This window comes from Genypterus blacodes, unplaced genomic scaffold, assembly GCF_046128005.1.
Source record: "Genypterus blacodes isolate CSIRO-AG114 ecotype Tasmania unplaced genomic scaffold, CSIRO-AGI_Gbla_v1 ptg000019l_1, whole genome shotgun sequence".
NCBI lineage: Eukaryota > Metazoa > Chordata > Actinopteri > Ophidiiformes > Ophidiidae > Genypterus > Genypterus blacodes.
In genome coordinates this window covers 2174094-2318272 of record NW_027466832.1, presented here as the reverse complement: position 1 = coordinate 2318272, position 144179 = coordinate 2174094, and the positions used below count along the sequence as shown (strand labels likewise).

General features: G+C 41.5%; 3 protein-coding genes and 1 pseudogene across 3 annotated transcripts; 2 read left to right on the top strand and 2 right to left on the bottom strand.

Annotated features, from left to right (window-relative positions):
- Positions 1–474: 474 nt before the first annotated feature.
- On the bottom strand, positions 475–15441 carry LOC142991420 (uncharacterized). Its single transcript, XM_076141553.1, has 5 exons — positions 13936–15441; positions 11542–11711; positions 9453–9597; positions 8004–8309; positions 475–615 (listed from the first exon to the last, which is right to left on the bottom strand). Exons 1-5 carry the CDS (start codon positions 15439–15441, stop codon positions 475–477), a joined length of 2268 nt encoding a protein of 755 aa, XP_075997668.1.
- A 14916-nt stretch (positions 15442–30357) lies between these two features.
- Positions 30358–95610, top strand: LOC142991426 (cadherin-2-like). The gene is made up of 16 exons (XM_076141558.1): positions 30358–30489; positions 32603–32717; positions 47682–47905; positions 54410–54583; positions 63123–63278; positions 65526–65670; positions 65764–65936; positions 70203–70340; positions 70641–70826; positions 74172–74425; positions 77991–78133; positions 81800–82033; positions 82956–83189; positions 89296–89435; positions 93841–94002; positions 94987–95610. The coding sequence occupies exons 1-16, from the start codon at positions 30370–30372 to the stop codon at positions 95188–95190; spliced, it is 2802 nt and encodes a 933-aa protein (XP_075997673.1). The 5' UTR covers positions 30358–30369; the 3' UTR covers positions 95191–95610.
- On the bottom strand, positions 50421–52352 carry LOC142991427 (general transcription factor II-I repeat domain-containing protein 2-like; annotated as a pseudogene).
- Positions 95611–106633: 11023 nt separating the features above from the next.
- Positions 106634–127982, top strand: dsg2.1 (desmoglein 2, tandem duplicate 1). The gene is made up of 15 exons (XM_076141560.1): positions 106634–106786; positions 110039–110149; positions 110912–111070; positions 111284–111425; positions 114816–114973; positions 115494–115628; positions 119088–119273; positions 119564–119675; positions 119805–120000; positions 120094–120236; positions 121483–121704; positions 122249–122491; positions 123697–123824; positions 124374–124667; positions 125175–127982. Exons 1-15 carry the CDS (start codon positions 106742–106744, stop codon positions 126261–126263), a joined length of 3363 nt encoding a protein of 1120 aa, XP_075997675.1. The 5' UTR covers positions 106634–106741; the 3' UTR covers positions 126264–127982.
- The last annotated feature ends 16197 nt before the right edge of the window (positions 127983–144179 follow it).

The following is a 144179-nucleotide window of genomic DNA, read 5'->3' as shown; positions in this document are numbered from 1 at the left end:
AGTATGACAGTGAAAACTAGACTTACTTGCCAATCACACTTGCACAACAGAATGAAGGAATTTCACACCATTCCTCATTACAAAATTGCTTCACTTCATCAATATATCCAGGATTCTTGCATGCTTCCATCTTCCTCTGAAATTGGTTTTGAATAGGTCAGTGTTCTGTATGAACAGAGAATAGCAGAGTCACGCTGTCCACTGACATGATTCACCTCTACACCCCACAGCTCTAATCTCAATCTTAACCCAAATGGAAATCCAGGAAATTCCAAAGGTTTGACTCATGTTTTCATGCCACTTGATAAATTAATGTGTGTGTCCAGTTTCTTGCCTTTGTTTCATGTTATTAATTATCTTCTTAGCTTGATGAATGTATCCACACCTGTACAGAGAACAGCTGTGGGATACACTGTAAAAGTAGACTCCTTCGGGATTTGGACAGGCTTCTGTGTCAGTTCAGTTGAGTTCCTCTTAAATTCGTATCGGGGTAGAGGGCTGCCAGTTGCCCTGCTCCACCCTTTGCAGAATATATTCTCTAAACTGTGAAGAATCAACGCCACCGCCACATGAACCTGTGATCCAAAAGCCTCTTTGCTGTAACCGTTCCAGCACCTGCAGTCAAACAAAACAACAGTTGTAAAAAAAAGATAAGCTTTTCCTGATTAATTCCTGTGCAACAAGTAAAAGCTTGACTGAACTCTAGATCAGTTATTTGGTTGAACATCAGTTATTGTATATAGCATTTATAAGATGATGAGTAGTCTATGAAATGGCTAACGGAATACTGTTTTATAGTTCAGTTCTTAAATCTTGATTGTTAGAGAAGAAGAAGAACTGATGATTCATTAATTGTTTATGACTGCAGAAAAGTGATACAAACAATTGTTGAAAGTAGGCCACACATCTTTCTGTCTGACCCTCAACCTCACTGGCCTGACACACACACTCCTTAAGAAATCCTATGTTACTTCTTACTGAGATTTCCTTAAGAAAAGAGCAAATGAAATGCGTGAACAAAGAGATTCTGACTCCGCCTCTGGGTGGAGAGCCTCCTGTTGCTTTGAACGCCACTAATGACTCCTACGAGGCAAAGATGAACTCCATATCTACATTGCATTGTTATACTGGCAATACTTGTTGTTATGTTATAGTTCTATGTGGACCTGCAAATCTTAACCTGGACACTCTCCTCACTCAGTTTACTATAGCTGAACTAAGGCAGGATCAGGCCCTCTTAGCACAGATTTGGATGACATTAATTGCATTGCAATTATTATTGCATGATAACACTTCAGTGGCAGTATGCCTGGTTTGATCTTTGGTCACATGACCCAAATGCACAGTGTCTCATGTACATGTAATTTATTAATCATTGATGCGTTTATTGTCTATGTATTAATTTATTTACATTTATTGCATACAATTTTAAATGTGAGTAAATACAGTATGTGACAGGAGAATAAAAATAAATGACCAGTAGGGAATGTGCTGCTCTCATTTTGCCAAATGAAAATCAGCAGAATGTCCCTAGAATCACTTTCATGTAAACACAACATAATGTTCATTGTTTATAATCGAACAGTTCAGTTCTTATATGTACCGTAAGAATGAGAATTTCAGAACTGTGGTGGCACGACTTGATGGGTGGTTTCTCGCCATAAAGACTACAATCTACCATTACAGTTACAGCATATACACTATTATGTGATGTAGGTCCAAACTTCTGTAGGCAACCATTACATTACATTACAATCATTTAGCTGACGCTTTTATCCAAAGCAACTTCCAATTATTGCAGGGCAGCCATTATTCGGCGCCCTGGAGCAGTTGAAGGTTCAGTGCCTTGCTCAGGGGCACCTCGGCAGTGCCCTGGTGGCAAACTGGCAGCTCACCAGCTACCAGTCCACTTACTTGGTCCATACGGGGCTCGAATCGGCGACCCTCCGGTTCCCAAGCGGAATCCCTACCGACTGAGCTACTGCCGCGCATACTTATAAACAGAAACAGAATGCAACGGCATTTAAATTATATGTATCTAAAGTGCCATGAGATAACGTTTGTTGTGATTTGGCGCTGTATGAACTTATTATAAGTAAACCTAAACCATGACAACCCATAATTGAGACCAGGAGGCAGAGCTGCAATCCTACACTGTTCTCTGCGCTTCCATTAGAGCTATTCCCCACCCAAATACACATAAACATCGAACAAAAAGTTCGAAAATTTGTGTTTGATAGATTATTTCTCTGTTGTAACAATGCTTCTTGGCAATAGATTTTATACTGTTGGAAAGCCTGTTTAGTCCCCTTTAAAATGGTTCCCCATTTGTAAGGTACATGCATTTGGTTTGCGATTGGATGATTGAAGTCTATCAGTAACAAGAAAGAAACAAGACATGTTGGCATTTTTACAATTTATTCATTTAACAAACAGTCAGGAGCTAAAGTAGCGTGTGGAAAAACCATATATAGCCACAACAGCATGGCACCTCCTCCTCATGCTGGTCACCAGCCTGGTCACACACTGCTGTGGGATGGCATTCCACTCCTCAACCAGTCTCTGATAAACCCCGCTCTGTGGGGGTGAGCATTGTCATCTTGGAGGATGGAGTTCGGTCCCAGACTGTGGAGATATGGGATTTTCACTGGTTGTAGAATCTCATCTCGATATCAGCAGTGTGTGACCAGGCTGGTGACCAGCATGAGGAGGAGGTGCCAGGCTGTTGTGGCTATATATGGTTTTTCCACACGCTACTTTAGCTCCTGACTGTTTGTTAAATGAATAAATTGTAAAAATGCCAACATGTCTTGTTTCTTTCTTGTTACTGATAGACTTCAATCATCCAATCCACCAAACAACACCAAACAAGAGTCAATACCAACAGCAGAATAAGCTGTTTGGCATTGGCAGAGAAGATTTGGCAAAGTTTTCATGAGCGCAACCCACATACTCAGCTGTGCTGCTCATCCCAAAAATGCATGTTCCTTACAAATGGGGAACCATTTAAAAGGGGACTAAACAGGCTTTCCAACGGTATAAAATGTATTGCCAAGAAACACTTGGCAATACATTAAAAAAGGAGTTAAACAAGAAAACCTAACAAATGTTATTCCAACCTCTTCTATAGCTCAACAAAATAAAATAATTAGATGTGGGCTCTTAAACATCAGATCTATGTCATCTAAAGCTTTATTAATCAATGAGCTAATTCCCGACTACCATATTGACTATTTTGTCTTACTGAAACCTGGCTGGGTCATGAGGACTACGTCAGCTTAAATGAATCCACTCCCCCCAATCATATCAATACTCACATTCCTCGTGACACCAGCCGAGGAGGTGGAGTCACAGCCATTTTCAATTCAGGCCTAATAAAGAACCCTAGACCAAAACTTAACTGCAACTCATTTGAAAGACTTTTTTTGACATAACACTATTCTTTCTGATCACTACTAAATAATTTCCGAATTTATATTATTGGACTACACACCCCTGGAGCAAAATACTTTCACTAGATGTCTGTCTGAGAGTGCTATCACCAAATTTAAAGAAGCAATTTCATCATCGCTGAACTCAATTTCATATATTAACAATTCCTATTCTGATTTTAGTCCCTTCCAGATGGATAATCGTGTTGATAGTACAGCAGGGTCACTGCAAATTACTCTTGACTCCATTGCCCCTTTAAAAAAAGAACATAATCAAACAAGAGGACAGCTCCGTGGTACAACACTCAAACCCATGAACTAAAACAGACATCACAGAAACTTGAGAGAATATAGCGTCCCACAAGAGAGGAAGAGTCACGCTGAATTTGGCAAGACAGCCTCAGAGTATATAGGAAGGCCCTATGTAATGCCAGAGCTGCCTATTACTTGTCACTGATTGAAGAGAACAAAAACAGCCCAAAGATTCTTTTCAGCACTTTAGCCAGGCTGACTAAGAGCCATAACTCCAATGACCCTTGTATCCCCATAGATATTAGATGCAATGATTTAATGAGCTTCTTTGAGGATAAAATCACAACAATTAGAAACAGAATTCCTCATCTCCTGCCCTCAGTAGGCACTGATTTATCCTTAATCACAGGAATCTTCGCACATATCTAAAACCTGAAATATATTTTGATAGTTTCTCTCTAATTGATCTAAATTATCTCAGTTTCAATTCAGTTTCAAGTTTATTTATCATATGTATAGTTCACGCAGGGTTCACAATGAAATGCTTATGATGAGGAGGGACATACAAAATATGTGGCAGTGCGCTCTGTAAACATAAAGTAAGAACTATATTAAGTGTTTACAAAATAAGGTGCAATATGGTTCTAGAAAGTATGTTTAAGTGCAGACAGCAGGTTATCGGGTATGTGGTGTTAGTTCAAGAGTTGATAAGCCTGATGGCCCGGTGATAAAAACTGTCCTTCAGTCTGGTGGTGCGTGCAGCTATGCTCCTGTAATGTCTGCCCAACTGTAACAGGGAGAACAGTCTGTGTGCTGGGTGGCTGCGGTCCTTAAGGATGTTGTGTGCCTTCTGCAGGCACCACTGGAGATAAATGTCCTGAATGGCTGGGAGACTGTTGCCAGTGATGTGCTCTACTGCCTCCACCACTCTCTTTAGTGATTTGCGGCTGTGGGCAGAACAGCTCCCGTACCAGACTGTGATGCAGCCTTTCAGCAAGCTCTGGATGGTGCCCTTGTAGAAGATATTGAGGATGTTGGCGTTCATGCCAAACTTCCTCAAACTTCTCAGGAAATAGAGCCACTGGCAGGCCTTCTTAACTAGTGTGTGTGTGTGTAGTGTCCAGGAGAGGTCCTCAGTGATGTGCACCCCAAGGAACTTAAAGCAGCTGACCCTCTCAAACTCAACGTCACCGATGTGGATTGGGCGATGTCCACCTCCCCGGTGTCTTCTGAAGTCCACGATCATCTCGTTTTGCTGATGTTGAGAGAGAGGTTGTTGTTGGAACACCAGCTTTGTAGCTTTCACCTCCTCGCTGTAGGGCCTACAGAGAGGACGTGAAAGCTGGTGTTCCAACAACAACTAACATGATTAGTCTAATCATGTAAAGGGGGCCCAGGATGGTTGTGTCGTCAGCAAACTTCAGGATGACGTTTAAGCTGTGCTTCGCAGTACAGTCATAAGTAAACAGAGAGTACAGCATGGGGCTGAGCACACAGTGGTGGTGCGCCTGTGTTCAGGACCAGAAAGAAGAGGTCTGGCTGCCGATTCTCACCACCTGGGGTCTGCCTGTCAGGAAGTTGTTAATCCAGTTGAATTGTTGGAATAATATTGTTGAATTCCGAGCTGTAATCTTTTAAGAGCATTAGAATTAGTTTGTGTAGCGATGGCGATGGCATCATCCATGGCCCTATTCGGTCTGTATGCAGACTGAAAGGAGTCCAAGGTGTCTGGGAGAGGGGAGCAGATGTGGGTTTTGACCAGTCGCTTGAAGCACTTCATAATGACTGATGTCAGTGCGATGGGGCGGTACTCGTTCAGGCTGGAGACCACTGGTTTCTTGAGGACGGGAACGATAGGGGATGCCTTGAAAAGGGTGAAGACGGGGGGCATTGTACTTGCTGCCTCGAACAGGCATTGACAGTGTTGAGATCGTCTGGGAGCTATGCAGTTTGCTGAACAATGTGATGCAGCGTAAACCGCTCCACAAGCATCAGGGGTCCAAACAGTAGTTGGATTCTGCCTTGTCCCTTTGTTCTCTCTTGGCATCCCTGATGGACTTCCGGAGGTCGTATCTGCTTTGTAGGCCTCAGGGTGCCTGAGTTGAAGGCAGTAGTCCGCGCATTAAGTTTGCAGCCAATTTCTCGGCCAACCAGCGGTTTCTGGTTGGGGTAGGTGCAGACGATTTTTTTTTTGGGACGACGTCATCTATGCATTTACATATATAGCCTACAACAGAGTCTGTGTATTCATTGATGCTGCTGTCTGCTGCATCTTCAAACATCTGCCAGTCAGTTGTTTCAAAGCAGTCCTGAAGTGTTGCCTCATCTTCAATGATTTCCTCATCTAAGTCATCAACCCGTGTCCTAGACCCAATTTCAACCAGGCTGCTCAAGCAAGTTTTTCCCTCAATTAGCACTTCCCTACTTAATATAATCATAATAATAATAATAATATAATCAATCTCTCTGTAGTAGCGGGCTATGTACCACAATGCATGCACAAGCATGCCTTAAGGACATTAAGATCTGGATGTCGTGTAATTTTCTACTGCTTAACTCTGACAAAACAGAGGACATTGTGCTTGGCCCTAAACACCTTAGAAAAATAATATCTAATGATATAGCCATCATGGATGACGTTGCCTTGGCCTCCAGAGCCACCATAAGAAATCTAGGAGTCATTTTTGACCAGGATCTGTCGTTTAATGCCCACATAAAACACATTTCAAGGACAGCATTCTTTTACTTACGCAACATTGCCAAAATCAGGCACATTCTGTCACAGAATGATGCAGAAAAACTTGTTTATGCATTTGTTACCTGTAGCCTGGACTATTGTTATTCATTATTATCAGGCTTCCCTAATAAGTCCCTAAAGACTCTCCAGTTGGTCCAGAATGCAGCTGCACGTGTTCTGACCAAAACTAAGAAAAGGGGTCATATTTCACCAATTTAAACTTCACTGCACTGGCTTCCAGTAGAATTTAGAATAGAATTTAAAATCCTCCTGCTCACTTTTAAAGCTCTTAATGGTCAGGCTCCATCTTACCTTAAAGAGGTCATAAAACCATATTACCCCCCCTAGAACGCTGCGCTCCCAGATTGCAGGCTTACTTGTGGTTCCTAGTATCTCCAAAAGCAGAATGGGAGGGACAACCTTCAGTTATCAGGCTCCCCTCTTGTGGAACCACCTCCCAGATTCGATCCGCGGGCCAACACCCTCTCTACGTTTAAGAGTAGGCTTAAAACTTTCGTCTTTGATAAAGCTTATAGTTAGGGCCAGCCAGGCTTGCCTTGGACCGGCCCCTAGCTATGCTGCTATAGGCCCAGACTGCTGGGGGACTTCCCATGATGCACTGAACTCTTCTCTCCTCCTCCCCTCTCTATCTGTGCATATCCATAACACTGCATTCCACTAACTCTACTTCTTCCCCTGAGTTTCCTGTGTTCGCTCGTCTCACAGGTTGCTGTGGAAGCGCGGCCTGTGGAGATAAAGACCCTGTCCTGCTATTAGTATCAATATCATTAGCCATGTTTATTATTAGTTATTTATTATCATTTCACTTTATTTATATTATTTCATTTATTTTTTCATTGTTGTTTTGAAACCATAACATTCTACTGTGCTTCCATGTCCATGTTCCATGTTATATACAGTAGACTTGTATCATGTCAATGCAGCTAAACTCATCCTCCCTTGTCTGCTGGTCAATCTAACACTCACTGTCTGCCTCCTAGAGACAAAGCAAAACAACACACACACAATTTGTTCAGTATCTGCATAGAATACACAATGTTTCCAGACTCACTATGGCTATTTAAGTTATACCAACAGATACTCTTATTACATACAACATCATCACTTAAGCACAGAGCACACTTGCTTGACATTGAGATGTGTTATCATCTGTGGTTTTTGATTCATTTAAACTAACCAAGCGCTTCAAAATCTCTGCTGTTTGATCTAACAAATGCATGGACATCTACTGGTGGCTGACAGTATAACACTCGCACACTTTAGATCAAAATAACGACACAGATCCCACTCAAACTTGTTTACTATACTGTATCAATCTCACATAGTTAATCTCACAGTATTTTGCACCTTTTTATTCTGATTTTGATTTTAGTGTCCTATGTTATATTCTATTTTCTATATTTGTGATGTTTGTCTGTTTAAGCATCTATTACTATTACGGCTACCGCTACTACTATTTTATTTTTCTTTGTTTTATTATCTATAAGCCATAAATGTATGACGAAGAAAACTGTGCATGTGCCATGATGTGTTTTATAATAAGCCCAGAATATGTGTTCTACCTGGACAGAGTTGAGGGAGCAGAAGCTGTTAAGTGGAAAGCACATCACATGTGTGGAGTCCTGGTTCCAGCTGGCATCTGGGGGATTGTACAAGATATTTCTGACTTCTGGGAAAACCTCATCAATCACAACCCGGGTGGCACTCACGCGGATCCTCTCACTGACCTCTGGAGCCACGAGAACCACAACACACTCACACTCCTGACACATAGCTCCACATTCACGCTCTATCCTCCAGCGCTCCAGCTCGGCCTTTAGAGGAGCTAGCTGGAAGAAGCTGGCCTCCTCATACAGCAAGGAGAACTCCTGCAAACACAAGCACACACAGCACACACATTTACAAGTTCAAAGACTAACATATATGGACCAAAGCCATAGATTGCAAATTCCTTAGACTTGTAGAAATACACACAGTTACACATTAACATGCATACATTCTCAGACACAAAGTAAAAAACAGGCCATCAATGTATAATGAGTAGAGTCATCAGTGCTGAACAATGCTTTGCAATGGGCAAGGTGGCTGTGTACATGACAAAGACTAGTTTGGCCTCTTCAGCCCAAGACTATAAGGAAATGTTTTTGACAACTGACTCAAAATATGATTGAAATGGTTTGGAAGGAGGAGATTCAATTCAGGAAAACTTGGCGGAAAGTCTAGTTAGGCATATGAGATATATGAATAGATGTGACTAGACCTGGAGTTTGGATTCAGTCACTTACAGTTCAAAAGTTTTAGACCAAAACAAAAGTGGTTATTACAGTGCCCTCATCAGTTTAAGTGGTACCAAAATGCAATGGTTCCTTCCGAGGATTATGTCCAACCTGCCCACAAAGTTCCACTGGGATCACTCAATATTTTATTGAGATATTTGCTAACAGGCAAAGATGACTGGAAACATTACAGTGAGCTATGAAACAGGCTGCATTCTCTTGCAACGCTCTTCCCTCTTGCAGTTATTTACTAGATACTGCCTTTTCATTTTGTCACAAACATAGCTATGGAGAGCTCAACAAGCCTGTTTCTTTCATCTGATGATATACTTGTAGTTTATATAGTATTTTGGCAGGGTGAAGCTTCTGGATGCGGCTTCCCTTGTTCTGATTGTGTGTGGTCATTGCAAGTCCACTCCAGAAGTCACAGAACAGTTACAGTGGTGTTTCAGAGCAGTCAGCAGTGGGATACTGCTCAGCCCTCACTTCAGCAGCTGATTTTTAACAACATGATTGTTTAAAAGCATGCAGTTTTGTAGCCCTATGCACACAGGGCCCCAACACCCACACACAGTCACACACAGACAAACACAAACACAAGGGCTCTACTGGGGTAATGGTTTTCTGATAACCATTTGACACATTTGTCATTTGACCCACATGGAAGCTACAAGACAGACATTTACACTCATTTATCTGTGTTCCATCCAAAATCTCAATAATTCCAACACTCACTTTGAAGTCATCTGGGATGAGGAGTATGGATGTCCGGAGGAAGTTAAGTATGTAGCGGAACATGGGACCATCACGATCAATAAAGTAGTGTTGCTTTAAACTGTCCAACACTATGGGCTCTGTTCCATCAAACAGACGGCCGATCCTATGAGGGACAAAAAAAAGAGAGTGTTTCATATTCAGGTTATCAAAGCAGCACACCATGTTTCAAGTATGTTTGTGTATTCTGTTCAAAACCAGTTGGCTTTACCTATTGTGCTATTTTAGAAAATGCTGTCTTCATGTCCTCAGAGGGTTAAGATTGGTCCAATACAGTGCCTAAGTACTTTGTGTGTGTTTAGCAGCAGGGACAGTGTGTGTGACTAAATGTGGACTGTGATATACCTACAGCGGTGGCGCTACTGTCATTTGAAATTATCTAGATCCATGATAGTGTAGCAAGGAACTTGACTGTTGCAGGGATGGAATAGGAATGTTGTATGGGTTAGGGTTCAAGATCATCTTTAGTTCTTCCAGCAATTATTGCCGAACTGCTTAATCTGTACCTTTTGACAATTTCTTCTTCAGAGAGTTGAAATACTGTGATTCTCTGTGTCTTTGAGACTTATACTGTATGTGTCCATCACATGTCTCTATCTTGCTGCAAATTCTGCTGCAGTTGATAGATCATCATGCCACAAGAACATAATACACCTTCCCTAATTTGCACCTATTCGTTGGGGGCGGAGACATTTTGCACCGAAATGACCTCCATCAATTGAGTGACACTTGGAGAAGCACACTTTGCAATGACTCACATAGCATATATTCAAAGTGGGCTTCCAGGCGATTGTTTGATACATAACACACATATTTTTAAGAGCAGAATGCGTCATATTTGCATCCCAAACCAGCACAAAATGCTGTGCTGTTGCCCAGTTTGTGGACATTGTAGCCACCTAGTGGCGTTTTAGTGTATTGTTTTCTGTTAGGCGAAGTTGAGTCCTTTGATCTTGCTGTAGTGCTTTCAGTTTGATCAGTGTTTGAGACAGCAAATGAGAGATGCTGAAGCTCCATTTCTTTCTACAAAGCCTTGCAGTATTGTCTTATTTTGGTAGTTTATGTAAAATTCTGCCTGATTCTTAAAAGACTAAAGTTAAATAGCACTGAGTTAATCCACTACATGTGGATTTTGTTGCATGAAGTTTGTGCAGATTATATTTTGTCAATAGCAGATATATTTTCTTCGTATTTTCACTTTTACAGTTTACCCATGTGTCAATTAACAGCCTCAACAATCTGCTTGTGTTCCCTGGGAAGATTGTTGGCTATCTGCTAAGGTGTCAGTTCCACCTAAGGAAGGCAGAAGATGGCTGCCATTAAAGCATTTCAGGATTCTGTCATTAAATACATGTGCATATGCAGGCAATGTCATCTGCATATTTAATTAATCTTAAACTTGCACATGACTTCAACACATGTTATTTTTCTCAATAAATATAAAACACAAGCCCACGGAGTCATTTTTGGACTCATCCTCCATCCAGGTGATACTCACATTTTCTTTTCTTATCTTATTATGATAAGATGTCAAAGGTCAATATATAAAGTCAATACACAGGCAACAACACATGATGTTGGCTTCTGCATGTGCTGTAGTTAAAGATGGAAGTCAGTGAAGCAGCAGCTGATGGTTTGAATAGGTGGGTGGTTGAAAATGTGACTCAGTGAGATGAAGTTGATTGCTTTGATTAGCAGACACGTCATGTTGGCAACTTTCCAAAGAGTTCTGACAATGACCATTTTATGTTTGGGATCAAATAAGAGACGAAAACCAGACCTATCACTATCAGTCCTTCAACTACAGACGCGTCAACATCAAAAAGTAAAAAATGATATGTCATGACAGTGAACCATGGCAATATACCCAAGACCAAATTCTATCAGCTAAGGCAAATAGACGCTTATAGACAGAAATAAACTCACAGGACAGATTCTAAAATACACTCAAAATACAGCAGTATTGTTATTATCAAGCATGTCTGTCATTGAATTAATGCTCTTCGGTGATGTTTGCTGTTCTCATTGTATTTCCCTCTCGCTGCCTCACCGTGACTCAGGGTACTTGGTGAGGGTGGCCAGATTGCTGGTGTACATGTGTCCTCCTACGTCTATGTGGACAGGGGCATTGGTTTTGGTCAGCTGGGCTGCTGTTGGGATCCCCGGGGAACTCAGAGAAGACACAAAAAGCAGCTGTTGACTCGCCATACTGCTGCTGTCCTGATAGCGCGCACACACACACACACACACACACATACACACACACACACACACGCACACACACAGAAAAAAAGAGAGAAAAGAGAGAGACACAGAGAGAGAATGGGAGAGAGAGAGAGAGAGAGAGAGAGAGAGAGAGAGAGGGAGACAAGAGAGACAGACAGAGAGAGAGAGGCAGAAGAGAGAGAGAGAGAGAGAGAAAATAGTATTGACAGTCAAATGTCTGATTGACATGTCATGTTAAACATTTCCTTGCTGGTATCCATACTGAGCTGTTCTCCGTTGAGCTGCACACACAGTCAATGTCACACCTACATGATGGAGTTACAAACGTAAGTACCCCCCTGCAGTCACTGCCATTGCTAATTGCTAATAATGATGTAATGGATAATGTACACTTAAGTTTTCTCATATCCTCATAAATTGATGAATGATTTGCATGTATCAGGGCACCTCAGAGTGCATTATTACTTGCACAACTATTTAGTGCTGAGTTATTACAAGATCTGTCCTGGCAATATGTGTTTAATTATTATGTGTCAATTTGGAAAATAAAGTTTGATCAACTCTTCTGTTCGATCCCATTCTTCATTATTTCAACCTGACATAAACTGCTATGTTCCACACATGAATTCTGTTAGGAACTTTTCCATTTCAAGCTGCTGTTTGTTTACAGGGAGTCCTCATCGGGCAGCTGGACAGAACTTTGTCCTGACAAGGTCTCAAGCTGTGTACATTGCCTTGTAGATGACGTAGTGTTGGCAGGTACAGAGCAAGAAGCAAAGCATTGCAGTCATTGTACAACAAGCCAATAGGCAGCAGACAAGCAGCAGCAGCAGTCCTCTGAGCTTATGCTCGGCTTGGGTCTAGACTGTTTTGCTCTGTTGTTTTCTTAGGTTCTATTACTAACTGCATCTCTGAAAAGTTATATTTAATGTCACTCTCACCCAGAGGCATAATGGTCATTTCACATATTATCACCAACTAATTTAAAAAAAATTAGTGATGACTGGTGCGGTGACTGGTAGAACGATGCAATGGTGTCATCCCGCAAAGGTTGCACCTACGACATCACATCACACATCGCGCTCCAGCGTCATGTCATGTCATCACAGCTGTATTTTGTTGCTGTTAGTTTCTTTTGTGTGTCACATATTAGCGCTTTTTAGAAATTAAGTACTGTTAACATACAGTTCACTTCTCTTCTCTCTAGCACAACCTATGATGCGATTTGTATTAGCCTACATTGCTGTTTGACACCATCCTGAAAAAACTGTATTTACCCTATGACATCATTGCAATTCCAATCTAGTACTCTACCTCAGGGTCTACTATAAAGTTTAACAACAACAATAGTAGTTATAATACAGCCTCCCTTCTCTCTCTCTCTCTCTCTCTCTCCTCTTTTCCCTCTTTCTGTATAAAAAATGATCTCCAAAATATCCTACAACTGTATGCGTAATGTCATGTACAATGTTTTCTTCAATAAAAACTAATTGCAAAAAAAACCCATACAGTTTAAAATGAATTTCAGTTATATAAAATACTGAAGAATGGCACATTGTCAGAGAAGGAGCACATCCAGCTGATAGAGGAGCTGGAGAGCTGAAATAAGTGTGTGTGTGTGTGTGTGTGTGTGTGTGTGTGTGTAAGAAATACATGCATAATGTTTTAATGTGATTCACAGTGATTTACTGCCTACTTTTAGCCATGAATACCATTTGGTATTGTGAAACTTTTTTCTTGATCATTACATAATTTCTTGCTGCACTGTTTGGCCGGGAGCACAAGCACACACACATAGCCATGTGTATGTGTGCTTGTGTCTGAGTGTGTCCAAAACTCATGGTGCCTCTATAGTTTCACATGATCATAATCGTGTGCTTTGTTGTGAATGTGCTGCTGCATATACAGTTTTGGGTGAAAGAAGGACCTAGACCACCTGAGAATCACTAGAGTATCACAGTCAAAGTCTAAATGACTCCATATTGATACTCACTGTAATGTGCGTCCTCTACCTTCATATCCACATTCAGAGAGAAAAAGTGAGTTTCAGTGGGCTGAGCCTCCTTCATTACTCTACTCACTATCAATAGATCCTTGCTGGAACTCATCCTGAACTCAAGCTGGCCGCTGGCCGCTGGCGCACAGCTCAGCTGCGCTTTGCTTTGCAGCCGGTAACGCATTTACGCAGCTGGTACACACAAACTACTCTAACCTCTACCTGCGTGGATAAGGTGATCGGAGGCTGGTCGGTGGGCTGTGTCTGAATAAGGGACTCCACAGGGGGCCCAGGTGCTGTCACGGGGCGAACGCACACTTTCTTGAGCAAGGGCACCCCAGACTCCAGCTCGACACCAACTCTCCTAGTCACTGTTGACGATCTTACGTATGTTGCATTTGTTGTTATTGTTGTCCTTTGCAGCTTTGGCTCCGCTGCATCGATGACCCGGTGCAGATACGGGGACACAAGCTGCAGGTGGGACTGCGAGGCAAGGTAGAGCTCATTCGCCGACTTGGAGCCTGCGGCGCCTACGATACTGTTGAGTGTTGCTATGGAGACTGCTCCGATGCAGTGGTTGGTGTAGGTCTTCGAGAGCTTGGCCGCGCGCGACAACATCTGCATCCTTGTGCCCAGCAGGTTCTTGCCGATTGCTTTGTTCTCGTACCACGTGACGTCGCTCGCACAGTTGTGGTCCCGTGGACGCTGAAAGAACGCCCTGCAGAGCGGGTTCCGCTTGGACACGTACTGGACAAAGCTTGCGTATGGACACAACTCCGTGCCCGTCTCGTACATCTGCGGCAGGGTGTCTTCGTCTGCGTCCGATCGCTTTTTCGTCCAGTTGGCGGATCGAGACTTGTGATATGGACCAATAGCTTTGAAATACACGAACTTTCTGCGGTCCTTGTCCACAGCCAGGCCGAAGGAGTCCTCCTCTAACTCACGCTGGTTCTCCCTGCCCCTAGTGCAGAAATACATGCAGGTCTCGAACCAGACTTTGTTGAGTAGTCCGAACGGCGTGTCGACATTGAACACAGACGACTCGTACAGTTTTCGCAAATCCGCTCGCGTGATCGCTTGTTTCTGCACTACAGGACCGGCACCTTGTTCCTCCAGCCTCCGTATGACCGCGGCCAGGGTCAGGTTGGCGCTGCGCAGCTCCGGGTCCTTTGTGAGGTCCAACGTACGGCAGTAGGGCGGCTCGTTCAGAAACCGATTCAATGAGCTCCGTATGCTGATGAGGGACGACTTGCTGTACAACTGTCCACTTTTGGAGCGCGCCTCGGCGTAAAATGAGCGCAGCATGGCGCATAGCGCCTCCTTGTCCAGAGTTTCAAAGTCTGGACTGTGGGCTTTATCACTGAGGTACTCCCTAAAGATTCTGACCGCATACCGGGTAGCTAGGCGGGTGTTCTCGCTTAGTCTGTTCCGGTCTGTTCGCTGAACTTCTCCCGCCAGGTGAGTCGCCAGCTTTACAGGAATGCCGCTGCTGAGGGGGTCCGCCTCCGTGTCCCCCAGTGCTCGGTTCCTAATCCGCATAACGACCGCTTCTGTTTCTGCGACAGCACAACTGTCTGACTCCCACTCCAGCTCCACAGCATCTCTGTCGGACCCCTCGTCCTCCCCGGAGATATGTATCTCCTCCTTAGCCTCACGATCATCTCTCGTCATCTCAGGGTGGCTCAGCTGCTCTCGCTCCGTGACTCCGCTGGCAGGCATTCTCGCCATATTGCGGTCTGTGAAGCGCTCCTCTGGCTCCACGCATGCGCTATATTGGACCGCAGCAAAGCCTTTTGTGTAGTGACCTTCAGCCGTGCAGGGAGCGGCGGCGGCGCAGCGGAGGCGGCCTCTTCCAAAAAGCCTACAGTATTGTGGCGATAACACGATTGTTAAATAGTATACACATTTGAAATCACTTTTATTCTACTAATAATGTAATACTTAATAATTAATTACACAATTACGGATAGTGAAGGGTAAATTAAGTTGTAATTGCCAGGGATTATAATCACTAATTCTAGTCATCATAACACATTCTGTTTATGTAATTACATTTTAAGTTTGTTGAGGATCTACCTGTAGTACAACTGATACTGTGAAATGTGCATCAGAGTGGCTCAATTAATTTGTTACTCTCCTCATTCAGCATCTCCTCTGCAGATGGGCCGATGGATTTGCAGATATTGCAAAACACTGTACTGAGAAGTTGAAATGAGACTTCAAAAAGGAAGTGTTTTGTTAAATAATAAGTTGCAGTTTTATGAATTCCAATGTTTAAAATAAATTCCAGTGGAGTTTGCAAGCTAAAGTCACACACGTTGGGGAAGCGCAAAGAGTTTCTTATCTTCAAAAGGTGGGCCCTGCAGAAAAAGTTTGGGAACCACTGCATTAACCAGAGCCGTGAATTAGTGTCCACTAGTGTCCACTCACTGAATAGGCATCAGTAATACAGCATCTTAACACATTGAAGTATTGTTTATGTTTGCATGTTTTTAGCATAGAGCAGAGCTGGGGAATAAGAAATCAAAGCACTTCATATGACGACTTTTTCTATTAAAATATGAATGATTGAAAAAATATCATGACCATGACTTTGACGGAGCATGGAAGAGGTCTGTTATGGTCTTTTCTACCCGGCCCATCTCTGAATCAGCTACAAGGGTGTTGAAAAGGATTTTTAAGATGCCCAAGCCTATGTCAACACCATATCCACTGGCTGCCATTACAAAATAACACACTGCATTTCAAGGTTCTCCTACTCTGTTCTTCTGTTCACTAAAACCTATACTTGTACAGGTTATGCTCCTACTATGAACAAGGTCAAAGGTCATCATTTATTTTTATTTACCCAGTATGGGGTCTCAAAAAAGATCTTGTTGATCTTATCTTTACATAATTCAGATTCTGCGGGATGTTCTCTCCCTTTATCTGGTAGCTGCTACATTCATCAACTGTGTGGCAACAATTTGACTTCCCGAGTTTTACACTGCTGTCTCCTCCGGGGAGATTACAGTAGCTACATATGCAAGCTAATGCTCCTCTAAGGTGTCCAGGTATCAGTTGTGTTTGGTGTTTGTTGTGCCAGCCTTGCCCTGTCGGACCTCCTACAGGGGTTGCACCAGCTGCGCCGCTCGGTAAATAAAGCAGTGGTAGACCTGGACGTGGTGGGTATAAAAGTTCTTAACTGGGTCTTTGTGATGCTGTGCCCAAGGAAGTCGATGGTGGTAAATCTGAAAGGTCACTTTGCTGGCTTGCAGATCAAGCTGTAAGGAATGTCCCTGGCCCAATGATGCAAACCAGTGTCATGGCGACGGAGGACGGATCGCACTCTAGCTTCCAGGAGTAATTGTTTTTAGTTACAGTTCGACACCCTTGTTTATCTGACTCAATAATAATAATAATAATAATAATAATAATAATAATATAATATAATATAATATAATATAATATAATATAATATAATATAATATAATATAATATAATATAATAATATATTGAAAAACTTAATAAATTATTAGATTCAAATTATTTGATCCTGACAAGTCAATAGTTATATTTTTAAGTTTAAATTCTCTGTTTAGGTAAGGGGAACTGTGACACAGCCTTATTTCAAACTGAGGCTAGATTACTTGTTCAGACAGGGTGTGCCTGAAGTCGCACAGGAGTCATATTGGTTGGTCTACATATACAGCATGTATGTGAACGCCACAGACATGTTCTGGAGCCGTTTGACTTTAGTTAAGGGATGTAGTGGCAAGCATGTCAGGTTAGCTCAGAGGCTGGGCTGGCATGCTTTAAGCTCTACCATCCACACATACGTACATTATCTGACAGGCCAGATGCAATTCAATTATTCAATTCAAATGTATTGATATAGCACCAGATCACAACAAACGTTATCTCAAGGCACTTAACATACAGAGTATTGAAAGCAGCCCAACATTCCCCCATGAGCAAGCACTTGGCAACAGCGGCAAGGAAAAACTCCCCTTTAACAGAAGGAAACTTTTGTCAGAACTGGGCTCTAGATGGGTGGCCATCTGCCTTGACCGGTTGGGTTGAGAGAGAAAGAGAGAAAGAGAGAGAGAGAGAAGCACAGCAACAACAATGAAAAAAAATAATATAAATTCAGTGGAAAAAATAATAAATACATAACAATAAATACAAATAAATATGACTAATGATATTAATACTAATATCAGGACAGGGTCTTCGTCTCTAAGGGACAAGCTTTCACAGAAAACTCAGGGGAAGAAGTACAGTAAGTTGAATGCAGTGATAATGCAATGAAATGGATATGGACAGATAGAGAGGAGTAGAGAGGAGCTCATCAAGGGAAGTCCTCCAACAATCTAAGCCTATAGCAGAAAAACTTGGGGCAGGGCCAAGGCAAGCCTGGCCGGCCCTAACTATAAGCTTTGAATAAGTAGATTCGAGAAAGTTTTAAGCCTGTTTATAAGCGTAGAGAGGGTATCGTAGCAGCGATCAGCGTTAATCTTCTATTTCGCCCGCCAGCTCGTAAGTATGGCCCTTCCTTCCTCTCCCTCCTGCTCTAACTCCTGCTCCCTGCTCTAAGCTTTCTGAGTTGAAAACGGACAAATGCGAGTTCGAGTTATTGTCTCTGGCCCCCTCCCCGCAAAGGGTAATGATGAGAGGTTTAGCAGGCCTCCACCCTAATGCTCCCAGAGCCCATCTACTTTGAAAAAATATTGACCATGCACTAAAGTGACTCGCTAGTTTAGAGCCTGCCAGGTCACAGGCTCTCGGAGAACCTGTTAGGCACTCGTCTGCTGTGGTTGGAGACTCTCCCAATAGTTTAACTCACTCCATTGAGACTGTGCTTCCTCGCTCTAATATCTAATATCTTAGCATATAAGGTTTTCTACTAACACGCCACGCAAAATTGACTGTGTAGTGTCAGTACAGCACACTCGTTACAGAGGTGCTCGCTACTCTTACACTAACAACCTGATTAATATATGTGCACAGGATTCACCGTGCCCCCCTGTGAAAGTGACTGGCATAAATATGGGCCAGATTAATATCAGATCCCTAGCTAGCAAATCACTCTCAGTTAATGATGTGATTCAAGAGCATAGCCTTGACATGTCGAGCCTCTGCGAGACATGGCTCAAGGACGATGACCACATGCCTTTAAGTTAAGCGTCTCCCCCCTGTTTCACCCATGCTTATGCTGGACGCTCCTCCAAAAAGGGTGGTGGCGTAGGCTTTATTTTTTACTCAGTCTCTCAACCTTGTCACCAGGAGATGCGGTAACTCTGACTTCTCGTTGTTAGAGCTTCTAATTCTCAATCCAGCACCTTTCAAGGCAGGAAATCAACCCTCCATCTGTTCAGTGGTCATCTACCGCCCTCCCAGCCCTTATACTAAGTTGTTAGATGAATTCTCCACTTTTATTACAGACAAGGTAACTCATGTCGACAATATCATAGTTCTGGGAGATTTTAATATCCACTTAGAAAATAGAAACGATTCATTTTGTAGAGCTTTCACCAACCTCATTGACTCAGTGGGCTTTTACCAATACGTCCAGAGCCAACCCACAGGGGTGGCCACAGGCTAGATCTAGTTCTGGCACGTGGGTTAAGGCGTGACCAGTGTAAAAATATTTCCCATTCTGCCTTCTTTAGCCGCACTATAGGTCCTAGCGTCATTAACAAGCTTGCTGTGGAACTACCACAAGCCCTAGAGGTATTAAGACCTAATATGGCCTCATTAGATACTCTAACGGACAACATGAACTCCCTTCTAGCCAACACTTTGGAGTCCATCGCTCCTCTAAAGCAAAGGTCCTGCAAACGGGACAAAGTGGCCCCTTAGTTCTCGAATGACATCCAGTCACTTAAACAAGCGGTTCGAATGGAAGTGGCGTCTGAACAAACTAGATGTTTGACGCCTGATCTGATAGCATTTTATACTATAAACGAGCACTTCGTTCTGCACGCGTTAGCTTTTATTCAAAACTAATTGATGACAATTAAGCAAGCCTAAGTTCCTCTTTGACACAGTGGCACAGCTTTCGAGTAAACCTGCAAAGTCAGCTCTGAGCTTGTACCAAATGACCTCATGGAGTTTTTTACGAACAAAATTGATGATATGAAAACATCAATCGATAACTCTTCTCCCATGACAACAACATTTTCTGATCTCGCCCCTACCAGGGACCCTCTGACCTGCACATCAAGCCTTTTTGAGACAGTCTCACTGGCCAGTTTTGAGAAGTTATTGCCCCCTCCAAGCCCACTACCTGCTTACTTGATCCTATTCCTGCTAAAATTATAAAGGACCTATGCCTGGTGCTTGGGGCCTCTTTTCATCAAGTCATAAACCTGCCGCTTCCTTCGGGGTTGTGCCTGCTGCTTTTAAAACAGCTGTCATTAAACCCTTTCCAAAAAAGCCCACCTTAAACCCAGATGGCTTACATAACTACAGACCTAGCTCAAATCTCTCTTTCCTCTCTAAAATTCTTGAGCGTCTGGTAGCAAATCAGCTTACCGATGTGTGCTATATGATGTGTGCGTGTGTGTGTGTGCGTGTGGTAAGCTGTGTAAGTATTATTGTTGTTGTTGCTCCACTTGCGCACCTGAGGGCACTGGAGGTAATTATTCATGTAGTCTATAAGGGAGAGTCACAGGTGAATGGTGATTGGGGAATTAGGAACTGGGAAGCCACACAGTTTTTCAACCGTATCGTATCGTACTGGTGCGGATGTGGTCTTGGCTTGTCCTGTTGTTTGTTGGTGTTTTTGTTTGTTTTATATTAGGAGCTCGGCTTTATATTCAGTGCACCCGGTGTTTTTGGGTAAAGCTTTCTTCAATCTCAAGCAAATTAAAATGTCAAACGCATAGCAAATGGAGGACCTCGTTCTTGCATCCTGATGCGTTGGAAATGCCTTAAAATTAAAAGTGGCCTTTTTTTGTTGTTCTATTGCCACTACAACACTGTTAATAACATTTGATCCAATAATACATTTCAATCAATCATCATATTAAGTTATGCAATATCAGTGTTACAAAATTATATAGGGTGTAGGGTGTTGGGGCTCTGTGGTGTTGTGGAATAATGCCTTTATTTTGGAGTAACCGGTTGTGGGGAGTTAGCGTGGTGGCCGTTGAGACACACGAGCCTACTGCGGTTGTAATGAGTTTGTAAATAAAGTTAGACTCCGATTAAGTCGTTGTAGGAGCCTAATTATAAGAATAACTTGACATGGTGTCAGAACTGGGCGACTTGTAAGCAAAAAAAAAAGAAAGAGAGAAGAAGAGGAAAGTTTATCGTTTTGGGGGAGGAATCGGGGAAGAGCCCGCAGGTATGGCGCAACCTACACCACCTGCTTCGTTTACAATACAACCTCCAGAGCCATTCGATTTTACCAAGCCTCAGGAATGGGAGCGTTGGATCAGGAGATTCGACCGCTTTCGGCTTGCAAGCAACTTAAACGCGACGTTGGAGGAAAACCAGGTGAACACGTTAGTGTATTGCATGGGCGATCAAGCCGAAGATGTGCTGAAGGGGCTAACGTTAACTGCAGATGAGAGGGAGGAATACACAAATGTCAAGGCGGGCTTTGATGCATTTTTTGTGCCTAAAAATAATGTAATCTACAAAAGAGCCAAGTTCAATCAGCGTGTGCAACTGCCGGGAGAAACGGTGGAGTCCTTCATCACTGCCCTATACGGATTAGCCGAACACTGCAACTATGGACAGTTACGGAATGAACTGATCCGCGACAGGTTAGTGGTCGGGCTGAGAAACGTCTCATTGTCAGAAAAACTACAGCTAGACAGAGACCTAACCCTTGAAACTGCTATAACTAAGACGAAACAGTCTGAGGAAATTAGACGACAGCAGTCTGACTTAAGAGGAGAGTATGGCGGTGCTAGCACGTGCTCTAATGTCAATGCTGTGCATGCTAAAAGCTACAGAAAACCTAAATTTCCCTCAAAGCCTCAGCCACAAGCACAAACACCAGGTTCAAAGGCCTGTTATAGATGTGGAAAAATGCCCTTGCATGGAATAATGGAATGCCCTGCTAAAGATGCTGTGTGTCACAATTGTGGCAAAAAGGGACATTATGGCAAAGTGTTCAGAAACAGTGCAAAATCTCTGAATGCTGTCACGGCAGAGGAAGAAGAGAGCTTTTTCCTGGGAGCTGTGGATGCTGGAAAAGACCCGTGGACAGTGCAGCTACAGGTGAGACAAAAAAAAGTGTGCTTTAAAATAGACACTGGTGCTGATGTCACTGCCCTGCCAGCCGAGGTGTACCATGACATTACAGGGGGGCATGATGTGAAGCGCCTGGCAGTGTCGACACGCCCATTGTTTGGGCCAGGTGGCAATGTACTCGCTGTCCTAGGTGTAGCCAGAGAAACACTGCGCAGAGGCAAAATGACAGCCATAGAGGACATTTATGTTGTAAAAGACCTGCACACTGCACTGTTGGGAAGGCCTGCCATAGAAAAGCTTCAGCTTGTGTACAGAGTTGACAGCATCACTATGGAATCAGTGAAACAACAGTATCCGAAGCTGTGTAGCGGCTTGGGTCGTGTTCAGAGGCCATACTCAATTAAATTAAAGCCAGAGGCTGTGCCCTTTTCTCTCCACACACCACGCAGAGTCCCTCTGCCGCTTATGGGAAAAGTGAAGGAGGAGATAGACCGTATGGAGAAGATGGGCGTAATCACCAAGATTGGGGAGCCGACTGATTGGTGTGCCGGGATGGTGGTGGTGCCGAAAAAAACAGGTGATGTTCGCATTTGTGTGGATTTCACAATGATGAATGGAGCAGTATGCAGAGAAAAGTTTATTCTTCCTTCTGTTGAACACACTCTTGGCATGCTAGCGGGCGCAACAGTATTCAGCAAATTAGATGCAAACATGGGCTTTTGGCAAGTACCATTGACAAAAGAGTCTGCCAAATACACCACCTTCATCACGCCTTTTTGGCGCTACCATTTCAACCGTCTACCCTTTGGCATAGCATCAGCCCCCGAGCATTTTCAAAAGATGATGGTGACAGAAGTGACCGGTGGCCTGGAGGGGGTACTGTGTCACATGGATGACATCCTGGTCTGGGGACAGACTCAGGAGGAGCATGATGTGCGGCTACATGCGGTGCTAGAGAAGGCACAAAAGGCCGGCATTACGCTCAACATGGACAAATGTGAGCTTACACGCCACACAGTCAAATTCCTGGGTCATGTAATTTCAGCAGATGGAGTGAAGCCAGATCCAGAGAAGACGAGAGCAGTACAAGAGATGGATACACCCAAGAATGTCAGCGAACTCAGGAGTTTTCTGGGCATGGTCAATCAGCTGGGCCGCTTCTTGTCTAACCTGGCTGAAAAATACTAAGTGCTACGAGAAATGCTGTCCAAGAAGAACCACTGGTACCGGGGGACAGAGCAGCAGGCCGCCTTTGATCAGTTGAAAACAGAGCTGTCATCCACACCAGTGCTCGCACTATTACAACCCAAACAGCGCACTAAAAATCTCGGCTGATGCCTCTTCCTTTGGCCTGGGGGCAGTCCTGCTGCAGAAGAGCGAGGCCATGTGGTCACCTGTGGCATATGCGTCCAGGTCAATGACACCAACGGAGCAGCGCTATGCTCAAGTAGAGAAGGAGGCATTGGCTGCAACGTGGGCATGCGAAAGGTTCAGCTGTTTCATCCTGGGAAGACCATTCGAGCTGGAAACTGACCATAAGCCGTTGGTGAGTCTTCTGGGAGGGAAAGCTTTGGATGACCTCCCACCAAGAATCCAAAGATTTAGGATGAGACTCATGAGGTAAGACTATACAGTCAATCATGTCCCTGGCAAGAGCCTGTGGACAGCCGACACCTTATGTCGTGCTCCTCTGAGAGCCGCAAGAGCGCGCACAGATACAAGCCTACTAGAGGACACCAACATCTATGTAGACTCTGTCATCGGCAACATTCCTGTCAGTGGAGATTATCTGAGCAGCCTACGCAAGCACCTGAAGGCAGACAGCACATGCTCTGCACTGATGAAGTACTGCACAGACGGCTGGCCTGACAAAAGCCAACTACAGGGAGTGCTGAGACAGTATTGGGCTGATAGAGCAGTGCTGACTGTGCATGATGGACTGCTGCTGCGGGGCACAAGGCTCGTCATCCCATCAGCCTTACAAGGTGATGTGCTGCAGAGACTACATGAGGGACACCTGGGGGTGACGAAGTGCAGGGGCCGGGCCAAACAGATGGTATGGTGGCCTGGACTCAGCAGCCAGCTGAATGATATGGTGCTGAAATGTAGAACCTGCATTCAAGAGAGAAGGAACGTCAAAGAGCCGCTGATGCCCACGGAGATGCCAGACAGGCCTTGGCAAACCTTGGGAGCTGACTTGTTCACGCTGAAAGGCAAGGCCTATCTACTAGTTGTAGATTATTTCTCAAGGTATGTGGAAGTTGCGCTGCTGTCGCCCACAAGGTCCACAGATGTGGTGGTGCACCTAAAATCCATGTTTTCTCGTCATGGAATTTGTAAATTTCTTAGAAGTGACAATGGGCCCCAGTTCTCAGGTAGCCACTGGAAAGCCTTTGCAGCAGAGTATGGCTTTGTGCATATCACGAGCAGCCCCAGGTTTCCTCAGAGCAATGGGGAGGCGGAACGTGCTGTACAAACTGTGAAAAACCTGTTAACAGAGGCATCAGACCCATATCTTGCATTGCTGGCCTACAGAGCAAGGCCTCTACAGAACGGCTATAGCCCGCCCGAGCTGTTGATGGGGCGCCGCCTGCGCACTACAGTTCCTGCCCTTCCAACCCTGCTGAATCCAGTTTTGCCTGACTACGACGCGCTGGAGGCCAAAGAAAGGGAGAAGAGGAGGAACGACGCAAGATCCTTCGACAAGAGACACGGAGCGAGAAACCTGGAGCCACTCGAACCTGGGGAGGAAGTGTTGATCACCGATGCACGAGTCCAGGGCACAGTGCTATCTACACACAACGCCCCTCGCTCTGATATCGTCCAGGTGCCTCAGGGCACACTGAGGAGGAACTGGCATCACTTGGTGCCACTGCAGACCAACAGTGGGGTAGTCGACGCTGATGAGCCACTGTCTGGAGGAGATTCACCTGCACCAGAGCCAGCTCCACCTGTAACAACTTCACCCAGCAGAGAGGGCCCCACCTAAGAGACTGTGCGGACCAGGTGTGGGAGAGAAGTTAGAAAGCCACAGAGACTTGATTGGTCATTTATTGATTTGTTTTCTAAAAAAAAAAAAGAAGAAAAAAAAGAGTGTTATGGATTGCAAAATTGTTCTGCTTTACTGTTGTTACTGTTTACATGCACCTGAAACCTAAGAGTTTAAGTATGAAGAACACAGCCTGCTAAAAGTATGGTTCACAGTATGGTACTGTGTAAGTTATTTTTATTTCTATTTTGCATGCTTGAAACAGGGACAGATCAGGGACAGGTCTTCCAGCAAAAGGGCAGAATAAACCCCTTAAGACCTGCAGAGACAAAGGTAGTCCACCCTTTGATCTCAAAGAAAGGGAGATGTGGTGTTGTGGAATAATGCCTTTATTTTGCAGTAACCGGATGTGGGGAGTTAGCGTGGTGGCCGTTGAGACACACGAGCCTACTGCGGTTGTAATGAGTTTGTAAATAAAGTTAGACTCCGATTAAGTCGTGTACGAGCCTCATTATAAGAATAACTTGACAGGCTCCACCACCCAAACCCAATTCTATTGAATTTAGACAATTCAGTCAATCAATCTCATATCAGCAGTCGTGAACTCTCTGTCACATTGACCCTTTGCACTCTGCTTTAAGGAAATGTACACATTACAAACCATTACTACTGTATCTTCCATGTTGCATGGGGTCTCCTACAACATGTTTTTTTTTTTAACCAACTGCCATTCAAATTAATTTTGGAGTTATAAAGTTCAAATGCTATGGAAACTTTATTGTGCAAATGAAAACATTTTAGAGTACAACAACAACAAAATGCAGTTTGCTCCCTTGCTCAACGTAGTTGAAGGCAAATCATGGCGCAGTGGCCACCACTGTTGCCAGCAAGAAGGTCCTGGGTCGACCCCCAGCCGAATAGGATCTTTCTGTGTGGAGTTTGCATCTTCTCTCTCTTCTCATTGGATACCATACAATGAGCCAACGTGCACACCAGGAGCAGTAAGGGGTTCAGCGTCTTACTTGGAACTTGGAAAACATAACTCCACCGAGGACAGATATGTCTCTGTAAAATCAATAGTTACCAAGTAATGTGCTTCACAGTGAGAACATGCAATAAAAGATTCTCCTGTTCACCTGAAATGCCAATCCTTACAACTGGCCCCAGGCCGACATGCCATTGTTTACCTGGTATGCCATGGTTCCCGATTTGCCTTTGTCAAGGTACTACAACACCATCATATTTGCATGCAAAACCAGTTTACATTCACATTTAGCAGATCCTTTATCCAAAGTGACGTACACATGAGGTTTCGATACAACACAAGCAAAGATCTAATCCGGAGAGATCAACAAGAGTAAAGAAAGAACGCCTTTATTGTCTCAGCCTTCCAACATCTCAGGACAACAAGGGAGAAATGTTTGGATTGAGATTAAGGGCCTCATTGTGAAGGTGGCACCAGGCGCTGTTTGTTGGCTGAGCAGAGTTGGCGTGAGGGAGAATAAACCTGAATGAGAGAGTTTAGATAAGTGGGTACCATATTGGACCCTGTTTTGCAGGGGGAATCAAGGACTTGGACTTATACAGGAAACATAGTGTCTTATAATAAATATAAGAGACCATGAATAGTGTATACGAGTATGATGGGGTGTGTGTAAGAGATAGATACTGCATGTGAGAAAGTTTGATAGTGAGAGCAAGTATGAATTATGTCTCAACAGAATCAGAATCAAATTCAGAATCGCTTTATTAGCCAGTTAAATTAACACTTAAGAGGAATTTGCTCTGGGCCTTGGTGTGTACAAATAACATAAAAAGACAACAAGAAACAACACTTAAAACAACATGTAAAACAACATGTAAGAACAGCAGCTCGGGAATAATTATATTAAAAAACACACTAAATGAAATAAATTAACTAAATGAATACTGTTGAATAAAGTGTTAAAAAACGTGCAGGGGTTTATTGTAATAAATTAACTGAATTGAATACTGTTAAGTAAAGTAAAGTGAAGGTGCAGGGGTTTGTTGTGAAGTTAGTGGAAGACCCGGGCCTTGTTGATAAGACCCACTGCAGAGGGAAAGAAGCTGGATTTGTGGCGTGAGGTTTTAGTCCTGATGGACCTCAGCCTCCTGCCAGAGGGGAGGGGTTTGTGTCCAGGGTGGGAGGGGTCGGCAAGAATCTTGGCCTGCCCGCTTGAGGGTCCGGGAGTCGTACAGGTCCTGGAGGGACGGCAGATTGCAGCCGATCACCTTCTCCGCACAGCGTATGACACGCTTGCAGCCTGCCCTTGTCCTTGGCAGTAGCTGCAGCGAACCAGACGGTGATGGAGGAGGTGAGGATGGACTCAATGATGGCAGAGTAAAAGTGTATCATCATTGTCTTTGGCAGGCTGAACTTCTTCAGCTGCCGCAGGAAGAACATCCTTTGCTGTGCTTTTTTGGTGAAGGAGCTGATGTTGAGCTCCCACTAGGTCCTGGGATATAATGGATCCCAGGAAACGAAAAGACTCCACAGTGTCAACTGGGGAGTCACACAAAGTGATGGGGGTGGGTGGGGCTGCGTTCAGTCGGACTGATTGATGACTAGAGTAAGGCACGGAAAGCCTTAGGAAAGGAACCATTTACAAAAATATCAGGGAATCTATCCTCGGAAAATCACCTTTGTGAAACGCTGATCTGACACTGATGTGGAAACGCTACATTTTAGTGGCGGGATGCCGTCACTTCACAGGACACAAAATCGACATGCGTTGTGGGAAATGTACTTTGTAGTTTATGGACAATGTATGCTTATAAGCAGCTTAGGCGTTTATTTTGCTCTCGCGGGTCACAAATACTGACGTGGCGGGTCGGATTTGGCCCACGGGCCTTGAGTTTGACTCCTGTGGCATAGGGTCATGGGGAGTGCAAAGGCAAAACTATCTTATTTAATTTAGTTAATTTATTTAATTTTGTGTGTTTTTTAACTAATTTCAATTTCTTTGCATAGTTGTTGTCTTATATGTTTCATATGTTGATCGCACCAATAACCAGAGTGTAAACTTAATTTGCATTAAAAGCTATTCTGATTCTGACTCTGACTCTGACCTTGCAGTGCTCAGAGGTGGGAATTTGGCATGAGAGGCTGTTGCTGTATTTGCATGAGCCACTCCTTGTTAACTTGTGAGGTGCACAGGATCTAGAGGACACAAAACCTATGACTGCAAGTGCACACAGAACTGGCCAACACAATTTGTAAGAAAACGGCAATACAATGGAAATAATATATATATTAATGGATCATCCAGCACATTTATATTGTTGGGTATGCTGACACAACTCATAGAGGGAATAATTTTTTTTAAACTCTAATGATAAAAAAAAAACAACCCATATTGTACATTGCCCCATTTAGGCTACAGCTTAATCCTTGACTATGGTGCATGTGGCTGTGGTCCCTTATCATCACCATGTCTCAAATGGGTCAGATGACTTATATGAGTATCTGAGTCATTCTGACATCTGTTGTTGCTCTGTCTCCCAGTCTGCCTGAGGGATTAGCATCCAGCTCTGAAAATCGGTACTGTACAGTTAAGATTTGTTGTCCTGTTGCTCAGTGAGCCCAAGACACAAAGATCGGATTAGGAGATCTATTTCCACTGGAGGAAAAGGTACAAATGAATGAAATGAAGCAGTGCTTCACATTTTGAAGTTGCACAAGCATTCAGGTCAAGATTTGACTCATACTGTTGCCACGCATGGATCCTTTTGAATCTTTATAATGTTAGGAGCCTGGCTGCAGCTCTATCAGTGCCAGTCCTTCATATTTTACACTCACTAGCATGATGACAACATAATGACATTTTCAGGTGAAATGTATTAAAGACTGAAAGTCAGAATCAGATATAACAGACTTTTATTTAAAATGTAAAAATATCATGAATTGTGAATACCTGCTGCTTTGAGTTTGCTTGCAAAAGAGTTATCTTCACCTTTTGAATTTGTATAATTATTTGCCTCCTCGCCTACGGGTTTAATGCAAATTCCGTTGGTAATTCCAAAAACATCTAAAATGTATATTCTCAGGATGTGTACTTAATTTTAATATGTTGAGGTTTAATATCCAAATATGAGTTAATCATAGAGGCACAATGTAGGTGTATTTATGTGGAAAACTATCTTTAGTCGGTTGTTACATTTATATATTTGTTATTATATCACCTTGCATTTATTGCTTGTGGGCAATACACAAAGAAAGAAGTCCATTCATGTGGTTGTCATGTTCACATCAAAGGGTTCTCTGGTTTATTGTGAAATGCATGAAGGAGAGTGTGATTTAGACCTCCATTGATCAATATTAGTTTCAAAACATTCAAAAGCATTGTGTGTAAATGGTAATGAATCAGTAGGAAATCATTACTAGCTTTGCAAAGCTTTTTGCAGCTTTTTAGTTAATTGTTTGACATGTACAGTGTCACATGAACCGTGTTTCCACGCTAGAGACCCACCTATTTTTTCTCAGGAGTTGGTTGAGACTAGGTGTGAGTAATTGCTGTACTGACTGTACTTTGAGTAAACTCTATTTAAATCCCATCTGCTATCTAGAAAACACAAAGTGAATGTTTTCTTAGGCGGTTCAGACATCAAATCGGGATGCCTCCTGGATGTCTCCCATGGGATGTGTTCAAGGCTGGTCCAACTTGGAGACCACAGGACAGCCCCAGAATATCCTGGAATCAGCCTATGATGGGATCTGTAGAATAGAATAGAATAGAATAGAATAGAATAGAAACACCATGCAATGGAAATTTGAAATTTGTCTTGCGTGCCCCTCTTACACACACACACACATGCTTTACAGAGGGGTCAGCGCAGGGCAGCCATGATACGGCGCCCGTGGAGCAGTGGAGAACTGTAGTTGCCTACACTGCTGTTTGACATCATCCTGTAAAAATTGTACCTATGAGATCATCACATCAGCATCACTGATGCCATCCTTGACTCTGAGTCCACACTACTGTGCCATGTTCCCACAACCTTCAGCGGCCGTGGCTTCCTGCTGTTTCAATTTCAATCTACTTGTACTTCATATTGCCTATTTTACCTCAGGTTCTTCGAAAAAAGTTAAACAAGAATAATAATAATTGTACAACCTCCCCCCTCTTTCTGTATAAAACACGATCTCCATAATGTCCTATAACTGTATGCGCACAGTCATGTCAAATGCTTGCTCCAATAAAAATATACGACAACAAACATCCATGGCTTTGTGCTCTTTTGTTCTTCTAGGCCTGATAAATGCGATTCCTACATCACATGACTTTCGGGATTTCCATGACCGCATGAACTCTGCAAGACGATAGAGGAAAGCGCTCAGCAGCGGGCGCAGTGTGCAGGTTGTCCGCTAGGGGACACGGCTGGTGTGGGCGCGTTGGGCCAGTGTGCAGGGTTAGATCCGCTCACAGCAAACACACTCAGCACAGCGGGGCCGGTGCCTCATGCCGCCGGGCTTAACCGGAAATCACATATTTACCACGGACCGTGTCGGTTGTACAAGACAGGATTTGAACGGGAAAATGCTTCTTTTTGGGACGTGGTTGCTGACGACGGCTTTGCAGGTACACTAAGTGTTTTTTGCGAGGCTGCAGCAGGCAATAAAACATCAGAGAGGCTGGAGTCCGTTTATAGAAGCACCCACAGGGGCCAACGGTGCCCTTACCATTGTCTCCGATATGATGCGTCTTGTTTAATTTCAGTCTTATTATTTTGTGATTCTTTGACGATGCTTTAGCTCTTATAATCGCCTTTTACTACGTGTAAATCTATATTAAAACATAACCAGTAAAATACTGATTCTGGTTCTGTTCTGCTCAACAACAGATCATTTCTAAAATATGGAGCGATGACATTTATTTAAGAGTCGCTCTTGTGGGATCGGTTTCGGATAGGGTGCGTTTGTAGAGAAGGCGTGTAATGCAGAGATAAAGCTGAGCATCCAACCTGACGCACCGTGTGTGTGTGTGTGTCTCACTCATCATAAACCTGTTTTCCACTTGTGCTTTGTGTTCAGATCAAATCGGTCTCATTTCTTGCTTTGTTTTGACGGATTCGGGACAGATTTTTCGTCCGCGAAATTAACGCCAATCCCTTTGTTTAGTCAGTTTAGCGTTTCCAATGATCCAATGCTGGTACCACTCGGCATGCTTTAGTTTAGCGTTTCCAATGATCCAATGCTGGTACCACTCGGCATGCTTTAGTCCCATGGCTGTCTCTGTTTGAGTTTCGTACACACTGACTACACCTAGACGCAGATCGTGAGAACTGTCGGGATCCTGTCAGCTTTTTCCAGGAGCATCAATCCCAGCAGCACCTCGCATCTACACGCTGATGTTTAACTTGAAATATTGGCTCGCCACTTGACCCCACAGTGACGACTCATACTGACATTCTTTGATTTAGATTATGTTGTGCTAACCTCATGCTGGGCCTGTGTGTTTTTCTTGTTGATTTGCCATTTTGAGAATTTGACCAATGGAGAGAATGCAGCAAAACTGATGTACCTGCAGTCCAACCCTCCCAGAATCAAGCCTGGACTTTTAAAGCGCCCTTATGTTTTGAATTTTATACCTAGCAAGTTACATGTAAACCTTAGACCCTAGAACACAATTGTTACCAGTGTGTTCCCTTCCTACAGCATAGTGTCATAATTTAATGGAAATGACGGTAGACCAATGACTGAAAATCTGAACACCGAATAGTTTCTTTTTATTTTTCATTTTATTTTATATCCCAGGCGGATGGTGGTATGAATGTGGGGTTGGGTCAGGTCTTTGGGTGGGATTTCCTCTCCGTTTTTGTTATTTATTTTTCTCTTCTCTTCACCACAGCCTATGATGCAATTTGTAGTAGCCTACATTGCTGTTTGACATCCTTGACGTCCTGTAAAATCTGTATTTATCCCCTATGGGATCATTGCATCAACATCACTGATGCCATCCTCTGCGTCCACACCGCTGTGCCATGTTCTCACGATCTCCAGCGGCCGTGGCTTCTTGCTGTTTCAGTTTCAATCTACTTGTACCTCATATTGCCTATTTTTTATTTACCATTAAAAGTTAAACAACAATAATAAACTTACAACTTTCTCACTCTCTATCTCTCCTTCCCCCCCACTTTCTGTATAACAATGATCTCCAAATTGTCCTATAGCTGTATGCGCACTATCATGTGAAATGTTTGCTTCAATAAAAAGAAAAATTAAAAGGAAATGACTATGTAACCAGTAGGACTTCATAAGAAAAGAAGGAGGTGTACTCAACACAAACAGAGAGAAGCCTCCATTGTCCTGCTATATCATCATAGATGTTCACACTTAACACTAGCAGAGAGAGAGAGAGAGACATGTTCTGGAGCCGTTTGACTTTAGTTAAGGGACGAAGTGGCAAGCATATCCGGTTAGCTCAGAGGCTTGGCTGGCATGCTTTAAGCTCTACCATCCACACATAGAGAGAGAGAGATAGAGAGAGAGAGAAACTGTATAGGATTACTGACTTGTATTTTGAAATTGACTGTGTTTATGACAATTCTGTACATCCAAATAGAGTATTGGGTGAGATTACGGATGCCGATTATATGTTTGTACTACATGTAGGCAGTTATAAACTTTCAAACAATATAATGCACAAACCAGGAGGTCATATACATATATGAATATATATTGTTTATCTCCAGGTTGTTTGCGGTGAAGATGCCAAGGGATCGTTGCTATGCAAGAGAGGCTTCACAAAGGAGGAATACATTATCAGAATGGATGAAGAGCTGGCAGAGGGACAGGCTGTCTTCAACGGTCAGCCCCCCCCCCCACACACACACACACACACACACACATGCACCCACACACGCACACCCACTCACATACACGCACACATTATACTGTATATACTTGGACTTGGTGTGGTGTGGGGACAGCTTTAGTGATACTCCCCTGCTGTTGGTTGGGTGGGGGTGGGTGTAAGTGTCCTGCTGATATTTGACAACCATAATGGGTCTTTGTGAGGCTGAGCTGAGACCAATGAACAGATATGATTCTGGTAAAAAAGAAATGTGGACTAGTTTGGTATGCTGCCCCAACATTGACAAATTAAATACCTCAGTTGGATTGTTGTGACTCTTAAATTAAATATGTTATAGCTATGTGAAGTTCCGGCCCAATAGGCCAGGTGAGGGCTGTGCATGAGGCTGTACACCACCTTAAGGCTTACATAATTCTGATGTCCACAATATTGTCAACAAAGAGGCAAAGAATGAAGTTGATGTGCGTGAGTGAAATGAAAACAGCATCTGAGTACCTGATTTATTTTCCTGTTGGGAATAGCTTGAGAATGCAAGGTGATGGTAAGCCATTTTGACAAGTGGTTGGCAAAGCAGGTGAGAAAGTCCTGGCACCTACTGTGTATGATTTTCTCCAACAGAAGTCATATTTGTGCTACCAGATTTTTCCTTGTGGGAGATTTGCCAAGAAACATAGTTTGTGATTTTAAAATATATGCAAATCTGGCAAGTTTGTGTTTAAACTTGGTTTAAGTTTAGGCAAAAAACTTCAGTTATGGCTGCAGTCTTTAGCAGTGACTGGTCCTGGATGTTTGCAGTTTCTTTATAGGACCTTGACAGATGGGTTTTTATCTTTTTAGGGATTGGCTGGAGTGCGTACAGGGCAGAATACTTTGGTATACCAGAAAATATGTTCATATATCAAACCGGTTTGTTAGTCTTTTCATAGTAAGAGATCTCGTAGATTTCTTAGTTGTCCATTTTCCTCTGATCTTATCCTTTCTGAGCTCGCTGCTGTGTTTGAGGTCCTGGAATTGTTTGTACAGCACTTCGATGAATTGAGATGTTCTAGTGTCAAAAGGTGATATAAAGATATTGATCTTTATGACTAAGAATGTTATTGCCCTCAGTGTTGGGATTTTGACGTCCTGTTTTGGTTAGTGAGTTGGTAAATGACGATTGGAAGTGTTTGGGAGATGGTGTTTGTATCCTCAAATATTGCCAAAATAAAGTTATAAGGCCACAGCACATATCCAGGAATTACAGGAGCTGCAAGAGGATCTGCATGACAAACCGGGACAAGTTTGATATTCTAGATGTTACTCAATCAAATGGAGCTGTATCTGATGAACCAAATATTGTGACAATGGCCTACAGTTACTTCAGCTATGTTATCAACAGTTGGGGTAACACTGTCATGATTATTTTTGGTGAATGGTCTATTTGGAACATGATATAATTATATCATTGTAGGGGGTTATTTAGGGTCAGGCAACATCGTCGCCATTTCTACATTCATTGAACATCTTAAAAAAGCATTTATCACAGTCTGGTTAAATAGCTTGGACAAACAAACCCATCAGAAACCACAGCATATTGTTAATAAATTACCTCAGCTTATTATTCCCCCACTCCATCACTCCTCCACATTCAAACACCCTGAAAAAAGGCTTTGAACAATCATTTCTGATTCAACACACCCAGGACATCACTTCTCCAAACCTCTGTCCAGGCGCTGTCGTTCATTACCCATCAAAACAACCGTTTTCAAAATAGTTGCTTCCAATTGGTCATTACAACACTAAACACTGTATTGTGTGTACACATGTCTATATTTTGACAGATGTGCTGTATGTCAATATCTCAAGACAGACTTGTCTTGGCCAGTCTGTTCCTTTGTTCATTTTCTTCATACAGGAAGTACTCACATACTTTGATGTCTGTAAATTAACATGTCGCTGATGAGAGCATTCGGTCTTGTAACATTAACGAATGGGAACTGTAGGCATTGTTTGAGGATGATAATGTAGCTTGTCTGCGGCATACAGTGAGAGATGTTGTAGCTACACTGTAGTGTGTCAAGTTTTTTGACAGTTTGAATTCCTGGACCATGAAATGTCTTGACAACTATTGCTGAGGTGCCCTTCAGTAGGATTCTAAATACCCAAGTACTCCAGTGTGTGAAGATGGCCTACAGGCAGTTTTCCCAGCATAATAAAGATCAAAATGTGACTTTTTCCAGAAGGAATCTAAATCTTGTGTGTGCGTGCCTGTGTGTATGTGTGTGTGTGTGTGCACGCGTGCCTGTGTGTGTCTGTGCACAAGCATGCGTGTGTTATGATTTTCCGTGACAGAATGAAAGGCTTGAAGTTAAGCTGGCCAACCACGCTGGATGTGCACACACAGAGCATGAAGAACCAGTAACCCTACAATAACATTGCAATGAGCTAGTGGGTGTGAGATTGTGTATTTTTGATGACCAGATGTTTGTGTGATTGAGCAGTCTCTAATGGCAACAGTGATGGAAGCTGGCAGAGCAAGTAAATAACAAGGAGAGTGAGCTTCAGCATGTTGATCTGTGGTGATGATTCTATGTGTGTGTGTGTGTGTAGGAGGGAGGTTAGGATGCTGATAATTGTGTTAATTACTACTTCATGCACATGTGAGGGTGACAGAAAATCAGGAGGAAAAACACTTGGCTAAGGAATGGGTCATTGCTGTCCATTTTTCTAACTCTGTTTACCACCAAACCTGCTGAAATGACCACATAGGAAAGTGATCAGTAATACCCAATTAGGTAGCCTGATGCAGAAAAAACATTGATGAAGCAGAGCAACCCTTCTGCGCTTTGCAATTTTTCCTTCAAGTGTGAGTGTCCCATATATACCATAGACATGTTTTTTGCTCTGTCATGATTCCAGTATTAATGATTAATAGAAACAGCATTTACAAGCTTTGTTGTCTTAGTAATACCTGCTGAAATGCGCTTAAGGGCAACATAGTTAGCTGGTTGTTTGCTGAAAGACAGCAACTAGCATAGTGCTTCAAAGTGCAGGCAGCAGTGGATGTAATTATGTACATGAAGTGTACTAAGAAGTGACTACAATATATAACAAAAATCAGCGCAAATATTAATCTTAACAAAATCCTGACTGGAAATCTCACCTACTTTAAACATTTGGGATTTATAATGTATGTAATTGGTGATGAATGATAAAGACCATTTTTTTTTGCTGAATATTTTTATTGAAGAAAGCATTAAACATGACATTGAGCATGCAGTTATGGATATTGTTTTTATACAGAGATGGGGGAGAAAAAGAACATTTGTGAGAACAAGGATTTGTGAAACACATGTGAATAAGTTGCTGAAGGAGACAAAGCAACTGTGGCATAGCACAGCCAGTCACCTGTACAGTTGGGTTGGACAGATAATATACATATTGTTATTGCTGTAACCAGATTGTCATGGTTGTACCTTTTGAAGGTTATTATTATTATTAGATTACAGAGGCTGTGTAATATTTATGTGAATTCAGGCAAAGGGATGATGGCAACTTACCACAGCCAGCACATTGAATAATAGTGTAACCCTTTTCAGGTTACATTATTACATTATAATCTAACCTGAAAAAGACTCTGTAATAGGCAGCATTTTGATCATCCAGCAATTGTGAGGAATTTACTGAGGCTTTTGGGGATTATTTAGGTATAATGCTGGTTGTCTGGGTTACAGTTTGATGGCTCTGGGAGCTTTTAATTATTTAATTGAAGCAGAGTACAGTGAATTATTAATGAGAGAATGAAGGGAAAAGACATAATTATAAACTGTGTGAGAATGTTGTGGGGGAAGGGTAATGAAGGAGATGAAGCTCGAGGTAGAGCTCACAGCAGGGATGTGGTCAGACTGAATAGATACAGATAGGATGAAGAACAGGAGATAATGTCCTATGGTTTAATTGCATTGTCCTCATCTCCAAGGTTCCTAACAAATATTTTTTTTTTTAACAAAATTGGAAATGATATCTTTTAAATTCCAAAACCAGTACCAAAGTTAGCAATGCGTTGAGAATTCTTTTTTGCTGTACAACAGAAACGAAAGGAATCAAAAAAATAAGTGGAAAGTTAAATCAGCTGCTAACAGGTCACCTGCCCATGCAACCTCTGCATGCTGGGGTTAGGGATTCTGTGTATGTGTCAGGGACAGGTCAGTGGCTGTCCTGTACTTCCTGTATTCTAGCTACAGGGCTGACTGGTCTGACCTTCCCGTTTTCTCATCCATCCTTCCTATTAAGGCAGTGAGTGTTAGTGATAGGGCCTCTCACCCAGTCACTGGTCAGCACTGCCATACACAGCCATGGACTCACAAGCCAGCAGACACTAAGTGCATTCATCTCCCAACATCCTCCCTCTATATACCCTCTCTTTTCTCCTTTTTCTCCATTGCTTTCCTGTTTCTGCCTCTTCTCTTGTCATGCAGGGGATTGCCCTACTTTATTCTAGCCTCATACGTCCCTGTAATCTCTCCATATCCCTCGTTCTCTTCTCTGAGTGAACCCCATCCTTTTTTCTACCTCAATTGATTTTGGCTCTTAGAATAGTTTTTTTAGGTGCTTGTTAACATATTAGCATTGGGATTTTCACTGCTCAATTTTCACTATTTATTAGTGATGCACTTCCAAGATAGGGGCCACATAAAGTAATACAGTGACTTAGTAATTTATATAGCGACATGAAGCTCACATTATTCTGTTTACGTGCATTTTACCATAGAGGCAATGGAAACCACAAGGAATGACTGCTAAAGGACAAAACCCTCAACAATAGAACCAACCTCAACCCAGGCCAGATTTGCAAACTGCTGGACCCCAGCCTGAACATAACACATTTTCAATAATATTTGGGGATTTTATAGACAGACTCATGGATGAGTCATGGGCTCACCTTTCCCGTGGTGGCCAACCTCAACATGAATGAAGTAGAAAGCACAGCCATAAACTCTTTCAGAGAAACAACACATGGGTCAAACTTGAAGCGCCAGAAGCACAAGCCTCACCAAACAGATCAACTCAGTGGACAGGAGCATCAAGTTCACACAAGAGGAAACAACAGCTTGGCCTTTTTTGACTGTGGTGTACACATTGAAGAAGGTGGGAGCTTCCATATTGAACTATACAGGAAACCTACTCACACAGACAAATACTGTACTTTGTCTGACTCTCACCTCTGACTGAAACACAAGCTAAGAGTTATCTGAATCCTGCAACACAGAGCTGAACATGCCAACAAGTGCCCAGCAGCACTGTGAGTGATGTTGAGAAGAACAATGGCTTTTACCTGCTTTGTGTGTGATTGGGGGACCTGTTTTACATCAAATGATGAAAACGGAGAGAGAGTCAGCTGCTTGTGATAGAAGAAGACGTTCATATATCCCAGCTTATATTCAGCTTGGGGACCGGTTCGAGTCCCGTATGGACCAAGTAAGTGGACTGGTAGCTGGTGAGTTGCCAGTTTGCCTCCAGGGCACTGCCGAGGTGCCCCTGAGCAAGGCACCGAACCCCCAACTGCTCTATGGGCACCGTAAATGGCTGCCCTGCACCCCCTCTGTAATGCATGTGTTTGTGTGTGTGTGTGATATGAGGGGGTGCAAGATAAATTTCAATTGTGTGTGTTGGAAGTCGCTTTGGATAAAAGCGTCTTGCTAAATGACTGTAAATTAAATTAAATGTCTGATAGTGCAGAAAAGCTTTGAATAAATTGATTTTTGTTTACAGCTGACACAGCCCCAAAATAAAAGATGTGGGAGTAGAGCCCGCCTTTCTAAGGGAACAGGATAAGATTAGACTGTCTTTTGGGGGAGAAACGTTCTTTTCTGTAACCCTGCATGACAGGGATATATTGAAAGCACATGACTGATAAGTGAGCAGACAGGGGAGTACAGCTACTTGCCCAGCGTCCTTGCTCAGTGGATTCAAGGTCTGGTGGTCTCAACAAAGTGGGCTGGCGTTTTTGCTGACACTACATTGCAGTGCTTAAATGCAAGAAGTGCCACAATTTGCCCAATAACTACTCTTGTGGCTGAATGGCTAAAACTGCCCTTTACGGTTTTCCACCCTGGCCCTCATCAAAGGACTCACGTATTGCAACTCAAGAGAGTGACACCAGAATGTGTCCCATAAGTATCCCATATCAGAGCTTGTTCATAACCCTTACATAATTATTATTGGACATCTGCAGATGGAATTGTATTGGAATTTTTTTTTTTTTATAGTGTAATTTTTTCTTTTTGACATTAAAAAAAAAAAGTTTAATTAAACTAAAAGAATGAAAACCCTAAAGCAGGGGTGGGGAACCTCCAGCCCACGAGCTGATCCGGCGATCCGGCCCGCCTGGCCCGCAATCTGCCACGAGACAGACCGACAGATCACAGCCCAAATTTCGAGGCACAACATCAAAATGGCCAGCAATAGGAAAAAGGTTCCCCACCCCTGCCCTAAAGCATAGCCATAACAATACATACAAGATATACTATCTATGAAATCTTTGTTCCTCTGTGTCCCTACTTTTTATAAATTTTCAGTCAGACAAATGTAAATGTACCAAGGGCTGGTATGCTTTATGCCAAGCTATGCTATGCTATGGACAGTCTTTTGGGTTTCAATTATAAAAATAAACAGATTTCATTTCCATTGTTGTCTTCTGCTGTGATTACGAGTGAGCTAAATTTTTGTCTCACCTATGCTTTTTTGTCTTTTGTTATAGTTTTACTTTCATTTTTGTAATAACTTTGGTTAGAACACAGCTGCTGAATGAATGAATGGCTAAGGGCCCAGGGCTATATGATGCCATTTATGACACATGCAGCGCCTGATAACAGAACTTGTTCACTACAGTGGGATTTGTGAGTACTGAGCTATTGTGGCTAAGGTATGGTGTATAGTATTGTGAATAGTTTTTTCTTCTAATCCAGACAGTTATAGATCACCCTGCTCTAAATGAAAGAAGAGTCTCACTTCTGATTTTACAGGCAGAATTTTTATGTAGAGCGCAGCATGAAGACTGAATGGAAATCAGATGCAGATGAAGCAGGATGTACAACTGATGAGGCTTGGAGTGTGTGGTTCCGTGGGTGTGTCTGTGTGTGCGCACACCTAGCTTTAGTCCTGTTGCCACGCAACTATTAAACAAATTTTAAAGGTGCTCTTTCAAATTACTTGTGATATCTTGGGCAGACAGTGAGGACACTTTTCTCATAATCAACATTACTTCCATCCACCTTCCTTCTCTTGTAGATAGATAGATAGATAGATACAGTCATAGCTGTCTAACTCACAGTAATTCTTCAGAATTAAACCTCTAAAGGTGAGGAAGCAAGCAGACAAAACTGAAACCTTGTCACATTCTTGAATGATTGGATAACATTAGCATGGCTAGTTATTGGGACAAGGGAAGTAGATCTACTGCTTGGAATGCATGATAGCACTGCCATACTGTGAGTATCCACATGTGGATCCATAAAATGAGCTGCCAGCCCTGTTTTTTTTTGGCAGGCCATCCAAAAGCAATGCAAGTAATCGGCATGCAGTTATACAAATCATTAGCTACAGCAGAACCAGAGTTAGACTTGATTTAATTTAATTCACAGTCATTTAGCTAGACGCTTTTATCCAAAGTAACTTCCAACACTTAGTTGGTCCATACGGGACTTGAACCGGCGACTCTCCGGTTCCCAAGCTGAATCCCTATGGACTGAGCTACTGCCGCCCCCCTGCCGCCCTTGATGAAGCTTTAAGTTCCATAGTAACTATTGAATAAACACGTCATGTGACGTCATTGAAAATTATCTATAAAAGCTCCACCTATTCTTGGCAATGGTGATCTATGTTTATGACAATTTTAATGTTTTAAAATTGATACAGGATCATTTCATTATTGTTTTATCAAAAAGCGCTTTGAAGCCAGATGAAGACAGTTATGACGCACAGACTAACAGTGAACGAAGACTGAGGCTCACATTCTATAAAAGTCTATTTTCATAAGTGTGTGTGTGTGTGTGTGTGAGCGAGAGAGAGCGAGATAGAGAGAGAGAGACATTCTGGGTTTGGTTTAATGTCTGTCTGTTGAACTGACAAAAGCCAGGCAGTGTGGTTCTCAGCTCTAGAGATATGGCTGAAATGCATGGAGTGCGCGTGTGTGTGTCCATACTCCCACGGGTGCTCTTCTAGTTGTGGTTGTTCATGTTCTACTTACTCCCATCCCCCAAATTTTTGTCCCTAAGTGCTTCTCCAGCTTCTCTCACTCTCTCCCTCTTTCCATTCCTTGCTCTGTCTTTGTTTGCGATTGTAAATGATTGATTGCTGCATGCCTGACCTCACAACACACTAATGACTGTGTGTTGTGTCTGCGTGTTGATTCTTTAGTTGCATTTAATCATTTGAAGGGGAAAAATACAGTAAAACAAGTACATTTAGGTGCTTGTTTATGTCAATGTCTATGTACGCTGTTGCCCGTAAAGTTGAAATAAAATATTTTTTACCTCCTTTCATGATATTATTGTGACAATGTGATCTATTCTTGATAGATAAAGTGTCTATCTTCTCAAAACTTTATTGAACCACATAAATAGATAATAATAAACCACAATTAACCTTTGGAAACTGTGTATTTAGGCTTAAACATCAGGGGAGCAAGCAGGCCATGGTATCTGCTGCATCCCCTATGCATCAAGAAATTCTCTCACTGCAGCTGCCCTATGTGCTCTCGTCGTCTTGCAGCCTGAAGTTGTTCCGCTAGACCAGTGGTCTACAAACCATTTTGCCTCTGAGAGCTACTTTGGCAAAATAAAAGGCCGCGAGCTACTCATTTTTTAACATTATTAGTTACATTTGTCCACATGGCTGATTCTCCACCCAAATTAGCTGAATAAGCATCTTTTGGTGTGTCAAGCTCACACTAATGAATTCACATCAAATTAATCTCACACATAACAAAACATGCCTATTTACTATATGCTATTTTTTTACATTATTAGCTACTTATTTTACTAATTTACCAATATATACCTATTATATTTTGCAGGTGTCTGTGGACAGAAACTGATCTGCAGAACAAACACTCTCACTGATGGTGCCACCAGCTATTACAACGTAACTAATCTAAATGTAAATAACATTAAATACTACTACTAACAATTAAAGAGAACGTTCATGTGAAGAACAGTAACTACTACTACTATTAAATGATTATAGAAACCAATCACAGTAACGGTAAAACAGTAAACAGGGGGAGGCAGTGGATCAGTGGGTAGAGCTTCCACTTGGGAACCGGAGGGTTGCCGGTTCGAGCCCCTGCCGAGGCGCCCCTGAGCAAGGCACCGAACCCTCAATTGCTCCCCCCTCTGCGAAGGGTGGTAATGTAATGTAAGTCGCTTTGGATAAAAGCGTCTGCCAAATGATTGTAATGTAATGTAATGTAAACACACCCCACCAAACACTGCCCCAAGGGATTATGGGAAGTCCCCAACCTCCCATAATCTCCAAACACGCTACAATACACTGCATTGACAGCCTGGGTGGAGCTTCTTTTTTCTTCCAACTGTACTGTTGGATGCACAGTTCTCATGTCTGTGAAGGTTTTTTGTGGACCCTGCTAGACGTGACGGCTTAATTCTGTATTGTGCCTTTATGTTGTCACAATTGTTAAAATGCATCCAAATGCAATGCAAATTTTTCCAGCTGTCACTCATCTTTTCGCTCACTGCAGTCACTGCACTTCTCTCTCTCTGCTTCTCTCCGTCCTGCTCTGTACCTGTAGTAGACCGTCAGCCGACCCTGCCCCTCCCTTTTTGATGTTATGATCCTTGTCTGTCTTCACGTAAATTGGTCAAACGGCACATCAGTTCAAACGTTCAGTCTCTCCCGTTTTCATGGCACGGAGAAGACCATCCTATCATTCTGTCTTGTATTAAGTTGCAGAAAAAATAAAAACTCCCATTGTTCACCTATTTCAGCTGGTTCGTTCACTAACGACACCTGGCGCCCTGCTGTGAAAAGTTGCGATGGACTTTGGTGAAGTGGCGCTCCACAGACATGTTCGCACCACAAATGAGACACGCACACACTTGTCATTCACATTTGTACATTTTTTGAATTCCTTGTGAAAATAGCTTATTCATTGCTTTTTATCGGGGATATTTTTGGGGCACTCATCGTCAAATCAGGCGTGCGCTGGCTAGCCGAATCTCTGATTTATAGTTTTCGGTGGCGTAGATTAAGCAGTTGCCGATCATCTCGCCAGGTAGTTAGTCGTGGTCGTCCTGGCGATTTTCGGGGCCTCAAATGAGCCTTCTCTCGATGATGTTTGAAGATTTTCAGACCGCACTCTGCGATATTCCAAGGGAATCAGCATTGTTGGCTTGTTTGTTTCTCTCCGTCCTGCTCTGTACCTGTAGTAGACCGTCAGCCGACCCTGCCCCTCCCTTTTTGATGTTATGATCCTTGTCTGTCTTCACGTAAATTGGTCAAACGGCACATCAGTTCAAACGTTCAGTCTCTCCCGTTTTCATGGCACGGAGAAGACCATCCTATCATTCTGTCTTGTATTAAGTTGCAGAAAAAATAAAAACTCCCATTGTTCACCTATTTCAGCTGGTTCGTTCGCTAACGACACCTGGCGCCCTGCTGTGAAAAGTTGCGATGGACTTTGGTGAAGTGGCGCTCCACAGACATGTTCGCACCACAAATGAGACACGCACACACTTGTCATTCACATTTGTACATTTTTTGAATTCCTTGTGAAAATAGCTTATTCATTGCTTTTTATCGGGGATATTTTTGGGGCACTCATCGTCAAATCAGGCGTGCGCTGGCTAGCCGAATCTCTGATTTATAGTTTTCGGTGGCGTAGATTAAGCAGTTGCCGATCATCTCGCCAGGTAGTTAGTCCAAGGGAATCAGCATTGTTGGCTTGTTTGTTTCCAGCCTGTACAAGCACTCTTGGCGTATTGCCAGTTGCTTCGAACAAGGCATAGCCTAGGGAATTTCTGTGTCAAATTTGGTTGAAAATTATACAGCCAATTCTGAAGACGTAGACTTACTGCATACAGACTTTATGCAGGAAATGGACAACACAGCGAATATCTTGCCATTTATGGCGCCAAACAATTGTAAAACATGAATTTGTTTCACCTGGGTAACTTCGGCCTATCTGGATTTAGAAAAATGGACCGTGTGTACGACCTTAAACTGGATGAGAATGAGACGAGCACAGGACGAGACAGTATGTAGAATGCGTATTACTTGGTCCCACAAGTTTATGTCTAGATGGAGTTCGAGCTCAGCCTCCCAGGTAGCCCAACTCCTGTTTCAGAATTAGATAGGTCCCGAGATCCAGAATGTGGCAATAGATGGTCCCTCTTAGTGGTGTCTTGAACATTAGCAGGTCTTCCCACATGAGTTGAGGGGGAGGGGAAGGGAAGTTTTGGAAAGGGGCAAGAAAAACTTCTGATCTATAAAAGGGGGGCGCGAAAGAAAAAGTTTGGGAACCACTGCATTAGAGTATAAAGAACAACAGGGTTTTTGGTGAACTGAAAGATAAGAAGGGAGGAGTAAATTAGGGCAGCGGCGGAGGAGGAGTAGGAGCAGGATTGGGCTTCCAGCCTGCACAAGGGTAACTCAGGAGAGTTAACCCAGTAGTTTCTGTTACTTATTATCAGCCATGTGAATAGGTCAATATGAATTTCATATCTTTGCATCTGTTACAGCAGGGGTACCCAATACGTCCCCCCCCCCGTCAACGAAAATCACGGACAGGACCCCCCCTTATTTAGGTAGATCCTTTTGACTTGGTCATTTTAAATGTAGTGAACAAGTGCTGTTCACAACATGATTTTTAAATTTGCTTTTCTGTAATCCTCTCATTACCTGGGAAGAGTAAAAATATTGAAGCATTGACCACTATGAAAACCTTCATTCATGTAAATGAATTTTTGACAAATTAAGTTGTCTCTATTCTTTTCCTCTAGGGGTGAGAGACAGGAGAAGGAGCTCAGCGTCTGGTTTTGCACATACACAGAGTTTATCTAGTAAAGTAGTGATGCAATCCTCAAAGATCAGCAGGGCTTGTGACGGTGTAGAAGTACCCATGAAAGATAAGGTTTTGGAAGATTCATGACTTGTGTTTGAATGTTGTTTGTCTCTCTTTGTTGTCTTTGTCTTTGTGCGTGCTGTGTGCCTTCATTTGTGTGTACTCATTCATGCAAATGACTGTTCTTTCGTCTGCATTTGTGAATGTGTGAAGCTTACAGCAGGTCAAAGTGTATTGAAGAGACATGTCTTGTGTCATTATATTAGTGAAGGAAATGATTGCTCAAACAAAAGCCATATCTTAGGTTTATAAATTCGGCCTCAGTATAATGTAAGGAGATGTGTTTATGTTTAGTGTGCAAGTGCAAGTTCTGTGTAGGGTAAGCTAAACTCGCTAAGTGAATGGCATGCTGCTGTATGATATATTGTTTTCATTTACTTTCTTGCTCCAGTTATCCACTGCTTGCTTTTTTGACCAAGTCTACATATTGTAGCTAAGTACTGTGTCCTCAATCATTCAAATGTTTCACAATGTGCACCGCACTGGGGTACTGTTAACGCACTGTAATGCTTCATATGACAGTATACCATTTGCTTTTTACAGTAAATATATTTTATACAGATACATTCTGTACATATACCGTAACACACAAACACATGAATATATACAGTATATACAGTGGGTAAAATAAGTATTGAAGACGTCACCATTTTTTCTCAGTAAATATATTTCTAAAGGTGATATTGACATGAGATTCTCCCCAGATGTTGTTAACAACCCAAGTAATCCATACATACAAAGAAACCAAAACAAATAAGTTCAGAAATGAAGTTATTTGTAATAATGTGAAATCACACAGGGGGAAAATGTTGAACACGCTTACTGAAATGTATGTTATACTTCATACAAAAGCCTTTTTTGCAAAAAAATACTGATGGCATTGGTTTCAGAAGGATTTCTAAACTTCTGAATGTTCCAGTAAGCACTGTTGGGGCCATAATCCGGAAAATAGATCATCATCGTTTCACCATAAACTGGCCACGACCAGTTGCTCCTTGCAAGAGTTCTGACAGAGGGCTGAAAGGAATTATCAGAAGAGTTGTCCAAGATCCAAGGACTTGTGGAGAACTTTAGAAAGACCTGGAATTAACAGGTACAATTGTTTCAAAGAAAACAATGCCCTCAACCGCGCATGACTCCATTGCTGAAGAGAAAGCGTGTTGAAGCTCATTTTAAGTTTGCTGCACAACATTTGGACAAGCCTGTGGCATACTGGGAGAATATAGTCTGGTCAGATGAGAGCACATTACGAGCATTACATTACGAGCATTTAGCAGACGCTTTTATCCTAAGCGACTTACATTACATTACCACCCGGAAAGTTACAGAGGGGGGAGCATTTGAGGGTTCGGTGCCTTGCTCAGGTGCCTTGCTCAGGGGCACCTCGGCAGGGACACGAACCAGCAACCCTCCGGTTTCCAAGCGGAAGATCTACCACTGAGCCACTGCACAATTTAACTCTTTGGAAACCATAATACACATTACATTACATTACATTACAGTCATTTAGCAGAGGCTTTATCCAGAGCCACTTCCAATAAGTGTGTTCAACATAGGTAGGCAAAAGAACTTCAGGTCACAAGAAATCGTAACTGCGCATACACACCATGTTTGGAGGACAAATGGCACTGCATACCACCCCAAAAACACCATACCAACAGTAAAGTTTGAAGGTGGGAACGTCGTCGTGGTGTGGGTCTGATTTTCAGCATACGTACTGACGTACTGGCAAACTTCATGTAATTGAAGGAAGGATGAATGGAGAAATGTACTGAGACATTCTTGATAAAAATCTGCTGCCATCTACCAGGATAAAGAAGATGAAACAAGGTTTCAGAGAAACAAAATAAAGCTGCTAGAATGGCCCAGCCAATCACCTGACTTGAATCCAATTGAAAATCTATTGAAAGAACTAAAGATCAGAGTTCATACAAAAGGCCCACGGAATCTTCAAGATTTGAAGACTATTTGTGTGGAAGAATGGGCCAAAATCACACCTGAGCAATGAGCGACTAGTTTCTCCATACAGGAGGCGTCTTGAAGCTGTCATTACCAACAAAGGCTATTGTACGAAGAATTGAATATATTTCAGTAAGCGTGTTCAATACTTCCCTTTTTCATTTCACATCATTACACATAACTTAACTTCTGAATTTATTTGTTTTGGTTTCTTGTTTGTGTGGATTACTTGGGCTGTTACCAGCCTAGAGGTAACAAATGCTTGGACAAGTTGAAAGAATGCTGTCCTTGAAATTTGTGGGTTAGGGTAAGTGTGTTGGCATTAAAGGACAGATCCTGGTCAAAGATGAAACAACAGATCCTGGTCAAAGATGATTACGGTGGCGCTGGAGGCCAAGGCAACGTCATCCATGATGGCTATATCAATAGATAGTGTATTTCTAAGTTGTTTAGGGCCAAGCACAATAACCTCTTGTTTTGCCAGAGTTAAACTATAGAAAATTACAGGACATCCAGGACTTAGTGTCCAAGGCATGCTTGAAGTTTATTTAATTGACTTGACTGGACTAAGCGATGATGGCAAAACCAGACGATAGGTTTGAATAGATTCTTCACCACTGAACTTGTCTTACATCTGGAGTTGGTTGAGAGGGCTCAGTTGGAAATCGTTATGGCCAGAATTCTAGGCATCGGGCAGTTTTGTGATTAGACGTTTGAGGTCACTTCAGTCTCTGAGTTAGAGGGAATTTAACTTAAAGCAGCTTTTCATAAACACTATTTCTACCATATTTCAGCACACTCTGCGCTGTATATATTGTATTTTGAACTAGTGGGAGTGTTTTCAACTGACCTTTTTTCATCTAATTTTCTCCCACAGTGACTTTCATGGACTGCGGGGGAGGGAAGGTCTCATTTGAAGTGAGAAATTTGTCAGATTTCAGAGTGAACCAGGAGGGCGTGGTCTTCACAAAATATCCCATGACTAGCCTGACTGGAAAGAAAACAGCCACACTGGTTGTCTATGCCAAAGACTCACAGTCCAAGTGTGTCTGGAAGACCCGAGTTCACCTCCTCATCTATCCACATACAGGAATTAAACAGGTAAAAAAGATAAAACTAGAAGGACGCATTTCCTCAACAAAATGTGTGTGATTGCTGTCAGCTGTCATGTTGAGCAGCTGTATTGTTTTTGTTTCATTTTATGTCAAAAAATATGATTACATTTTTGTTTTTATGTAAGTCGTAATTGACAAGCTGTCAGAATAGTAAAGGTATATTCAGCTAGTCAATATACAGTATTCAGCATTTGGCAAATATTGTTTATTATTATTACTATTATTTTTATTTTTAATACAGTGTGGGAAAAGGGAAGGACTCATGTTTCTGTTTTGGTGATGGTTATTATTGTTTTTGCAATAACATGTTTAAAAAAGATATCTATATTGTTATATATACAGTGATAGATAGTTTATCATATCAGATTCCTGCCTTGAAGGTATTTCTGTCCTGCAAAGTGAATGCTTTGCCATGACAGGACTGCACATGCATTATGCATGCATATTGTTATTTGTTGTTGCATCAATTATTTGAATAATCGTGCCATTATCACTGCTTACAATTATATTTCTGGAAATTACATTATTTATGGAGGATGAGCTTTCCGAAGCATTTTATGGAAGGAGCAAACACACACCTACAAGCATGCAGGCGCACACACATGCACATATTTGATGTTGGATTAATGATGTACAAGGCCAAGACATGGGATACTAAGACAAAGGGAGTTAACAACCATCTGTTAGTTTGTTTCATATACAGGAGTGATAATCAGGCCCTCTGCATGTATTTCGACAACAGATGGAGCTTGATTGGCTCTTTAGCCAAACATAGCCCAAAAATAGCCATTTTCCATATGCTTTAGCTGCTATCAGCGTCACTCACTACAGACGGAGAATAGAAGAATCATAGAGTAAAAGACTGTCAACTATCCTTCATAAGGGAAACTTGAGGAACAGTCATGGCAGTTAACAGCCAGTTGACTGCAGTCTGAATACAAAATTTCAACATCTGTAAAGGAATCCCCTCTCAAATTTTACTGCTTGTATTTCTCTGGTTCACTTTTTGAACTAGCTACTGTATTGGTGGCAATTTGTTATCAGGCAGGGCAAAAGGTAATCCACAGGGCAATACAACAGGAGAAAAGTCAAGCCACGAAAGGGATAAAAACCTCAGGAAACTGTACAAGCAACTTATGAAACAGTTCTAAGAATTCAGGAACACGGGTAATCCAGAAAATCGACCAGGCGCAAAGACCGACTTCGTAAACAAGGAGGACAAGGAGCAAACCTGATGTCATAAACACAATAGAACACCACCGGGGCCCAAGGGATGTAGCAGGTTGGTCGAGAGAGACGTGACAGGAGGTGAGGGAGTAATATGAACAAAGGGGAACTAATCAAGAACAAGTCAAACCAATAAGGGAGGGGCAGACAATCAGGAGACAGGAAGTGAAAAAGAATTAGAACAGAGGGGAGAACAACATAAATCAGGAAACTGGACAATACAGGATCATCACAGAAAGATATTGGAAATGTTTTATTCAAAGCAATACAATAGTGCAGGGGGCTTCAACGTCAAACTGATGGCGAGATGGAGCAGGGACCCCTACTATATATATTGTAAAAAATATTGTATCAAACTGGGCCTAGTACCATGTATAAACATAGCTACCCTGTTATTGTGCATTCAATTCTAAGCTATTCAGTGATGTGCAGTGAGGTTCATGGCTGGGGACAGGCACTGACTCTTTCAAAGTCAGATTTACAAATATATAAATTCAACAAAGAGAAATGCGCTCTCTCAAATGTGACAAATTGTGGATGAATTTGCCCCAAATGATCTTAGTGCCATATAGATGATGTGTTTGAATTTCTGGAGCTCTAGCTCTTACCTTGTCCAAGATATGGACCTTTCACAGAAATGACCCAATTGGTCCATGGTTACACTGACATTTTTGTGACAAGGGTGATTTCTGCTAAAACCTGGGATTGAACCAGGGACATTTAGATCTTCAGTCTAACCCCCTCCCAACTGAGCTATTTCTGCTGTTTCTGTTTCAGTCATAGTGCTCAGGCGCTTTCCACTGCCAAAATATGGGCTTTTTACAAAAAGACCCATTTGGTCCATGGTTACGGATCCCAAATTTGACCAAACTTTTAATATGCCCCACACTTGCAGCAAATGATCATGGGGTCGTCTCAGGGGTGTCAAAGTAAAATACACAGAGGGCCATAAAACTACATTTGCTACAAGTCGAGGGCCGGACTGGTTCAATGTTTATGAAAACATATTGAAATGATTGCACATAGCCTATTGAACCAAGACCTCACACAGTGTATATTATTGAATCATTTAATGAATCAAGCAATATATTCTTATGGTTCTGTCAGTAATTTCAACAGAAACATTTTTCAACAGGCAAACAGCAACCAAGTAAATTTCCTTCAAAAACAAAATATGTTCCTTAACAAGATAACAACATAACAAGATAAATGCAGAAATGAAATTGCATGCATTATGAACCCAAAATGCATTATTGTACTGCTCTATGGTCCTCACCAATCACTGCTTTCAAATAGTAAAATGAGAAAATAGTAACAAATGTAAACATTTAACTGAATTAAAAACTGAAAATACGTTAACGCTCTGTGATGCTCACTTGTCTGAGGCTGAGCCTGAAACTTGGTGGTGTTTCATCTTTTGTACAATTTCATCAATGTTTGGGGTCAGGCTCTGAGCTGAGGAAATCCTCAGGATTGAATGAAGGTGTTCATCAGTAAGCCGGCTCCTATGTGATGTTTTGTTAAGCTTCATCAAAGAGAACAGTTGTTCACACAGGTATGTGCTGCCAAACATAGAGAGCGTCTGAGCCGCTTGGATGCGCAGCTGGGGCATTGTGTCGGGGATGAAACATGCAAACTCAGCAGCGCCCACTCTCTCATATTTTTCCTTCAGTGCGTCATCACACTGGAGCTCAATCAACTCCATTTGTAGGTTTGGTGGTGCGCTTTCCATGTCAACTGCAAAAGGATTGCTGAGACGTTCAAACCTGCTTTTTTGGGCTTCAAAGTCAGCAAATCGGCGTCGGAAGTCGGCGGCAAGTACGCTGAGTTTATCAGCAAACTGTGCACTCGGGAAAACAGCGGTTGAGAGCTTCTCTTTCATGGTCTGGCAGCTCGGAAAATGGCTCAAGTTTTCTTTCCGCATCTGCGTCTCCCACAGACTCAGCTTGAGTTTAAACGCCCTCACTGTACTGAACATGTCAGAGATGATGCGCCCCCGTCCCTGCAGCTGCAGGTTCATTACATTAAGATGGCTCGTGATGTCGCACAGAAACGCCACTTCACACTGGAACTTCTCATCTCGGAGCGCTGTAGTGTCTTTCCCTTTGCTTTCCATGAACTGACAGATCTCCTCACGCAGCTCGAAACACCTTTTCAGCACCTTTCCCTGGCTTAGCCATCGCACCTCTGTGTGATAAGGCAAGTCACCATACTCTGTATTTAACTCGCCCAGAAATGCCTTGAACTGGCGGTGATTTAAACCTCTGGCTCTAATGAAGTTAACTGCTCGTGTTATGGTGCTCATTACATCTTCCATTTTCAATGCTTTGCCACGCAACGACTCCTGGTGTATTATGCAGTGATAAGCTGTCAGCTCACCGGTGAGGTTTTCCTCCCGCATTCCTCTCACGGATCCTTGCCACCAATCCACTCTTGTGCCCGCACATCGCGGGTGCTCCGTCTGTAGTCAGTCCCACAAGTTTATCCCAACGCAGCCCCATTTCATTTACACATCTGGATACCTCTTCATACAGATCTTGTCCTGTAGTTGTGCCATGCATTGGACGTAATCCCAAAAACTCCTCAGTTATGCACAGGCTGGAGTCCACGCCGCGGATGAAAATCGACAGCTGGGCAATGTCAGATGTGTCTGTGCTCTCATCCACAGCAAGGGAATATGCGATGAAATCTTTTCCCTTTCCCACAAGCTGTTGTTTTAGATTGGCGGAAAGCTGGTCTACACGTTCAGCAATGGTGTTTCTGCTCAGGCTCACGTTTAAAAATAGTTGCCTTTTGTCCGGGCACACGGCGTCACAAACTTTAAGCATACAGTTTTTAATAAACTCTCCCTCGGTAAATGGCCGGGCTGATTTTGCGACGTCTTCTGCCACAATAAAACTGGCCTTGACCGCAGCCTCGCTTTGTGATTTGGCTGTTGTGAACAGAGCCTGCCGGGACTTGAGACCTCTTTTTAATTCTTCTACCTTCTGTAGTTTTTGTTCTGTGTCCATATTCTTGTATTTGTCTTTGTCTTTGTGTTTCTGAGACGTTTCATAGTGCCTTCTTAGATTATATTCTTTCATTACAGCGACACTTTCTCCACACAGAAGACACACGGGTTTGCCTTTTACCTCCGTGAACATGTATTCTGCCTCCAACCTTTCTTGAAACCCCCTGTTCTCAGCGTCCACCTTTCGTTTAGCCATTTTTGTGGAGAGGGGTACCTGCAACTGTTTTGATTGCTGATGAATGATGAAGCGCTGAATAATGCTGCAGTGTGTTCGCGGGCTTTCGCTCGCGGTGCATTGTGGGGAATGTAGTGTTACGCTGGTGCGTGCAAAACACCAGCGGGCAGCCGCGGGCCGGTTCTAATAGTAATTAAAAATCATCCCGGGGGCCATAGATAATTCATTTGCGGGCCGCATCTGGCCCGCGGGCCTTGAGTTTGACATATGTGTCTCAGATGATGCGGTTGAAATTCTACAGCTCTCACTTTTTCCTTGTCGAAGATATGGGACAAAAATGACCCAATTGGTCCATGGTTACTATGAAGTGCCATATAGATGACCTCCGCGGAACGTCCCCCTGTTGAAGACCCCTTCAATAGTGTATACAAAGGCTGCAACTATTGGCAAGTATGAAACAAGGATTACTAACCATGATTCCTATCCATGGGAAAGACAAGAGGATTCTAGATAATCTTTGGCCAATCACACTCCTTAACACTAAATACAAATTACAAAGTGCAGTTGCAACCAGATTTTAAAATCTCTCTCTCACAAATAAGTGAGAAGAGTAAGTGTAAGAGCTCATAGGGAAGTGGTATCTTTCCTTCTTATGTTGGTCTTCTCTTCTCTTGTCACTTGGTGCCGCCATTTCCTCCCATCTGGTTTGGTCTTTTCTGTTTCTGCTCTCGCTTTCCAGTTATCCCACCTGTTCCTCATCACTTAGTATTGTTTCTATGTGATGTTTCTCAGATGCCAGGTTTTCCCACCGTTTCTTTTAGCCTACTCCTCTGCACGCTCTGTAATTTCATGTTTAATGCTCTTTGTAGTTGTCCTTGTCAGCCAGTTTCATCTTTGTCTTCAAGTTCCAAGGTTTGCTTCCTCGTTCATCGTTGCATGTTCCCTGCCTTTCACCACCTCCTCTAGCTCGCCACCTCAGAGGGACCTTGACTAAGAGCGGCAATGGCCTATATTGGATCAGAGGGACTTGCGTTAATGACCGTTGAGAACTCAATGCAGAAGGCTCTCACACACACACACACACACACACACACACAGTTCAATAAAGTACATATTAAATACTACTACCATGGGTTTGGGGTTGGTGTAGCCATAGGAAACTCCAACTGTTGGCCATTCTGATTCATCCCCTGTTAACCAATGCTTGTAAATGCTTGGACCTTGACATTTTTGGTGGGACATGTCCTCTAGTCCTACTTGAACAGGACAATAAGAAATACCAGCATAAAACAATTTTTCTTCCATTCATACAAAACACTTGTTTTTATAGTTTTGTTTCGAAATAATATAATATTACTTTCTCATAATGATATCTTGATTTTTTGAATGAAGACCATGACTCCTGTTTATATGATGTATGAAAATAAAGGTAAAGGTAAAGGTAGTATATTTTGATCCCCGAGGGGAAATTATATTTAAAATGTATGTGAAGCTGGACAAAATTGCACTTGATTTATTTTCGGATAAATATCCCTGATGATTGGTGTTTTATATTTCAGTCATTTGAAAAAAAAAAGGTAAAGTAACTTTGCAATGTTAAGTAATCATTTCTAAAATTCCTGTATCTGTTACTGAGAAATGATAAGCACTGATATTTGATTCTTCCCTGGGTCAAGCGCCACACTTCATCATAGTTTCATCAAAATGCCAACAAAATATTTTGAGAAATCCAGCCGGTAATTAAACGAGCACAGGTAGTATAAGGTAAAAGAACAGTCTCCAAGGTTGCCTGCAGCAGGTGCTTTCTGGGAGGGTGGCATGAATCACAAGCCATTCCTTTCCCCATTAGCCACTAGTCATAGCCATTTTCCCTAGTATAGCTGCTGGTCATGCAAACATTTGCTTCAAAGGACATACAGTGTTATGGTTATTATTATTGAGGTTAGTAATCAGATGGGCTATAATAAACGATAGCATTAATTGAGCCACTGGAACAAGGACAGAAATTACCAGTCACAAATCTTTCTCTCTCTCTCTCTCTGGCGCAATAACCAAAGCTTTTTATTCTGTTTCTGCAGGTGGAGCCTGGTGATACAACACTGACTCAGCAGGTAGCAGAGATCTTCTTTCCATGGCGCAGCATGGTTGTCAGGGGTGATGGCACTCTGAGGCGAGTGAAGAGGGACTGGGTCATTCCACCCATCAATGTCCCTGAGAACTCACGTGGACAATTCCCTGAAGAACTAGTCAGAGTAAGACACACAGACTATCATACACAACATTGTACCTTTATACATTCATACATACAGTGGACCCTCATTTATACAACATTGCTTGGAATCCTGAGTAATTCATTGCATAAGCTGAAAACAGAGAAATTCTGTACGCAACGAGTCAGATTTTTTAAAACTGTGTGCACGCTTATTTGAATGTAGTTTTCCCTGTATAAATCACAACTGACGTGAAAAGGTTTGCATGATAAAAAACCTATACCCCGTCCCACTACACTCCCACTATTTACTATTAATGCTCAATGTAAATTAATTGATGCATATTGAAATGAGCGATCTTGCACTTCCCAAGAAAAAAGTGAGTTAATTAAGTTTATTACTGTTCTGTTACCTCTTTACAAGATGCAGTATAACTTCTTTCAGGTTGTGTGCATGTGGAGGATCTGAATTATGGTGCACATGTCTTTAGATTCAGGAGTTTGTATTTTCTCCCAATCTAACACAGCAGCATTTCAGCAGATTTGTGCGCTCCAACCACAGGCGTTTCAGGGATTGGAGGCGAAGTGAGGAGCGGATAAGGGGAGCAGAGTTTTAACTGAGACAGAGTGTTTCGCTGGGGTTTCCCCCTTTTCTCCTTTCTTCCCCTTTATCCTCTCTTGTATCGCCGCAACACCTTTTATGTTCAGGATATGTTATGTGACTGTCGGACTGATGTCATCATGCAAAAACTGCACCTATAATGTCATTGTTCTAACAGCATTGATGTCATCTTAATCTCCAGGGCTATATCGCATGTAATCATAACTGGCTGTGCTTTGATCATAACTGGCTGTGCTTTGTCATTGTTGCTTTTTCCTTTTTACTTCATTCACTAGTGTATCACATATCCTCATTTCCATGAATACATTTTTTCTTTTCTTTGTCTACTTTTCTTCTTCCCCTGTCTGTGTATAAAAACAATCTCCAAATTGTTGTATTTCCGCATTCTCATTGTTATGTCAAATCCTTGCTTCCGTATGTACAGAGATACTGCAGCAAGGGAACACTTGGCCTGAAATGATCAGTTTTGGGTTGTTATAATATTGCAAAGGCAAAACTGTAGTTATGAAGTCCTTTGAGTGCCTGGTGCTGTCCCACCTGAAATCCCTCACCGACCCCCTCCTGGACCCCCTGCAGTTCGCCTACAGAGCCAACAGGTCTGTAGACAATGCGGTCAACATGGCCCTTCACTTCACCCTCCAGCACCTGGACTCCGCAGGAACCTACGCCAGGATCCTGTTTGTGGACTTCAGCTCTGCCTTTAACACCACCATCCCGTCACTGCTGCAGGACAAGCTCTCCCAGCTTCACGTGCCCGACTCCACCTGCAGGTGGATCACAGACCTCCTGACTGACAGGAGGCAGCACGTGAAGCAGGGGAAACACGTCTCGGATTCACGCACCATCAGCACCAGTTCCCCTCTGCTCTTCTCCTTTTACACCAACGACTGCACCTCCAGTCATCAGTCGGTCCAGCTCCTGAAGTTTGCGGGTGACACCACCCTCATTGGACTCATCTCTGATGGGGACGAGTCCGCCTACAGGCAGGAGATTGATCATCTGGTGACAGGGTGCAGGCAGAACAACCTGGAGCTTAATGCTCTGAATACAAAGGAGAGGTTGTGGATATCCGTGTCAGGAGCTGCGCAAGCGCTATGTTTTGTTATGTGTTTCTCCTCTCCCCTGTTTTCCTTTGTTTTCTCCCTACATGTGTTGTTGTCGTTCCTGTCTGGGCGTGGTTACCTGACCCCTGTTCCCGCCATCTCACTCAACACACATGAGGCTCATCTTCCATCCAGGATTCATCAGCTGCAGTATTTAAACCCCAAATCATCCCACCATGCTTTGCCAGATAGTTCAGAGTTCTGCGTCGCTCTGTACGGTACTTGTGGAGGTTCTGTATATGTGCTTTGCACCTTTTTTGGATCGTCAGTCTTTTTTGTCATTTGTGCCTGTGTCTCTTCCTGGACCTTGTAAATCCATTCACTCGCTTCTCCCTGGAATCGATCTCCGTGTCTCCATCCACCACGCCGGCTTCCCCGTCCTCACCTGCCGCTACCGATTCCGTGTGTTCCATGGACGCTTCGGATTCCGCTCTCTTGTGTTTTTAATTTCTGTGCTGACCGGATTTATAATAAACCTGTTTCATATTTTGATCACAACGTGTCCGCATCTGTGGGTCCACCTGTTCTAACTAAGGATTGCAAGATCCTAACAGAACTATCTGGCCAGCATGGACCCAGCAGACGCAACTCCAGAAATTCCCCCGATTTTTCAGGCTGTCGCCAGCCACAAAGTGCAGCTCGGTCAACACCAACATCAGCTGAACAATCTTACTGATACCTGCTAGGGACTGGGGCGGCAGATGGCCCGAACTCATCAACCAGATCACCTGGAGAGAGAGGCCATGGAGAAGTACATCCGCAAGTCTCTCGCGGCTGGAATTATTCGTCCATCGTCTTCTCAACTTGGTGCTGGGTTCTTTTTTGTTGCGAAGAAGGATGGTTCCCTCCGGCCCTGTATTGATTCGTAATGCCTACCATCTGGTGAGCCTCCGGGAGGGAGATGAGTGGAAGACGGCATTCAACACTGCATTGGGCCATTTTGAATACTTGGTAATGGACTCACAAATGTTCCCACGGTTTTTCAGAACTTGGTGAACAATGTTTTGAGAGACTTTCTGCACCATTTTGTTTTTGTGTATTTAGACGACATTCTTATTTTCTCAAGTTCCCTTTCTGGACATGTTCGTCATGTCCGCCTGGTCCTCCAGAGACTGTTAGAGAACAAATTATTTGTAAAAGCGGAGAACTGTAAATTTCATGTAGAGACAATTAGTTTTCTGGGATTTGTTTTGCAGAGTGGGCAGATGAGGACAGATTCCGACAACGTTGGGGCGGTGACGGACTGGCCTGTTCCGTGCTCGCGTAAGGAACTTCAGCTGTTCCTAGGGTTTTCTAACTTTTACCGGCGATTTAGTTTGGCGGCACCCCTCACTCACCTCCACTGCAACCCCCTTCTGCTGGTCTCCAGAGGCCAGTACTGCATTTGACAAGCTGAAGAAGCTTTTCACCTCGGCTCTTATAATTAACCAGCCTGACCTGGCCCGGCAGTTAATGGTGGAAATGGACGCTTCAGATTCAGGGGTGGGTGCAGTGCTGTCCCAATACTCAGATAATTGATAAATACTCGAATATATTACACCCCTGTGCGTTCTTCTCCCGGCATCTGTCGCCTGCCTAAAAGAACTACGATGTGGGGAACAAGGAGTTGTTGGCAGTTAAGTTGAGATTAGAGGAGTGGAGACACTGGTTAGAGGGCTCTGTGTTGCCTTTTATTGTTTGGACTGACCATAAGAACCTGGCTTACGTCCAAACTGCTAAGCGACTTAATTCCAACCGGGCCCGGTGGGCACTGTTTTTCAGTCGCTTCCACTTCATCCTCACTTATTGCCCTGGTTCTCGTAACATTAAATCCGATGCCTTGTCCCGCCAGTTCTCCCCTGATACAGGTTCCGCTGTCCCTGACCGTATTTGACCGTGAGGCGCAGCAACTGCAACCTGATCCAGGTGGAGGTCCTTACAACTGCCTTTTCGTCCCTGATGCTGTCCGTTCCCAGGTTTTGCAGTGGGCCCACACCTCTTGTTTTGCTTGTCATCTTGGGATTTCAATCACATTGTCCCTCATGAGAAGACAATTTTGGTGGCCATGTATGGCAGCTGTCACCAGGGCTTATGTCTCTGCGTGCACCTTGTGTGCCAGGGGTACCCATCGCCCCCCTGTAGGGTTACTCTGTCCTCTTCCGGTGCCTAGTTGTCTCTGGTCTCATATAGCGGGTGATTTTGTCACGGGCCTACCCATGTCCAAGGGCTACTCGGCTATTCTCACCATTGTTGACCGATTTTCCAAGATGGTGCATTTTGTTGCTCTGCCTAAGCTCCCTTCTACCCTTGAGACTGCACAAATCCTCGTTTCCCAGGTGTTCCTGCTGCATGGAATTCCACAAGACATTGTCTCCGACCGTGGACCTCAGTTCACCTATCAGGTTTGGAAGGTGTTCTGCAAAGCCTTGGGAGCATCCATCAGTCTGTCCTCAGGTTTTCATCCCCAGACCAAGGGTCAGACGGAGAGGGCCAACCAGGATTTGGAGGCGGGAGCGACTATCTACCGTGGGTAGAGTATGCCCTCAATTCACTGACTTCAACAGCCACAGGAGTATCGCCTTTTGAGGCTTCCTTGGCCGTTCCCTCAGTGCTACACCACCTGCGTCGCCGCCGCAAGACCTGGAAGGCGATTTGTGCTGCCCTGCTACATACGGCAGATGAAAACAAGCGGCTGGCGGACCGACATAGAGTTCCATCCCCTACATACCAGCCAGGTCAGTCAGTTTGCATCTAAAGACATCCCTCATAGCGGTGTCAAAAAAACTTTCACTCCGCTACATTGGGCTGTTTACGGTGGAGCATGTTATCAACCCCAAAGTAGTAAGACTCAAGCTCCCAGCATCATTGAGGATTGAGGATTGCACCTTTTTTGGATCGTCAGTCTTTTTTGTCATTTGTGCCTGTGTCTCTTCCTGGACCTTATAGATCCATTCACTCGCCTCTCCCTGGAATCGATCTCCGTGTCTCCATCCACCACGCCGGCTTCCTCGTCCTCACCTGCAGCTACGGATTTCGTGTGTTCCACTGACGCTCCGGACTCTGCTTTCCTGTGGTTTTGATTTCTGCAATGACCAGATTTATTATAAACCTTTTTAATATTTTGATCACAATGTCTGGTGTTGTATCCACATCTGTGGGGCCACCCCTTCTAATTAAGGATTGCAAGATCCTAACATTCCGACTGAACGCAGCCCCATCCACCCCCATCATTCTGTGTAACTCCCCAGTTGACACTGTGGAGTCCTTTCGATTCCTGGGATCCATCATCTCTCAGGACCTCAAGTGGGAGCTCAACATCAGCTCCCTCACCAAAAAAGCCCAGCAGAGGATATTCTTCCTGCGGCAGCTGAAGAAGTTCAATCTGCCAAAGACAATGATGGTGCACTTCTACTCAAGGACAAGGGCAGGCTGTATCCGCTGTGCAGAGAAGGTGATCGATTGCAACCTGCCGTCCCTCCAGGACCTGTACGCCTCTCGGACCCTGAGGCGGGCAGGCAAGATTGCGGTTGACCCCTCCCACCTCGGACACAAACTGTTTGAAACCCTCCCCTCTGGCAGGAGGCTTGAGGTCCATCAGGACTAAAACCTCACGCCACAAACAGAACAGCTTCTTCCCCTCCGCAGTGGGCCTCATCAACAAAGCCCGGGTCTTTCACTGACCATATAATCAGAACAATTGGTACTTGCACATTTGTACCTTGTAACTTGCAGATTTCATTTTTTGCACAGTTTGCATATTGCACATTGCACTACAAATTCCTTGTAGGTGAAAACTTACTTGGCAATAAAGCTCTTTTGATTCTGACATACGATTAAGATATGGAAATATGGTTCATGTATTCACTTGAATTTGATGTAAAATATCATCAGGGTTTTCAGCATGGAAAAAACAAACCATTCTTCCTATATCTATATACCAGTGGTCTCCAACCTTTTTGTCTCTGAGAGCTACTTTGACAAAATGAAAGTGTCCAAGAGCTACTCATGTTTTACATTATTAGTAACATTTGTCCACATGGCTGAAAACCAGCTGAATAAGCGTCTTTTGTGTGAACATTTACAACATGTTGATATCCAACACTCACACTTGTATCAAATGCACTTCGATTCAGCAAGACAAGCGCAAAAAAATGTTATGATTTTTTTCATAACATACATTATTAGTTACTTATTTTACTATTTCACCAATACTATACCTTTCATATTTCACATGCATTCAGTCTGTCCAGATATCACTGTCACAATTTCCCTTCACATTCCCTGTAATTCAGGGAATTCCCTGTAGTTCCCATATCATCTGGAATGTTCTTGCAGTGAAGCATGTTCTCTGTTATACAGTTTTAGAATGTTTTTTTCAGAGTGTTTTCCTGTTTGGAAGAAAATACACTGGATTGAGAGCCAGGGTGGAGCTTATTTTTTCTTCCAACTGGACTGTTGGATGCACAGTTCTCATGGCTGTGAAGTTTTCTTGTGGACCCTGCTCGACATGACGGCTTAATTCTGCATTATGCCTTTTATGTTGTCACAATTGTTAAAATGCATCCAAATGCTGCTTTTTTCCAGCTGTCGGTCATCTCTGCTTCTCTCTCTGTTCTGTACCTGTGTAAGACTGTCAGCACGCCCCATCCCTCCCTTCTTGATTGTATGATCCTTGTCTGTCTTCACGTGAATTGCTCAAACGACACAACATCAGTTTAAACACTCAGTCTTCCCCGTGTTCATGGCACAGAGAAGACCATCCGATCATTCTGTCTTGTATTAAGTTGCAGAAAAAATAAAAACGTCTCTCGGACGGGAGCCGGCTCCCATTGTTCACCTAAAAGTTCGCTAACATTACATTACATTACATTACGATCATTTGGCAGACGCTTTTATCCAAAGCGACTTACATTACATTATATTACCACCCTTTGCAGAGGGGGGAGCAATTGAGGGTTCGGTGCCTTGCTCAGGGGCACCTCGGCAGGGACTCGAACCGGCAACCCTCCGGTTCTTCAGCGGAAGCGCTACCCACTCGACTACTGCCTCCGTCCGCTAAGGACACATGGCGCTCAGCTAGAAGCCGGAAAGTCCCATGAAAAGTTGCTGTGGACTTTGGTGAAGTGGCGCTCGACGCGCAAATGAGCCACGCACACACTTGTCATTCACATTCGTTAATTTTTTTACTACCTCATGAAAATAGTTTATTTGTTGCCTTTTATCGGGGCTATTTTCGTCCAATTGGGCGTGCACTGGCTAGCCAAAAGTTACGGTGTCATGTAACCAAACATGACGGCAGCGTCATTTGTTGGACTGACAGCTGATTGGCTTATAATCGTTTTGTGACAAAAGGGGGCGGGATGTCTGTGAATTTGATTGGATAGAAATTAAAACAGCTTTACCAAGTGACATTGTGTTGTCAAATGTAGGTATTCTTTGAACCTTTTGCGAGCTACTCAGAACCAGGTTGGTACTTGTAGCTCGGGGGCAACCTGTTGGCGACGACTGCTATATACAGTATACATACTGTTGTACTATGTCAACAAATGTATATTTCTTTATTTATATTCAATTATTGTCTTATCTCATCATATCTTACAACCATAATTGAGTTGGAACAAGCACCATTCCTCCAATCGTCTCTCAACTTGGCAGAAATGTTCTCCAGGGGTTGGCCATATGTGCATAGGGGGCTTTTCCAATATTTAAACGTTTTTTCAGCAATTTTTTTCCCATATGTTTTATTTGTATGAAACAAATATTGCAAATTATAGTTGTGGGAGATCTGAGACATCATCATGAATGATTTCACAGTTAGTGACTACGCTACATTGAGACCACGCTGGAGAACAATTATTTGGAATCAGTCAACATGCAGGGCCCGCGGTGTGAAAAGGAAAAAGAAAAAGTAATCTTCAAATGGCAATGTAACTGGAAATATTTACCCAATTTATTGAATATTATATATCTAAAACACATCATCATAGATTATATTGTGAGGTACACTGAGGTAAATTAAAAATTGTCGATCAAGAGAGAAATACTAATGAAATTCAAATAGCATCTACATTTTGCGTGACCCAAACATCTTCATGAAGAGAAGAGACAGCAAGACAAGAGACGCAAGAAAAGTGTTAGTCGTAGCTGCCAGGAAAGACCTTGAACTGGCTGAACTCATTTTCTGAATCGATCTTAGTAAATACCCTGCACAACTGAAAACATGAGCGGAAGCAGATATTTGAGGTCTAGATGGCAATTTTAATAAATCTGTCTGGAGATGTAATTTTTTACTTAACTAATTTGCCAGGTCTGTTACAGTTTTGTCATTTGTTTCTTTATCAACATGCCACAGAAACCACCTCAAGATATAGTATTTCTTCATGTTTAATGAAATCCTCATACAATTTTCACAGTGAAGCAAGAGAGAGGTTCCGTCTTCGTGGCCTTTGCAGAGCACCTAGGCCTGTAACCCGGTGGCTGTTCAGTAATCCATATCTGATTCATTTCAAACTATAAAAGTCTGCAAATCTGGGATAACTTTTAAGACATTAACTTAAGGAAGAAAAGTTATGAATAGGAAAGGCTCAAGTTTAAGTTCTGGTTTTACATTCCATGCATCTGTTTTGTGTTTTACTGTAGAATGCAACAGACCCCAGAAGTAATTGTTGGTGTTTTTATTTTGTATCCTATATTCTATTATGATATTACTATATATTTACCATTTAACATGAAGTATTGTCCATGCGTAATTATCAAAATATCTGATGGAGCTCAGTTAACGCATGATCTTTTAGACTAATAGACTAATTGCTTTAGAATAAATTGAGTGTATTCTAACTCCCTCACTGTGCTCAACCTCTCCCTGCTGTGTGCTTCAGATCCGCTCAGACAGCGATAAGAATCGGATGCTGCGCTACAGTGTGACAGGCCCCGGGGCCGATCAGCCTCCAACCGGCATCTTCATCATCAACCTTATCTCAGGACAGCTGTCTGTCACCAAGCCTCTAGACAGAGAGCACATCTCCAACTTTCATGTAAGATTTCTGGTTAGAAGCCTTGTCGCGTCAATGCTCTAAATGTGCAAAGGGTGATTGATATATAGGATTGGCACGGATTCGAAATTGCTTCATTTACTCAAAGAATTATATTGAAAATCTTCTGTCTGAAGGAGAAAAAATACTTACTTTTCAGATTGATGGACCCAAAACAGTGCATCTTTACATTGATTATTCAATTGCTTTTGCCACATTTCTAGTCCAACGTGGAAAGAAATTATCCAACATGTTTTCCCCTGCGAATGGTGCATTCAACCAAGTCAGATATCAGCAAGTCATAAAAGTCTTCCTTTTGAGCACATTTTAACACCACAACTGCTGCTGCTCATATAGGCCCTTATCACTCCTAACATTAAAAAGTAATAAGCAGGTAAAGACAAAAAACAAAGAAGATGCAAATAGAATTGGGAACATGCCCTGTAGTGTAATGCAGCCTCAGGGTGCCCTGCTTAATGTCATTCTTTGCATGTCAGAATCTTGTTTTTTCTTGTTTTTTGTCACTCTGTCCTAGATCTATTTTTTCTCATGCATGTAGATAAAACTGAAGCACCATAAAAAGGCTTTTGCAGTTGTAGTACTCCATTGTCAGTACAGGCACACAGTTACTGTAGGTTACTTTGCATTTAAGTTGTGTTATTTGATGTAGACTACAGACTTGAAGCTACGCTAGGCCTTCATGATTATTGAAGGTAGTTATGGCCTTTCACAAATGAGTCTTTCACAGGTGCTTCATTCAGTGAGATTCAATGACTTATTGTAGGCTCAAGACCAGTCAATATTGAATACTCACCATCTTTGACCTTTTATGTTACGATCTGACCCGAGAGAGAAAACTGAGCCAGGTCAAGTGTACGGAGGACGACTCAAGGTGCAGGTGTCGGAATGACAATGATAATTTAATGACGAAATACAAACCGTATACTGAACACACAAGGAAACTAGAGATACAGGGGAAACAACTAAAATAGCAGGCACGCTAAACCTTGGACAGAAGAGGTAAAATGAAACTCCATGCAGTAAGCAACTGGGCTAAAAGGAGAAACACATAAAGGAGGACAAAGGTCTCAAGGCAAAACAGGTGATAGCAAATGCAAAGCAACTTAGATACCAACAAAAGCAATCAAGAACACAAGGTAACAAAGCTGGCAGACAGGATTGACTAGAACACCTGAACAGCTGCACAGAGCACAAACCTGAACCTGCAGCTTTTTAGATGGATCACACAGAGACACACAGCAGAGTGGGGCAAGACGTGATGTTACTTCGCAATATGCTACAGGTTTTTTTTTTCCACCAAATCACTTATTTCATTGATGTTATTTGCACCGGTCAAGGACAACTAGTTAATGATTTCACCAACGTTATGGTAGGTGGCCCGATTACCAGCATATTTTTGATTGGTTTTTCTACCTCATTTAATAGTCAAGTGTAAGAGCAAATTGACACCAAGAAAAGTAGCATATCTCCCCTTCATCAACTCTTTAGGCCCGCTCAAGTGTCATGGCTTGCCATTACTCAGAAGAGGATAAATAATTTAGACCTCTGTGTAAAATGTTTGAAATGCTTTGCTTTGTTGCTTTGAAATTCAAAGACAGACTGATAATTGTACTTGTTTTTTTTAAAACAAAACAAAAAGTTATGATTTACATTTTGAAAGTTTTGTCAACATTCACAAAATAATTTTGTGGCAATTATTCTATGTCAAATGTTTCTAATTTCTACACAATACAGGCAGTAAAAAATAGATTACATGTGTTCAGGGATGCATGAAGCTAGGGGCAGGATATGAAGCGATGAAGGATGGGGTAGTAGTACTTGCAAGAACTTCAATGTACTGTCACTTCTGTAAATATTTGACACTCATAATTATAAATGGTATTGTGAGAAAAATAAAATGATACACTGATCAAGAGAGAAAGGGAGAGAGAGAGATTCCAAAGAAATTCAATTCACATTTAAATTTTGCAAGACCTGAACACGTTGATGAAGAAACCAGGACACCAGGATAACAGTCGCAAGAGGCACTAGTACATTTACATGAACTTAGCGCCTGCGTTCATGTTTCCGCAAAATACGCTCTAATTTGAAAACTGTGGTGCCGCAGAAATTTGCATCCTGGTTGGTCATTTATTTAACTTAACTTATTTCAATTCAATATTGTGCTTGCATTAAAAGGGATTTATTCTGCTACACCTTTTCTCCTGGCGTGTGTATGTGTATGTACAGTTGCGAGCCCATGCTGTGGATCTGAATGGCAATCAGGTGGAGAATCCCATCGACATTGTGATTAATGTCATAGACATGAACGACAACAGACCAGAGTTCACACACACCACCTTCAATGGCTCTGTGCCAGAAGGATCCAAGCCAGGTACTGACACACACAAATGTTTCCTTTGTGCTTGTATTTGTGTGTGTGTGTGTGTGTATTTGTGAATTTGTCATCTATTGTTTCTCTCTGCAGGATCTTTTGTGATGGGAGTGACAGCAGTAGATAAGGATGATCCAAAGACAGCCAATGGAATGCTACGATACAAGATCCTATCCCAGAATCCCCAAAGCCCCTCTTCAAATATGTTTACCATTAACAACAAGACTGGTGACGTCATCACTGTGGCAGCAGGCCTGGATCGGGAGGTGTGTGCACACACATGTCTGAGCCACGATAGCTTGTACAGTCGGGTTGTTTATAACAGCGTTGTTGGAGATAAATAGTTGTGTTCAGTGTCAAAGTAAAGGTAGTGAGGCCATCTTATCCCACTGCTGTAACCACAAACGGGATGAGCACCCTCTGTTTTCTGTGGAAGCTGAGATCTTTCAATGTGTGCAACAAGATGTTGGAAATGTTCTACCAGTCTGTGGCACACTGGTTGAAAAACACTGCTCTAAGACAGTGTTTTTCAACCAGTGTGCCGCGGCACGCTTATGTGCCGTGAGAGATCATCAGGTGTGCCGTGGGAAATTATCCAACTTACACTGAATTAGTGATCCAGCCCGCAAGACAGACCGGGCCAGACCGGCAGATCGCAAATTTCGAAACGCACTTCGCTGTCACAAGGACCGATACGGGAGATGCTTCCTGCCTGCTGCTTTGTCATTTTACAACTCCTCACCACTGTCTGATAGAGAAGTGTGACCTAAAGTCTTCGTTTAGGTCACATCCACTCTTTCTGTCCTTTAATCAATATTTTGCACTTTATTCTATTCTATTTTTTTATGATTGTAAAGCAGGCAAGTTAATGACGACAGTAGGATGACACACAGGGCTACAGCAGAAAGCCACAGCCACCGAACGTTGAGTAGAAATGACACAGTAGTGAGGACACAGAGTTCTGGGTGACATTGTTGTTGGTTCTATGATCTTGTAGAGATACAGTTTTTGTAGGATGATGTCATACAGCAGTGCAGCTACAAATCGCATCATAGGCTGTGGTGGGAGAAAAAGAGAGAAACAAAAAAGGAGACACGAGGAAGCAGAGGAGAAAAACCAAAGGGGACGAAATCCCACCCAAAGACCCGACCCAGCCCCCACCCCAACACTCACAAAACCCCACATTCACCCTCCCCCATCCTGCCCCGTCTGCGATTTAGAAACTGTTTGGTGTTCAGTTTTCAAGTCATTGGTCTGTCATAGCCTGTGGATCTGTGAAATAGGACAGAAATGGTTGCCATTTCTGAACTTATCAGTGTGTCCACTCATAGTGTACTTGATTTTCTCAAGTTTAAGAAAAAACATTCCTTTAGCCATTGTGAAATAGAGGAAGGGGTGAGGAATTTTCAGTGTAAAAGCAGGCTGCACCTAGCAAGCATAGAGGTGAAAATGATAATTTCTTTTTTCGCAGTGTTAAATTGGCGTGAGTCAGGTGGGGTTCCGTAGATGGCAATATGAGGAGAAGGTTGAAACTGCGTTCCCAACATGGTATACATTGTGTTGAAGTAACCAGACCAGTAAGTGTATAGCCTGGGGCAGAGAAAAAACATGGGGCTTAGATTACAGTGTAGATTGGAACATCTATCTTGTTTCTTTGGAACTTGTGTACAAGGACGAGACTGTGTGTAGTTTGCATATGACTTCTTCACATGAGTTAACGGGGAGGGGAAGGGAAGTTTTGGAAATTGTTATATTTTAACAATTAAATAATTGGTTTGCAGGTAGTATATGTTGTCTTGACGGATTAGAGAAGCTATAAAAAATGCCGTCTGAATACAGATCAAGGAAACATTGTATGCCTTTGTGATGCCATACTGAGTCCAAGAATGAGAGAGGAACCAGGTGGTTGTTGTGGACTGGATCTAGGGGGATAAAGATGCCTCAAACATTTATTCCAGCAGATGAGTCTTCTGAACATTGAAGGGAAAATCTTCTTCGAGGTTGTTTGCAAGATGATAACCTACCTGAAAAGAAACAAACTGATTGAGACATCGGTACAGAAAGCTGTTATACCAGGTTTTTCAAGAAGCCTGGAACACATGATTTGGCATCAAATCCAGTCTGCAAAAAGGGAAGGAAGAAACCAGCATGTCTCATTCCTGGACCTAGCCAACGCTTTTGGATCCGTCCCCCATGCTCTCAACTGGTCTGCCTTCGACCTCTTTCATGTGCCAAAGACCGTCAAAAACTTGAAACCACGATCTACAACTCTGCACCACAACAACACAATACACAACATTTTGAAAAATCATTGGAAATAGCAATACTGGCAGGATGTATCTTGCCTTTTTGTTTGCATGCTGCTTCCACAACAAACCTCCTGTGACCAGAGACATCATGGCCCTCTTAAATGAGAAGAAGAGGGCCTTCCAAGTTCCAAGAGAGGAGATGAAGGCCATCGGACTTTATATTAGATCAACCTCTGGTCGGGGATGGACAGTGGGACATAGGGATCTGAAGTCTTGTGTGCACGCAAGTGCGCTGAGTGTGGCGCACTTGCCGGTGTCGGCTAACTTTTAACAATAGGCTAACTTTTTTTTTCAATGCCATGCAATCTACCCACATTACCGTCACGATTACCGATCAACGTATTGGGCACCCCTGCTCTAGACAATATACAATTTGACAGAAATGCAGTATAACCGGGCGTTGCATCACCTTTACAAAGTCAATATTATTAATAGTTATATTAATATTTCCGAAGCATTTATAATCAATAAATCTGAATTTTCAACTAACAGTGTGAAACTACCAACTTCAGCGTCGGGGTTCTCTTCTCATGATGTCTAGCTTTTCTTGAAAAGTTTGTCTTGAAAATGGCGTAATATTATATCTGCGACCAAATCGATCTCTTCTCTTCCTTCAGCCATTGTGGGTTGAAAAAAAACAGCTTGTAGAAATCTACACAAATTAGCTCATTCAAGTTCAGTTTGCCATCTCTGCATAGCTCTGCCTCTCAATAGTGTGTATCCAATCAAAAGACATGTATGTGCTGACGTTATCGTACGCCTGCTATTTGGAGATCCATCTTCCTTAAACATCTGCAGAGATGATCTTAGAGTTGGTCATTTATCTCTGAATTAGTAGGAAAATCTGACAATTTGAAAATTTCATAACAGCACTAAACTGTTCTTCTGAGTTTAGTTTATTTATCATTTGTAATCCGACATTAAATCCTTCTACAGTACTTCTCATCTGTTGATTCTGCTACAAATTCAATTTATTATCCCAGTCATTGTAATGTTAAGTCTGTTTATTTAGTAACAAATATTCATTTAGCAGTAAGTTGTTGTCTGTGAATATTTCCTCAAGCAGAGTATTAGAGGTCCATGTGAGAATTAGCTGGTTCTGGTATGCTATTGATTTGAATAAATTAGATTACTTTGATTGGGTTTGTTTAATTTCCCCCAGATTAATTTAGAATTAAAGACCCTGATACGAAGTTCATATTGATAAAGTGGAGCTATTGTTCCCACACTTTTGACTTTTGAGTTTTTTTGTCTTAATATGCCCTTTCAGAGAACACAGCTAGACATAATGGTGATGTAATGGTAATTTTAGACTGAATTTACAAATCTTTTTTACAGTTCAATTATTGCAGCCACAGCTCCCAGAATTGATACTGATGACATAACTTTCTCTTTTGGAGGCATTGAAAAGGTGCAGTGTAGGCAAATACACTGTTTGAACTCTTTATTGTTGAGCACTAATGGACTATGTCACCAGCTATAAAATTGTAGCTTTGACAAAAAGCTACCTTCTAAATCACGATAAATCAAGATAAAATATCTTTCTGTGAAATAATGTTCATCCTATGGGATGTTATAGTAGAATGTGAGGGGTCTGCTTACTTGAAATTTGATTTGAAGTTGTACATTATTTTGTTTATACCATAAATACCCTCCTCTAACACATCCTCCTCTACCCTGTTCAATTCATAAAACGTGGCAACAGATTTAATGTGTTGGTTATAATTAGAATAATGCAACAATGTTACATTTTTCTTTCATGTTCGCTGCCAGCCTCTTTTAGCATTTGCAGTGAAATAAGCAAAGCTGCATTTTGAATTAAGTTTTAAGTATCACTAAAGATAATATTTAAACATTTGAAAATATCATTATGCAATACCTTATACCCTAATACAGAAGTTCCACCTCTGCAGGTGCTGGTATCATGTGTCATGCAAGTGGCACGAGGCTGGCTCTCCCCTGGCCAGCCAAGCAGTGACAAGAACTTGGTGTATTGGATTTTTTGGGGAGAGTCTCTCGTCAATTTCTGACAAAAAGCCGTAATTGTAGAGAATTTTTTTAAGTTTGCACACAGAAACAGATAATAGCTTTGGTTTACACTCCTAATACACTTAATACATTTACACTCCTAATCTAAAAAAAATTCTAAAAATGATGTGAAGACAGAATGAAAGATAAATAAGTCTACCTTACCAGCTGTTTCTGTTTTCTGCCTGTTTCCAGAAAGTCACCCAGTACACTCTGATCATCCAAGCTACAGATATGGAGGGAAACCCCACCTATGGCCTGTCCAACACTGCTACTGCTGTGATCGGAATCACAGATGTCAACGATAATCCCCCTGAATTCACCTCAGATACTGTAGGTTCTCACACGCTGACTGGAATGTAATTATAAAAACAGGGAAGGCACTATTCTGGAAAATGGGTCTGAAACTGAGTGAAAAGCCAATGTGTTAATTCCGCTCAGTAAAGCTAAACAAGTTGAATGTTGAGAGGAAGCAGCAGATTTTGTGAGAATAATGGCCTTAATTTTGAGAAACACAGGCACTTACAACTACCATCATCTCCTCTTTGTTCAGAGCAATGATTCTTTGTTATTCTAAGTTATTATTAATTCCTTTACAACTGCAAATTGATGTTTTTCTCTGTCTTCTTTTAGTTCTTTGGGGAAGTCCATGAGAACAGGGTTAATGTGATTGTTGCAAACCTGACAGTGACAGACAAGGACCAGCCTCACACTTCAGCCTGGAACTCTATGTACCGGATCATTGCTGGAGACCACACGGGACGATTCTCCATTCCCACTGATCCCACCACCAATGAGGGCCTGCTCACTGTGCTTAAGGTGGGTTTTGGCCTCCCCAACACACATGGAATATGGAATTGAATGTTTGTAGTATCAGTCATTATTGAGATAAGATAAGATACTTTATTCATCATCATGTTGCATGCAATTCACAGCAAATCACATGCAATTGAAATTTAACTTGCACACCCTCATATGACACACACATAAACACATGCATTACAGAGGGGGTGCAGGGAAGCCATTCTTCGGCGCCCATGGAGCATTTGGGGTCCGGTGCCTTGCTCACGTGCACCTCGCCAGTGCTCCAGCGTTCCCAGCTGTCCACCAAGCGGACTGAGCTACTGCCGCCCGCATTATTATGTCATGTATCATTTCAAACTTAACCATTTTGTGTTTCTGTTCTGTTTCATCTCTGTATCAAATTCATAGATTGGAGGAGGCAATGCGAAAGTGCCATTCTTAAATGGTTAGGTAGCAACAAGTTACACAGACATCAAAGAATCTCTTGGATTCATGCACAGTACAGACAGAACATAAACCTGGCAAGTCCAAAAAAGAATACAGGATACTGAATGGCTGAATGGTTATATTTTATGAAATATCACAAGGCTGAATATTATTTGAATTTGTTGGAAACAGTTTTGACTGAGCTAAATCAGCAGTTTATCCCTGCTTCTATTTTGTGTGTTAAGCTAAGCAGATGGGACAGAACAAATACCCAGTCCTGCAAATTCTGTTCAGTCTTCCATGAACTATTGTCTATTAGCTTTTAGTGGCTTTACGATTCACTGTTTGAATAGTGAACTAGCGAGCAAGCAAGCATTGGTAACTTGACTGTGTTTTGAGCCTACAGTAAAATATACTTATAGTATATACTAGTGGTCTCCAACCTTTTTGTCTCTGAGAGCTACTTTGACAAAATAAAAGTTTCCGAGAGCTACTCATGTTTTACATAATTAGTAACATTTATCCACATGGCTGATTCTCCACCTAAACCAGCTGAATAAACGTCTTTTGTGTGAACATTTACAAAATGTTGATATCCAACACTTCAATTCAGCAACATTTTTGTATACATTTTCAGTGTCAAGCTGACACTAATAAATTCACATCATAGTTATCTCATAGAAAACAAAACAATGTTATTATTTTCTTTATATTATTAGTTATTTTACTATTTTACCACACATGTGGTACCTGAGGCAGTGGCTCAGTGGGTAGTGCTTCCGCTTGGGAACCGGAGGGTTGCCGGTTCGAGCCCCTGCCGAGGTGCCCCTGAGCAAGGCACCAAACCCTCAATTGCTCCCCCCTCTGCAAAGGGTGGTAATGTAAGTCGCTTTGGATAAAAGCGTCTGCCAAATGATCGTAATGTACCTTCGCATTCAGTCTGTTCTAATGTTAGTGAGATGACAGAGGGTGGTACTATCCTGTTTGGAAGAACACACACTGGATTGAGAGCCTGGGTGGAGCTAATTTTTTCTTCCAACTGAACTGTTGGATGCACAGTTCTCATGTCTGTGAAGGTTTTTTGTGGACCCTGCTCTATGTGACGGCTTGATTCTGCATTCTGCCTTTATGCTGTCACAATTGTTAAAATGCATCCAAATGCTGCTTTTTTCCAGCTGTCACTCATCTCTCATCTCTTCTCTCTGTCCTGCTCTGTACCTGTAGTACACCATCAGCACACCCTGCCCCTCCCTGCTTGATGTTACGATCCTTGTCTGTCTTCACGTGAATTGGTCGAACGGCACAACATCAGCTCAAACATTCAGTCTTGCCTGTGTTCATGGCACGGAGAAGACCATCCTATCATTCTCTTGTATTAAGTTGCTGAAAAAATAAAAATGGCTCTCGGACCGGAGCCTGCTCCCATTGTTCACCTAAATGAGCCGGCTTGTCGTTCACGAACGACACATGACGCCTTACTAGCAGCCGGAAAGTCCCGTGAAAAGTTGCTGTGGACTTTGGTGAGGTGGCGAACCACAGACGCGTTTGCATCGAAAATGAGTCACGCACACACTTGACATTCGCATTCGAACATTTTTTTTATTCCTTATGAATTCCTCTATTTGTTGCCTTTTATGGAGGCGGTCATCGTCAAATTCGGCGTGCGCTTACTCACCAAACTTGACAGCAACGTCATATGTGTTGGACTGATAATTGATTATAATCCTTTTGTGACAAAAGGGCTTGGGATGTTTGTGAATTTGATTGCCTCAGGGGAGTGCCTCAGGGGAGGCAGTAGTAGTAGCAGTAGTAGTAGCAGTAGTAGTAGCTCAGTGGGTAGAGCTTCCGCTTGGGAACTGGAGGGTCGCCGGTTCGAGTCCCTGCCAAGGTGCCCCTGAGCAAGGCACCGAACCCTCAATTGCTCCCCCCTCTGCGTAGGGTGGTAATGTAATGTAAGTCGCTTTGGATAAAAGCGTCTGCCAAATGCTCGTAATGTAATGTAATGTAATGATTGGATAGAAATTTTAACAGCTTTTCCAAGTGAGATTGTCTTGACAAATGTACGTATTCTTTGAACTTTTTGCGAGCTACTCAGAACCTCAGAAGACGTGTTGGCGACCCCTGGTATATACAGTATATTGAAAAATGCACATTCAGTTCAATTTCAATTAAAGTCAACTTTATATAGCACCAAATCACAACAAACGTTATCCCAAGGCACTTAACATACATAGTATTTGAAGAAGCCTAACATTCCTCCATCAGCAAGCACAACAAGCAAAAACTCCCCTTTAAAAGTAGGAAACCTCAGGCAGAACCGGGCGCTAGGTGAGCGGCCATCTGCCTTGACAGGTTGGGTTGAGAGAGAAAGAGAGAGAGAGAGACAGACAGACACACACAATAGAAAAGCAACGATAGAAAATAGAGTTAGTGGAATGCAGTGGTAATGCAATGCCACATTCAGTCTCTGAGAACTTCACATTACTATCACATCAACAGTGTGTTCAGAGAGCACCAACAAGCTGAGAAAATAGACAACTTGACAGCAAATTTTATTTCACAGTGTGCATGTGTTATAATAATTATAATTATGTCATTAAACATGGTTGCAGAACCGAAAAAGCAATGTCCCATACTTCAGCGATGCATGTGCATATGAGGGCAGAGTGAAACATTTTGCACCACTTTCACCAATTCACCATCTGATCACTTGTGTTTGTTCATGTCTCTACTTTGCCTGTTAAACATTTGCATTACCTCTTATTTTCCCTTTGCATTATGTCTGTCTGTCTGTCTGTCACACAGTAAGGGATAATCATTGAAATTAGCTGCTGTAGTATATGGAATAACAATATTTGGTCCTCCATGATCTATGATTGCTAACATGGTCTTCCTGAAAACACTAACATGTTCCCACTTCACTCCCTCCTCCAGCCTATTGATTTTGAGCAGACCCGCTCCTTCATGCTGACTGTGGAAGCAGAGAATGAGATCCCACTGGCCCGTGGCATCCACCTACCTCGCCAGTCCACAGCAACCGTCTCTGTACGAATACTCGACATCAATGAGAGTCCAGAGTTCAGCCCCAGCATGAAGTCCATTAAACTGGAGGAGGGTCTGCCTGAAGGCTCCCTACTCACCACCTTCACTGCCCAAGACCCTGACCGCTTCATGAGACAGACTATCCGGTAAGATGCCCACTTACTGCGGTTCAGTGTACATTGCTAAAGTAGTTGGTGGGGGGTGTATAGCAACTTTGTACATTTGAATCCAATTTCTATTATTGCATTTATTTTATTTGGGCAATAACCATTACTTTTACAAGTTAATAGATTCATTCAAGAAATATGCCTTGGTAATATTTCATGAGCTCCAATCTTCTTTTTACTTCCGTGTGTGAGTAGCGATTGAGGCTGCAAGCATGCGCTGTGCAGTCCATTCAAAATTGCCAGTACCACCTGAATGGCAAAGCGGGGATAACCACAGCGAACACATGATGAGCAGCACCAGAACAGGGACCCAACAAAATAAACAGAAGCTACTCAGTGAAGCCATAGAATGTCTATAACAGTTAGGGAAGGAGAATGCCGCGCCCAGTAACTGATAGAGAACACTCTGTCCCATAGTAACAGTCATACATAGTGTCTGTCTGTCTGTCTGTCTGTCTGTCTGTCTGTCTGTCTATCTATCTATCTATCTATCTATCTATCTATCTATCTATCTATCTATCTATCTATCTATCTATCTATCTATCTATCTACAACACCCCACACCACACCTGCACCACCTACTTGCAATACAATGGAAGACAGACAGAATCATGGATGTGCTATGGGCTCACCAACCTCTCCCATTGCAGTCAACCTCTACATGGAAAAAGTGGAAAGCACAGCCCTTAATTCTTTCAGAGGAATAACACCAAGCCACTGGTTCAGATATGTGGACAACACATGGGTCAAACTAAAACCCAAGAAGTACAAGACTTCACCGTACACATTTATTAATATAGCGCAAATAATAACAGAGTTTCAAGGCAATTCAGCATTTAAAGAAACCCAACATTCCCCCATGAGCAAGCACTTGGCAACAGTGCAAGGAAAAACTCCCCTTTAATGGTAAGAAACCTCAGGCTGAACCTAGGTGGATGGCCATCTGCCTTGACTATTTGGGTTAAGAGAGAAAGAGAAAGGGGAGAGAGAGAGATAGAGAAAGGAAAGAGACACACACCAGTGGGAGTAATATGATCTATTTTCAAGTTTTTGTTAAAGCACATGCAGCTGCATTCTGGACCAGCTGGAGGGTCTTGAGGAACTTAGGTCAGCCTAATAATCAGTTGCAGTAATCCAGCCTTGAGGTATCAAATGCGTGGACTTGTTTCTCTGCATCATTTTGTGACAGATGTGCCTGATTTTTGCAATATCTCAAAAGTGAAGTCATTGAAATTTCAATTTTTGTGGGAGTTAAATGACTCCACTGATCAAGTTTACTCCTAGGTTTCTTACGGTGGCGCTGAAGGCCAGGGTAATGTCATCCATGGAAGTAAATGAATGACATGGCCCAAGCATTGAACCTTGAGGAGTCTTACTTTTGTGTGCATGAGGGATTCATCATTAACATGAACAAAGTGAAATCGATCTGATAAATAGGACGGACGTAAACCAGCTTAATACAGTTCCTCTAATGCCAGTTAGATGTTCTGGTCTCTGTAATAGAATATGGTGGTCAATGGTATCAAATGCAGCACTAAGATCATAGACCAGAGATAAGTCCTTTGTCTGATGCAATTAGGAGGTAATTTTAAAATTTCAGTGCTGTCTCTGTGCTATGGTGATAGGATGGGGTGATAGGATTCTTTCTTGTTGCACTGCTGGGTTGGGAGAAACAGCATTTAGTTATTTTTATGTATGCAAAAAAAGAGAATGACAACAAGCTAAATCTTGAATCTTGAATACTGTTGCCGCCTTGCTGAAGGACGCCTTCCAGCTCGACCTAGAGCCTCTACTAGGGCAGGCACACCGCTTGACACAGTTGAGGTCTAAATCTAAATGAATCTTACATTAAGGTCCTACTACTTATAGGATTATTTTTTTAATTTTTTTCCCCCAATCTGGGGTCCCTTTAAACTTTAAAGTTTGTTAAGTCTTTCTTTACACAATTCAGAGTATCTCTCCTCGTATGTATCTCTTGTATTTCTTATCCTTGTGGTTAAGCTTGGTCTCTATGTGGCATCAATTTGTTTTACACTGCTGTCTCCTCCTGGTGTTTCTTTGGTTTAATAGAAACAATTATATTTCGCACTCACTGCTCTGGGAGATTTGAAAGCATTCCTTAGAGGTCAAATTATTTCCCATTCCTCTCCACTCCAATAAAAAATACAGTACCAAGCTGGAAGGACTCTCAGCTGCCATTACCTCCCTCGATCAACAAGCATCTATTCTCTCCCCAGAACCTCTTATTACGAAGCCTCTTAAGCTTCAGACCGAGTTTGAGCACATCTTCGTTAATGATGATTGTAGTGGACTTCTACAAACCTGACCTACTTATTATGAACACGCAGATAAAACCAGCCGTCTATTTGCACACCAGGTAAAACGCCACTCTGTGGCCCTCCCATCTCGTGCCACAAATTAATATCGATGCTAGCACTACTACTACTGACCCCGTGGAAATAAACACCACGTTGACATTTTTTTACTCTTCCCTTTACAAGTCCGAACTTCCCACGGACCCCACAGAGATTAATCAGTTGAAGTTTATTTCAGTTTATTTCAAAGAACAAAACAGCTTCATTAAGGGTCGCCAACTGTTTTTCAACAGTTAAATATTATTCACTCCACTCACTCTGAAAATTCTCCAGAGATTGAAATTTCCTCTACCTTTAAATTGTAAATGATACAACAACTATTCATGGATTATAATCATTTATCCCTTCATTCTCGTGTGTGAACATCATCTGAAAAATTCAACTCAACTCAACACATCACAGTATACACAATAGAAGCAACTGACTGAATGTATTGTGATGTGTAATATTGTTAAAAACAGATTTAGCTATTTGAGGAAACAGCATTCAAAAATGTTTTAAAAAATTTAGTGTGCAAAGTCACTCTGCTCACACCAATTGCAATTGCACCATTAAAAAACTTTCCAAAGGTAAAACAATCATTAACACCCTACAAAAATAAATCTGTAGCTTGCATTTGAATAAAATTACATTTTTTGTAAAATTTTATGTCAGAAAAGAAATTTGTTAACATGACACACCAACTCAGGTAACAGTATCACTGGTATGACGAAATAACTAATCTTAAAAGAGAAGTGTCAAATGTTTAAAGGGAGACCATTTAATATTTTTAAATATGCCTCAATGTAAGTTATATAAGGAAGGATCAGTCACTGAAACATCACAAATATTGAGACAATTTGTGATAAATCCAAAGTCTGCCTCTGACTATGGGTGGCCACTTTCACATGCTGAACGATTCATGTGCCCAAAATAGCAAAGTGAATTTTTTTGTGGCCTGTAAGTAATTGATAGCAGAAATCGAGGGCATTGTTTGTATTGTACTTTACATTAGGGTGTAATATATGTTAATCTCTTGTGATATGGGTGTCCATAAGAATGCATTCTAGAGACAAATCCATTTATTAGACATTAAGTTTTAATCTTATGAGAAAGTTGTACCAACTCAACATTTGTAGGTAAGGACATTTCTCTCAGGGTTCTCATGAATTCTGTCTCTCTCAATCCAGGTACTCCAAGATGTATGACCCTGCCAACTGGCTGAAGATTGATCCGGGCAATGGTCAGATATCTACCATTGCCATCCTTGACCGAGAGTCTCCCTATGTCAAGAACAACCTTTACAGCGTGACCTTCAAGGCATCTGACAGTGGTGAGGCACAATCACCGCAGTGGTGTCCTGCTTTTTGTTCAAGTGCTCTAACGCATTCATGAAGTTTACATGCAGTCAACAAAAATCTGTCAAATGTAATCATGTTGTTGTCTTTTGCTCTTCCAAGCAAACACTGGAACAAATGTAACAGAATTGTGACAGTATGTAGTGCCATTGATTCAGCCCGCTTGGTGTTACTCCCTACATATTTTTTTTCCTTGCCTGTCAAAGTGCTGTGGTTCGAAATTCATGCATCACACAATCTGACATGCATCAAAGTTGATATCAAATAGTGTGACATATAATGAAGTAATGAAGTCATGGTTATCTCACAGGGACTTGAGGAGAGATTGGTACTGAATGACACATAGTAACAAAGTTTCACTGAACAAATATATTTGTCAAAACGACACATGAGACTGGTCTGCAAAAATATTTATTTCAGTGCCAAATACAAACCAGATCTACTTGAGTAAAATAAATGAATGAAATATCTTAAAAGCAATTTTGATGTTGTCACACTCTGTAAACTTTCATGATGAAAGATGTCAGTTGTTGACATTTCTGCTTTCTTCCCCTCACCCTCTCTCTCCCGCTCTCTCTGCATTACCAAGGTGTTTTTAATGAGCACAGTTTACACCTGCTAAAAAAACAGGAACACTTTCCTCTCCCACAGTTGTCAAACAGCAATGATAGTTCCATCAGTTCCATTGTGCATTTCAATGAATCTCCATTCTAGTAAGAGGAGAGAAGAGAGGAGAGAACTATGTAAGTACATTTGGTTACATAGTTATTGAATACCCAAAAAACAGTGCATTAACTAGTTTCATTTCAACTTTGGAGACTAGTGGGGTGTACAGTATTACCTGTCAAGAATGCAGATTAGCTATGTTTTTCAACACACAAGGAAAAGAACGGAAGGCAAGGAGATTTAGGTTATGATGATTTAGGAAATGTGATACACATGTGGACTAGATGCATAAGGAGACAAAGAAACAGTGACTTGAGCTAGTTACCTGTACAGTCAGGCTGTACAGATGGTGAATAATAACATTATTGGTGATGAATTATCTTGTGATAATAGTGATAATAGTGAAGCCAAATTGTCATGGTTCTGTTAGATGGGTTGCCTGTGATACAGAAGCTATATAGTGTTCAAATTTACAGTCATTAGTTCGTCATAGCCTGTAGATCTGTGAAGTAAGATACAAATGGATGCCATTTCCCCTCATTGTGTTTTTTGTTTTCTCGAGTTTAAGGGGAAAAAAGTGTCCTTCAGCCAGTTATACAGAGCGAGATGCAAGACAATCTCTCAGTCCCGAAGATGGCAATATGAGGGGAAAGGTTGAAACTGAGTTCCCATTAGGGCGGACATTGTACTTAAGTTACCAGACCAGTAATTGTGTAACCTGGGGAAGAAGAAACAAATGTCGCTGAGGTTGCAGTGTGGGTTCACACGTTCACATTTGTCCTCTGCGTAGGTCCTCCCATATTAGTTGAGGAGGAGGGGAAGGGAAGTTTTGAAAATTGTTAGTGGAAAGAGTCTGATATAGAGGCTGGAATAATAGGTTTGCAGGCAATATATGTTGTGTTGACAGCCCAGATAAGCTGATAAAACTACCATCGGATACAAATCAAGGAAACATGGCTTTGTGAAACCATACTGAGAAAGAAGAGTCCTAGAATGAGGGAGGGAACAAGTGGTGTTTTCTTTCCCAAATTGGGAACCATAATGAGAACCACTGGGTTTTTTCAATTTCGGTTGGGAGAGAGGAGTATATTAAGGCAGCTACGGAAGAGGAAGTGCAGCAGGATTGGGACTGCACCAGACTAGGTCAGAGGAGTCAATCCAGTACCACAATTTTTCAGTATAAATTGCCCAGTAAGAGACCTCCACTGAACTTACATCTTTGTAATAGTGAAAAGGAATTTAAATTGTGGTAGGGAGGGAGAAAAAAAGGAAAGGGTAAAATCTCTGCTCTGTGAAGAGGGGGAGTCAAGCAGGGGTGCCTTATTGAAGTCATTTGATGACATACTTTGTCCCATATCATAGTCCAGTGGTGGCTTGTGAACCGCATGCTGTTCTTTGCCGGCTGAGGTGCAGCCTGGCTCCAGCTCGAGTGCTCACAGATTTTTGTCTTGGTGTACAGAATTTTCATATTGTAAAATAAACGTCTTTTTTTTGCAATTTGTTTTTATTGAAGCAGATATTGTACATGACATTGTGTAGGGTATTTTGGAGATATTTTTTTATATAGAAAGAGGGGAAAGAGGAGAGAGAGAGATAGAGAGAAGGGAGGAAGGTTGTGATATCCCTACTATTGTTGTTGAACTTTATACATAGACCCTGAGGTAGAGTACAGGTGGGCTGGAGTTGCAATGATGTCATGATGGCACTTTTTGTTTACAGTTTGAACATTCTTTATTAGTTAATCTTTCAGCACTTTACCCGTGTGGGTCAATACTTTGCTGTATTTTGTTTCTGGTTCTTTTCCCATCAGTTATGAGTTGTCGTTCTGTTTTTTTCTTTCTGGGAGTGAGTTAGTAAGTGTGTGTGTTAGATAGAGTTAGAGTGTTCTTGCCCGCCTATATTTTGATTTATTCTCTGTCACCTCTTCTCAATGGCTCTTATGTTATTATTATGTATCCATTTAATGCCATTGATAGTCTGGTGAGAGTGTGGCTCTTCGAAATGGTGTTGGGTTTTGTTGTGGCTCTTTGAGCTGGACTGGTTAGCCACCCTTGTCATAGTCTTTTTCCAAAAAAGAAAATTATTTTGGGATCCTGATTTTTGAATTGGAAAATGTCTGCAAAGGTGTCCAATACAAAGATGTAAATCAAAGTCTTGGCACCATAGAGGTGAATAAAAATTCAGATTCTGTCCGGAGATGAGCTGACGTTTTTATTATGGCAAGGGGATAACGGTTGATCCGGTGATGGTCAGTCGCGGTCCCTATTTCCCTTCCTTAGTGATGTGCCTGTCAAAATTATGTTAAAGCAGGCTAGTTCCTCCTTTCCAGGCTGATGTTAAAAGTTAAACCTTAATTATTGCTTTTAGTATTCCATAAAGATGTAACACTGGGTCCTCTACACAGAGGTGACTCTCTTCATCTATGATGTTTACATGTCGTTGGAAATAGATTCATTGTTGCATAAAGTAGGTCTACTCAGAGAAATCAAATTAGCTGCTTTCAATGTAATTATGGTGTAATGATGTCATAATTGTCTTATCTTTCTTATCAATGTAGAATCAAAGTTTTAACATGCATTGAAAACAGTACAGTTAAGTAAATGTATATATTTTATTTGGAATGGAAAGGCGTGGAGAAAAGGTTGAGGGAAAGATTGTCATTGCATAGGATATTTATTGTCTTCAGGGAATTATTCTTATTGATTGCCCTCTCTTTGGTGCAAAGATCAGGACAAACTTACCAACATCCAATTGCCTTGGATATCCATGCACCCAACAATATTTTTCTACTATTGCCACAGTCAAAAGATCCACTAACGCTTAAGAGTTATAATCTATTGTACAGATTGTCATAACGTTTTTTGAAAAGGTTTCTGAAGGAAATATGCCCATGATGTTTACATATATACATATATATATATATACATACATACATATTCATGCATGTACATATATGTTTGTGTTTGCGTGTCCAGGTGTCCCCGCTGCCACTGGTACAGGGACCCTTCAGATGTATCTGCTGGATATAAATGACAATGCACCGTACGTATTCCCACCTGAGGTGGAAATGTGTGAGACGCCAGACCCCAACGCCATCAATATCACAGCCAGTGACCCCGACCTTAACCCTAACGCTGGACCCTTCGCATTTGAGCTAGCTAATCGTCCTTCAGATGTACAACGAAACTGGACGCTCAATCGCCTCAGTGGTCAGTATGGGAAAAATGTATCTCAGCTTTGGACTCCCCTCTTTAAACATTGAGCTATCATCAAACTTATACATCAATATAAATTCAATATGCAGTAATCGAGGTTCAGTTCTTAATAATATAATAATTCAAGTAAACATAATTCAAGTGTAAAGCTAAATTATTCTCTGTGTCTAAGGCAGTTTTCACACAAGTGTTGTCTGGTTCAGTTCTTGGATTTGTTTATTGCATTAGTTGTTTCCCACAATCACACTCAGAGCAAAACAACTGCACCAAGACCAGTTCGAGAAGGTGTTGTCTGTCTGGGTCAAACTACAGGATGATGTATTCATTGATCCAGGGTTGTGTGTGATTAATGTGAAGTAAACCTCACCTTTGATTCTCCTTTCAAATCAATGATGTGAAATGGGTAAAAACATACTGCATCGACATTTGTTTGTTTCAATTTTGTTTTCAATCTCAGCTAAATCAGGACATACTGATAACTGGTGATACACCTCTGACATAGGGTACCTTGACTGACAGCTTTGTCATCCAATTAGCAATTGTTATTAAGACAGGTTCACTGATATTGTGTAGAAATTATACAACACAACATTGTCATTATCAGCTTATGAAGACACTGAACTAGCATCAATGGCCATAAATGATAGAATATTATAATAAATATGGCATTCCAGGCTGTTACAATATGTGAAAAATGTGTATGGAGACAGTTGATTGACGTGAGATTGAAAAACTCTGTCGTCCATCAGCAGTACTACAGAACTATGGCTGTTATGTCTTGCTCAAAGGCATCTGCTCCTTTATGACAACTAGCAGTGGACTGAAACTGGCATGGTTCCTGAATGAATTAGAGTGTTATGTTTCTCTACTATCTACTTTCTCTCCAAACTTACCTTTTCATGTTCATGTTCTCTAGGCGAATATGCCCAACTGCATTTGCGGATCAGCTTCTTGGACAGAGGGATCTATGAGGTTCCTATCATGATCACAGACTCCGGTAACTTACCTATGTCCAACACATCCTATCTGAGGGTCAAGGTGTGTCAGTGTGACCACCATGGAGACTGCGTGGACATGGAGCGGATAATTGCCGCTGGACTAGGCACTGGAGCAATCATCGCCATTCTCATCTGCATTATAATACTACTAGGTGAGTTTACCAGGTGACCTCGACTACGAAAAGTCTTGGTTTCTGCTGAAATCTATAGTTTTCAATTTGAGTTCTTGTTTCTTTGTGCTGTATATGAGTCATCTCCTGATAAACTTGAAAATGTTTCAGCTGGCAAGGCTTTGAGCTGGTTGAGCGCTGTCTGTACCTGACAGGACTCCACTTTTCACGTCAGGCTGGCTTTCGGCATGATTTCTACCAAGATACACATTGGGCACGTTCAGCTCAGCTAGCCAGATCAGCACTCTCTGTGTCCCCTCTTCAAGCATTGACAGTGTGAGAAAAGTGGGGCGCTATTAAGCAACTGATGGTAATACATCACTTGACGGAAGATTCCCCAACAAATTCTGCACTAGTAGTTTGTTAAAGTAAACAATATGAGCCAGAAAAAAGCCCAGAAAGATCAAGAGCTCCAGCTGAAACTCACTACCGCAAGTCTGGCGAGGACCTCCGCTTCGGCCCAGGCTTCCCCAACTCAAGAGTCTCCCTCCCCAAGGACTGATGTGCAACCCACGGATGGAGATCGCATAGATAAGCTGGCAATGTTAATCCAAAAGTTGAGACATGACATTGAGGCACACTTCCAAGCGATACCAATGATGATTAACACTGCGATCGGAGCAGCTCTGGCCCTAGTCGAAGCTGAGCAACAAGCAATAAAAAGTCAACAGGTTACCTTTGAATCCTGTCTGACTACATCTGAAGCTGCTACACAAGCCGCGCTGACCAAGTTAGAGAACAAATACAAAGAATTGGCAGCCTACACGTATCGCAATAACATAGGAATCATCGGCATACCAGAAGAAACTCCCATTAACACCACCACCGCAGCTGCCTTGTTGAAAGAAACTTTGCAGCTCGACCAGGAGCACGTTCCAGCTGAGGCCCAGACCAGGGGATCGTCCTTGCCCCGTCATCGTTGGCCCGATCGATGCTGCTTATATCCTCAAGCGGGCTCGAGAGCTTCGTCTGATCAACATCAGTGGTACGAGGATCTCCGTGTTTCCCGACCATACGCCGAAAGTGGCCCAGGCTCGGGCGTCTTTCAACGCCATCAGGAGCCAGCTACGAAGCATGGAAGGACGTGATGGAGTCAGTTGCGGTGTTTTCTACACAGCCCGTCTTCGAATCACCTACAAGGGTGTTGAAAGGGATTTTCTTTCCAGTGAAGAGGCCCAAATCTTATGTCAACACTATGACCAAGGGGTGATGTTATTGCAAAATAACACACTGCATTTCAAGGTTCTCATATTCTGTTTTTCTGTTCACTAAAACCTATGCTTGTACAGGTAATGCTCCTACTATGAACAAGGTTGTCTCATCTCATTCCATTTACCCATTATGGGGTCTCAAAAACACTCTAATTCAATAATTTTCTTAAGCCTTTATTTACATAATTCGGATTCTGCGGGAGCTTCTCTCCCCATATCTAGTATCAGTTACAAACATGGTTAGCTTTGCAACAATTTGACTTCCCGAGTTTTACACTGCTGTCTCCTCAGAGGACATTATTTGGTGTGTCCGTGTGCATGGGGTTCTGTGTGTGTGTGGGGTGTCCTGGCCTTTGCTTGGTATATTTTAATCCGTCCCTCTCATACAAATGGGTTCTGTCCACCTCAATGCCAGCTCTGGTTCTGGCATGCCTGTAAGTTTAATTTCCTGGAACATTCGCGTCATGGGCCATCCAGTTAAAAGATTGAAGGTCTTCTGTCATCTGAAGCCGCTCAACTCAGATATAATATTTCTTCAAGAAACTCACCTCAAGCTTAAAGACCATCATAGGCTGCAACCCACGGATTGGCCAAATTTACCACTCCAACTTCAATTCAAAATCCAGAGGGGTCGCCATTTTAATCATAACAATCAATTGCATGCTGGACCCAACATTAGATCGTTCCCATCCCCCACACTTTATCCCTGTTAGCAATGGCCAAAGCGTTTTCTGACTTTGCTTCCCAGAACGGTCTGGTCGACCTCTGGAGACTTCGCAATCTTTCGGTCAAAAAGTTCTCATTCTTCTCCCAGGTACACAATTCATACTCTAGGTCAGGGGCCTTCAACGTTTTTCAGGCCAAGGACGCCCAAACTGATGGAGAGATGGAGCAGGGACCCCCTATTATATATATTGTATAAAATTGTGTTTTATATCAAACTGGGCCTAGTGCCATGTATAAACATAGCTACCCTGTTATTGAGCATACAATTCTAGTGATGTGTGGTGAGGTTGGTGGCTGGGGAGGCACTGTCTCTTTCAAAGTCAGATTTACAAATATATGAATTAAACAGAGTAGCATAAATTCACACCATTCACCTGGCTGCTTGCACATTGACTACTGGTTATGTTTCATTTCCCATATGAGCATTCTTTACACACACATAGGTACATATTAAGCCAAAGAAGAGCAGAAATGTATAGCGGCTCAGAGAGAGCGCATTTGCTCTGCTGCAGCCTCTGTGTGTTCTTAATTTGCCATCACAATTCCACAATTCATACTCATTCAATAAAAATGAAAGTACATACAGTCCACAACAAAAAGACAAATGTAGTTTTATTCTTTAAAATAAATACATTTTTTCTTATCTTGTTTTATATGTTTTTTTAAATTTATAATTAAAAAAGGGCTGGTCTTTCATTTTTGTCGTGGACTGTACAGCAGTGAGTGTATGCATGTCTTACCTTTACTTGTAAATGAAGTCCATTCGCCTATCCTTCTGGATAAACATCTCTATGACTTTGTTTTAAAGTCCTCTTTATCTTCTTTTAGTTTTAAAAGTCTCTCTGTCTCAATAGAGCTTGTTGCTAGGGATGAAAGTCGTGATGCGATGCACTTGACTTTTTCTACCTGACTTTTTTAGCTACCCACAATGCCATTTGTCTGTAACACCTGAAGAAGAACTATTATTTAATTAAGTGTAATTTCCTGTTTGGTGATCCAGTTAATAGTAACTTCAACTCACAACTTCCAACACACTTAGATTAGCACTGCTGTAGATATGATAGATCATTTCTACAGTAGCATATGTAGTCAGACAATTATGCATGACATACTATCAATGACAGGATCACATTTTCTAAACAGAAAGAAAAGGTTGTTTGCAGTTTCCACTAGTTTGCAGTGGTTGAAGGGCTGCTTGATCCTCAGTTCACTACATTTATGTATGCACATATGTATAGGTATGTGACAAATACGCATCTTGAATCCTGAATCATGTCTCCAGCTTAGTGAAAGTTCCAACGCTGTAATTTATTTTACTCTCATGAATTCTGAAACTTTAGACAAATCAGAATGATCTATGTTTCTGTTTCTGAAGGGAAAAGAAATGCTATGATAAACAATCCACAAACCTGCTGCCACCAGTGTAACAACCGATATTTTTAGTATCTTCGAGGGTCCTTCTTCTTTGGGTCGGTGTCAAGTAAGGCACGGGACTACTTCTCCTTCTTTTGTCTTTATTAACTGGGCATTAACCGTGCTCCATCACTCGATCAGCTTGTAAAGGAGTGACTGCTGGGGGATGTACTCTAGGGACCCGACCTGAGGGTCTACGCAGCCAGGGCAGGGAAGGGCAAACGGGGCAGAGTCTGGCCTTGTGTCAGGAAATCTGTGATACAAGGGGAGAGAACCTGATAATGCTGAATATCTGGGAAGATTATCCCTTGGCCATCCACCGTAATGAAGAGTGGAGGATTGTCCAACTGACGATGGGGGTAGGCTTGTCAAGCGTGTATCACCAGAAGACCGATAGGGCTTCAAACGATCATAATGAATAGTCTTAAGATCAGATTGGGGCTTCCTCAAATACAATATCCTGTAAAGCAGTCCACTGTCATCTGAAGAGACAACTTCAAAAGGTCCACTCCAGTTTGGTTCCAGTTTTCGTCTTTGTGTTGTGGGGTCCTCCACCCCAACAAGATCCCCACACTGATAGGGTTTAAATCTTCCCCAAACGGCGCTCGAGTGTCGTTGCCGCCTTCCTCTGCCACTGCGGTGGGTACTGGGTCGGCTGGACGGGCTGCTGCAGGTTCTGGGTAGGAGGCGACCAGCACTGCAGCATAAGGCACGGAGGCTACAGACACTGGACCGGGGGATTCTGAAGCTAGGGACTCCGGAGCTAGGGACTCGGGAGCTAGGGACACGAGAGCATGAGCCACTTGGGCAAGTGAGAACATCATCAACTTCTACTCTGCCATCATTGAGTCCATCCTCACCTCCTCCATCACCGTCTGGTTCGCTGCAGCGACTGCCAAGGACAAGAGCAGCCTGCAGCATATCATACGCTGTGCGAGGAAGGTGATCGGCTGCAATCTGCCGTCCCTCCAGGACCTGTACGCATACCGGACCCTGAGGCTGGCAGGCAGGATTGTGGCCGACCCCTCCCACCCTGGACACAAACTGTTTGCAACCCTCCCCTCTGGCAGGAGGCTGAGGTCCATCAGGACCAAAACCTCACGCCACAAAATCCAGTTTCTTCCCCTCTGTAGTGGGCCTCATCAACAAGGCCCGGGGTCTGCCACTGACCACATAATTTCCTTAGCAACTTGCACGATTAATCTTATCTTATTTAATTTGTTTAATTTATTTAATTTCTTGTTTTTTAATTTCTTTTAATTTCTTTTCATAGTTGTTATCTTATATGTTGATCGCACCAATAACCAGAAAAAAATCCTTTTAAGTGTAAACTTAATGGCAATAAAAGCTATTCTGATTCTGATTGTAAATACAGAGTGAATAGTGTTAGTCCAAGAACTGAGCCTTGTGGAACGCAAAGTCTAACTTTGGTGTGTGTGGAAGATTCATTGTTAACATGTACATTTGAAACGTTCTGACAAATACAAAGGTCATTTGAGACTTTTACCAGTTCTGTCTCTGTGCTATGGTGGGCTAAGCTATTATCAAGTAGAAATTCACATAACTGATTGGCGACTGCTTTTTTGAGGATCTTGGAGAGAAAGGGAAGGTGAGATACAGGTGTGTAGTCGGCCAGAATGCCTGGGTCAAGAGTAGGTTTATAATATAATATTAGAATAAGTGGTCAGATTATGGCTTCTTTAAAGGACCCCGAAGACTGATAAATAGTTCCACCAAAATTGCAAACATATTTGTGGTTGGCTAACACATTACTAGCATATTTGTGATTTGTTTTTATACCTCGTTTCATAGTATAGGAGCAAACAGACAACAAGAAATGCAACAACTCTCCCCTTCATCAGGTCTGTAGGACCACCATGCATACAATAGGATCCACTGCCTTATGTAAAGACTTTACATCAGGCCTCTGTGGAAGTGTTTTCTTTGATAGAAAAAATGCTCAGATCTTCCATTTCAGTGCATTGAAAGCTACATTTTGAGACATTTTACTCATCATCCCAATATTCTAGAACCTCAAAGACAGAGACTTGTAGACTCCTCAATTGTTTTAATTTTAGTTGTACTTTTTGTCTAATTTAGAACAATGTCAAAGTGGGAGAACAATGTCTGTATAGAGGGGTGCGAAAGACTGCATAATCTAAAAGGTTGGTAGTGTGTTCCCAAGTGTTTGTGGAAGGTCCATTAGAGGGCAACGTGACTTTGCATCATATTGCAATTACTCAAAAAAAAAAATTCAAATTCCATTCCATCATATTTAATACGAGACAAAGTGTGTTGAGTAGATGAAGCAGAGAAGCACTCTCCAAGTGAGGCAAATGGAGTGTATCCAGACATTGTTTAATTGGAATCCCCATTACAAGCCGGGCCTTTTCTCCAATGTCATTGACATCACCTTATGGCGTAATAGAAGCAAACCCTGCAGTATTTTATATAAATGATTAATTGTTATGGAGGACCAGCTCAATTTTAGTGCTCACAATTTTGGATTGTTCAATACATAATGTATATACAGGTGTCATGTTTGGGTGTGCATGTATTTTTGACCATGCAGTGTATTTTCTGATTACATTCATGATCCCCAGATGTGTTAAGTGGTTGATTAATTGTACGGACATTTTTGCTCTATCCAAACCTTGTATCTTTTTTTTGTTTTCCCCTGGCTCTGCCCTCTCTCTCTCTCTCTCTAACACACACACACACACACACAATCCCTCCAGTGCTTGTTCTCCTGTTTGTGATGTGGATGAAGAAGAGGGACAAGGAGCGACAAGCCAAGCAGCTCCTCATTGACCCAGAGGACGATGTCCGAGACAACATCCTCAAATATGACGAGGAGGGAGGAGGAGAGGAGGACCAGGTACCCACAACTCCACATGTGTTAACCTAAATCTGGCTGAGCAGACATACAGGAGCTTAGGTTTTAAATACACACTGTTGGTGATGTGACAGGAATTGTATTTAAGTTGGACTGTTTTGGTGATCAGTTCTTAATGTGCTCACTTCATAAATCCCACCTCACCTTTTGCTACACATTCATATACTCACCCATACAAATCCTCTGAAATTAAACATTAAGAGCACACATTTTTACCACAAAGATGCTGTTACTTTTTCCCCCCAAAGTATTTCTTTGAAGACAGTATAAGATGAAATAAGCATGAGCATGCAGTTGCAAATTTAAGAAAGGAGGAAAATAATTTTAATAATTCATAATAATAATTTGTATTAGCATACAATAAGCACACATCTCATTGTATATTTAATTGAAACAAAAACTAAGTTGAAGACAGCGTCATTAAGCCATTGTGAAACAAGAGGGTTAGGAGATCTCCACTGTAGAAGTAGACAACATCTGGCTAGAAAGGATGTGAAATTTGTCATTTCTTTTTAATGGCCCTGACTCATCTGGGGTCCCATCAATGGAACTCAATGGACAGGGCCAATAATTATGTAACCGCAGGAAGAGGAAAAACATATGACTTGGATGTTGAAGTGCATTCAATCATTACATTTATCTTCTACCTCTGGGTACATTTTTGATTCTTGATTTAGAAAATGGGCTCTGGGTAAAACTTTAAACTGAATCAGTGAAGACAACACAGGAATTGACAGTATGTAGCCCACCCACAACTTCTTCCCACAATTACTAAGTTGCAGTCCAAGCTCACCCTCCCAAGCAGCCCTTGTTTTAGAGTTGAAATGATCACATAGATCCAGAATGTGGTGATAGATCTCTGTAACAATCAGTTTTGGAAAGTACTTGAATCATCCAAAATTGTTGAGGTGAAAAGGAAAATTAGCGAAACATTTAGAGAGAGAGAGAGAGAGAGAGAGGGGTGGGGGGCTGTGTGTTAGCCCAAAATAGGCCTGGTAGAGGTCTAACAGGTGCCAGCATATTAACAATAATGACCCTCTGAGCTCTGCCTGCAGACTCCTCAGAGAAGGGGGGAGGGAGGGGCGTAACAATACCTTCAGAATTCAAATCAAGGTGTTATGATCTGTTCAATCAAGTTATTTTAATATAGGACCCAATGATAAGATCGGATAGAATAGAAACTTTATTGGGTCAAATCACATGCAAACACATCATCTGAAATTTGTCTTGCGTGCCCCTCTTACATATCACAACACACACATAAGTACACCTTCAGCAATGAGAGCACAGAGGCAACTGGCAACTCTCCAGCTGCTAGACCACTTCCTTCTTCCATACAGGGACTCGAACTGGTGACCCTCTAGTTCCCAGTCCTCTATGGACTGGGCTAGTGCAATGGAAGGAAGGAAAGAAGGAAGATGGCGTTTCCTGTGGCGTTCAGTCGAGACCTGGGACGAATGAGTTGCTGAAGGTACTTCGGTATGAGGCCAGCACCTGGTGGAGAGGGTGGGAGTCATTGTCAACGATGCTACACAGCTAGCGGCTCCTTATGATTGGCATACAGCAAGTCCAGTGTTTTGAACACTGCTTGAAAGTGGGCAGTGTCGCTGCCAGAGAGACGTGATTGAAGTCCCCAGATATCTGAGTCTGGAGTCTTGTGACCACTGAATGTAGGATCGCATGGGAGAACTCACGCAGCAAATAATACGGTCATAGACTCACAGCAAGCAGTTCAATGTCCAGGCTGAACACAGGTTCATGGTGTCCAGGATTACACCATTTGTTGTGAATAAGAATAGCAAGTCCCCCACCTCTTCTCTTGCCACTCTCTCTGTGAATCCTGTCCACCCGAACAGTCTGAAAGATGTCAACACTAAAGTTGGAGCCCGGGAAGTCCTTGTGAAGCTGTGTCTCTGTGAAACACAAAACACTGCTGTCACGATACACCCACTGAGTCCTTACCAAGACTGCCAGCTCGTCCATCTTGTTAGCTGGGGATCTCACGTTACCATGGTGATGGAAGGAAGATGGTTTCTTCTCCTGGAGTTTCACTCCAGCCTTACATCCCCTGTACTTCCTCTTCAACTCCTTGGGGATTTCTGCCTCTCCGTGCCAGCGCGGTTGGCCGAAGAGACCCCAGCTGACTGTGAATGTAAACAATAGCTCTGCCGTAGTGTTGGGCGAGGATGGCAATGCGGTTGCAGAGAAGTGTACCAAAAATAAGGAACCTTTTCAGACCACTTTCCACAGGATTGAGACCACTTTCCACTGCATTGTGATGTGATGTTAGGGAATTACTAGTCAACCCAAGCCATGCCCAGCCAGGAACAACAACACATGCAGGAAAACAAGGGAGAGGAGAACACATAACAAAACAGAGCGCGATCACGAACAGATCCTGACACAAGGAAACCTTGAAGACCAAAAGCCATGCAGCTACAAATTTGAAATGTTTCCAAAATTTAAGTATTGAGCACAGTATTATTTTTTATATATTTTGAGATCTTAGCTGGAAGAGAGGAGTATATGAAAGCAGAAATAGAGGATGGAGTACAAGATGACTTGGCCTCCAAACTGGCTTACACCAAGGAAGTCCTTGTGGAGCCATGTCTCTGTGAAACCCAAAACACTGCTGACTTGGTGTTCATGGTGATGTGTATAATAATCTCACCCATCTGATAAATTTATCTCTGAGGCCAGATTTCTCTTATACTACAAATAAGTACCCCATTCCCCTCACACAGGCTCCATTTATCCAAAGCGAGACTTTCTGAAATGTACCCACAGGTGAAGGATAAACGTGATAGGCGTTCGAACCCACATTGTCACAGGAGCCAAATGTGTTTCTTCGGATGGAGGTTACACAATTACTGGTCTGGTTACTTTAATATACTGTCTACCATATTGGGAAAACATTTACAACCCTACACATTTATGGCCATCTTTGGGACACCAGACGTCTCACATCGTTTAAAAACTATGCATTATTTGCTGCGTGAGTTTTCCTATATGATCCTCCTGGCTGTTCACATTCTTCCCTCGGCCAGCGCATCGCTTGCAAGTGATATCATCCACTCAGCAGACTCCAGACCCAGCACCTGGACACGGTCATCTCAACTGGGGACTTTCATGTCTCAGCGACACTGCCCACGTTCAAGCAGTTTGTGGACTGTCCAACCAGAGATAACAAAACGCTGGACCTGCTGTATGCCAATGTTAAAGAGGCATACAGCTCTGTGCCCTTCCTCCACTGGGAAGGTCTGATAATAACCTGATCTACCTGCAGCCCCTGTACAAGCCTCGTCCAGCGGCAGCCTATGACTACAAGGAAGGTGAGGAGACGGTCACAGGAGGCTGATGAGGCTTTCCAGGGCTGCTTTGAGGTTACCGACTGGGACTGGCTCTGTGACTTGCATGGAGAGGACATTGATGATCCCACGGACTGTGTCACACAGTACATCAACTTCTGTGTGGACAGTATTGTTCCCACAGAGACTGTACGCTGCTTCCCCAACAACAAACCTTGGGTGACCATGAAAGCATGTGCTCCCCAGCTGTGTGGAGTCCTGCAGTACATCTTCAACCTGAGCCTCAGTCTGGAGAAGGTCCTGGTGCTGTGGAAAACATCCTGCCTGATTCAAGTCCCAAAGAGGTCACATCCCAGCACCCTCAATGACTACAGACCAGCGTCACTGACGTCCCACTTGACGAAGTCCTTGGAGAGCCTGGGCCTATCACTCCTTGGCCCTTGGTCAAACCGTCACTGGACCCTCTCCAGTTTGCCTATCAGCCTGAACTAGGAGTAGAGGACGCCATCATCTTCCTGCTTTACTGCTTATGCCCATTTGGACAGACCCCGCAGCACTGTGAGATTCATGTTCTTTGACTGTTCTAAGCTGTCGGTGATGCAGGTAGATTATCCCCTGGTTTCCTGGAAAGTGGACTTTCTAACTGGTCAGCCACAGTTTGTCAGACGGAAGGCTGGTTTCATCCTGGGGGTTGAACTGGATTTGTTGGCGCTGGCGTCAGAGAGGAGGATGCTGCGCAAGCCACGTAGCGTCATGAACAATGATTCTCACCCTCTCCACCAGGTGCTGGTGGAGGTGCTGGTGGAGAGGCCTCATACAAAAGCACCTTCAGTAACTCATTCCTCTCAGGTGCACTACTAAACGCCACAGGAAATCCTTCCTTCCTGCCGCCATCAAACTTTATAGTAGATTTACTTCGGGTCGAAGGATGGACAGTGGGACATAGCCCCATCTGCATTTATTTTATTTTATTAAAACTTGTCAACATCTGATGACAAGATAAGTAAGAAGAGTTGACTTAAATTTCTTTGGGCTCTGCTACACCAAAATGTGTGTACTTATGTGTCTTGTGTCTTCAGGACTATGATCTGAGTCAGCTGCAGCAGCCTGATGCCTTGGAGCCAGAGTGTATCAAGGTGGGAATCAGGCGTCTGGATGAGAGGCCCCTCCACCATGACCACCAGTACCCCCTTCGCTCTGCAGCCCCCCACCCAGGAGACATAGGAGACTTCATCCACGAGGTATAACTACACATACTCTGTGCAATAGAGCAGTAGAAATGTTTTTTGATATTCCTTGCCATTTTGCTGTCAAATTTCAGTGGGCATCCCACATTCATCAAAGGTGCTTTATCTGAAAAATTGATTAGTATACTCTAATTAAATGTGAGGTGGTGCACTCACTTCTAATGCATGACATCAACAGTCACTTTGGAGCTGGTGTCAGGGAAATTATTTTTTTTATCAAACAAAATAAAATACTAATAACTCATCTAACTCACTTAACTCATCATAACTCCCTCCATCAACAACCACTGTTCAGGTACCCTAGAACAGCACTGAAAACCCAGCTAATCCAATGGGGCTCATCACGCTCAAACTTCACAGAGCTGCACTGAATGTGCACCATCATAATTCATAAAGCTTCTCTGCTGTTCTATAGCATACTGGATAATAATATTGATATGTTGTAAGGGGTGAGCCTATGAAAACTGGCATATTTAAGAGCCTCACATTATACTGCTCTCTCTGCTGTAAAATGTCATAAATTACAGACTAGAAACACTTTCATTCTCTTCTGAAGTGCTTGGTAGTCTACTAGAGACTTGTATACTCCGTGTAGTCTGTGTGCCTCTGCTTTCTTACAGTGCACAGGGAATGAGGGGTGTGGTGTGTGTGTGTGCAGAGTGAGGGAAGAAGCATGTCTCTATTAGAATGTGTGAGGGTTCAAATCAAAACCTCCCGTTTAAATTAAGCAACAAAACAACTTAGTGGGCTTGGATGTTATTTTGTATTGATCATGAACATTTGTGACACAAATCTGTTTAAAAGATCACTCAAAATTCAAACTCTTAACAGGTCTGTTGTTGTGTTGTTCCATTACAACACGTTAAATCTGCTGCTATGTCTTTTAAGTTACCCTAATTTAAATTTCTTTTTTGCTCCATGTTTGTTTTCATCCTATTGTCTTGCTCACCTTTAATTTGTCTCCTTTTCTCTTGCTAGGGTATGAAGGCAGCAGACAATGACCCGACCGCTCCCCCCTATGATTCTCTGCTCGTGTTTGATTATGAGGGCAGCGGCTCCACCGCTGGCTCCCTAAGCTCCCTGTACTCCTCCATCAGCGAAGACCAGGATTATGACTACCTTGGTGATTGGGGGCCACACTTCCGCAAGCTGGCCGATCTGTACGGCGGAGGAGATGATTAGCAACCTCCCCCCCCACAACCACAAACCTCACTCCAGGGCTCAGTAGTGAGGGTAAGGGAAGATGGTTTTAAGGAATTCCAGTAGCACATTCAAATTACAATTGGATGGCTTGCAAAAAGACTTGCTACGTCTTGAGGATGATTGGTGACATTAGGGACCATGCTGACTCCTGGCCTAGCAAGGTGGAACAGGGCTAGCGCTGAGGCATTATCATCAAAGTGTTAGCCCCCATGCTACTGTGAGTAGTGTGCTCAGAGGTGAATACGACGGTTAAGAGCTACAGCCATGCTACAGATGCTCATTTACACTTGAATCTCACAGTACAGGAGCACTGGGGTTAAATGTGCCTTTTTGTACATTTTTTGATTGTTTCTGTTTCTGTTGTTTCTGTTCATTGCTTTCAAGCTCCCAGTGTGCGTGCGTGCGTGCGTGTGCGTGTGCGTGTGCATATTATTAATTTTCACAGTGTGTGTGTGCGTATTATTAATTTCCACAGAGACACACTACTGGATGGATACTCTTAAAGGAAATGCAGCTCAAAAGAGACCTTGGATGATTTGTAGCAACATACATGGTTTTACTGTACAGCTCTGGGTCTTAAACAAGTTTATCTATTTCATGTGGCAAGCAGTTATACGTCTACTAATGCCATTAGGGGAATCGTCCTCAATCCAGATGGTCAGTACATCTGTCATACACTGTCAAAATATAAAATCTGCATTCCTGTGTCTCATCTAGCACTTGGAAGGCAGGACATTACTACTTCAACACTGTCTATATACAGTATTTATTCTTGTAGTGAGCTCATTCTTTCAGCCCTTTCTTTCAGGAGACCCTAATAAATCTGCAACACTCAATGTAAGGATTGTTCTGTACGTCTTGATTTAGACTAAAAACGAAACGGAAGAAAATAACTGGCACCTCACAATGTTGAATTTAGCAGTTCTGTGCTTTCATATCAGTTTTTGTGTAAATCTCTCCATTGTTTTTTCTGTACATGCAGGCTGTATTTCTTGGTAAGTTTAGTCATCTAGTCAAATTTTGTGGAGAGAAAACTGCTGTATAAAGAAGTCAGAATGATTTAATGGATCAGCTAAATCGGTCAACTGACCTACAGCTCCTTCACGAGACAGACAGCACAGTGGAGCAGAGGAGAGACATGGAGACAGAGGGAACTTCACCATACGCTACATTTTCCCTGACTTTTGTTTCTTCTCGAAAACTAATGATTAAACCCACTAGTTGTGCTTTTCCGTTACAATTATAGAATAATTGCTTCATGAACACACAGCATTTGATTTCTTGTACTGCACTTACTTTTTTTTCACGACCAAACCATGCACATTATTGATGTAATTTGCACTGAACAAGGGAGAATAATAACTGTTTTTGGCTGGCTGGATGGTATATTACCTGCATTTTTGTGGTTGGTTTTCATATCTAGTAGGAGAAAAGGTGGGGAAATATCTAACTAACTGACGTTTGTGTAAGAATGCCATTTAAAACATACATAAAGCCGAATGCAAGGAACAATTACTGAAATGAGAAAAAAGGAGATAGTTGAAGATGAAAATGCGTTGCATAAATGTGTTTTTTAAAGTTAGGAGGACACCACCCAGGGATTGAAAGACAAAGACTTGTGAACTGTTCAACTGTTTCCTTAAATTTTCATCTAATATAAAACAAAGGAAATAGCCATGATTTTGAATTTGAAGGTCTGTGTGTCGGGGGGGCTTTTATCAAAACTAGGATACCAAGAGCAACTAACCACAGCCAGCAAAGGTTATGTTGAAATAATAATTAACATAATAGTGTAGAGTAATAATGTGTGAGTTTGGAGATTTGATCCGATTCAAACATTTGCTCAGTTCTGCTTTTAGCGAGTGGATAGGACACATACACGCACAATACAAAAACATACACTCTCAGGCAAAACAACTGCCAAGTCTGTGACAAAAAGCTAAATTATCTGCCTGTTTTCCTTTCTGTCCAACACTTTTGTAATATGTGAAATGAAGGCTGAAGACTTTGGTATATACTGTACTCGCTGCTTCCAGGGCTTCAAGGTTTTGATATTGTCATTGACCTCAACCACTCTGTCAAACATTAAAAAACACAATTGCTCTCATTTTGAGCAAATAACACTCTTTATATATGCCATTTTCTTTCTTTTCAATGAAATTGTTCACTTTGTGTTGCAGCCAATGTATGAAAAGTGCTATAATTGTTGTGAATGATTGTGATCATGAAACAGATATACACCTCAATACACAATTAATAATATGTCACCATTCCTCTAAGTATACATTTATGTTTAGTTCAGATAAGTTGTACAATATGTACAGTGTGGGCCAACTAAACTAACAGGATAAAGTCAGAGCAAACCTTTGCATTTCTTGCTTTTCTTTTTCAGTTTTTATGTAGAATTGAGTCACAGTTTGTTATCCTGTTAAATCACAGCCACTGACCTTGTTATTTATTTCTGATAAAGACATGGGATACTTTAAATATTGGGCTATAGAAATAAAGTTTACTTGCCTTTGTAAAACCCAGAGCTGTTCAGAATAGTTGCATACTATTGCTAGTTTGGTTTTGGTTTTCCAAAGCCAGGGAAAGACATGTACAGTAATATTAGACTAGATTTCTTTCGTTTGGATTCAGTTTTTTTTTTCTTTTTTTTGTAATCACAATTTAACTTATGCAGCTGGTTGATAGTAAAGGGGGTCATCAGTCCAGCAAAGAAATCCCTTGATGTTGGATGATACACAAAGAAGGCAATGTTTCTTCTGTCTGCTGAGGATTTGCCTTCGTGTTCTCTGTAATCTGTGACTGGCTACTCATTGTAAACTGAAATATGTACAGACATGTATTTTTTTCTCTTGTTGTTCTGTTGGCTGTGGTATCTGAAAATGATGAAATGAAATGAAAATGCTAATATCCTAAATCCTTGTTTATGTGTTATTTGGGTTACAAATTAAAAAAGGTTTTGCATGCATCTTTTCATTATAGACAAAAGTATTCTTCAAAATATGAACAATCGACACAAATGTGTAAATTACCCTGGTGCAAATGAATTGGACCTCCTTAGATCTGCTCTTAGTTTTCACTTGATACGTTGGGCAGGATGAAATTCACACGATTTTGGAGAGTCAGATCCAATGAATAAATAAATGACAAATTAACATTTAGGACATACAGTATTTCTCCCATGATATCGCCATGAACGTGTCGGGGTGCCGGGTCTGGAGTCTGGCGATGGATGAGGGGATGATGTCACTCGCCAGCGATGCGCTCGCCGAGGGAGGAATGTAAACAGCCAAGAGGATAACATGTGAGAACTCACACCGCAAATAATACGGCCTTCGACTCACAGTGAGCAATTCAATGTCCAGGCTACACAAACATTCTTTCACTGTGACCAGGATTACACCATTTGTTGTTAATAAAAATAGCAAGTACCCCACCTTTTCTCTTGCCACTCTCGGTGAATCCTGTCCGCCCAACAGTCTGGAAGCTGTCGACATTCACGTTGGAGTCCAGGATGTCCTCGTAGAGACATGTCTCTGTGAAACGCAAAACACTGCTCACGTCTAAACATCGAACCAAAAGTTCGGAAATTTGTGTTTCGTAGATTATTTCTCTGTTGAAACAATGCTTCTTGGCAATACATTTTATACCGTTGGAAAGCCTTTTTAGTTCACTTTTAAATGGTATCCCATTTGTAAGGAACATGTATTTGTGGGATGAGCAGCACAGCTGAGTATGTGGGTTGCGCTCATACAAAATTTGCCAAATCTTCTCTGCCAATGCCAAACAGCTTATTCTGCTGTTGCTATTGACTCTTGTTTGGTGGATTGAATGAATGAAGTCTATCAGTAACAAGGAAGAAACAACATGTATTGGCAATTTTACAATTTATTAATCTAACAAACGGTCAGGAGCCTCAGTAGTGTGTGGAAGAACCATACACAGCCACAACTGACTGGCACCTCCTCCTGATGCTGGTCACCAGCCTGGTCTTGGTTTTAAAAGGGTTGGTGTTTTTAAGGTTTAAAAGGTTGGTGGTTTAAAAAGTTTCAAGGTTTAAAAGGCTTTAAGGTTTTAAGGTTAAACATGTTTTAAGGTTTAAAAGGTTTTAAGGTTTAAAAGGTTTTAAGACCCACAGAACTGTGATCAGCCCCCCCTCTATCCGGGCTCTCAGAGGGAGCAGCTGGATGCCAGGTAAGGTTCATGGGTTCAGGTTTTAAGGTTGGTGGTTTTAAGGTTGGTGGTTTTAAGGTTTAAAAGGTTGGTGGTTTTGAAGGGTTAAAAGGTTGGTGGTCTTAAAAGGATGGTGGTTTTAAGAGGTTGGTGATTTTCCTTTTAAAACCACCAACCTTTTAGACCTTAAAACAACCAACCTTAAAACCTGAACCCATGAACCTTACCAGGCATCCAGCTGGTCCCTCTGAGAGCCCGGACAGAGGGAGGGTGGGTCACAGTTCTGTAGGTCTTATAACCTTTTTAAACCTTAAAACCTTTTAAACCTTAAAACCTTTTAAACCACCAACCTTTAAACCTTCTTGTTCTATCACATCGTAGTGCTGCATTTGACACCATTTACCACTACATTTTATTACAGAGATTAGAAAACCTAAATGGCATTAGAGGAGCCGTATTAAACTGGTTTAAATCATATTTGATTGATTTGACATTATTCGATTTCAGTTTGTTCATGTCAATAATGAATCTTCCATTCAAACAAAAGTTAGAGACAGCGTTCCTCAAGGTTCCCAATGGAGTCAATGGAATGAATTACACTGTTGATGATTTTCCATCCACAGCGAGCGAGTGCCTAACTGGTTCTCTAAGAGTCTGCGACGTGGCACGCTCTAAGATAGCCAGTCAATTTAGTGAACGATATATGTCTGTTGGCTTACACTGGAAAATGCATAAAATGCTGATTTTACATAAATTGGCTAAACTTATCAAACATGTTTACATTTAAACAGATTAAGACCAAATGCTGTATGATTTAAAAAAAAAATCAGGGCAGTAACTATAACACTTGGTAATACAAAAACAGACGCACTGATTGACCACTTTCAAACAGTCAAGCACTTTCCAACAGTCTTCGAGAGGCTAATCAAGAGTTACAGCAATTTGTGACATACAAGTAGAGACACAAATGCTGCTGAAAACAGAACCTCATTGGTGGAGGCAATAAGAATATTTCCTGATCAGATAGTAACTAATTACTAACAGATTACTAACCTTGTGCAGGTAAGCATGATTAAAATATTGGTTTAAAAGGTCTCTCCAAGCTTCTGCACAATGTGGTCTTTGTTTTAGTGACAGACCCGAGTGCTCACCTTACAGAGCCATGGGTTTAACATTACGAAGAACTTGTGTTTCAGTCCAGCAGATAGATGGAAGGACTGAAAAGAGGTAAACAACACTATGGAATGTGGAGGTAACAGCCTTGATCCAAATGAACACCAAAATGTCCTGCAGAGCTTTGGTTGCCTTTAATCACAGAAAGGACAAATATTAGGAAAACCTACTACTGACTGTTACTGCGTGTTGCGTGCTGTTTCGCGTGCGTGCTGTTACGCGTGCGTGCTGTTACGCGTGTGTGCTGTTACGTGCGCGCCTGCCTGCCTGCCTGCCTGCCTACGTGGACTTTATTGCGTGTTTGTTAGCGAGGACCCAAAATTTCACTTCGAACGCATCAGTTGAGGTCCAAACCTGGGTGAACCAAACATTGTATGATTGGAGAACCCCCAAGAGCAGGGTTGGCGAACCCACGGGTCTTTGCCGGCTGACGTGCGGCTCGGCTCGAGTGCTCACTTATTTTCTCTTGGTCTACAGAATTTTCATATTATAAAATAAACATCTAAAACGCATATGCTTATATTTGGCAATTTCAAACAAAAAGCTGTCCGATTTTTTTTTGAACGAAAATATGAAGATGAACACCGGACATTTTTCTCTCTGTCTCCCGAGGCGGTCTGATTATGGGATGGGCCAGTCTCTTTGTTCACAGTTTGAACATTCTTTATTAGTTAATCTTTAACCACTTTGCCCGTGTGGGTTATCATCATTATGTTTTGTCTCCACTCCAGTTCCTTTCCCATCAAGTCATGGGTTGTCTTTCTGTATTTTTTTTCTTTCTGTAAGTGAGTGAGTGAGTGAGTTGTTAGTTTTCTTACCGCCAGCCTGTATTTGGATTTATTCTCCGTTACCTCTTCTCTATGGCTTTTCGCAATGGTGTTGGGATGTGTTGTGGCTCTATGACAGGGGTGGGCAAACTACGGCCCGCGGGCCATATACGGCCCGTTGGGCTTTTTAATCCGGCCCGCCGAATTATTATTATATTATTATTAAATTATTTTTATTTTAAATAAACCTCGTTCGTTTTACATTTCCCCCGCAATGCCCGCGTTTCCCCAATAGATGGCGCACTTCAGAGACATCCTTCACATTTTCACTTTGCCCTACGAGCCCTTCTGTAAAAAAGCGGATCGAAAAAACGAAAAGTGGACAGTAAGTGCTGAGTGATTAATACTGAGTGGACAACAAAATATTTTTTCACTTAATCCGATCAAAGGCTGTATGCCTGATATGCCAAGAAACTGGTTTTCAAAGAGGACAATATCAGCCGTCACTTTGCTACGAAGCATGCGAACTACGCTAACAAGCAGTCACCGCAAGAAAAAGAGGCAACGCAAAATGCAAAGAGATACAGCAAATCACTTGACGACCTGCACGAAAAATTCTGCAGTAGGTTCTTTGATTTTGAAAACATTGAAAAGTCACTTCAGCTGGTGTCCTGTCCACTGTCACAACACCCTGAAACAGCGCCACAGGAGCTGCAATTGGAACTGATTGATCTTGAATCTGACTCTGTCCTAAAGGAGAAGTTTAATTCTCTTAAACTGAATGACTTTTATGCGTCACTTAACAAAGCCACGTTTCCAAACCTCCGGAGGACGGCACAGAAGGTGCTGACTTTTTTTTGGCTCGACCTACGTTATGTGAGCAGACATTTAGCGTCATGATCATCAACAAAGCCTGTCACAGATCCAAGTTAACTGACCAACACCTCGGATCTATCCTGAGAATTGCCACAACAAACTAACTCCAGACTTTGATGCACTGGCAAAAAAGGGAGATCAACAACACTGTTCTTACTGTAACTGAACGTGAATTTCTCTACTGTTTATTAAAATAGAATGTAATTAAATTAATGCATTTGGAAAACAATTTGTACAATGAGACTTGTATGTTCATGCTTTGCTGCCTGTTAGAGGCCAAATACTTTCATATAATAGCTTTTACATGTCATTTATATTAGTTCACACAAACACTCCATCCATCCTTGACTGGCTCGGCCCCTCAGTCAAATTTTAGAACCCATTGTGGCCCGCGAATCAAAAAGTTTGCCCACCCCTGCTCTATGAGTTGGACTGGTCAACCACTCCTGATTTATTCAATTCAAAGCTTCGCACACCAAAGCCATTGCGTCATTATATTCACGCTGTCTGTTTTACATTTATTGTCCACAGTAGAGCAAATGAAGCACCGCGAAGCTTCGGCCAATGAGTAAACCAATTGGATGGAAAGCTTCAATGCTTCACGAAGCTTCATCTCGCCATCACTAGTGACAGGCAAGGAGTTCCCCCAGGGAACGACAGGGCCGCCTCTATGCAGCTCTGACCTGTTTGAAGGTTGGAGTATCTGGACTTCTTGGAGTCCCCTGGTGGCATCCTGGAAAGGGTTCCATCTCAGGCTCCACAGTTCTACTATGATTGGGTCATTAGGTCATTGGGAAGAACAGCCTGCATGATCTGAACCAAAGTGGTGTTCTGTTATTGGACTTCTGTGCTGGTCATAGATTGTCTATAACGAACACCATGTTCAAGCATAGGGTGGCTCATAATTGTACTTATGAGGAATAGTGCATGTGGTGCAATGATGTTCTCAGATCACACCCCACACCTCGGGAGGTCTAATCAATAGACAAATGGTGAAAGAATGTTGTCTCAGTTCCCTGACCTCTATGGGAGGGGACAATGAACAAACTTCTGGATGCAGTCACACAGCTTGTTCTGTGGCCAGTGGGTGTTCCAAAGAACCGACGTGGCAGTCTTTGATTTGTTTGTATGTATATGTATATGTCCAGGTTAAGATGCCGTTGTGGAGAGGGCTCTTTATCCCTGGCTCTTTCCTTCTCTTGCTCTCTCTTGCTCTTACTTTCTCTCTACTTCCTTTTCCATTCTTCTCATCCTTTTGATTATCATTTCCTTTTCTTTGATTTTTTTTTCATCATTTGTATTATTTTGGCTCTTGTTTGACATTGTTTCAGCTGTTGCAACAGTAACTGTAACTGCAATGTCAACTATCAGCTCATGTTAAAAAATTATATTGTGCCATGCCTCTCTGCCATAAACTCTCAGGGTTTAAATTAATTCTGGTCCAGTACCTGATTATCACAACAATCATCATCTATTATTTTACAATTGTTTCTGTTGCTGTCATTGGCGGTCTTGACTTTGTGTTGCTTCATTTATTGTTCCTTACTCAAGTCCCATCTTCCACAATAACAATAATAGTAACAATACAAATATCACCTCAGATTGCCAATGTTTCGAGATTACATGGACTCCATGTCTCTGTCCCTGTGTCTGTGTGTGTGTGTGTGTGTGTGTGTGTGTGTGTGTGTGTGTGTGTGTGTGTGTGTGTGTGGTATCTGTACCACATCTGTACCTGTACAATCTGATGCACGCTTACCTGTTTAAATGTCATTCACTAATGTGTGTCTGTCCTGCTTTAAGTATATGGGCTGATTTGTTTCACCCCCCTCCACCCAACCGTCACCAGTTTGGCTACTATTTTGCGCCAGGAGTTGGCTCCTTGTCTCCACCGTCCCTCCTTGTGTGTGTGTGTGTGTGTGTGTGTGTGTGTGTGTGTGTGTGTGTGTGTGTGTGTTTGTGTGTGTGGTTGGTTAGGTATGTAGAACCGGTTTTGTCTTTCTCCACACTATGAATAGAGTCACTCCACCCTGTTACCCTGGGGCAGGGCTGGAGGACAATTTTGTTTTCTTAGCAGTAACGAATGAAACAAAACACATGTTGTTTCCTATCATTTGATTAATGCAGTTGTTACAAAACTTTTTCTTTCGCCCTCCCCTTATATAGATCAGAAGTTTTTTCGGGATAACAAAATCTGTTTCTTTTATCCCGTTCCCTGCACACACATATGTGATTTACTGCTCACATTTGTATCCTAGATGGCCTTAACGCACATTTTGCTGAAGGTCCCAATGAATGAAGAAGCTGAATAAAGCTTGTAATATAGATAGATTATAGATTAAACAACAGAAACAGGGGTAACTTAATCCAACCTACTCTCATTACATGAACATGTTTTTAAATCAGGGGGGTAACACATGATTCAGGTCGTACACTTGTAGTGACATTAACATTTGTCACACATAATTTTTTCAGTGTTGCACTAAAATGAGAAATGGGGGAAACTGGGGAGACTTGTGGGTGTTGTCACCCACATACAAGTCCTTCTATCAAATTGTGCCTCCCTTCTAGTAGAGTGTGTCACATTCATTCATTTCTTTTAGTCAAGTCAGTCAGTTTCAATCAGGTTAGTGTCCGTTGGTTTTCCTCAGTTCATTCAGCGGCCTGTACAATCTGATGCACGCTTACCTGTTTAAATGTCATTCACTAATGTGTATCTGTCCTGCTTTAAGTATATGGGCTGATTTGTTTCACCCCCCTCAACCCAACTGTCACCAGTTTGGCTACTATTTTGCGCCAGGAGTCGGCTCCTTGTTCTGACCGTCTCTTAAAAATAAGAATAGGAAATTTAAGGAAATGGTGGTAATCTGTTTTTAGAAGGAACATATGAAACCAAATGCAGCATGTTGCCAATGTTTCGAGATTACATGGACTCCATGTCTCCGTCCCTGTGTCTGTGTGTGTGTGTGTGTGTGTGTGTGTGTGTGTGTGTGTGTGTGTGTGTGTGTGTGGTACATCTCTACCACATCTGTACGTGTAAAATCTGATGCACGCTAACCTGTTTAAATGTCATTCACTAATGTGTGTCCTGCTTTAAGTATATGGGCTGATTTGTTTCACCCCCCTCCACACAACCGTCACCAGTTTGGCTACTATTTTGCGCCAGGAGTCGGCTCATTGTTCTGACCGTCTCCACCGCTGGATTCTGAGGAAGTGTTGAAGATCCACAATTACTGTTCCTCAAGATGGGACCTATGCACTGATTTCATTCGCATATGTCTAAATAAATAATTCCAAGCACATATAAATCTGCGTCTTCATGGCAGAGCTGTTTTTTCCTCCACCCTGGCACAATTAAGATTTCATTTTGTGAAACGCCATCTCCTCACACCCAACTAAACTGACAGAGCAGGCTCCAGTGAGTCCCACCCCGACAGTCACACCTGAATTTTACTGAGAAGAAACACCACACCCTGCCTGCCTGCCTGTATCACCCACACACACAACTCAGAGAATCAGAAAGATCACCCTCTCAGTCCCCCCACCCCTCCCTGTCCACACACTCAAAACTATACCCAGATCAACAATTACTCAATTTGTAACTAATGTTGTCATATATGGAGCTTTTTCGCGACAATACAAAGGCTGGGTCTACTTAGCAAAATTAAGATAGAATAGTTCCTTCAGACGTGTAGTATAATGCTGTGGAATTCACATAAAAAAATGCAGTAAGTAACCACAAAAAGTAAATGGAATTATTTTGGTCGCTATGTGTCTCCCCAGCTGGACACATAGATTATGCATACTTTACTTTATTGTAAGAACTGCATGCTTTTCACTATTCTTCTAAAATCACATTCTCTCTGTATATATATATATATACAGAGGAGAGACAATTTTCTGATAAATTATCATAGTTCAGTATTTAAGACATATTTAAAACATTTTCTCGCTTTGTCAATCTAAGTAAGTTATATTAACTCTCTATCTATCTATCTATCTATCTATCTATCTATCTATCTATCTATCTATCTATCTATCTATCTATCCATCTATCTATCTATCTATCTATCTATCTATCTATCTATCTATCTATCTATCTATCTATCTATCATCTATCTATCTCTCTCTTTCTCGTATATTACATTACATTACATTACATTACGGTCACTTAGCAGACGCTTTTATCCAAAGCGACTTACAATAAGTGTGTTCAACAAAGGTAGATAAAAGAACTTCAGGTCACTGTTGTATATACAACTATATATGTTATATATATATATATAGAGAGAGAGAGAGAGAGAGAGAGAGAGAGAGAGAGAGAGAGAGAGAGGGACTCATCATACATACACACAAATATCCACCCCTCCTTGCCGTAGGCTACCTGAGGGTGTGTATGTGGGTGTGTGTATAACACATCCCTCTTCCTCTTCTCTTATTCGGCGCACAGTATCTCATTACCTGTTGTTACCACCACCTGGACTAGGACTTGTAGTTTTGATGTTTGAGTCGTTGTTTGGGCAAAGATCACGGCAGTCATGACACCAGTCACTTCGACTTTTTCTGTGTTGCTGCTATTTGCGGTGAGTAGCAGAATTTGCAGGTGTTTTGACGACCTAAGAGTCAGAATCACCTTTAGTAACTTACTTATTGCACTTCTACTCTAGCTCTAGTTATGCTCTTAGCTGTTGGTTTAGGAAGGAAATGCGCTTACGATTTCTTGTGACCTGAAGTTCTTTTATCTACCTTTGGTGAACACACTTATTGTAAGTCGCTTTGGATAAAAGCGTCTGCTAAATGATCGTAATGTAATGTAATGTAATGTGTTAGACAATCTGTTTGTCTGTCTTTCTCTCTGACTTCTTTGACTGCCGCCATATTGCCCTACTGCACTTTTTATATGTATATTACTGTCAAATTGTGCATTACATTGGGCTAACACCAGATAAGGATTTATGCTAGCGCACTGTGTGTGTGTCTTTGTGTGTGTGTGTGTGTTTGTTTATGTGTGTGTGTCTGTCTGTCTGGGAGAAAGACAGTTTAGTCCTCATTTCAACCTCATCTTGTTGATGTTGATTGGCTGCTATGGCAACATTGGTCTTGGTGTCCTTGGTGTCTTCAGTTTCACATCAGTTCTCATTATAATCTTGGTTACTTTATGTTGCTCTAGACAAGAATGACAGGCCTAAATTACCACTATGAGGTATTATATTAAATAATCTAAATATGAGAAACATTAATAAAATCCGAAATAAAATAAAAATTATTAAGATTTCAGGTGAAACACATCTTCACTTTTGGATCTCTTGCCCTTCTTCTAATTACACGTTTTGGTGTTGTTATGGTGTTTAGAAACTAGTTTTAGATGAGTAATCTCTCATACATGCATAGCAGGTGAGTCAGTGTTGTTTCTACTCAGAGATTGAAAGATGTGAGGCCACTCCTTTCTCAGAAAGCCTTGTCTATTGTCTGTGTACCTTCTGAATAGAGAAGGCTTAGCTGAATCTCATGGGAGCTGCAGGGTGGGTCGGTTACATGGCACACAGTGTCTGAATGCTGAATGCGTTTTCCCAGAGTTCTTCACCATGTTTTATATTTCTCCAAGCTGAGGCTTCAGTCCTTTCAAATTGAATCGTAGAGATGCTTTAGATAATTGAATCAGAAAATTCTGTTCCAAAAAGCATTTTGTAATGTCAACAACTCAGTCTCCCCAGGATTTCCCGTTTAGTTTTACAATTTTTACACAAATTTTGCAGCAGTAATTCTCTGGTTTCGCAGCAAATCTTGCACTTTCTTTCCATTAATCACAACTTTGACACTTTTTATTTATATTCCCCAAATTAAAATTTGCAAGCAATAATCCAGCAGCTGAATCAACTTTAGAAGACGGTCCGGGCGCTTGCTGGACTTTCTTGGGCGCCAACAATTCAACAATTTAACCTCCCTCCTTGAAGTTCTTGATGATCTAATAAATGGTTGATTTAGGTGCAATCTTACTTGCAGCAATGTCCTTGCCTGTGAAGCCCTTTTTGTGCAAAGCAATGATGACTGCACGTGTTTTCTTGCAGGTAACCATGGTTAACAGAGGAAGAACAATGATTTCAAGCACCACTCTCCTTTTAAAGCTTCCAGTCTGTATTCTAACTCAATAAGCCCGACAGAATGATCTCCAGCCTTGTCCTCTGCAACACTCACACCTGTGTTTTGTTTAGTTAGGGTTAGGGTTAGTACCATGCAGTTACAGGACATTTTGAAGATACATTTTTATACAGAAAGAGCTAGAAGTAGAGAGAGATAGAGAGAACGAAAGAAGGTTGTACTATTATTGTTGTTGTTTAACTTTTTAGTAGACCCTGTGGTAATAGAGGAAATGCACTAACGAATTTAAAGTGTTTCCTGAATTGGTACCAAATCATTAGAGTATTAAGAACAACAGGGTTTTTGGTGAACAGAGAGATCTTGGTTGGAAGAGAGGAGTTAATTAGGCCAGCGGCGGAGTAGGAGCAGGATTGGGCTTCCAGCCTACACCAGGGTAGCTCAGGAGAATTAACCCAGTAGCGTACTTTATCGATATTAATTGCCCAGTAATAGGATTAGAGGTTTGGTACTGAACTTACATCTTTGTAGTAGTGGTTTGCGGATCCTTGGGGGCTTCGCACCCCAAAAGAAGGCGATGATCATTGTGTCTAAAGAGTCAAACAAAGGTTTAGGTAGGAATAGAGGAAAAGATTGAAACAGGTAAAGAAATCTGGGCAGAACATTCATTTTGATCACGTTAATTTTCCCAATTAAGGAGATTGGTACTGTTCCCGGAGGTCTGAGAATGTACGAGTCACGTTAATGCCGAGATACTTCAAAGGGGAAGTATGTTTGGCGGAGCTGCAAACGTAACTGAATGTATCAAGGATGGACAGGACAGCTGTAAAACTAGATATGGGGTCAGTTAAGTGGAGCAACAAATCATCCACGTATAGCGATAGTCGGTGTTCGACACCATTACGGATAACGCCTTTAAAGAGAGTGGAATACAAACGACATGGCCAGTGGTTCGATGGCCAGGGCAAAGAGAAGTGGTGATAGGGGCAACCCTGGCAGATCCCCCGTTGTAGCGTGAAGTACTCTGAGCAGATTTCGTTTGTATGGACACTGGCCTGTGGTAATGAGTATAATTACATTACATTACGGTCATTTGGCAGACGCTTTTATCCAAAGCGACTTACATTACATTACCACCCTTCGCAGAGGGGGGAGCAATTGAGGGTTCGGTGCCTTGCTCAGGGGCACCTCGGCAGGGGCTCGAACCGGCCACCCTCCGGTTCCCAAGCGGAAGCTCTACCCACTGAGCTACTGCCTATAATAATCTAATAGGGCTGCTGAATTTGTTTCCGAAGCCAAATTGCTTCAGTACTGCAAATAAATATTACCATTCCACCCTGCCGAAGGCTTTGTCAGCGTCCAGGGAGATTACAATCTCTGGTGAAATTACAGAGTGAGAAGAGTGGAAAATATTAGTATTGAAAAATAGTTGACCTTTAATGAAGCCATTTTGCTTGTTGAAGATAATAGTGGGCGACACCCTTTTCTCACTCACATCTGTGTTAACGAGAGAATCACTGACATGATGTCAGCTGGTCCTTTTGTGGCAGGGCTGACATACATACGTCGAAATGGTTTTTTGGGGGGGATTGTTATGCTGGCCTTTAGCGGTTGGATTTAACAGGAGGATTTGAGGCAGAGGTTAGGTGACAACCAAGGGATTATTTTCTCCAATGATGAAAACAAACATTATCTAAATTAAACACTTCTGAGGCTATTCCATTGCATTATCTTCACAGGCTTTTGCTGGTTCAGGCAGTGTTTTGATAAGAAAAAGCAGAGAATGGATTATCCCTCCAAGGAACCTGAAAGAAAACGTAGATCACACCAAAGTAAAATCAATTGCCAAGGTAAGTAATTCATCTTTGACCATCACTGCAGATACGGCACCTAGAATAAACAGCTGATTTCAGCCACATGTTCATGAATTAGATAAGGTAAAGATATAAGGGTTTTGTGTATGTCATTGTTCTCTGATATTAACATCAACTCTATATTAGAAGAATCCTACTTTGCCTTAGCTAATTTTTCAAATTCTTCCTGGTGTTTTCAGTATATCTCAGACCCTGCTTTTAATATTTTACACCACATGTTGGGCATCAAAATGTTTTGTAGAACATGTTGGCAATATCAGCCTGGTGATTTTCATGTATGAAGTCATATATATCTCTGGTCTTTCGGTCATTTGAGAGATTCATTCTCATTGAGTGAAATTCCATAACTTACTTTACCACTAATGGAGCACAAAAGGAAAAGTGTCTTTTTTTATTTGGACCCTAAGAGGCTTCTATTAAGAACCATAACATATGGGGAGACTAATTAAATAAAATACTTACTAAAATTTAATTAAATACTTAATATAATTGATTAAGTACTTTATAAGTATTCATAAAAGAAGACTAATAAACATGAATAATTTCTTGAAATTCTTCCATCATTCATTTATTCCTTCAATAATTTGTTTATATAATTTCATAAAATTTGTTGTGCTCCTCTACTCTGCACATGACATGTACAACCTGTTGTTGTTTTCGTGGTTCAATTGGTTCAACGTGTATTTTCTTCTGGATATACAGTATACATCTATGAAAGTAATTGCTTCTGTTTTTCAGATCCGAACAGATTTTGACACTGGCCAGGGGAATGTCAAGTACTCCTTGAAAGGCATTGGAGCATCTAAGTATCCGTTCAACGTGTTTGTGGTTAATGCTGACACAGGCGAGATTCGAGTGACCAAAATACTTGATCGTGAAGTCATCGATACATACAACGTGAGATTGATACATACAACTGTATTGTGTTGTATTCTATTGCTCTCACTATTATGTTGACATTGATGTCATTCTTACTTTGAGTTGCCTTTACCAGCCATTTACCACACATTTTTCCACATTCAGTACATTTAGGTATTTAAAGTGTTAGTCCACACTAGTAACAAAGACAATGAACCAATAATTAATCTGTTACTGTTTGTGCTGTGTCAGCTCACGGGTGTTGCTACATACAACAATGGCAGTTTTGCAGAAAAGAACATTGACTTACGAGTCAAGGTTGAAGATGAAAATGACAACGCTCCAAAGTTTACACCTAACCAGCGTGGGAAAGTGAAAGAACGCAGCCCTGCAGGTGAGTTGGTTCTGATCTCATAGATCTCAGTGATGAACATCCATTTTAAATGTAAAAACTAGATATGACTTTTGCATTACTGATGTAATTGCTTATCAATCAATCCGTGGTCTGTGTCGATCCTCCCTATTTTTTTATCGCCAAAAACATTTGTGCAGCAGGCATAAGGGAACTGAGGAATGTTCCATTTGACATGTAAGGAATATCGCTGCTCTGGAAGGAACATTTCAATTCACTTCTATTTATGTAGCGCCAAATCACAACAAACTTGTATCTCGAGGCACTTTACATACAGAGCATTTGGAGAAGCCCAACCTTCCCCTTTGAGCAGCACTTGGCAACAGTGGCGAGAAGAAACCTCAGAACCAGGCTACACGTGGGCGGCCATCTGCCTTGACCAGTTGGGTTTAGAGAGAAAGATGGAGGAGGGAGAGATGGAGAAAGGAGAAGGAGACACACAACAACAACAACAACGATAGTACAAGTGTATATGACTTATTATATTAATACAAATAGCAGGTAAAAATAATTTATTCTTGTCATTTTGCATGCACGTGAGAGAGATAGGGGGGGGGGGGGGGGCGCAGGGCAGCCATTCTACGGCGCACGTGGAGCAGTTGGGGGTTTGGTGCCTTGCTCAGGGGCACCTCGGCAGTGCCCTGGAGGCAAACTGGCAACTCACCAGCTACAAGTCCACTGACTTGGTCCATATGGGACTCGAACCGGCGCCCCTCCGGTTCCCAAGCTGAATCCCTATGGACTGTGCTACTGCCGCCCACAGGTTCTTCATCTCTATAGGACTGGCTTCCACAACAACCAATGAGATGAGAGAATACAGAAAAGAAGTAAAGTTAGTGAAATGCAGTGATAATGCAGTGATAATGCAATAACATGGAAATGCAGGAGGAGCTCACTGCCCCCTGGTCCAAATCTGGGATGTGGTTTCACAAGACAGGAGCCTAATAACTGAAGGCTCTGCCTCCCATTTTACATTTGGAGATACTAGGAACCAAAAGTAGACGTGCATATGGGAATGCAGCGTTCAACGGGGTTAATAGGGCCCTCTAAGGCAGGGGTGTCAAACTCAATTTAGTGCCGGGCCACATTCAGCCCAATTTAGATTCAAGTGGGTGATGAGTAAATTCATAGCATAATAACCTATAAATGGATGTAAATGGACAACTCCAAGTTTTCCCTTTGTTTTAGTGCAAAGAAGTGCAAGTTCATATTGCAAATATTTACATTTATTTCACTATCTTTTTACAAAACATTATGAACAACCTGAAATTTCTTAAGACAGTGGTTCCCAAACTTTTTCTGCAGGGCCCTGCTTCTAAAGATAAGAATATTTTCGCGCCCCCTCCAACACACACACATGCACGCGCACGCGCGCACACACACAAACACACACTATGACACATGTACACATCTTCCAAACTCCACTGAAATTTCTTTTGAAACATTTTAATTTATAAAACTGCAACTTATTTTTAACAAAATAAGTAAGGTGACCAGTCACCTATACAGTGGAATTATGAAAAGTCCAACTGTGTAATACTGTGTAACTTAATTTCTAAAATATTCTAAATTTGCAAAAAAGAACACTTTTAATCAGAACATCTTGTCAGTGACTTGTTTTCTTCTGCAGATCTTTTCAAATCGGGGTTGCAGCTGTCACATTGAAACTTTTCAATGTCCAGCTTCAACCTATATTTTGTATTTATTGAGGCTCACATAGGTAGGATGTAGCAAAGGAAGGAGTGTGGCCATGGCTCTCATACCTTGCAGCGGGTAATCGCTTATTCTCCTGCGTTGTTAATAATAACAATTGGTTAAATCCTTCACAACTGGGCTAACGCTTAACTAGCGGCTAGCCAAGCTAACGATGCGTCAGACCTGCAAATCAGCGCAAACTGAAGCGGCGCCGATAAAAACAAACAATGGATAGGGATACAAATTACATGGAGCATTAATGTTATCTGGACGCTCATTCTGCTGCGATACGAAGAAGTATGGCCTCATTCATTTGCCCGAGGCGATACTTGTTTGTATCGCTCCTCTTTCCATCGCGCACCACAATAGCGCTTCGGGAACCACTGTCTAAAGTAAAACAAGTCCAATTTCAACAATGATAATAATAAGGTATATATAAAACAACTTGTCAAGATCTAGAAATGATTTTAAATGTACATAAATTTCCACATCTGTGTAGAAATGTGAACTGAACTGACTCACTATCCGTGCATAACTCCAAAAAAGTCTTATAACAAAGTAAAATAGAGACATTATTCTGCCTGGACAGTTACAATTTGCTTTCACCGACAACAAGGAGAGAACAAGGAGAGAAATAATAATAATCAATACATTACATTACATTACAGTCATTTAGCAGACACTTTTATCCAAAGCGACTTCAAATAAGTGCGTTCAACAATAATACTGTGCTTGCTATATGGAGAGAAGTTATAACAAATAAGAGAAGTAAAAGGCAAAATATTCGAAGACATTTCCAGAACAAACACGCAGCATTTACTGAAAAGTACAAAGCAGGAAATGTCACAAAATTGACATGTGTTGTGGGAAATGTAGTTTATGGACAATAGATGTTTATTTACTCTCGCGGGCCACATAAAATGACGTGGCAGGTCGGATTTGGCCCTCAGGCCTTGAGTTTGACACCTGTGCTCTAAGGTATGATGGAGCCTGACCATTAAAAGTGTGTATGGAAGATTCATTATGAACATGAACAAACTGATATCGATCCAAAACACTGCACAAATAAGAATCCCTGCACACAGGGTATTGTGAGTAAACAGGGAATTCAAATTTAAACAGTGCACCTGTATGTACTTTAAATGCTGTAACCTGTTAATTCAGGCATTGTACAGAACAGCAAGATGTTCCATGCTGCTGCTTCTGCCCCACACTCTGCTGGTCTAATAGGTCAAAACACATAATAAGCCTAGGTACTTGGATCACAAACGTGTTCCAAGACAAGTCAGAAAATCTGAAAAATTTAAATGAATGTCACTAATTATCCCACAAGGACCCACAATATGATATACGCATAATATGATAACACGTGTGTTCTCTGGTCTTAAAATAACCTTGGATGTAGTCAACTGTTAGGAGTCTTTAAAATAGTAATTCAGATGTTAAAACTAGTCTGCTTACAATGTCTGCAGGAAATTCTGGCATCTGTTTTGTGGCAAACTCACATTTTGAGTTCTGTGTACAAACTTTTACAGCCCTTATTTGTGCAGTAAACATATGGAAACTTTGATGAATCTCTGTGCAGACACCATAACTGTCCATATTGCTTTGACTTACAAACCTTACTCCTGGAGTACATAGTTAATGACTGTTGTTTGTTTTAATCTCATTCTACAGGTACTTTTGTCATGAAAGTCCTGGCGACAGATGCTGATGAGGAAGGAAACGAGAATTCAAAGATCGCCTACAAGAGCTTGGATCAGAATCCCCCTGGAATCTTCAACATTGACACTGATGGAAATGTCTATGTCAAACAACCCACACTAGATAGAGAGGTATGGATACAAATCAAACAATAATAATAATAATAATAATAATAATGATAATAATAATAATGATAATAATAATAATTAGTATTAATATTGCCGTTGTTATTATTATTCAGTTATTAATTATTATGCAGTACCTGTACACCTCTATGTACCCATGCATGTATAAACAGTGCTTGTGCAAATGGAAATTAATGTGTAAGAGAAAGTCATGCACAAGTCTCTTTGCCTTTTTTTGGCCAACCCACTGTCCCTTGCCAGTTCACTAACAGCACCCTCTCACTGCTACACTGCTTGCATGGGTGCAGCACAAAATGAAACAAAGAAATTCTTTCTCTCTTACCAGGTTATCCTACACAGAGGAGCTGAAAACAGAGTTACCTGTAACTGTTAATAGTGAATAGCACTGAGAATGGCCAGAAAATTGTCTTCCAAAAGATTGATTGATTGATACTGATTTGTACTTTTTAACTTAAGAGTGCATGCCACCTTGTGATTTTTTTTTGTGATTGCTTTCTAATTCTAGAGTACAACAGAATGCAAACTGACAGTACTTGGTCAAGATTTGGCTGGCAAACCAGGAGGAAACACTGGAACCACCACTGTCACCATTACACTCGAAGATGTGAATGATAATGTTCCCACTCTGGAAAAAGAAGAGGTATTCTTTGATGTTAAGAAGTGGGAGGTGCCAATGTGGAGGGATCTTTTGGAATTACTAATTGATACCTGGCAAACCATTTCTTGGTCATTTTGAGTCAAAGTGGCATCCATGGCAAACTTTGTCAATACGTCAGTAGTGGCACTACACGCCACCCCAGGCAGCTTTGTGCACACCTGTGAATATGTCTGTTTACCTTCTGTCACTCAAGGGGAATTGAATAGAATAGAATAGAATAGAATAGAATAGAATAGCTTTTATTGTCATTGTACATGAGAATACAACGAAATGCATTTGTGCTGTGCCTGAATCTCAGGACAATAATACATAAATAAACAACATAAATAAACGACAATAAACAATAAATAAACAACACACAGTTCGATTCATACATTAAAACATAGGTAGTCCCATTGCTCAAGATGTCCCATTATTGCAGTTGACTTTTGGGGTAGTAACTTGTCTAATGTTTGATTTTGTTTAGTTCACTTATAGCCCTTACGAAGAAGCTGTTTTTCAGTTTGGTGGTGCGCGTGTTCAGTGATCTGTATCGCCTTCCACTGGGTAACAGACAGAACAGGGAATTACACGGGTGGGATGCATCTTTCAGGATGGTGTTGGCCCTGCGAAGACAACGAGTCTTAAAAATGTCCTCAAGAGAGGGCAGGGGAAGTCCAATTATTTTTCCTGCTGTTTTTACAGTCCTTTTGAGTTTTTTGCGATCTGCCTCAGTGCAGTTTGCATACCAAGCTGTCAGACAGTATGTTAGGACGCTTTTTTATACAGCATTGGTAGAAGGCTCTGAGCAGCTCTGCAGACAGATGGTTCTTCTTTAGTGTGCGTAGGAAATAGAGTCGCTGCTGCACCTTTTTGACAAGGGCTGAGGTGTTGACAGTCCATTTGAGGTCTTCACTAATGTAAGTCCCCAGGAACTTGAAGCAGTGAACCCTCTCCACCTCCTCTCCCCTGATGACAAGAGGAGTGTGGTCCTCATGGTGTCTCCTGAAGTCGATGATGTCTTTTTAATGTTGAGTGTGAGGTTGTTGTCCATGCACAAGTCTGTCAGCTTGTCTATTTCCTCACGGTAGTGGGTTTCATTGTTGTTTGAAATGAGTCCCACCACCGTTGTGTCGTCTGCAAATTGGATTATTGTGTTAGTTGGGTGTGTGGAAATACAATCGAAGGTGTAGAGTGAATACAGCATTGGACTGAGGACACATCCCCTGTGGCGCCCCAGTGCTGGTGGTAAGACTGGGAGAGAGCTGTGAACCGAATTTGACTGTCTGTGTGCGGTTGGAAAGAAAGTCTTTAATCCACATACAGAGGGAGCCATCGAAACCCAGGCCAAGCAGTTTGTTGACCAGCCTGCTGGGAATGATGGTATTAAAGGCCGAGCTGTAGTCGAAAAAGCATTGTCACATATGTCCCATTCTTGTCAAGGGTCGTGAGTGCTGTGTGGAGGGTAGTGGCAATGGCGTCCTCTGTGGATCGGTGTGCTCTGTAGGTGTATTGGTGCCGGTCAAAGTTGGCAGGGAGACTGGATTTAATGTGTTTTAAAAGCAATTTTTCAAAACATTTTGTGATGATGGGAGTGAGTGCTACCGGTCTGTAATCATTTAAACAGGTGATGATGCTCTGTTTGGGCACTGGGATGATTACGGCAGACTTGAGACAGGTGGGTATGGTGGGCTGGGACAGTGACAGATTAAAAATGTGAATACCTCTGCAAGCTGGTGGGCGCAGTCTCTGATCACTCTCCCTGGTGTTGCTGAGTAAGTTCCACTCTCTGCCGTTTCAAAGCGAGCAAAATAGTGGTTAAGCTCCTCTGCAAGATGTGTATCGCTTTCTGGCAGTGGTTGCTGATTTCCCTTGTAGTTGGCTATTTGCTGGATGCCTTGCCACATAAGTGCTGGTTCTCTGTTGGAGAAGTGGTCCTCAATTTTATTCCTGGACGTGGAATTGGCCTGCTTGATGCCACTGTGTCTACTTTTCAAAAATATAATGAAAAGCAAGCACGATTATCCCGTGGTGATATTGCAAAAAGCGCCGGCTACAGAATTCCTGTTAAAAACTCACTCCCTTTGCTAAAATTAAACTTTGTGCCCCTCTGGAATGTTAATATTAATATTAATCATGTTGGGAGACACACAACCTCTTCCCTCTCAGATGCCCCCACCTTCCATTGAAGGCACTCTGAAAAGGTAGATTTCTGATTGTGAGGAAAGGGGAGCATGGGGTGGGTAGCTATACTCAAGATAACATTAGCTTGTAGCAATTTTGTTATCATGGTCTAGATTAAGATGGATATGCTGTCACAATTATGTTTTGATTAACTGCAAGGCATTTCTAACATCTGATTTTCTGAAAATAATCATAAAAATGGAACTCATCAGACTTGATGGGATGTTGAAATGCTTTTCTGTTTGGCTTTGCCTGTTGGTAAGTGAACTGCTTCTAAAGCTCTGCAGGCTTCTGGCACCTTCTCAAATTGGAAAGAGAAATCACAGACAGAGAAATATTTTGACAGATTTATTACATGAATTGCAGTCTCCGTGTCCAATTCACTTTTTACAATTATACAAAAGATCAGTTATATATGTTGTACTCAATACTTTTTCATCTACTTTTTGTAATGGGAAAAATTGTATTTATATACATATCTTCATATTTATTTCATTTCATTTATTTTATTATAATGTTATATTATATATATATTATATCACTTTATTTTACTTACAGTATTCAATTTAGTTAATTTATCACAATAAACCCCTGCACCTTTTTTAACACTTTCAACACTTTACTCAACAGTACTCATTTGGCTAATTTATTTCACTTAGTGTTTTCTTTATTTAATTCCCGAGCTGCTGTTCTTATATGTTGTTTTAAATGTTGTTTTGTGTTGCCTCTATATGTTATTTGTACGCACTAAGGACCAGAGCAAATTCCTCTTAAGTGTTTATCTGCCGATTAATGCGATTCTGATTCTGATTCTGATATTACACTCTAATTTTCTGTCTAAATTAATCGTTGCCTTGTTGTTACTTGTGGTATTTACATAAAAAAACATGGCTTTTGTTGTAAGACATTAATAGTGCCGATGGTGTGGGTATGTGTACTGTCCTTTAAGTGTGATATAAGCAGTGCCCTGTTTATATCACACCTAAAGCACTGGAATGGTCAGAAACAGCCCTCTGTTGCTACATGAAATTAGTTTTATGAGGGTGGTGTAACAATGTAAACCATGTGACAAAAAAGTGTAACTGAAATGCACTGTGTTTGTCTCAGTGCTGCATGTGTAATAATACACTGGAAAGAAGAAACTAAATTATAAAATATACTGTCATACAACTACAAATGCATTTTCTAGAAAATGCCATGTTCAAGTTTTCTCTGGATTGCTATTGTATTTTGTGTCCAGTACTGTAATCTTATAATGTTTATTGTTTTTACCTGCAGTATGAGGGCAGTATTGAAGAGAACATAGCTGGTGTAGAGGTGATGCGGCTCAAAACACAGGACCTGGACCAGGAGTTCACAGAAAACTGGGAAGCTGTCTTTAATATTGTTCAAGGCAATGAGGCTGGGTACTTCAGTATCAAAACAGATCCTAAGACCAATGAAGGCATCCTAATGCTGGACAAGGTACTGCCAATTATCCACTTGTGGTGGAAATTTCTGTTGTAATTTGTAAGACAATTGAGAAGACTCAGAAATAAACAGATGAATCAGTTTATTCCTTTACACTGCAGTGGGACAGTCAAAAAGAACGTCATTCATTTGTTATTCAATGCCAAAAATGTATAGCAATTCGAAAATAATCAGACCAAGACGACAAAAATGCATTTTGGTGCTCCTTATTTCATATACTGAAACTTAGACGTTTATTTATAACATTCAAATTCATAACTTTTGTTCTGATGCACTCTTTGCAGGCTGTGAATTATGAGGATGTGAAGGATCTTCAGCTAGGACTAGTTGTGATGAACAAGGCTAAAGCTTTTGATGGATCTGGGGTGGATATTGGAACTGGTGCAGGAGGAGGAGGTGGTGGTGGTGGTGGTGGTGGTGGTGGTGGTGGTGGTGGTGGGGGTGGTGGTGGTGGTGGTGGTGGGGGTGGTGGGGGTGGTGGTGGTGGTGGTGGTGGTGGTGGGGGTGGTGGTGGTGGTGGAGGAGGATCACACAGTGAGACCAAATTCAAAACATATCCAATCAAAATCAATGTGCTGAACCAACATGAGGGGCCACAATTTCTTCCCACCGTCAAAGCCATCCCCATCTCTGAGGGAGGTGATTCTGTCAACCTTCGAGATATTATTGCACGCTACCCTGCAATTGATGAAGACACTGGAAAGGCAGCTGAGAATGTCAGGTCATTGCATACACAAACCCATGCACATCTTTACAATAAAAACTACAACTACACTACATTCATTTTCTGTACTAACATATTTTTCTGCTGCAGGTATTTAAAGAGCTCAGACCCTGACAACTGGCTCATCATCGATCCAGTGACAGCTGAAATCAAATTCAACAAGTTGCCCGACAGAGAGTCTCCATACCTGACCAATGGAACATATAGAGCCAAAGTGTTGTGCATTACAGAGGGTACATATTTGCACTATGGTCTTTTCTCCAGATTTTATAATGATTCTACATCAGAATACACAAGTCTAATGGAGAAATTCTTAAAAGTGCCCACTGCATCATGTCATGTCACGTTAGTGCCATGATAAATGAAACTCATTCTTAAAGCAACCATTTCCCTTATTAGTGCACCGAGATCCCATTGCCGATATTGTTAGAAGGCACATCTTACATAAAAGCCAATGAAAATCTACACACTAATAAGCTTATTTTATATTGAAGACATGCTAAATTATTTCTTCCTTTGGTGTCACAGTAAAATTTACGCTGTTGCCCATAAAGTTGGAATCAAAAATTATTCAAACTTTATTGGTGACCGTGTATACGTAAAACTTAAACTAATACGATCTTAAATTCTCATAACTTGATAATATGATGCCACATATGCTAATATAGTGAGACTGAAATAGGTGTGAATTTTTGCCTGATATTAATTAATTCATAATCAATTATTGATTAATTCATTGTTAATATTTGATGATCTATGACGAAGTTTCATCATTGACAGCCATAGCTGACTTACTATTGGGCCTTGGTGGAGGTTTACATTGTAACACTTGATGCTTGGTTTGCACATGAAATAGTGTTTCCTATTACCTTGATAGCATAGCCTAATGTCCACTGCTGGGCCTTGGGATGGGTGAATGCATCATCATGGAATACTACATAGGTTACAGCGGATTTCATTGGAGGCACTGTTGCCCATGAAGATGGAATCTTTTTTGAATGAATGAATTTTTTTTAGTTCGATTTTATGGGCAATGTTGTACATTTAATAGTACAATAGATACATTTTCAAGGACTAAAGTGTTGATCAAGGGGACATTTTCTCCCAAAATAGTCTGCTTGAGTCTTCTTGTATTAGTATTTGTTTTCATTAACTTGCACCACAGAAGAGGATAAAAACCACCAAGAGATCATCCAAGGAGTGCAGTCAAATAAAAAGCCCTTATTTAAGGCAATTCTCCCAGTAGTATTCGCAGACAAAATACATAACTGCTTGTTCAGCTATTCATAAAGTAGATAATAAAAGAGAAATGCATAATACCTAATGTGAAAATGGGAATACGATCTGGACCAATAGTATCCAAGACCTTAGAGAGAGTTACCATCATCAGCATAGGTTGTGAACATATAGTTGCACACAAGAGTAGGAAAAGTAAAGATGAAATAAATCTTTCCTTGTTTTTGTATTTTTCCCACACAGACATGCCATCAGTAACAGCCACAGGCACCATTGACATCCAGGTTGAAGATTTTAATGACCACTGCCCCACCCTCACCACTGATGTCAGTACCATGTGTACCACTGTTGATGCTGTCATTGTGAGCGCAGAGGACAAGGATGCATTCCCTAATGGAGCTCCATTCCAGTTTGACATCATCCCAGAGGGCACTGTGGGTAAATGGGATGTAGAGCATTTTAATGGTAAGAGGAATAGTACTTTTATAGGAATTCCTTTGCCAGATGCTATAATCCAAATTATTTAAGAACCTAGTCAACTGGAAACACAGAATTAGTGCAATAGTAGAGTTCCAGTTCCACTGCAAACAAGTGCCACAGGGTTGGTTGAAGGTGCATTTAGTCAAGACTTACTACTACCACGAGTGATAACAAGAATTTTTAGTTTGTTTGATGTAGATCTTATTGTATCCTAAATGTGGTGCAGGATTGTTATGAATACTCAAACTGAACTGGTTGAATACTTGTAAATACACTCACTAAAACATATTTGGATCTGATTGTCTAATTGTCATATGTCATGTCAGAATGTGTCATGCCATTTCCTTGTAACAGGCTGGCAATCATTTCAAGTAGATGATTTGTATAAAAACCTTTCAACTCTTTCACCACTCAGCTTCACAGAGAAAACAATTTGTTGTCCCTAGAGCGACTTTGGGGAAATATTTCAACTAATGTATAGGAGATTATCATATTTTATGATGTTTCATCTGTGTCTTGTTGCCGACAGCCACAGCAGCCATATTGAGGGCAAAGGAGACAATGTGGCCCGGTTCCTACGAGGTGGAATTTGTAATTAAAGACCAGCAGGGAGAGGCCTGTCCAGAACCACAGAAAGTCATGGTCCACGTTTGTACTTGTGAGGACGGAGTGGTGTGTGGACGACAAGGTGCTGGTGGTGAAATAAAGAAAGGAGCAGAATTAGGACCTGCTGGCATTGGACTGCTATTTCTGGGTCTACTGTTGTTATTACGTGAGTATGATGTAAATTCATTCTGGTGAGGGACACAATAGCAAAGTCTTGAATACAGGTATTTACAAATGTTAAAGTAATACTTCAAGGTTTTCTTGATGTCTGCCTAAACTGTAGACTGCTCTCAATGACAATTCATGACTTTTGTATACTACACAAAATCTAGAGCCAACATGAAACAAATATGGGACCAAAAGTATTGTACCTTTTAATAGGCATCCCAGATTTTGTTATAATCTAGCTCTGGACTGAGGACTGAAAGGACGATAAAGAGCAAGGGAGGAAGACTCAAAACGCAGGGCGACACAGCAAATGAGAAAAGCTGTCTTTAATTACAAAGACACTCACAAGGAAACAGAAAACAAAGGGAAACTACAAATGCAGGCCGAGAGTAAACACAGATAACAGATATATTGGGAAAATTCAAATAGGTGAAACAGGTACATGAGAACAGATGAAAACAATCAGACAAACACAAAACGGTAAACATGAGGACACAAGTTGAATTAGACCAAACAAGAACAGAATAAAATACAAAATAAAACAGGAAATGAACACACGAGGGCCAAAACACAGGATCGTGACAGAACGAACACGGCCAGTAGCAGACAGAACCATGTTCCTTTTCTCAGTGCCTTTTCTCAGTTCCACACTTACTTTAGCACACAGTGCACAGTCATGCCCAAAACAAGGTTTTGCTCATAGAAGTTTTGAACTCATAGTGCTTTCAGTGTCAAAATCTGATTTTACCAGCCTGCTAGTTTGAAATGCCAGCACTACTACTAGAAGGCCAGCATGAGTGGTGACTTTCCCAAGTGAGAGAAGTTCTGCACCAGACAAATATGTTTAGAAGAAGCTTTCCAAGAACAACATTTAGAATGGATTGTCGGACCTGTCTACGAGAACATGAAATTGTTGACCAGGCCAGAATGGGCTTTACACTGTTCTCAAACCTCTGCCCCAGAGTGATTTGTGTGTAAGGAGCATAGCAGTATAGTCTTTGTCGGGTTTTCAGATTGTTGCATTAACGCGCCACATTGCACTCGGCAAGTGGAGATCAAACGACTTCACTCTCCCACGTGAGTTTTATCCAAACACTCGGACCTCAGGGATCCTTCCCTGTAAATATTAATGTTTTTGGTGTTGAGGGACATGATAGAGAACGGTTAACGTTTAATAACAACTTGTTTGTCTTGTGTCCACAGTCTTTCTTCTATTGCTGCTTTTCTGCCACTGTGGAGCATCTGCAGGTCTGCCAGGAGGCTTCACTGAAATCCCCGACAGTAAATCACACCTCATTTCCTACCACACTGAGGGCCAGGGCGAGAACACGGTATAATATCTATGGTATAATAATGCGTGTCTCCTCTTAAGTGAAACATACATTTCAGGATTTTCAGGTCATTGACATGTGAAGTGACATTTCTGTTAATACTTGGCGATCACTAACCAGGCTCTGAGCAATGCACCCTTATCAAAGCCTGAGCTTAACATGTTGAAAAGCCTCTTAGAGCTACTTCACACAAAGTTATGAGTTAACTTATTTTTACACACTGTTGCCCTTACAGTTGGAATAAACAATCATTCCAACTTAATGGGCGACAGTGTATATTCGGTGTTGTCTCTGACAGTGTTTTCCCATGTTATTTTGCCCTAAAAGATCTGTATTTTTAACATGAGATAACTGAGATAATGTTGATTAGATACAGGTCAAAAATAGAAAACAGAGAAAATACAACATGTTTCCATAATAAGCAAGACAAAGTTCTAAATTGTGTCCATGTTTTTTTAACTGGAACAGTACTAAAACGTTTCATCACATTTGTGTGTTCAATCATTGTTGACCCTTTGATCTAAAATTTCAGTATTTGTTCTTGTACAGGAGGTACCACTACTGAACTTGCCGACACAGATGGATGGAGGAATGATTAAAATGGATATCAACCCAATAATGGCATCTGCGGCACATGGAGAATTCCATGAATCTGCTGCCTCCTTTGATGGACCTTTCATGCAAGATCGTTTTCAAATGGGATACGGGGAGGAAACAATGATGAGGAAGATGGGCCAGGCACAGGGCAGCAGCTTCTACATGGACTCTGAGGGCAGAGGAGCAGGTTTTGATCATATTGGTATTGCCCTGCCAGACCATTTCCTGGGGCAATATTACACTCAGGTGAGCAGTTTAATAATAATTCAAAAATATTAGTTCTGGCATAATTAAAGAAGTATTCTGGCCATGTACTACTGGACGTGAGGTGGCTTTCATTGTGGAAAATACAGAGCAAAGTCAGTCACACAGATTAATTAATTACCAAAGATCAACGACAAAGAACAACTACCAAATACCTTTAAAAACTAATACTAAAATCCAGCAAATTGATCTTTCATAATTACAGGAAGTGTTTACCCACTAAGTTACTTTTGCTGATCTGTCCATACCAATATTTAGTTAATGCTCTTCAGTCAAGGTGACAGAACAGAAAAGAGACACTTGTTGTTAAATAAAGCTGCAGCAGTCCTTTTTTGTAACATTCATTCAAATTACCTGCATGTGTGCTGATCATCAGTGTTAGTAATGCAGTATATATAAGTATATACATATATATGTAGTATAATGTGTATTTGTCACCATTTCAAATGGTTTTATCTCCAAACCTAAGTATTTGTGTTTCCTCGACAGAAAGTGCTCAGTGAGGGAGCAAACCAGACATCTAAGGACAGTCTGCTAGTGTATGACTATGAGGGCCGCGGCTCTACTGCTGGCTCAGTAGGCTGCTGCAGTGATCAGGGTTTTGAAAATGACCTTCAGTTCCTCAATGACCTGGGACCAAAGTTCAAGACCTTGGCTGAAGTGTGCGGGGGAAAGGAACTCCAAACTCCTGTCAAAAAAGTTCCTAAAAAGTACAACCCCCTGCCTTATACTGCCAACATCACTGCAACCTCAGTTTCTGCTCATCCAATGGCACCACCACTCCCACTGCAGCCTGTTGTCCCACAACCGGAGCAGCCTATGATTCCGCAGTCATCAGAACATTCTCACATCCTGATGGAAGGTACAGCTACACTGAGGGAAGGGGTGACAGCTGTAAAAGAAGGGATAACAACAGTAAAAGAGGGAATCGCAAATCAAGGTCAGATGGTCCTGCTGCAGCAGCAACAGCAGCCGGTTTACTACACCCCCACCCCGGTGCTGCAGCCTATGCACTACATAGTTCAACCACAGTTTCAGAACACTATGCTTTTGGCTGAGGCACCATCCACTAACCTGCAGGGCATGATGGTTGTTAATGGTACCCAGACCCAGCCTGCCCAAGGTCTGGTTGTACAGGGCCGGACAATGATGGCCAGTCCACAAGCACAGGGCCCAGGTGTAGTTCTGGTTGAGAGGAGTGGTCCCGGCAATCTCTCTGGATCTCAAACCATGATGGTCATGGAAGAGCAGATCCCAGTGGGGTTCAGGCAGGGGCTGAAAGCTAGCCAGACCAGCCTCACACAGGGAGGCTTTTTACAACAAGGGGGGCTATCAGGACATCAGAGAGTCCTGGTGGTTGGTGGTGCAAAGAGTGATGGAGGGCAGTTTATCCAGGGGGCAGGAGGTGTGTTGCAGATGAGTGGACTCCCTGGGTCTCAAAAAGTCCTCTACAGCAGGGGCAGCACCTCTGCTGGTAGTCAAAGCAGTGGAATGGGTTTAAACACCACTTTTTCTACAGAAGGCACAACCCCCAAATATCATCAGGTGGTGGTTCAGGAGAAGAGAGTCACTGAATGAGATGTTTTTGAGAACTGCAGCGCAGTCAGTCAGGACAAGACTTAGTCATGCATCTGCTGATGAATCTTTTTTTTATACAGGAAACACTATGAAAGTGTGCATATCAGTGTTTGTAGAGGATGTTGCAGTAGAGATCAGGCTTTTACATTTTTTTTCTGTGAAAGCATGATACATTTTATATACATCTACACTTAAATAGCATTTATGCTCATACACTGTTTTAGTATAATTCCCACAGCCAATCTTAGCAATACATAAAAAAATAAAAATAAAATCCAATCAGGAGCTGGTAATGGAGCTGTAACTGACAACTTCACATTTTCACCAAACAAATCTGCTTGACTTTTTGTGATCTGTGTAAGCCAAGCAGATTTATCAAATTCCATTTTAGAGTGAATTTTCCTTTACACTGTATGATTACACCTCAGCTTTACTTACAGTGCTACAGATGTTCTTACTGTCTTACTCTCTGTTTGTTATGACTTCTATATGTAACATGCACAATATCTACTCCATTATGTTGTACACACACATAGTTATATATTAAAACAAAACAAATGGACAGTCTTCTAAATCTTCTAAACATTAGTGTCAACATGATGAAAATCTACTCAAGATATTGACTGTCAAACACAAAGCAGTTAAGTTGATAGTGAATATTGCCTAGGATGCACTGCGATTTCAAATAAGAACCATCATATCATCATACGATCAATAAGAACCAGCCGCTTAGCAAAGTTTCTGTACTATATACAATAGTTGTTATTCATTGAATTATATAAGTGTGTTTAAGGCCTGCAGCTGTGATTCCATGCCCAGACTTGTATGGTCACACCTTTATTGTATCTGCTGATTGAAAGTATTAACACTTTAAGTAAAGCAGCTGCTGGTCGGTGGGAGAGGTTCAAACCTATGCTTAACATGCACACATGCAGTGTGCTCTGCTTGCTTGCGTTGGGGTTTCTTTGGATACTGCTTGATGTAAAACGGTTTGATCCAATTTTGGTCGACAAGCAGTTGAGTTTTACGTTCTGAACTGTACTTCAAACTGTTCAGTAAACGTATTTAATATTTCAGTTACATTTTTGTTATGGTTTTAGAGTTGTGGTGATTTATGTAATCTGTTTTGTCGATCTCATGTTACTTATCTATTTTGTTTTATTTCATCATCATGAAAACATTGTTTTATGTAAAATACTTTATGTTTTTTTTTCTGTTCATTCCGAGTGACATCAACCAAAGTAATGTTATGTTGGGCTAAAACATTCAAGAAAGAAACACAATTAAAACAAAAGCTACACAAAGATTGATTGATATGAACAGGGTCCGGACTATGACAGAATGAGGATTCTTTGATGACACAAACCTGCTTCACTTCTGATTGCACTCTGTTGCCACAGTAATTTATGCTCCCTTTAAATAGTGTCACCATTCCTGCAGGATCCTGTTGACGCATTCTGAGTGGGTCTCTACGTAGGGTGGGAAGAGGATATTTAGATACTGGCAAAATCTGCTTGATTTCCCCAAGGATATTCTTTACCAATGCCACAGATTATCGGCAGAAGCCATACACAATATTTATGTACACCTCTTACTTGCTTTGCTGTGCGTTTCACACTGCAAGAGTTAGTGATCACTCTATCACAAGATTTACCATGATGTTCATAACATTTAAGAAATGTTATATATACCTTTTTCAATAAAGTATTTTTTACAGAAGCCTTCAGAGAAAGTATGTTATTACATGTCTGTCTCTGCATGAAGAAGATTGGGGCAATACATTAGTAGGTGCAGCAGGTTAATGGTTCAGCGAAATGGAAAATATAATTACAGTGCTTCACAGTCACAACGCATCCCAAGGGGAATGTAGATGGCCAGAAAGGAGCACACACAGAGCTGAATAGATTCTGAGGGCCAGATGTAGGCGCATGAAACATGCAGATGGCAGAGAATGGCAAAAGATAGCTTAATTGTGGACCCCACACTCTTGAGTTTGAAGGATAGACTGATGTACCCTATCCTCTCACCACACTCACACTATTAAAAGAACAGCCCCTGGACCAATGACAGAAACCAGTGTCATGGCGGAGGCAGTGGGATCCCATTACATTACATTACATTACATTACAAAGTCAAAGTCAAAGTCAGGTTTATTGTCATTTCTTCATATATACGAGACATACAAAAAGGTTGAAATTACGCCTAACTATCCCACGGTGAAGACAGGACAAGACATTTACCAACACAAGTAACAAGTAACAAGTAACAGTAAACAATAAAGTGCACAGGCAACAATAAAGTGCACAGGCAACAGCAAATGAGGACAGACGTATCCCCCCATAATAAAAGTGACGAAGTACTTTAGTGCAAGTGACGAGACAAAGACAGAGACAAAGTGGAAAGACGGACTTAGTAGCAGCAGGGTTGTAGGGTTCAGAGTCCGTAGTGTGAGTGTGTGTGTGTGTGTTTGTGTGTGTGTCTATGCGTGTGTGCATGTGTGTGTTACGGTCATTTAGCAGATGCTTTTATCCAAAGCGACTTCCAGTAAGAGTGTTCAACAAGGATAGATAAAAGAACTTCAGGTCACATGAAATCGTAAGTGCATTTCCTTCCAAAACCAACAGCTAAGAGCATAACTAGAGCTAGAGTAGAAGTGGATATTGATGAAGCATTTTTAATGTATTTTAAACTAAGGATGATGTGGAAACATAATATAGTCATAAACATGGAGGCATGGTTTTGGCACCTGAAGCTACACTGATACCTCAACAGACTCCTGAACTGGCTGGGTGGATGTGATGCTATCCCTGACAGTTCATGGATTTTCTTCTCAATTGTTACTGCACAATTTTACAGATGCCCCCTTTTACAACAGTTTGAGCAGGTGAGATGCCACCATCAGCTGTGACAAGCTGAATTGATTGGCTGACAGAAACCTCCAGTTTTCCACAAAGTGCATCCATGCAGAATATCACAAATATAAAGGTTATCAAACTTTACAAAGAAATGTCTTGATCATTTGCATTTTCTTTTTAAATTTTGTGGTGTATTGTTTTGCCAAGAGCTTTTGCTTTTATCAAATCACAGCCCTGATTTGGCGCACATTTCGAAGGAATGGGAGGACAGAAAAGGGAGACGCAGATAGAGCTGAGCACTCGGTACAGAGGAAGATCCGAGGAGGAGATCCATTTGAGTCGAGGAAAATGGCCGCTCTCTCTTGATTGTGTTTGTGTCGGTTCTCCTTGGTGTGGCTAGGTGTTGATTCCACCCTGCTTGTTGGTGCACAGGAGCTCAGCGAAGACGTGTGGGGCTCGATGGACCAGTGCAGGGAAGCCTGACCTTGAGAGAAGTATGTGCATCAGCTGGTGTAATGAGTCAGACTCTGGTTTTCCCCTGGAATTTTATTGACTTTTTTATTTCTATTTCTATCGTATTGAATATTCAAATGTGCAGCCTGTGGTGCAAGTGTTTGTGTTAAGGCGGCAGGGATACATTTTTATCTGTATTTATATACACTCAAACTGTGACATGTACACCCATTCAGTCACACACATACAAATACACGTCTACTTGTGTGTGTGATTACGCTGAACGTGCAACCAAACTCTCTGTGCGATGCTGTAAAGTGGAGCAGCAGAAGTCGCTACTACCTGCTAAATATTAACGTTAATGTGAACATGCACAACTTCCTCACATTTTTACAATGATTAGTTTCATGCACACTGCTTATGTACAGGCCTGTACACAATGTTATGGATGTACATCTTTTATGATATCTTCACCATTTTGTCAAATGTCATAAAAAAATATTTTCCCTGATTGAAATCTTTCCACTGCATGCCCCAGTACTGTCAAGTATTTACATTTATTGGTGTCCACACACTTACATATGTACACATTAAAATACATGCCACTTATACAACCTCTCCAGAAATATGTACTCTATTAATTATTGTTGCTTCACAACACAGTAGAGCAGTTTAGTTTCTTTCAGTTGCACAATGTGTGCAACTGAATGAAACTAAACTGATGTTTAGTGTACCACTAAACTTGTCTGTCTATATCTGCATAACTGCAGTGCCTTGGGCTATTGAGTAAACATTCCTCCTTACTATATAGGTTTGAGCAGGCACACCTTAAAGAAACATGTAGTGCAACAGTTTGTGTGTGTGGAGGAGGGGAGTGAAGCTAACATAGGTGTGTCTTGAGCAGAAATTATTTAAGGCCCATGTTTTCTGTTCTGACCACCTGCCTCCTTAACTGAGTGAAACAACTTGGCTGAGTTGGTATGTGGGAAAGTCAAGACCATGGCTCGGCTATGCTTTGCAGAAGTGGGCTTGCTGGTTCTATTAAATCTGGCCTTGGTGAGTATTTACCTCAAGCTATATCAGATTTTCTTCATCCTGATACAAGGTGAGATACTGTAGGTGCTGAGGAAGTCTTTTACTGCAGAGCAGTTTATTCTCTAGATAGATTCAATTATACACTTATAACAAATTAATTCAGGATTACACTAAGTATCTCAGAGTATCTTGAATGATTATTCAAAGCCCTGAGACAGCGTTAAAGATGCACACTTTTTGCAGATAATGTGAGGGAATATAGCATTTATTCATTTGTGTTTATTTACGTCGGTAAGAACACAATGTACAGCACCTTCAGTCATCTTATCTGTCATACTGCAGGTGCCGTCACAGACCACAGTAAGTGAAGCTATTTCACAATCCTGCTGGGCGGGCAAGCGTTTCATGTAGGAAGCTGTGTTCAGAAAGGGTTTGTCTTTTACAGCTTATATAACATAATGGGCACAAATAGACATTTACATCAATATACTCATATTGGCATTTGCATAAATCAGTAATTCATAGTGTACATAAAAGAAAACAAAGCAATGCAGGCACATATAGCATTTAGACCGTTACTTTCTAAAAGGTATTATTTGATGTGTTTAACTGACTGACTGACTTGATTCAATTCAATGAAATCAATCTCATGTCAGAAACAGTTAATTTTCTGCCACATTAACCACTAGCACTCTGCTTTATAGAAATATTCACATCTCACAGATAAATTAATGTGTATTATTAAGTCGGTTTGTCCCAGTTGATCTTGGGGTCCCTGCAGAGTCGTTTAACAGAGTTTGAAAAGTTGGAAACCACTCGAACACGGTTTCTCAGATCCGCAGTCAGGTAATAACTGGGAAGATAATCTCAACAGCTGAACGAAACTAAAGTTTGACAGTACTATCTGCAAACTAATTTTAAAAACAAAGTTTACTATCGCCCAAGTTAAAAATATTATACATAGCTTTGCAAAAGAAAAATACTTGTTAAAGCGTAAAGTAAAAAAAATATTCTAAGAAAAAAGTAAAAATGTGTAGCAAAAATGTGAAAATGTGTTAAGAGAAGGTCTCCAGCTGTTTGCTTTTGTTTTCAGACCAGGGGCATGTTCAAAGTGCTGAACTGAAGTCTTTGCACCAAAAATGTTTCCCCACCTTCAAACCTTTGTCTTGTCAATGCTCAGTTTGATTCAACATTTGGTTACGAAACACTGCAGGACCGAATCTGAGATTCTAAGATTCACCATGCTCCTGAAGTACATTGTATTAAACACACAATTATATGAACCTGAATACATTTACACTGTTCATATATGTGAGATTTTGAAAGATAACATTTAAATAAAACTATTTGTTGACTTTTGCTAAAATTAAAGATATGGTCTATGTTAAAACCACGTGTTAACTGTCTAACTATCTTTAATGTTTACAAAAATTCAATGCGCACGCTCTCCCTTTCTGGTTAAACATACTACATGTTGGATTGCAGCACTGGAAAGTGGAACAAAATACTGTTAACCACACAGAGCCTTAACAGGCATTCATTTATAGCAACATTTGACAACTGTGAGTTTTTTTTTGCGTATAGCAACACTAAAGCAGGAATAATGTTAATGAAGGCAAACGTAACTGCAGCGGCTCATTCACCATGCTTGCTCACTATTTTGCCCTCACACATAACGTCAGTCCGATTGACAAATATATTATTACAAGCCTACCCATTTACACACAACCTTCTCATGATATATATCACACAAATCTAAAACTGGTTCGGTTTATATCCATGTAATGAAAAACCATCCAATTTAAGTAAAAAATTCAACAAATACAGTTGTGAAAGAGACCTTTATTTGAGACGTAAAATAAAATAGTCTACAGAAACACCAATCTGCCCACCCTTCCTCGCTTCATCCATCGCTGGGTTTTATGCAAATTCAACAAAATACAATGCATAATTTCCATTTGCTGCATATTTACCGCATTCATCTCAGATCAGACTGATGTGTTCAGAGCTGCTCTTCAAGGCTACAGCCAAGTCACCAAACAGCACCGAGACAAAAAGTCAGCAAAAAAAGGTGTGCTATTCAAACTTTGTGAATATGAATAAAAAGTGTAAAAATTGTGATTAATGGAAGAAAATACAAAATTTGCCACACAATTAAGGAAATTTATGCAGCACAATCAGTTTGATCATAACAATTACAAAAAAATATTTTAATTGCTATCTGAATGTACAAGCTGTATCAGAGAGTAGTAAATGTGACTTTCACAAATTTTACCGTCCAAAAAGAGTTTAACGGTCTGTTTGCTGAATGCAATCTCTGTTGAAATGAGTGTGTATGAGTAATAAGTGTAAAGTGTGTATGTGTTTCAGATACTCACCATTAAGGCAACAAAGTGGCCAAAGGCTCTCAGAAGGCAGAAGAGAGAGTGGATCCTTCCTCCTTCAAAGCTGACAGAGAACATAGACTATACAAAAAAGAGTCACATTGCCAAGGTAAATGAACTCGAGGACGTTTCTCCAACAATTAGCATAAGGGGGGTCATATTATGTTAGACAAACTCGCGCAATCTGACATGGTGCTTTTTGCATGAATTAACTCTATATTGCTAAATACGCTAAAGCTGCTTCCTGGCACACCCCAACACCAAAACATAGTAGAAAAACTGTATTAAAGATTGTAATTGTATTGCTGAAAGAGAGAAAGATCATTTCAATGAGCTTGTCAAATGACGACTGGCGCTGAGCTGAAACAAAAAAATCCATAATAATCCATAATAATAATAATAATAATAAAGGCTGTGAGGGTTCTCATCCAGGTCATTGTTTCCAAGGAATGTTAATCTCAGGCAACTGGAATTGCTAGTTAAGGCTTGAAGACATTTCACCTCTCATCCGAAAGACTTCTTCAGTTCTGAGTTCAAAACGTATAAGCCAAAATGTAAAACTGCTTCTTCCAGCCCAATGGACTTCAAGGAAATGTTAAACATGTTTTAGCCAACCCTCCTGTACCATTGAAATATGACATTAAGGTCTGCCGTGTGAAATATCTACAACCACCTTAGATGGGGCTCTATAAAGTCTAATAATAAAATTAACTGTGAGTGGAAAAGGCGTTTTCCAAAGCAGCAGCTCCGCTCTTAGTCTATTAAGTGTTTTGAAATTGTGGGAAATGAATTATCATGAGAGCAACACTGTGATGTGTCATTTAAACATTATTTTTCAGACATTATATTTAGAAATAATACTTAACATATATATGCACATGACACACAATTTTAGCATTGAAGAAATCCTCACTGTAGATGATGAGGAGGAATGTTTTTTTTTTTTAATCTCTGTTTGGTTTGTGTTAGATTCGCTCGGATAAAGACAAAGATCACAAGGTGGAGTATTATCTGATTGGACCTGGAGCTGACAAGCCTCCCTTCAATCTTTTTGTGGTGGATCACGACACAGGATTCATTCAAATCACTGGACTTTTGGACCGTGAGGAACGCTCACACTACAACGTAAGTTTTCTAGCCATATTACTTTTGGGCAAGACAGACAAATTAAAAAAAATGTCAATGTTTCCTTCTGAACATTAATTGAGCCTGCACAATTAATTTACAATCAAATGGGTTTCATGTTTAAAAGAGATTTGTAAGTTGAATCGTGAATTGTTACTAACCTGCTAAAAATTAAACACTTTTTTATTTAGATTCCATAACTGGCTACTGGTGTAATTCTGTCATTAATGCACAAGTTTAACCTTTGACAAAACAATAATTGTTAATTGAATTTCTATTTTCCTCCTTACATTGTAAAAAATCATTTCCAAGCTAACCATTTGCTGAATTCCTCTATCACGTAGCTAACAGGAATTGCTAAACACAGAGATGGGACAATGGCAGAGGAAAACATCCCATTGACTGTCACAGTCCTGGATCAGAACGACAATCCTCCATATTTTGAGCTGCAAGGCGGCAATGTCACAGAAGCAAGCAAAGAAGGTACACATTGATACTAACAAATTTAAACTTTTAGGTTATCTTATTGTTTGCGATCATGCTGTACTGTCGTTTGTATGCAATTTCATGTTTTGACTAGTTTGTTTTTTACTCCACTTTTTAATATACCATTAAAAAAGTTTCATGGTTTTTGTTCCATAAGATAAGTTATCATTTCAGGATGAAGGACTTAACAGAACAGTGCTAGATACCAGGTCTGGACTACTGATATTAATGTGATGCTCCACAGGCACATTTGTTATGCAAATCGAAGGAAAGGATAAAGACCAGGAAGGAACAATCAATGCTGAGATCGCTTACAGCATCATCAGTCAGGAGCCGAAGGGCACTGGCCAGATGTTCACCATAGATAAGAAGACAGGAAAGCTGTATGTCAAAGAGCAAACACTGGACAGAGAGGTAAGAGCTGAATGGGTCATAGGTTTGTAGTTTGATTGTCCTCACTGCATCATTGAATACATTACATGGAGGAAAAGCTGATGCAAGAGTCTGCTCCATATACAGCATTAAGGTGACATAGTTTGCTCTATATAAGTAAGTAGTTATAGTTCCCTTTCGTCATGTAATAGTTTGTCAAGTCAAGTCAGCTTTATTTGTGTGGCTCAATATCACATACAATACACACGTAGCAAATGGCAGAGGGATCTGCAGAGGAGCCCTGTAGGTGGACACACCCTAGCGTCTCTCTGGATGAGAAGCTGCTTACTGTTGAGACAGCTCAGGAACCACAGAGCTGAAAAACATCGGACCTGTCGACTCCACACTGTGGAGCCCAAAGGCCAGTCCAGTCACAGGATGTAGTAAAGTGTAGTATAGTAGAAGTAGTAGTAGTAACCTAGCTTTTGCAGCTTGTGTCCAGGCCCTCAACCAATGTCACGATCCTGTGTTTGTCAGTTGTGTTCATTTCCTGTTTTGTAGTATGTCTTCTTCTTGTTGGTTTTGTTGCTTTACTTTCGGTCCTTGTGTTTCCTGTCTCGTTATACCTGATTGTTTCCTCCTGTGTGATTGTCCTCACCTGTTCCACTTTGTCATCAACCCTGTGTGAATTCAGTCTTAGCCGGTGTCTTTCCCTCACCTCTTGTTGGTTCATCCTGTTTGTTTCCTGGTTGTGCGCTGCTCTTGTCCCTGCGTGTGCTCATGGTTGCTCTTGTATATGTTCCTCGTTGTCTCCTTGATCCATGTTCCTGGTTATGTTCCTAGTTTGTCTCTGTGCTCCTCTTCTTCTTGACTGTGTTCCTTTGTGCTCCTTGTTTGGTGAGCTATTGCTATTGTGTTCTGTCGTTCATTGTTTCCTGTATTAGTTATTTCCCTGTTTACCTTGATGTGCGTGCTTTAGCATTTGTTTCCTTTTCCACTAACCTTATGCTTGTATAAATATATACATACTGTCTTGTCACTTAATAGTTTATTCTGTTATCTGTTTGGCTCAGCTATTGAATCCAACTCTTGTTTTCCTTGTATCTCATGACACCCAAGAGAGAGACTCCGGGGAAGAAGTAAAGTTAGAGAAATGCAGTAATCAATCAATCATTCATAGTCCTGTCCATTGTGAAAGTCCTTAGTACTTTAAGCGCATGGAACACAAGGGATGTATGTACTTCATAACAGGGAATGAGCTGTCTTTATGAAAGCCTAACCTTAACGGCATCATTAAGTTTGTCAGTCAAAAATGGTGGTCCTTAGTTTGAAAAATGTCTACAGGTACAAAATTCTGACACTATCACAAATTTAGACCCAAACTCTGTGACTAATACTAAAAATCATGTCTGGGTCACAAAGATGTCAAGCTGATAACACATTTTGGCCATTATGCAAATGTAGAAATGCATTAGTAATATCTATAACGGACAAACGTTGATGGCTTATATGATCAAATTTCAAACTGTATTAACACTGAGTGTCACTTCTCCACCTGAAAAAAGGTCATATCTAAGCAGCTTTTTTCCACACTAACAGAAATAATATTTAATGTTTGTAAATAGCACAGAAATGTGTTTAGTTTATGCTTCTGTGCTGTTTTACCTCCAACAGACTCAAGATCTCTACAAACTCATTATAAAGGGGGTTGACCTTGGCGGGGCGCCAGGGGGGCTTACAGGTACAGGGACTGTGGAAATCAAAGTCCTGGACATCAATGATAACATGCCGTCTCTGAAGAAAACAGGGGTAAGAAAATGAGCTGTACCCAGGGTTAATACTGCAGTATCACTGCATGTCTGGACGATTTATAGACTTTTAAAGCCAAAATTACACCTACAAACACAACCCATTAGCTTTCTGTGACCAAGTGTTTGTTTATATTACTATACCATAAATGTACAAAATTAAACAATACAGTACAAGCAATAAACTCCACAAACCATTAATTATACACTACACATACACTAATTATCTAACCAAGTGGTGCTCAAACTTTTTACATCGGGTACCACCTCAGAAAATATTTGGCTCCCCAAGTACCACCACTATGGCCGATTTAAAATACAGTAGCGTATGCCTACCCTATTCAGCTGCTATGCAAAATTAGATTAGATTACATTCAACTTTATTGTCATTGAGCAATGTACAGGTACAAGCCAATGAAATGCAGTTAGCATCCAACCGGAAGTGTAAAAATGTACGATAATATATACAGAATAACTATAATGCAAGCAGGAAGCAAATTTATTCCTCATAAGAATATTATTTATTCTGACCTTTTTCAGTCACAGCCACATTGTACAGTTTGGTGCTAGAACTCCTTCATATGAAAAACTCTCCTAAAAGGGGCAGTCCCTCTTACACCCACAGCATGTTCAAACACAAACACACACAGCATGTGAGAACATAAATAACAACTGCATTTCAGTCAAAAACACAAACAGCTGTACTTCAAACACACAGCATTTCGGCAACTATTTATAACTCTTATAGGCCTGACAGAACAGAAAGTCCTCCTAATAGCGACTATTTTTAATGCGTTCGATCAGTGTCTTCCTGACGTCATCTGCCATGGCTCCTATCCTCCGCGACACTATGTCATTTGTAAGTGGCACCGAGTTTAACTGTTTGGCGACCTTCTCGCTACACATTATGTGTACCATCTCTTTGGCTAATGGTAGACACAGCTCTTCACCAATTGTGTGCGGCTAACCGGCTTTCACTATGAATAGGCTGGCACGATACGAAGCCTCCTGTGCTTTAACCCAGTGTTTTTTAACCGGTGTGCCGCAAGAGATCGTCAGGTGTGCCGTGGGACACTATCCAACTTCACTTTATTAGTCCATGAGACGGATCGGCAGATCGCAAATTTCGAAGCGCGCTGTGCCAACGTAAGCACTCAGTTCACAGATGTCCAGGCTGCTTGAAATATCCTCTGCCTGATTCGCAGATTTCGTCCTTTTAGTTCCCCTCTGCATCATCCTCTACTATCAGTAAGGCTAGTGGTGTGCTGTGTGCATTTATGAAAGGCTAAACTAATTTTTAGTCGCATTTCAATTACCTCATGGTTCAGATATTTTTATGTGATTCCGCGTACCACTTGTGGTAGGTGTACCACAGTTTGAGAACGACTGATCTAACCCATTATACTATAAGTGTGTGTGTGTGTGTGTGTGTGTGTGTGTGTGTGTGTGTGAACACACACCTTGTGTTTGATTGAACATTTTCTTTGGTCTTTTCCTCCACTTCTTCAGCTCAACATAAAATAAGACATACAGAAATACAAGTTATGATTATCAAGCCGGAAAAAAACCCTTTTTCCCTTAACAGTATTCTATAACATGTATGACCTTTCCATGGAGGGATCCTCCTGTGGCCAGATGAATCCCACCTAAGCACGCTCTCCTTGTCCAGTCTGATTTTCCAGTGAACATGCATAAGATTTCTGTCCTGTGAGTCGTCCATTGGAAATGTCATCTTTGAGCCACGCTTTGAGCCTTTGTTTGGCAGAGAATGAGCATTCACATGGAAATGTTTTCACTGGAAGTATCAGGAACATTTTGAACAATGCATTGTGTGTTGGTGTATTGGGAAGCGCCCTTACCATCACCCTCATGCTCTTTGTGTTGCTGCCTTCAGTATTTTCAGGCTTATGATTACTTTAGTTTATGAAAATTACTTTAGCATTGCTTTTGAACACAGAACACCAAAACTTCCTTCTATATAATAAAAACAATGAAAATCATCTATGAGACCTATGTTTTTAAAACCAGGTGTAGTTGCTGGCTGTCATGCAGGTTATGGCATGTTGATTGCCTTAAAGAGGAACTCGTAAAACTACTGAGTTCAATGGAACTGCTCCAGGCAAAATTAGGGTGGATCTGGATTTCACATAGAGCATAACAAACAGCAGAGCAGAAAAGATTGACTGTTTTTAAAATGGAGTGAGAAGCAACTGCTTTATTTATGTGCTGAATGGTGTACATTTTTAATGCTGACTGTTTTCAATCCTATGTTTTTTTGCAGTACACTGGCTCAGTGGATGAAAATGTTGCCAATGTTGTTATAATGAGAATCGAAGCTATTGACATAGACCTTGAACACACAGACAACTGGCTGGCTGTCTTTAACATTGTAAAAGGAAATGAGGATAATCTCTTCTCCATTGAGACGGACAAAGAAACCAATGAAGGAATCCTGAAACTGATCAAGGTACAAATACTTTCACAAGGATGATTCAATGCTCTGAGAACAGATGCAAGAGCGTGAATGTAACCTTAATTAATGCTATTTTTGTCATTTCAAATTGTTTTTGATCATTCTCTTTGCTTTCTCCCAATTTGGTTCACCCAAAAGCCTGTGGATTTTGAAGAGGTTCAGAATCTGGAGATCGGCTTGATGATCGAGAACGTAGCTCCTTTTGTGGTGGGTAGTGCTATAGCAATGGATGTGGACGTCCAGGTAGGAGAGGGTGCAGCTGGAGCTGGAGCTGGAGCTGGAGCTGGAGCTGGAGCTGGAGCTGGACCTGGACCTGGACCTGGACCTGGACCTGGACCTGGCATTGGCGTTGAAGCTGATGTGGGTGCTGGACTGGGCTTAGACTTAGACTTAGGTTCAGATGTAGGTCTTGATGTTGATTTGGAGGCTGGTGCCAATGCCGGGGTAGATGCTGGACTGAATGCAGGACTTAAACCAGAAGCAGGTGTGGGCCCTGGAATTGGGCTTAAGCCTGGTGTTGGGCCTGGTGTTGGAGTTGGACATAAGCCAGGGATCAAACCAGGACCAGGGTCAAAACCAGATACGCCAGCAAAAAGCTATCCAATTAAGATTGCAGTGAATAATGTGCCAGAGGGTCCAGCCTTTATACCAGATACCAAGTCTGTATCTGCATCAGAAGATCCGAATGAGGTCCCCAAGGATGGCGTGATCGCAGTGTTTGCTGCTGTGGACCCAGACACTGGAAAACCAGCCGAAGACGTCCAGTCAGTCAAGCTGCAATATACATACATATTGTACAAAATGACAGCAAATAATGATGATATGATAATGATAATAATAATTTGTTGTTCTCCAGTTATGCCAAAGCCGCTGATCCAGACAACTGGTTGACCATTGATGAGGAAACAGCTGAAATTAAACTAAACAAGATACCCGACAGAGAGTCCAAATTCTTGATGAATGGTACTTATATTGCCAAGATCATTGCCATAACTCAAGGTAATCATTTTGTTTTGTTTTATTATTAATTCTACCATCATGATAGGTTTTTGTTTGACCTTTTCTGCATCCACAGCTGAAGGTTTAGCTCCTCTAGATTATTCACAACCTGTCTGAGTTGTCTAATCAAAGTTGCTGCTGGTAATTAGTCAACTGATGCATGTTGTACTTGACAGAACCTGCCAAAGAACATTTTGTCTCAGGGTGTGTTAGCCATGGAATGAGAAGAACGGAAAACCCCAGAGGCAACAAAGGAATGTGTTCTGACAGTTTTTTTTTTTTTTGTTAAAACATATTTGTCACTTTGGTTACTGACAGCTGTCAATATGTCAGACAAAATTATTTTCTACCGTGTGGAGCTGAGTCCTAACAAGCTAATTCTGAGTCAGCCAGCTCCTTTCTTCTTCATTACACACACAGCAAACCTGAGCTAAACTGAATCAGGCAAAACTGTCTAATTTCACAGCCTGCTTCCACAGCTGGGCTGTGTTGATGTAGCAGCACAGAGATTGCCTCAAACCTTTTTTTTTTTTTTGCTCTAATGGGCAACAGGGTGGATGTCTAAGGGCTTTTTTTTCTAATATCTTTTTTTACTGACTTATGCAAAGAGCAGATACAAAACAATCGTAAAAATAAATATATTTCAAGTATATGTTGTATCGATCACTTGTACAAAGTTTAAGCAGTCTTGGATATATCACATACAAAGAAGGGGAATAAGAATTAATAAATAGCAAATAAGGCAATCCCAGGCAATCAGGAAGAAAGAAAACAGAATCAGAAAAAACACATGTGCATAGATAAGTCAAAGGATGTCACAGTGCTTTCATCTACATGTTAAACGACTAAGCTAAGCTATGAAACTTTTTTCACTTATCTGCAGGAAATTACACTGTCTTGTGTTTTAAGTTGTTTTACCAAGTGGCCCTGTTGTGATCCTCAGATATGCCACAGAAGACAGTCACAGGAACCATAGCCATTCAAGTAGTCGACTCCAACGACCACTGCCCCACCCTGACCACAAACCGTGACAGTCTGTGCTCTAATGAAAAAACTCTTTATATCACTGGTTTTGATGAAGATGTCAGTCCAAATGCTGCTCCATTTAGCTTCAAAATCATAGCTGAAGGGACACAAGGCATCTGGAACATGGAGGTTATCAATGGTAAGAAAATGTGCTTCAACTACTGTATTTTCCTTTCTGAAGTAGTTGATTGTACAGTAGTTGAGATTATCATGGTAGAAATAGATCTGGTTGAATCAGTTATTCTGTGCTTGGTTGCTTTTCCATTGATGTAGGCTTGTGAATGTATAAAATATATTGTGTCATGGTATTTTGTAACATTTTAGTCATTTTGAATAAGATCAAACTCACCTCACTTACCTTGAAATAAAATTTACAATATGACATAATACAATACATTTTCAAACATTGAGATTTAATTGAAAAAATGAAAATGGAATTTCACAAGTTTGTCTTCTTTGTTCTGTGTAGAAACCACTGTAGCTCTTAACTCTCAGGAAGATCTGTGGCCAGGCTTCTATGAGCTGCAAGTGGAGGTGGCGGATGCACAGGGTCTCTCATGCCCAGCCAGAGAAGTCTTTCATTTGGATGTTTGTGCATGTGACAAAACTAGGATATGCAGCCCAAGGACAGCTACATTCAAAACATCATCATCTGAGCTCTCTTCTCCAGCCATTGGCCTGCTGCTCACCGCAGTATGCTTATTGCTCTGTGAGTTAACAAACACAATACCTACAAACAATAACAGGACATAGTTTTGTGTTATGATTTATCGTCAGAAAACCTTAATGGTTACTGGATTTCATCCAAAATTACCATAATCCCATTTGCATGAACTTGTTACTTTTTTTGCAGTCATCCCTCTTCTGCTGCTCTTCTGTCAGTGTGGCGGAATAGATGGCATCTTTCCCGACCAATTTGCTGATCTGCCGTTTGATGCCAAAGAACACCTCATATCTTATCACACTGAGGGGAAAGGTGAAGACAAGGTAGGTCTTCATGTTTGTCTGAGTTTAACTTATTTTGTTAAATCAAAAATATTTTGCTACATTTTTATATTTTACCAAAGCACTGGATTTGATGCTGTACAGCACATGCATTGTTTCTGTGGAGGTTGGAGGGAAAAATGTCCCACAGTATTTGTAATATCAAAAAAAAAAACAGTACCCAGTATTCGAATCAACCACTGCTGTGTCAAAAACAAAAGCTACCAGGTCATCCCTGGCCTTTATTAAGGATTTAAATTGAACAGATATTTGGAGACAAATCCACCCCAAACAATTAATGCTGTGACCCTACATTTCTCACACCAGGATTGGTTCTTTTTTCTTGCTGTCAACACAGCTTATTCATAGAATATTTAAGAAACTATGAAGAATCCTTTCCTTCCACCCACCTTTAGCCCTGTGTATCCCGAAGCCAGAGAAACAGTTAAACATACTGTATACAGATGGCAATTGATACCTACCCTTCTCCAAAAATCTGATTTTGTTACTTTATTAAAGATGGCATTGAATTGTTTTGTAAAACAAATTGTTTCCAGAAGAGAGAAATTGAAATAAAAAATTCAAGGGATGGAAAAATACTTTCAACAATCTGGGTTTTAAAGGAATTAAAGGATTTTTAATCCAAATGGATGTGATTGGTCTGGGATTTGAATCTAAAACTCTTCATGAAAATCTTTCTGTAGTCATTATCACTATGGTGCCTAAACTAATTAGAGACTCATTAGAATGCTCCTTATTTAGACCCATCTCACTTCTAAATTTGGATTATAAATTGATTTCAAAGCTCTTTGCCAAAAGACAATATTTAATATACCCAGAGCAGAATGTTATTTCAGGTCAGTCAGCTGACCACTTGTGTATGCTCTTCAATATAGACCAGGGGTCCCCAAACTTTTTCCTGTGAGGGCCACATAACTTTTCCCTTCTCTGATGGGGGCCGGGGTCAGTTTGTAACAGAAAAAGTGTGATGATCGCAGGGGTGCCTAAGTCAAATTCTTTCGTCTTCTGCTGCAGCTGGGCATATACATTACCCCTGATTTCTTCAATGCGTCTGGTGATTGTACTCGCCAACAGACTCACGGCATTAAAGACATCTTTCTTCTCGGGACACACCTCCTCCGCGACAGCATTCAAACATTTCTTGACAAACTCTCCATCAGTGAAAGGTTTACCGCTGCTTGCTATCAGTTTAGAAACCCGAAAGCTGGCCCCGAACGGATGACTGGTTCAGCTGAGCTTGGCGTACAAATGTATTCTGCTGAGCTAACAGTCCACTTTATAGCTTTGAGAGTTTGTCTGCTCGCATTTGGCCTTGCAAGCTATCATACTTGTCTTTTTGACGGGATTCATAGTGTCGGCGCAGATTGTATTCTTTGAATACCGCCACCGCCTCATGAGACAAACATCCTTTTCTTTGCATTGAACCAAAAAATAATCGTATGACCACTGCAGGTTAAATACCCTGCAATCTGAATCAAATTTTCTCTTACCTAACCTTTTCGCCATTATTCCGTTCTATTTGACAGGGGCGAGTTTAGGATTTGAATCTAAGGCTGAGTCTTATATAGCTGTGGCTTTAAATGCAGAAAAGGCCCTAGATTTGGAGTGGGCCTACTTATGTAGGGTCCTGGCTATGTTTCGATTTGGCCAGTCATTTATGAATTGAGTAACTACTCTTTATCATAATCACTAGACTAGAATTACCATTAGTATACAAATGTCTGCAGCCTGCCTGACTATTTTTGTTGGCCATTAAGCCCTTGGCTGAAGCAATTAGATTACGAGACTCTGATATTAAGGCTTTCAAACAGATCAAATTCACAAACACAATCTTGGAACAGAAAACGTTTTACCTGGGTCACTGACGTAGAGACACTGATTCAGTAGAGCAAGCA

Coding starts and splice junctions, on each gene's coding strand:
- LOC142991420 (XM_076141553.1), bottom strand. CDS start 15,441: ATGGCGAGAATGCCTGCCAGCGGAGTCACGGAGCGAGAGCAGCTGAGC. Junction 11,712..13,935: donor CGATCACCTTATCCACGCAG/GTAGAGGTTAGA, acceptor GCGCGCTATCAG/GACAGCAGCAGTATGGCGAG. Junction 616..8,003: donor GCTCCCTCAACTCTGTCCAG/GTAGAACACATA, acceptor GTTTGACTGCAG/GTGCTGGAACGGTTACAGCA.
- LOC142991426 (XM_076141558.1), top strand. CDS start 30,370: ATGCCGCCGGGCTTAACCGGAAATCACATATTTACCACGGACCGTGTC. Junction 32,718..47,681: donor GGGACAGGCTGTCTTCAACG/GTCAGCCCCCCC, acceptor TTTCTCCCACAG/TGACTTTCATGGACTGCGGG. Junction 74,426..77,990: donor TTCATGAGACAGACTATCCG/GTAAGATGCCCA, acceptor CTCTCAATCCAG/GTACTCCAAGATGTATGACC.
- dsg2.1 (XM_076141560.1), top strand. CDS start 106,742: ATGACACCAGTCACTTCGACTTTTTCTGTGTTGCTGCTATTTGCG. Junction 106,787..110,038: donor CTGTGTTGCTGCTATTTGCG/GTGAGTAGCAGA, acceptor TTATCTTCACAG/GCTTTTGCTGGTTCAGGCAG. Junction 122,492..123,696: donor GGGTCTACTGTTGTTATTAC/GTGAGTATGATG, acceptor TTGTGTCCACAG/TCTTTCTTCTATTGCTGCTT.